Source organism: Salvia miltiorrhiza, chromosome 6 (assembly GCF_028751815.1).
Source record: "Salvia miltiorrhiza cultivar Shanhuang (shh) chromosome 6, IMPLAD_Smil_shh, whole genome shotgun sequence".
In the NCBI taxonomy this organism is placed as follows: Eukaryota; Viridiplantae; Streptophyta; class Magnoliopsida; order Lamiales; family Lamiaceae; genus Salvia; species Salvia miltiorrhiza.
Window position 1 is genome coordinate 38,783,524 of NC_080392.1, and position 144,179 is coordinate 38,927,702.

A 144,179-nucleotide genomic window follows, 5' to 3' on the forward strand; every position below is an offset into this window, starting at 1 on the left:
AGAGCGGCTCCGATTAAGACTTCCAAGCGGAGGGGCGCAGGGATGAACCGGAACACACCCGAACGAGAGGGATTCCGAGAATATGCAGGTATGGGACTGCATATTCGAGGAGAGCTTAAATGATTTGATAGGTGCTACTCATATCAACAAGATGCATCTTCTTTTCCGGTGTCCACGTGGAAGAAACTCCAAGGTTAAGCGTGTTTGGCTTGGAGCAATTTCAGGATGGGTGACCCCCTGGAAGTTTCTCAGGGAGCGTGCGAGTGAGGACAAAACACGCTAGAAAAGACTCGTGTTGGTCTGTGGGGACAACCGTCAACTCTGGAGCCAGGCTGTTACAGGTGGTATCAGAGCCGAACCTCTCCCAGTACGGTGTGGTTCGGGGACGAACCAAGCGGAAGCTGGTGGGCCTGTGACGTCCGGGGACGAAGTACGGAGTGATCGCTGGTGCGAAGAGGCACGGACAAGGAGCGGCTCTGATTAAGACTTCCAAGCGGAGGGGCGCAGGGATGAACCGAAACACACCCGAACGAGAGGGATTCCGAGAATATGCAGGTATGGGACTGCATATTTGAGGAGAGCTTAAATGATTTGATAGGTGCTACTCATATCAACAAGATGCATCTTCTTTTCTGGTGCCCACGTGGAAGAAACTCCAAGGTTAAGCGTGCTTGGCTTGGAGCAATTTCAGGATGGGTGACCCCCTGGGAAGTTTCTCAGGGAGCGTGCGAGTGAGGATAAAACACGCTAGAAAAGACTCGTGTTGGTCTGTGGGGACAGCCGTCAACTCTGGAGCCGGGCTGTCACAGGTGGTATCAAAGCCGAACCTCTCCCAGTACGGTGTAGTTCGGGGACGAACCAAGCGGAAGTTGGTGGGCCTGTGACGCCCGGGGACGAAGTACGGAGTGATCGCTGGTGCAAAGAGGCACGGACAAGGAGCGACTCCGATTAAGACTTCCAAGCGGAGGGGCGCAGGGATGAACCGAAACACACCCGAACGAGAGGGATTCCGAGAATATGCAGGTATGGGACTGCGTATTCGAGGAGAGCTTAAATGATCTGATAGGTGCTACTCATATCAACAAAATGCATCTTCTTTTCTGGTGCCCACGTGGAAGAAACTCCAAGGTTAAGCGTGCTTGGCTTGGAGCAATTTCATGATGGGTGATCCCCTGGGAAGTTTCTCAGGGAGCGTGCGAGTGAGGACAAAACACGCTAGAAATGACTCGTGTTGGTCTGTGGGGACAACCGTCAACTTTGGAGCCGGGCTGTTACAAGTGATTATACGACGCCACGTAGGATAGAGCTTATTTTGCTTTAATATATATATAGATTTAGAAGAAATTTTAAGATAAAATATTATGTTGCAATTGATATCCAACATAGTTTATGTGGGAGATTTATCTCACTATAATAATACATAAAAAATAAATAAACATAAAAATAAACAATTGGATAAAAATTGTCTTATATCTCTAACATATTTTGAATCTTCAAAATACATAACTGCTAATCAAAGTTATAATACAGAAATGCACATTAACGAACATTGCAAACTGTTCAAATCTTGGACACCATCCATTAGAGCATCTCCAACGCAAGTGTCTTAGAGGGGTATCTTAGAAGTGGTCCCCACCTAAGACACACCCCTCTCCAATGCATTGTGTCTGAGGTGGGTGCTTAGATCCCTATTTCCATAAAATTCACATTTCTACACTTTTATTTTTAAAATTCATATTTTATTAAAATTAAAATTCTACATTACAATAATTTAAAGACATAATTTAAATACAATAAAAAAAATAAAAATTACAATAATTTTCTAGGGCTCAATCGGACCAAAACGAGACCAAATGTGCTCATTCAAGTCCAAAGTGAGGCGAGCATGCATCTCCGCGTCTCGCATGGATGCTTGTCGTGCAACAAATGCACGAAAATCCGGCGGAGCACCGGCATGAGGTTGAGATGCGTCGCTACTTGAAGCTTCGTCGGCGTCTTCTTCCCACTGTGTTGCGTGCTCGCCTTCATCTTCGATGATCATGTTGTGCAAAATGATGCACGTGAACATGATGTCGCTCATCGTCTCCTTGCTCCAAAGACGCGATGGGCCTTTGACGATTGCCCAACGAGCTTGAAGGACGCCGAAGGCTCGTTCAATATCCTTGCGAGCCACTTCCTGCATCACTTTGAACCTCTTCCCCTTCGGATCCGTCGGATGTGTAGGACTCTTCACGAATACAGGCCAATTGGGATAGATGCCGTCAGTCAAGTAGTACCCACTTGTGTAGTAGGCGTTGTTGACTTGATATGTGACCGGCACCCCCATTCCTTGCAGCCGATCGCTGAACAACGTCGAGTTGTTGAGCACGTTGATGTCGTTGTTCGAACTAGGAGTCCCAAAAAAAGCATGCCAGATCCATAGATCTTGCGATGCAACGGCTTCGAGGATGATGGTCGGTTCCCCCTGATCGCCGCGAGTGTATGCGCCTTGTCATGCCGTTGGACAATTCTTCCACGGCCAATGCTTGCAATCAAGGCTCCCTAGCATTTCCAGGAAGCCGTGCTTCGCTTCGTGCATTGCTAGAAGCCGTTGGCAGTCAGCGGAAGTCGGCCTCCTCAAATATTCCGCGCCGAAGAGTTGAATAATGGCTCGAGAGAATCTGCGCAAGCAATCCAACGAGGTGGACTCTGCAATCCGGAGATACTTGTCGTATTGGTTCGCTGCCCCACCGTTAGCTAGCATACGAACAACAACAGTGCATTTTTGCAATGGCGTGAAGCCGGGTCTCCCAAGTGCATCCGTGCGTTGTTGGAAGTATGGATCGGATGCGAAGGCATTAACGATACGCAAAAACAACGCACGACGCATCCGAAATCGGCGGCGGAAGATGTTGTCGGGGTACACCGGATTTTCATCAAAGTAATCCGCGTGTAAACGTAGAGCGCTGGCTTCACGGTCCCGACGAATGTAGGCCTTCTTTTCCACGCTTCGTCGCCGACGACGAGGTTGCTCATCTGGATCACCAATATCTTGAACAATTTGGTTAAATTCTTGCACAAGATTGGAAAATTCTTCAACATGTCGCTCGTCCTCGTGGCTTGATGAGGAGGAAGACATTTTTTGTAGAGAATTTTTTGATGTGGAGATGATTTTTAGATAATGAAATGAATGGAATTAAGTTGTGATATAGATAAAGGGGAAAAAAAATCGGTGAAGATGACTGTTGGCCCCAACGGTAAATTTAAATATATATATATATATAGGGAAGGGATCAAAAAAGAAAGCTAAATGCAGGAAGAATAAAGAATTAATCCTATTCATTGATTTAGCTCAATCACACGGATGAGATTTGCCAGATTATATTACCATTTTAATTTCGAAAAGGTTAGATTAGTCATTATGAATACAATTAGTAACCGAAAATATCAATGAAAAGTATGGTAAGATTTGGTGTATCCCATAGTTTGTGCTTAATCTTTCTATTCTCTGCATATTTTATTTTCTCTCATGTCTTCTTATTTTTTATTTTCGCACGCCATTGACGTCTTCACAAAGAACCATTTTTTAATGAGAATCTGGAGTTGCGGTGGTTGAACGACAGGAGTAGGAGCGACGGAGGCGGCGAGCTTCAGAGGGATGCATTCAGTGCGTGAGCTCGGGGAGGGGGAAATGGAGCTCGGTGGAAGGGAAGACGGATGATGAAGCAGCGGTGTAGTGGCTGTTTCTGCGCTGCTGCCGTGCTAGTGGTGTGCTTCTGCCGCTGCTGTCCGGAGGTGGCGATGGCATGAGGCGGTGGCGGCAGTCCGTGCGAGACGGGGAGAGAGGCTCGAAGGCAGTGGTGAGCAGCGATTGCTGCTGTTGCACGAGTATTGATGTTGTCGTCCTCAGACGGTGCTCGGCGGCGGCGTGGCTGGTGGATGATGGAGATGGCGGCTGAAGGTTCAGAGGGAGTTCGATTGAGAGAGAGAGAGAGAGAGAGAGATCTGTTGTTAACCGAGTTTTTCTGCTGAATCTTAATATATTTATTCAATAAATTATAGAAATTATTCATACATATTCAATATATTCTAAGAGTTATTTAGTAATAACCTCAGAACATCACAATATTTATTCAATATAATATTTGAGTTATTCAATATATTATATGCGTTATTCAACATATAATAGTTGAGTTATTCAATATATTATATGCGTTATTCAACATATTATGTGAGTTATTATCCACAATTGGTATATCGTTCAGTGATAAGTTTGTTGTTTTAGAAGTTCTGTTAAATTTTTTTATGGATGACATTTCATTATTTTTTGTTCTTTTTTAGATTAAATAATGTGCAATTACGACATTATAATAAAAACAAACAATTAGATATGTATTGAATTTTTGTATTTATTCATTATATTTGTATTATTTATTCACTAAAGAATTGAATTTATTCATTATATTTTTATTTATTTATTCAATTAAAAACTAGGTTAAACAATTTCGATTTCAAGCATGAACAAGTTCTGAATAACATGAATAAGTTCTGAATAATCTAGTGTATATTTCGAATAACTACTTTTCAGTTATGAATAAGTTCTGAATAATCTAGTGTACCTTTCGAATAACTATCAATTATGAATAAGTTATGAATAACATTAATATGTTCTGAATAAATATTATTCAGTAATGAATATCACTCAATAAGTTCTGAACAATAAGTTAAATTAAATTAATACATTACAGATTTTTATGAATGAACATATTATAAATAAGTGAACAATAAGTTTATGAATAGTTGTTCAATTCATTCTGAAGCCACAAATTCTGTTTGCATATCCCTTTCTCGGATGAGCACCCATCCCACCTCGATAACTTTCACTAAACCAATCATCTTGTCTTGCTCATGGAATCAAACTCTTCCCTACAAAAACATAAATCATCTGAATAATGTTGACATCCATGTGAATACATACGATATAACATCTGAATATTATCATATTACTACGCAGCCACAGCTGAGCAAGGCCGCCAGAGTTGGAAATTACCAAGGCAGCCAGAGCTGACCAAGAACGTGTAATTGAAGCTTTACGACTTGTGCATGGCGGCAGCGGCAACCCGTCTTCTGCCGTTTTCTGATCAGAATTCCAGAAATAAATGCCAGAAAAAATGTAAGATAGAAAACCACATATACATAGAGAGAAGCAGTCAATCTATTATCAAATTCCAGAAAACAAAATTTAATTTGTAAATTGCAAATGCAAATAATAAAATTTGTATCCAAATAAGAATTAAATTTTTTCGAATAAGAAAAATTGTATGATGAATAACATATCTTCTACTAATAAATTGTGATTAAGGAAGATGATTACCTTCGACTTCGCCAGTCCCCCAACTATCATCATCTTGCCCTGCTTCTGCACCCTCGTCGCTTGCCTCACATTCAATAGCTCGACCAATAAAAAAACAACACAAACAAACATCAAAAAGACTGCATAAAAGAAATGAAACTCCAAAAACACACAACAAATCACACAAAACCCCTCACTCTTTCCACAACTTTTTCAAGATCATCCCCCAAATCTTCCTTCAACAGCTCATCAATCCCTAAGATCTTCAGTTCTAAATTTTATAGTGGGTATTTTTAGATTTTTTAATTTTGTAGAAGTTTCGAATATACCTCTTCAGACGTCGTCTTCAATTCTTCGATTCGCCGGTTCCTCTTCTCGAAATTTCAGAGATTCTCGAATTGTCGTCTTCAAATCTTCCGAATGTGCAGCAAAGATGGAAGATGGAAGATGGAAGAGTGAAAGTTGAAAACCCTATTCGAAAATAGTGGAATAGTCGAGAATGTGGAGTAAATTTAGGAATGACAGTTCACCAAATAGAGAAATTGACTACTCTACCCCTACACGATTTTTTTAATGCTTTTTCGGTTATTCAGAAGAAAAAAAAAGGGAGATTAATAATTAATTACCTTCAATCTTGACCATTAATCTGTTCAGATTTAATGATTAAGATTAATTCCTTAATCTCTATACTAAGGGAATTCCTTGTGGATCCCTACCACACACACACACATATATATATATATATATATATATATATAGGAGTGGGCTACCGTGAGAGCACATCTTACAATAAGAAATAAGAGCAATTTTCAATGTATGAATTTTATGTAGAACACGTATGAATTCGCTGTATAAAGGTATGAATCGTGAAAAATAAATTTTTGCTACCTTTGGGATTCGAACTCAGGACCATAAATCCATCCAACAGGATTACGAATCAACCGTAGATCTTGATGATCTAAGGGCTGAAAATGATTCTTATTTTATATCTTAAGAAGTGCACTTATTTTAGCCCACCCCTATATATATATATATATATATATATATATATTTGAAACGATCATTTAAAAAAAAAAGCGAATTTCAAATTATTTTATTTTTTTTAATTGGGCGCGTCCTCTGAATGTGCTATATATAATCGCCGTTCGCCCCGTTGCTTAGCTAAGACACGGCCTCGCATCCCGCCTCGTCTCCAGTGCGGCGGCCAAGTCTTCGACCCGGATCGAGGCTGCCTTCGATCCGTGCGCTGCGGATGCTCTTAGAATTTTGAACCTTTTCTATACAAGAATGAATCCCAATAAACAATTCATGAATTTTGTACCTCAAAACAAAAATACTTTATACATATTGGTATTATATATCCTGTTGTATTGTAGTTATTTAAGAACCCGATTTATATTTAAAATGCTTTACTAATACTCCCTCCGTCCCACCCAAGATGCAACATTTTCCTTTTTGGGCCGTCCCAACCAAGATGCTACATTCTTTATTTGGCAAAAACTAACACTAATTAAATATTTTTTTATTACATTCTTTCTCCTACTTTATCACTTTTTTATTTTCTCTTTCTTACTTTATCACTAATTAAATATTTTTTTATTACATTCTCTCTCCTACTTTATCACTTTATTACTTCTTCTCTCCTACTTTATCACACCTTAATATATAACTCCTTAAATCTTGTGTCCAAAAGCAATGTTGCGTCTTAAGTGGGACGGAGGAAGTAGTATGTTTTTTTCAGTATAAATCAAAATTTGCAACTTGACCATTTGCGGTTGCCAGTCTGCTACGTCCACGTGTCCTAGTGTCCAGTATGTCGATTAATTTAGATCGCCTCGTAAATGTTAAATTACATGCGACTCAAAAGAAATTAAGATTATACTCCCTCCGTCCCATTAAAGTTGGCAACATTTCTATTTTGGGTGTCCCACTAAAGTTGACCACTTTCTAAAAATGGCAAAAGTTTACTTTAATTAAGTCAACAATTACTCACTAATTTGGTCAACAATTGTAGGCCACTTTCTAAAAATACCAAAATTACTTTAATTAAGTCAACAATTACTCACTAATTTGGTCAACAATTGTAGGCCACACTCTATTAAAACATATAACACTCAATTTCTTAATCTCCGTGCCGAAACGAATGTTGCCAACTTTAGCGGGACGGAGGGAGTAATAATTTATCGATTTATATAACTTTATTATGGTTATAAAAATTCGGCAATCAATTACCATAAAATTCTTACGCACCTAACTTATATAAAAATATTGAGAAATGCTAAAAAACGGATCGTTGACTCTAAATAAGAATCTATAGTAGAAGATAACATTTCCGATTATTTTCAAACATATTACATTAGAAGATAAACCTAAACAAACAATCCTACATGATGATTAATTGATTACCATGACATACACAATAGTTTTAAAAAGGTTTCAATGAGGAAAAAAGAATGATGTTAATTTTGTAGAAAAATAAATGATGACGACAATATTTTGATTATCCCAACTCTTCCTTTTTGGTAATTACATTTTTTTTTACACATTAATAATGCCAAACATGCCATCACATACGAATTCTTCTTCTTCTTTTTTTCTCAAAAAGGATTAATAATGGTTCTCTATTTTCTCCGTTGGTGACTCAAACCCCCTGATTAAAATATCTTCACAGAAAATTCAATGTGAAAAACACTGTAGAAGAAAAAAAAATGTTCATCTATTACAACAAAGATGACAGAAACAACAACTAAAAACAAGAAGAGAAAGCCAGGAGGGAACCAGAAGCAAAGCGCGAAACCACATTAACGAAACTCGCAATATTCCAAGATCCAGACCTCAGCTCAACGAGAGTTTGAGTAAAAACCTTGAAACCCATCCCAACTCAATCACCCAAATTATCAAAAGCCTTAGAATATGTACCTTGGCATGTTTAATAGAGAACAAAGTATACTACATAAGTGATCTACGAACAATATGTTTAAATGGTAACACCTTATTTTAACCAAAAACATATGGTAGTAGGAAATAATTATAACAATTAATAAAAATATAGAAATAGTAGTAATTTTTTATTTTACTCCCTCCGTCCACCAATTAAAGGCCTAGGGGAAAAAACACGGGTTTTAAGAAAAAGTGTATTTTTATTAGTTGAGTGGAGAAAGGGTCCCACTTTTTAAGAAAAAAATGTATTTTTATTAGTTGAGTGGAGAAAGGGTCCCATTTTTTTGTAAAGAATCTTTGACTTTTTTGATTAAATAATGAATAAAAACTTACTAAAAATAGGTAGGCCTTGTTTTTGTGGACGTCCCAAAAAGACAAGTAGGCCTTGAATTGGTGGACGGATGGAGTAATATTTTTATACAAAAAATTCCGTATAAGTTTTAACTACACGAAAAATTCGTGTAAGCTTGTACGTTTATCATAATTAAAAATAAGTATTACTTTGATATTTTTATTTATTAAAATAGAATTTAACTTTTCTATATATAAAAAGATAGAATTGAATATTTTTTCAATTTTTAACCGTATATTATTATTATTTGTATTTTCTGGGTGCTTCAATTTTAGAAAATGGTTGACTAATTGCAGAGTGGCTAGCGTTAGTTGTGTGGACTTCACCGCACCCGACAACTCCCCGACCGCGGAGAATGGCGACTATTTATATCCCATATTCTACAGTTCCCCGCAACCGCCCAACCCAGATCCAATCAGCGCACCCCCGGCGCAAGTTAGGCACGCCCTATCAAAAATATCCATTTAAAATCGGACTAATCACTCCCCGCCACCAAGCTCATATTCCAAAGTCCACTTGGGCAAAACCGTCTTTTCACATTGAACGCACCACTATAAAAACGCGCGGTCCCTCTTCAATCAACTTTAGCTGCAAAAACCATTTTACGAAAGCGGCAACTGAAAACACCTTAAAATTACCAGAAAGCTCTCCTTCGCCGCCGCCCCCCAATTCCGTCGCCGGAGGTTTGAACAAAACCTCCTAGAATCAGTTCCTTCGTAGCCTGGAACTGGTTTTTCCGGCGGAAAAATCATCGTTTCGTTGCCGGAAAGTTAATCACCCGGAGCTGGGAAAAGTTGTGCGGCGCATGATGGGATTTTGCATCTGTCCGTTGGAAACTCCGGCGAGGCTGCTGTGGTGCTCGAGCTTCTTCCGCCACAAGCTAATGCTGTTCTAATAAACTCTAGTGTTTTTTTAAGAGAAGAAATCATCCGCCGTTAGCATTGTACTGTTAGAGGTGTTTAAAATATCTAGTGTGTTTTTTTTCTGAGACAATTATACATACACGTTGCGTGCGTGTTTGATATTGGATCTGCAAATCAAATCTGCGGAAGGAAATGGAATCCGGACGTATTTTCTTCGAGCCGTCTTGCCAGAACAATATGCTGTTCCTCGGTAACGCCGATTCCGGATTTCGAGGTATTCAATCATCATCCTACACTTTTTTTATAAAAAAAATCTGGTGAATCACAGAACTAGACGCTGTAATTAACCTAATAATTATTCAGTTTGACTGCAATTTTTCTTTTGAATCGATTTTAGAGATTCTTATTGTATGAATCTGGAATGTAGTCGGAGGAAGAACGGTGATAAACATGGAGGAATCGTCGAAGAGGCGGCCGTTTTTCAGCTCGGCGGAGGAGCTGTACGACGAGGACTATTTCGACGAGCAGTTGCCGGAAAAGAAACGCCGTCTCACTCCGGAGCAGGTATACAATACATTTTGTATACCTTACGCTTCCAAAATAATAGGAATCACGATGCTTTCCTCTAAAAAAAGTTCCATTAAGATAGAAACTTGACTAAACAGCATATTCTATTCATCTTAAAGCAGAATCAAATTCCTTCATTTTCTCACCACAAATTTATCGCCTAGCTAGTCCGATCCGTGAAGCATATGTGTGTCTAGTTTGATTCGATCGGAGCGTGATTTGGTTTTCCGAGGGAAAAATCATGTGACCTAAAATTTTTATTTAGATGTTTGATTAGTTGTGATGATGGAGTATATATATACATATAGGTGCACATGCTGGAGAAGAGCTTTGAGGCGGAGAACAAGCTGGAGCCGGAGCGCAAGACGCAGCTGGCTAAGAAGCTGAACCTGCAGCCGCGGCAGGTGGCGGTGTGGTTTCAGAACCGCCGCGCACGGTGGAAGACCAAGCAGCTTGAGAGGGATTATGATCAGCTCAAATCCTCATACGACTCCCTCCTCTGCAACTATGACTCCATCCTCAAGGAGAATGACAAGCTCAAATCTGAGGTATAATTAAACATGATTTTTATTTTTATTTTTTTCGGATTTAATTTTCTTCTAATCTTCTGAGCTTAGGATAAGTTCTTGTTACCATTAATTAAATATTATGGCGTGCACTAGTGATAGTGAAACATTTTAAAAGAAGCCTTAAAAATGAAGTGTGATGTCTTTCATGCATAGTTATCATTCACATGCAAATAAGGTTTATATATTCACAATTAATTATGTGAATATTTTAAAGCAAATATTAGTAATTAAAGGCTAGATCCCACGTCCTTATTGTTCGTGATTAATCTAGAGCGACTTAAGTCGGCCATAGTATTTAATTTTTAAAGCTAATTAATACTATTGTACATTTATTATCAAGAGGCTTAGATCGTAGCGATTTTGTTTTCTTCGTTAGTTGGTGTAAGGATTTGTAATAAAATTCATTGAAAAATGCATTTGCTTCAATAAAATTCCAAAGAAAGTTGGATTGGATGCGACTTCATCAGAAGATGATAGGGACATGAGGGGCCAATTCATATGCACAAGATTCCTTCTTAGCTACTAAAATATATAATGTGTAAGATAAGCAAATTATTTTTCTTTTAATTTTTATTCTTGCATAAGTCATAAGTGAAATAGAATCTTGAATTCCGAAAATATTTTAAGGACGTTTACTTTAAATGATATGGGATAAATAATATAAGATGATTAAATAAATTCAATATTAATCTATTCATAAAAGTAAGTGGTAGATTAATTTAAATTATTTTTATCAATTAATTCTATCACTCAAAAGTAAACGACGCATCTATCAATACAGCTTCTCTCCTTGACTGAGAAGTTGCAACCGGAGGAAACCGCAGGAGAGCTGAGTCAGAAGCCGGACCCGGTTGCGGCGGCGGATGCAGTCCAGCCGTGCCTTGAGCTCACGGTGAAGGTGGAGGACCGCCTCAGCACCGGCAGCGACGGCAGCGCGGTGGTGGACGACGACGGCCGTCAGCTTCTCGACAGTGGCGATTCATACTTCCCCGACAATGACTACCCCGACTGCATGGCGGCTGTTGACGGTATCAACTCCGAGGAGGACGACGGCAGTGACGACGGCCGGAGCTACTTCACCGATGTGTTCGCGGTGGCGGAGCAGCAGGAGCCGATAGGATGGTGTATCTGGTCTTAAATATAGACCTGTTTATTATCTAATTGTGTTATTTAAGTTCCTAGCTTGTTCTAAAAATAATTTGTAATTTGAGTGTTGCTGTATTTTCTTTGTAATATTGGGAGTTATTATATATATATATATATATATAATGTAAGTATGAAACGTGCCTACTTTAATCTAATGTGTTGAATACTTGTAAGTTTTCGGAGTCGCGAAGAGTTAAGTGAAGAAAATATGAAAGTATAATATATTAAAGGGATTATAGCCAAAAAATACACGAACTTTGATAAAAGTTGCAATTTTTCACCTGAACTTTCAAATTAGCCAAAATATACCTGAACTTATATTTTTTGTTGTAAATTTCACCTGAACTTGCAATGATTGAACTCCGTCGAGGTGAAATTTACAACAAAAAATATAAGTTCAAGTATATTTTGACCAATTTGAAAGTTCAGGTGAAAATTGCAACTTTTGTCAAAGTTCGTGTATTTTTTGGCTATAACCCCTATATTAAAATACCCACTTCCATAATATGTCTATGAAAAATACCCACCCCTAGTAAGGGGGTGGGAATCTAACGACTGAAATTTGTCGATTGCAACGGAAAACAGTTTCTTTTTTTTTCCTGTCGTTTCTTCAACTTTCAGATTTAGGATAATATCGATTCTTTTAGCATTCATTAACTCATATCTCATTTGACAAATCTACTCAATTTTAATCATAACTTGTATGTTGCAGTATGTTTAAATGATACTACAAAAAAACGTGAAATTAGCGGCGCAAATTACCGGCGGCGATTTTGCCGTCAATAATTACCGGCGGCACGGCGGCGGCATTTCTGGCGACCCGCAAATTCGAAATCACCGTCCAATTACCGACGACAAAATCGCCGCCGGTAATTTATTAATTTGCATTAAATATTTTTTTTACACAATTACCGACGGCGATAATGCCGCCGCTAATTAGCGGCGGCAATTGCCGGCGGTAATTGTTAAAATATAGGTCAGCGTATTCCTTTCTTTTTTCAGTTTTGCGCCGCACGAACAGAACCCCCCCTTCCCCTGCTGCTGCTGCTGCTTCCGGTCCGACCGCCGCCGCCGCCGCCCAGGTAACTCTCTCTCTCTCTCTCTAGATCTATATATATATATCTCATTAATTTTAATTATATATATATAATTATTTAATTTTCACTTATATTCTTTATTGTAGTTCGACGACCTCGTTTCACCGCCTTCTTCACGACACCTGTCGGAAACCACCACCGTACGCTTCTCTTATTTATTTATTTAATTATTTAATTATGAATTTATTTATGTATTTAATTATATATTAATTAAATAGATTTATTTGTTATATATAGTTAATTAATTTATAATTGACTTTGTTTATAACTAAATTATATGAAGCATGATTAATTTTAAATTATATTAATCAATTAATATATGTTGTTAGTTTAATTTTAAATTATGAAGCATGATTAATTTTAAATTATATTAATTTTAATCAATTAGTTTAAGTTGTTTGTTAGAATAATTTATATATGTTGGATAATTTTGTTAAATTAAATGTTATGTGCTATGTGTTTATGAAATGTTATGTTATTATATATATTGTGGGATAGATTTAATCAATTTCTTAAGGATCTTCTCCCTTTGGGATAGAAATTGATTATTTCTTAAGGATCTTCTCCCAACAAATGATTGTTTTTAATTTAATTACCCTGATTTTTATTGCTTTTATTTGTATTGTATTATTGCTTCGACATTGGGGGGCCGGGTAGACCTAGTATAGGCTTAGTAAATTAGGACCACTATGGTCACTATAGTTGCTGGTAGAGTCGAGCACTTGGTAGTTAGGATAGTGGGGTTATGCTGTCGAAATTTTGTTATATTTCAAGTAATTTATTATATTTTCTTTGTTTTTTTCAATTAGAATTTGCAAGAATGAGTGATAATCGTATGTGGATGTACGCGAGATACAATGATCGTACTACATTTGAAACGGGGCTTGAGTTTTTTCTTGAGTGGGCGAGAAATCAAACGGCGTACACAGATGGACAAGGTAACATTAGGTGCCCGTGTAAGAAGTGCAAGAATCAAGCGTATTTAGATGTACCTACGGTCAGAAAACATGTTAGTAGGTGTGGATTTGTCTTGAATTACAAAGTTTGGGTTTCTCACGGGGAAGCACCGCTGTATATGCCGAGAGAACATGATATAATGAATGAGGATGATGGATTATACAATAACTACGAAAGGATGGTGCATGACCATGCTGGACCTAGTAATTATCTAGATCCTCCAAATCTGGAGCAGCCGCCCAATAATGACGCTCAACAGATTTATAACTTGTTGGATGCAGCGGATACTCCATTGTACGCAGGATGTGACACGTACACACAATTAAGCTGGATGACTCAATTCATGAGCATAAAGACTGAAAGCCACATGTCAGAGAGGACTTACAATCAGATGTCTTCGATGATGAAAGCTGCTTTACCAGAGGGTAACAACTGTCCAGAAGACTTCTATAGTACGAAAAGAAATCTACGTGGTTTGGGTTTGCCAGTAGAGAAGATCGATTGCTGTGTTAATAACTGCATGTTGTATTGGGGGAAAACTAGTGAGCTACATAGTTGTATGTTCTGTGACCAATCACGATATAAGGACAGCTTGCGTGCATCTGGGAGTCGCCGAAAGAAACAAGTGCCCGCCAAACAGATGCACTATTTTCCCTTGACGCCCCGATTGCAGAGATTGTTTGCATCTCCTGCAACTGCTGAACATATGCGGTGGCATGCGACCTCCACAGACGATGGGATAATGCGCCACCCGGCCGACTCTCCGGCATGGAAACATTTGAATTCAGTCTTTCCTGGATTCGCCGAGGAGATCAGAAATGTGAGATTGGGCCTCTCTACAGATGGTTTTGCCCCATTTGCACAATCAGGACGTCAATATTCTTCTTGGCCAGTTATTGTCACGCCGTATAACTTGCCTCCGTGGTTGTGCATGAAAGAACAATTCATGTTCCTCACAGTCCTCGTGCCTGGCCCATCAAACCCAAAGATAAAGTTGGACGTTTTCTTACAGCCACTAATACAAGAGTTAAAATCTCTGTGGGAGGTTGGTGTGAACACTTACGACATATCGTTGAAGCAAAATTTCCAGATGCAAGCAGCTCTGATATGGACTATCAGTGATTTTCCAGCGTACGCTATGTTGTCTAGGTGGGGTACAGCTGGGAAATTGGCATGTCCACATTGCATGGAGAATACAGAAGCATTCACTTTGCCGATGAGTGGAAAACAATCGTGGTTTGATAATCATCGGAAGTTCTTACCTCCTAACCATGTGTTTAGGAGAAACAAAACTTCATTCTTGAGGAATGAGACATGCAATGTTGGTCCACCAGAACAAAGATCAGAAATACAAATCTTGAATCAAATCGAGGGGTTAGGCTTCGTGAAGGTTACCGAAGACTTCGATGGCAGGAACGCTCAACTCGCCAAATATCAACATGTAGGGTGGAAAAAGGAAAGCATATTTTGGGATCTACCCTATTGGAGACATCTTTTGATTCGACATAATCTGGATGTCATGCACATTGAGAAAAATGTGTTTGATAACGTGTTTAATACTGTCCTGAATGTGAAGGGGAAGACAAAAGATACAGAAAAATCCAGAGAAGAATTGAACACCTTCTGCAAGCGGAAAGAGTTGAAGAAAGTGGATGGAACCCGACAGTATCCGAAAGCATGTTATACGCTTGACAGGGAAGAGAAGAAGATCTTACTTCAATGGATCAAAAGTCTTAAGTTTCCCGATGGGTACGTGTCAAATATTAGTAGATGCGTTGACATGAACGCCCTGAAGATGCACAACATGAAAAGTCACGACTGTCACGTGTTCATGCAAATCCTTCTGCCTGTTGCCTTTAAAGAACTTCTTCCTAAGAATGTTTGGGAGGCAATTACAGAGTTAAGTTTCTTCTTTAGAGAATTAACATCCCGCAACGTGGCCATCTATGACATGAGAATACTTAGTGAGAAGATAGTTGTTACTCTTTGCAAACTTGAGCGTATCTTCCCTCCTAGTTTATTTGATTCAATGGAGCACCTACCAGTTCATTTGGCAGATGAGGCACGATTGGCTGGTCCAGTGCAATATCGGTGGATGTATCCTTTTGAACGATATTGAGGACATTAAAAAATCATATAAAAAATAAAGTCAAGGTTGAGGGGTCCATCGCCAATGCATACTTACTTGCAGAAATGTCAACCTTCTCTTCGTTTTACTTTGAAGATCAAATATCTACAAAGCGGACAACTTTGCCTCGCAATATTGAGATGCCCGTTGCTGAAAATGATGATCCTCTTTGTCTCGCCATATTCAAACCTATTGGGCGTTCACTTGGCCGAGGGACGAAGAGATACATGGATGAGCGCGAATGCATTGCTGCACACATGTATATTTTGAGCAATTATGCAGAGGTTGCAGAGACATATAGCAAGTGAGTATTCTCATTCAATTTATGTATAAGAAGTATTCATCATATATAGGTGTTAACATATAACTTTTTCTTTGTATCCAAGGATCTTCGAGGAGGAAAAACGATATGTAAATCCTTACATGACTGATGCAGAGTTTGAGGTCGCGTTTCACAACGAGTTTATTGTGTGGTTTAGCCATTACATAAGAGATGATAAATTTATGTTAAATATACATTTACTTACTCTAAAATTAGCTTGCAAACTTAAATGATATTTGTGTGAAACAGGTTTGTCGTCCTTGTAACGACGAGTTGAACCCTTATATTAGGTCGCTTGCAGCTGGACCATTAAGGGAGATTGAAACATACTCCGGCTATTTCGTGAATGGCTATAAATTTCACACAACTGATCATGATAGAGAGAGTGCGACTGTGAACAGTGGCATTTGCATAAAAGGCTCGGTCTATGGTAGTGATAGAGATGTGCTAGACTTTTATGAGCGTCTGCAAGAGGTTTGCGTGTTGGAGTATCCGGGGTATCCAATTAAGCAGACAGTCTTGTTCAAATGTGAATGGTTTGACTTGTCGGCTCAGGGAACTTTTATTGATACAGACTTCAAGTTAGTTTCAGTGAACCACACAAGAAGATATAAGAAGTATTATCCCTTTATTTTGGTGAGTCAGGTAGTTCAAGTGTTTTACTGTCCCTATCCCAGTAAGAACCAATCAAAGAAAAATTGGTGGTCAGCATGCAAAGTCAATGCAAGATCAAAGGTTGAAGTGTCTACTGCAGCATCTACATCAACATTAGATCAACCATTTCAAGAAGAAGTGGTTACTATTATGTCTACTCACACAAGTGTAGGCATTGAACAACCACTTCTTCTTCATCCCCTCGGTGGAGTCGTTGAGATTGAAGATGACGATGAATCAGAAGACGAGGATCCCCCGTTGACATCTAACGATAGTGATGATGATAGTAGTGATGATTATGAATAAATGTAAATGCACATTTTGGTTGAATTTGAGAATAAATTTGTTATGTTTGTTAGTTACTGTTAATGTTATGTTTGGCTATAAATTTGTTAATGTAATTGTATGCAACATGTATCATGTCTACCCAAAGAGGTTTCTTGGGATTTGGGAGGCGATCTGGCCGTAATGCGCCAGAAGCAACTGCAGATACATCTGATGGGTCCGGGACGCATATTTCTGGAACTCCCGAGACTCCCTAGGCCTCTGCTAGTAGTTCACGGGCTAGAAGGCCTAGGGGCCCTACAGCTGCCGATATCAGAGAGAGAGCGGCTAAGGAGAGTACTGGGAGGATTAAATTTCAGAGGCATCCTACGACTGAGTAAGTATTTTAGTTTAAATTACTGTTTCTCGTACACCATGATTAAGTGATAAAATTACTTGTACACAGTGTGTTGGAGGAGCCCCTCGGCCTGTCCAAAGCTTGCACGCGCACATTAAAGATATTTGATAACCCAGGCGGGTACACATGGAAGTTGACGCCCGGGGCGATGAAGGATACATTTTTTGGTGAATTACAGGTACAATTAAATTTATAGTACATATAAATATATCATATTAAATTATTAAAATGTTTGATATTAAATTAATTCTATTTCTTTCAACAGAAAGAGTTTAGTTGGCAGCCCGGGGATGAGCATGACGTGAGGAAAATGTGGGAGAAAAACGCCCACAAAAGGTACTCCGACATGATGAGCGACTATAAGAAAGAGCTCAAGGAGTGTACCCGCCAAGGGAGAGAGATGTCTAGACCCGTCTGGATGACTCCTGATTTTTGGACTGGACTCTAGGAATACTGGCAGCGTCCCGAGGTTGAGGCTGTTTCTACACGAGCACGTGCCAACCGGATGTCCGAGCCCGATGGGGAGGGTACATGGATCAGTAGACACGTGGGCTGGTCTCAGTCGACTCGTATCCTGCAGCAGTATATGGTTAGTAATTAACAAATAATTAAGTTCATAAGTATATATATATATATATATAAATGTATATAAATTATTTATTTTATATAATTAGGTTCATAAGTATATATATAAATATATACATATATTTATATATATATATATATATATATAATATCTTGACTAATATAACTTATTTATCTTATATAAATGCATCTACAGAGCTTGGAGCCTGATTTTCCCCAGGATGCACCGAACTATGCCACCTTCCTCCGCCTCCACATGTACGCCGACGGAAGTTATACGTCGGAGAGAGATGCAAGAATTGACGTAAGTGTTTAAGTTTATTGAAATATTTAGTGAATGTATTTATTTTCTAACAATTATGCATTGTTATGTATGAATTAGGCCGAGGTTCATCGACTGGCCGTTGCCACCAGGGGCGGATCCAGGATTCAATGTTAGGGGGGGCTGAATCTATTGGACTACGGTGCTTGAAAATATTTACACGGGGGTTCCCGAAGCAAATTTTTTTGAGCATTCCGTACACTTCATTTCATACATTTTTTCAACAATCACTTAATATAATAAGATAATTGTTCGCAATTCAATTAATTCAACATCAAGTAGATTGAAAGCATATAAAAACATACTTTTATTCATTTTTCTTTTAAAAAAATTGTTTCATCTTCTAAACAAATAAACTAATTTTCATTGTTAGTAATTAGTAATTTTACTTTTACCTTTAGAATTGACTCAAATTTAACATTAAAAATTAACTAAGAAAGAAAAAATGATAAAAATAATACTATAAATGTAACAACTCAATGTGTTGAGCAATTAATATGGATAGTTGGATACTATAAATAATGTATTACTATATTTTTTCTTGTACTTTTTTATTTATATACACATATATATATAGATATAAAACAAAATAATAAATATATATATCAATAATTTTTTTAAAAAAAAAAAAACTCAAAAATTGGGAGGGGGCTGAAGCCCCCCTGGATCCGCCACTGGTTGCCACAAGACGAGAGTCACGGCTAGATGAGGTGTATTTGGAGGTGGTACATCCGGATAGGTCACGGATCTACGGCGTCGGGAGTGCCGGGCAGAGTCAAGCTAGTAGGGGGTCTATCCGCAGCACGAGCACTTCTGCGGTGTCTCAGCAGCTTTATGAGACACGGATCTCCACGCTGGAGGAGCGATTGGCAGCAGAGCAAGCAGCACGCCAAGAGATGCAGGACCGCATGGCTCAATTGGAGGCGTTTATGAGGATGTATAATGCTCAGCCACCTCCACCCCCTGATGCCGATGATGATGATGATGATGATGATGATGCTTAGGACTTTCCGTCTTTTATTACCATGCTAGACTTATATTTATGTTTTCAAACAAAATTACATTTGCACTTTCTTTTCAAATTTATGTTTTATTGAACTATATATTTCAAGTGCTTTAATTATTAAAACTATATATGTTTTATATATTTATGACAATGATGATGATGATTGCATTTAACATAAACAAATAAATTCAAATCACATTATAATAACCAAATTAAAACACTTTTGGTGTATTAATGTTAAAAAAATATATATATATTTAATTAATAATTAAATATTAATTAAATATTTTACCGACGATAAAAATAAGGACGGAAACGAACTCGATCACTAATTAACAACATATTTCAGGTATTATCTCCACATATTCAAAGATTATAAATATATGAGTGAGTATATAGCATTTAAATGAATTAATAGATGTAGATGTATCAATAATACGAGTGTTCTGTACTGGTGACCACTCGAAAAGAATTTCAAAGTTAAGCGTGCTTGACATAGAGCACAAGCAAGATGGGTGACCCACTGGGAAGTCGGGTCACCGACTGGGAAGTTCGTCTAAAGTATGCAATACCGTATAAATACGGAAATAAATTGTGGATATACAATAAAATATATAAATAAATAAATAAATAAAATTAAATAAAAAAAATAAAATTAAATAAATTACCGAGGGCAAAACGTCGTCGGTAATTACCGACGGCGTTTTGCCCTCGGTAAAAACCCAGCACCCTCCGGCGAAGCGCCACCAGACGGCGGTGGCTTATTACCGACGGCGTTGTGCCGCCGCTAATTAGCGGCGGTAAACGCCGTCTCTAATTTTCCGGCTTGGCTCCGCTGAACTCCGGTGGAATTACCGACGGCATTAATGCCCTCGGTAATTAGCGGCGGTGGTTGCCGCCGCTAATTCTTCGGCATTGCTCCGTCGTTTAACGGCGGAAATTCCGGCGGCAAAGCCGCCGTTAATTAGCGGCGGCCGGTCGCCGCCGGTATTGTCGTTACCGACGAGTCGATTAGCGGCGGCAGCTTGCCGCCGGCATCGCCGCCGGTAACACTATTTATCGGCGGCCATCTTTTGTTACCGACGACATTTAATTACCGATTTTTTTGTAGTCATTCGAGATCATAAATGTTTGAACGAGAAATTTTATTTAAAATGAGAATAAAAAACTATTTTAGTTATTCGATCGTGAAAATTTACGATGGATGTATTATAGAATGAAAAACTATTCTCAACCCTTTCATCATGAAATTTACGATAAATACATTATCTTGATAAATGAATGCAGGACCTAAATTCGAATAAATAAAAACTAAGAAGTTCGAATAAATTTATGCCACAATAACCCCACTTCCATGTGGCATCTCCTATTTCATTTTCCGGTGTCTTACTCACATCTCATTGTTAATTTTTGAATTTATTTGATTTGTTTCTTCAATTCAACCCCTAGTCGTGGTTTATTTTAATTTTAATAATTATTAATTAGAATTTATTTACATTCTGGATTTATAATAAATGTTTAAATTTTATTTATATATATAGCTTAATAATTGATTATTAAGGTGTATTCTTATTACTAATTAGGATATATAAACTTAACTAGAATATATAGCCCTCGTGCGATGAACAATATATATATATATAAGTAAATAAAAAAATCAAAAAAATAAATATGTCAATGTTCTATTAATAGAAATACATAATTTTAAAAATTGAAATATTAAAATAAGATTTATAGTTTCAAGAAAAATATTACTATTACTTAAAAATATAAATTATTTAATATATTAAAACGTTAAATTATTACTATAACTTGTCCATTCTAAATATATTTTTCACATACCATATATCAAATTAAAGTCTCTTTTATGATCTTTCATTCAAGACGTATATTATATATTTTTTTTCAAAACATAATCAAATGAAAATGAAAAAAATGTGCTCTATCTAAAAATAAGAAAAATTAAATGATTTTTAAAAAAAATTAATGATTAATGTCAGTTAATTGAGGGACTAATGGACAATTAATTTGATTTTGATGTATTGATTTAAATTTTACATAGATTATTACATTGTTTTTTCCTTACAAAATTGGCATTGAAATCGATTTCAAATCAAGGACATTCCCTTTTTTATACCGTATAAATAAGTTTCAATTTTTGGTAATTAAGGTTCATTATATAAAAATAAATATTTTTTTAAAATATGTTTATGATTTTATATCAGTAAAGGAAGGATAAAGCCCCCCAAATGAAAATAAAATACTCTACCTAGAACCCCACTGCTACTGCAGTTTCAATGTATCTAGAATTTTTAAAAGCAAATAATAGTCAGAGTTGTGTATAATAATAATCATGCTCATACATAATTCAAACCCTTCTTTTTCATTCAAAGTTTTATTCAACAGTATAATGATATGATGTGCCACATGTCCATTATGTAGTTAATTAAGTACATAAACATATACATACATGCAAACATCAACATCAATGATCTATCAGCATCCACCACCCATAGTAAAAATATTGAAAAAATAAAAATAAAAATGATCACTTTGATTTGATGCATTTTATTTGCATCCACTGCTTTGCAGTATTTATCTATCTTTGTGAGTTGAGTTGGCAAACTTTCAGCATCACAACAAAAGCTATATATATATCACAAGAAACCCTTTTCATAGTCAGTGGAATTGAAAGAGAAGTGTGTGGGGATTTGAATCTCATTCCCAAAATGCCACTTTACAAGAAGATTACCAACTATAATCCTTTGACCCTTTGTTATTTATCCTTCTTTTTTTTTTCTTTGTAAAATCTTATGATGTAGTATCATGAAGTCTCAAATGATCATGCAATATGTATGGGTGTAGATTATTGAAATTGATCAATGGGTTTAATTTATCACCATTATTTATGTTTTAAGAGAATTTATTAATACTCTTGTCATCCCCTATTGTCCCTTTAAGAATTACACGAATTTTAATAAAATAATTGAGTGTGTTATAAATAGAACAAAAGTCTATGAGAGTGTTAAAGTGATTAAAGTAGAATAAGAGTCTCACCCTTTATATTGCATAACTGTATATTGCATAAGAAATACATAAAATTGCTCAAGAAATGCCCAATCACAATTCGCAAGAATAGTTAGCAGTGGGTGAAGGAAGGAGATTTGAACTCCAGGTTTTACCATAGGGTTATTGTGGGTAGGAGGAAGAAGAATGAGGTTTCTGGATTGATGTTCAACAACCAATGGATTGAAGAGCCAATTACTATCAAGAGTGCCAGTTCAGGAAGAGTAAGATTGAGTGCCAGTTTAGGAAGAGTGAGAGAGATTTACCGACACTACCCTCTGATTTTGTTGCTCGAAGACTCTCGACTGAAGATAGAGAGCGACTGATCAGGCCTTTTTCGGTCGAAGAAATTAAGGAGGCCATTTGGAATTGCAAATTAAGGGAATAAAAGTCCTGGGCCAGATGGCTTTAACCTCCACTTCTAGAAAGCATCTTGGGAGGTGATCAAGGATGACATGTTACAGGTTATGAAGGATTTCCATTCGAATGGTAAAATTCCCCGAGGCTGAAATACCTCGCTCATCGTGCTTGTACCAAAGAAAGAGGAGGCCTGCTCACTTGAAGAATTCCGACCTATCTCTCTCATTAGTAGTCTCTATAAGGTTATAGCGAAGATCTTGACGGGAAGGATGAAAACGGTGATGAGCTCTATTATCTCATAAAACCAGAGCGGGTTCATTACTGGAAGGTTCATCTTGGATGGGGTTGTGATTCTCAATGAGGCTATCACTGAAGCAAAAAAACAGGGGACCGGAAGGCTGATTTTTAAAATTGACTTCGCCAAAGCCTATGACTCAGTTGAATGGGACTTCATCGACGCAATGCTCGAGCAATTCAACTTCGACCCTACTTGGAGAAAATGGATTTATGGATGCCTATCGTCGGCCTCTGCAAACGTGTTGATTAATGGATCTCCTTCCGGGGAATTCAGATTAGAAAGAGGCCTTCGACAAGGGATCCAATGTCACCTTTTTTGTTCCTTATTGTGGCTGAAGGATTACACTCCTTGATTGAAAGAGCAACGACAAAGCAGCTGATGACACCGGCAGTTATTGGCAAGGAGAAAATCATGCTTTCACACCTCCAGTACGCGGACGACACGATTTTTATCTTGGAGAATGATGACAGGAATATCACAGCAGTTAGGAATATCCTCACTTTGTTCCAGTTCTTATCCGGCCTTGCAGTTAATTACAATAAAAGCAGCCTTATGGGAATAGGGGTTGATAACACCACTTTGGAGGACTTGGCAAGAGAGCTACATTGTACAGTGGGGAGCTTTCCGTTCAAGTATTTGGACATCAAGGTTGGAGGCAGATTCAAAAGTGTGGTGGATTGGAATTATCTCGTTGATAAAGTGAAGAAGAAGATTGACGGGTGGAAGAACCGAAAACTTTCGCTGGCAGGGCGTATTACCTTGGTTAAAGCAGTTTTACAAGCTATTCCAATTTACCAGCTTTCATTTTCCTTCATTCCAAAAATCACTGTGAGATCTCTTAACTCTCTTCTTGGGAATTTTCTTTGGGGTGGGCAGGGGAGCTCGGGGGCAATTTCCTGGGTGAAATGGAGCGAATTATGTCTTGACAAAAGTGAGGGGAGGGGGGCTGGGTTTTAGAAATATTGAGTGGTTTAATCATGCTTTGGTGTTGAAGTGGATTTGGCGCTACTTAAACGGGAGAGATTTGCTTTGGGTTAAAGTCGTGAGATCTATTTATGGGGAGTTGGAGTGGGGAGAAGGGGGGTTGAGCTGGGCGGGACAAAATAAGTTAGCAAACGGGTGGTGGGCGTTAGTGTTGGCTAAAGGGGGGTGCTCAAAAGAGAGGTGGTTCTTCGATAACATCAAATGCAAATTAGGGGAGGGAAAAGAAACTAAATTCTGGCTCCACCCATGGGCAGGGACGACACCCCTTAGATTTATCTTCCCTAGGTTGTTCGTTCTGTGTGAAAATAGGAAGGCTCTTGTGAGTGACTTGGGCAGGTGGGAAAATGGTAGGTGGATATGGGAGCCGAAATGGAGAAGAGAGCTCTTCGATAGAGAACGGGGGGCGACTAACTCTCTGCTTTCTTTTATTTCTGATTTTTTTCCAAGCACAGGAGCCGATGATGAATGGACTTGGTGTGGAGCTAAAGATGGCAGATTTTCTATAAAAACTGCCTTCTTGGCAATCAAGGCCTCAAGGAACGCAAACGAGCCGGCAGTCATCAATGAGACCTAGTGGAGGATGCTGAAAAATAGAATCCCAACATGCGACAATCTGGGGAAAAGAAATGTGTCGCTGACAACGGAGGAGATGATGTGCAACGCTTGTTTTCATTCACCCGAATCGGCTGAGCACGTGTTCCTGTTTTGCCCGAAATCCGAAAGGGTGTGGGATGGAGTGCAAAGGTGGATGGGGATCATCTCAGCGAGACCTAGGAATATCGTCTCTCACTTCGCTTGGTTCATTCACATGGGAAGGGAGAAAAAGATTGAGAACCTGCCCAAGGCGATTTGGATGTGCACCAACTGGGTGTTGTGGGAACGGAGGAATGAAAGTCGCTTCGAGTGTAGATTGTGGACAATCAATAGTGTGATCTTGGAAATTAAAGCTAGGATTTGGAGTTGGAATAACGAGTTTGGTATTGTGGAAAAAGGTTTGAGTTTCTCTTCTTGGAGCTCAAATGACCTTCTTACCAAATTGTTGTAACCACTTTTGGGCACCCCTGGTACCATACTTTTATCCAATTTCTTTTTCTTGATAAAAAAAAAAAGTTAGCGGATATGAGATAATATTTATATTGCATAAGCGTATAATGGTGTCATCTACTAATTTAATTTTATTTTATTTTTAAAAAGTGTAACTCAACAAATTTAATAACTTTACATCCCTTATTTTGATAGGACATTTTTTTAGAATAATTTTTTTTTAGAATTATAAGAGGTATCTAATATATAATTAAATAAGTAACTTGTATGCAGGCGAAATTGAACCCAAAACCTCTTGCAAATGAGAGTTTTTGAATGTCTCGATTTTGCCACTTGAGCTAGGCCTGGACTTTTTTAGGACAAATTTTGATAGGGCATTTTAGGAGTAAAGAAATGAATGTTGTGTCAATATGGAAAGACCTAAGTGGAGAGTACAAATGTCAAATAAATGTGGACATTTTCATGTGATGGGTATCAAACCTATAATGTCACATACCACAATCCACATTACCAATCAATATTAGAATATTTCACCCCACTTTCATATTTGCCACCATCGTAGCTAACATCTACCCCACCCACAACCCACAATTTCAAAAGTGAATATTAAAAATAGAACATCATACATTGACACCCTATTACCCATTAAATTTTCAATTGAATTAGTAATGATCCTATGCATGTTTTTAATTCCAAAATTGTGGATTAATGTTAGCCACTAGGGGAGTTCATGAATCGTTTGGAAATTTCTAATAGTTTAATTTCGACGACATTTCCTATTTAGGATTGTTTAAGATAGACAAGAATATTGCATCTAAAAGAAAAAGACAGACAAAAATATTAAAGTTAATATATAAATTATTTATTAAAATAGATTAGAAATTTTGAAATATCTTAAAATTCTTTATTATTTTTACAATTTATATAAGATAACTTATTTGATTTATACCTGATTAAAAGAGTAGGGAGCTTAGGATTTGAAAATCCTGAGTAATAATGAAGATAAATAAAGTCATGTATTTTGCCAATTCTGAATAGTAATGCAAAAGTAGTAGCCATTTATTTTTGCATCTCCCAATATTATAGTCTAACTTAATAATCTCAAATTTTAACATTATTCAACTTTAAATTCATGAGAAAAAGGGAAGGAACTATTATTATTAGGGATGATTGTCGGATTTTAATTTTCTCTCATAATCATTAAATTTATCCTGAAATGAAAAATTATTCGGAATTTTTCGATGGCGACGTTCTCCAATTAAAATATAAGTGACATAAGATCCTATGCGTAATTTTTTTTCGACGTGTGACTACGTGTAGATAATCCCGCATCACTTATATTTTAAACGTAGGATCCCGCATCACTTATATTTTGATCAAAGAACGTCGCCGTGAGAAAATCCCAAATAATTTTTCAATTCATAGATTTTCAAGCCAAATTCATAGGTCATGAAAAAAAATCAAAATCTATGAAAGTGTATAGATTTTACGACAATTAACCCTTATTATTATTACAAAACGTAGGCAGGATTGAACACGTACTTTTTTACAATACTCACATAGTATTTATTTACATAAGGTTTTCGATTTTATGAATAATGTGTTGTAAATATTTTTTTTTTTTTGTAAATCTATTTGAATTTTGTGGATTGTCAATTTATCACAACTGAGACTACGCACCATTGGTCTAGCACAAATATGATCCAACAAGTTGGCAGTTAGTCTGTTTGGATCCTTACTGCATAGGCCCAATATTTTACGAATCCATATTTTAAAAGTAGCAATTATGGGATGGGTAATTTTATATATAGCCCCCAAATTTCTCATTGTAGCCATTTATTAAAAACATTAATTAAAATATTAATTAATATACATTTTTACCCTTATCATTTCACTACTTCCACAATTAATATATAGCCTCTTTTAGCAAAATGATAAGTCATTCGGTAAACCGTAAGTTTCTCCAACTCCCATGAAATATATAGCCCCTTTTTGCAAATTAAAACACCGTTATTTCTCTCTAGCATTGGTTGTTGAAAAAGAAAAGTAATTTTATAAATCAAACTAAGCTGCCAAAATGTCCAAGACAAATTAAACTTGAGTTGAGTGTTTTCTGGAAATTCAAACAAATCATCGCCCATTTCTTCAAAATTGGGAAAATTCAAAAATCAGATTAGAAGATTGAACAATAAATTTAAACGAGAGATTTATATTTAAATTTTCACCTTTCGAATCTTCAAATAGTAAAATTCGAAAGAATGATCAGAGGATGAAGCTTGCCGAAATTCCACGGCCTCCTCGTCTTCTAATTCTATGAGCCACGAATGAAAACATTTTCGCCGATAATAAAATAGAACTGAAAGTTGCAATAACCCATTATGACATTGGAGTAGACGCTGCTATCCTCCTTCTCTTTGCTGGTGGCGCCGCCTGCACCACTGTAGCTATGGCTGCCGCGTTCTAAATCTAGTTGAAATAGCTATTTTTGCTGCTCAGAGAAGCCATTTTCGTTTGTTCTTTTGTCCCAGCTTTCAAGTTTGGGGGCTATACATTTTTTCAGGGAAATAGGGCAACACGTTAGTGGAATTTGCACGAGGGTAAAAATGTACTCCCTCCGTCCCACCGTTTGAGTCCCCTTTCAATTTTCACACATATTAAGAAAACACATTTAATTTTATTTAGATATATTAATTTATGTGTTTTTTGTCTATTATACCCTTATTAGTGGTCAAAACTTTATCTTGTAATTTATTTCGTAGTTTTTATTTTATCCTCAACTTTTGTGCATTTGACTACTTAAGATTCATGAATTTCCTTTCATCTTTCCCCTCTTTCAACTTTTTGACGCACTACAGTTTCAAAGCAAAATTTTGCTGCTAAATTAACCTACTAAAATGAAAACTTTTTGATAGGCAAAAGGCGCCAACTTTTTCCTGCTAAAATGAAAACTTTGGCTCCAAATTAACCTATAATATGATTTGAATTCTAGGCAAGGATTTATAAATAACTACAGATGTGATTAAACAAAGAAAGTTAAGAAAAATGAGCTCTTCAGAAAATATTTCCATTGATCTTAATATTTTGCCAGAAAATCTCGACCCATGTTCAGAACAAGATACTCAAAATATTGAGAGCATTAGCAACTCTACGTCAATGTTAGAGTGTAGTGACAATAGACGTAAAAGGAATTTTCTGTCAAACCAAACAAAGAGAAGTATTTACCAAATGTTGCTTGAAGAAAGTAGAGATGGGAAGATTAAGAGAGGTGTATTTTCAAAAGTTGCAGAAACATTTTCAGTGTGCAGGAAAACTGTATCTCGAATATGGTATGCAGGAAACGATGTTCGTAGTCGAAGTGGTGTTGCTCCCGATTTTTCATGCAAGTTGCCGAGAAGTAATGGGCGCAAAAGAGTTGAATTGAGTTTAGAACAAATCAAAGCCATTCCGCTCCGACGTCGAACAAATATAAGATCGTTGTCAAAGGCCTTGGGAATGTCAAAATCAACTATCCATAGAAGAATTCAAGAAGGATATCTCCGACCACATTCAAATGCTGTGAAACCAAAATTGACAGAGGAGAACAAGAGGTCCAGGTTAGAGTTTTGTTTGTCTATGATTAATAGAGATGTGGCTTTATCTTCCCTTATGTTCAATAACATGCATGACGTTATTCATGTCGACGAAAAATGGTTTTACATATCCAATACAACACAAAAATATTATCTCCACCAAGATGAGAGTGAGCCATATCGAGCATGCAAAAGTAAAAGATTTATCTTCAAAGTGATGTTCATGGCTGCTGTTGCCCGGCCACGTTTCGATAATGCGTCGAATAGTTTCTTTGATGGGAAACTCGGAATATGGCCCTTTGTTTACAAAGAACCAGCAAAGCGAAACAGTAAGAATCGTGCTTCAGGTACATTGGAGACGAAACCAGTTGTATCGGTTACTAAACAAGTGATTCGAGCAGGGTTTCTTGAGAAACTTTTGCCAGCAATAAGGGAGAAATGGCCGTCTCTAAATGGTAGAAGAATCTATATCCAACAAGATAATGCGAAACCTCATTTGCATGTTAATGATCCTGAGTTTGTGGAGGCTGCAAGACAAGATGGGTTCGACATTCATTTGTGTTGTCAGCCAGCAAATAGTCCCGATTTAAATGTATTAGATCTAGGATTCTTTCGTGCTATTGATTCACTTCAACATCAAGAGGCTCCATCTACAATTGATGAGTTGGTTTTAGCAGTTCAGAAGGCCTATGATATATTTCCGGTGGAAGAGCTCAACAACGTCTTCTTGACGTTACAATCTTGCATGGTCGAAGTGATGCGAACTTTAGGTGGAAACGACTACAAAATTCCTCATATGAATAAGAAAAAAATGAGTCGAGCAGGACAATTACCAGAGACATTGGAGTGTGACCGTAAGATTTTTGATGATGCAAAACTCTTTTTGGAAAATAGAGTTGGTGATCAGTGAGCCGACAAATCTTAATTTTGTATTGACTTCAAAATTTAGAGTATCAGTTTTATTTTATGCTTCTTGATTATGAATTGATGAGTTGTCATATTTCATGCCCTGTACAATAGATGTTCTGCAAATAACTATTCATTCAAAGTAAGGGATTTCATAACATTAATTAAATGAAATGAACAATGGAGGAATAATAGTAGCAATAGCAGTAAAACAACGTCCACATAAAATTTCAAAAGCAAGAGAAGCAAATAACCAAATTAGAAAAATTTGGGGAAGTATATCTTCAACATTTTTTGAATAGTACGTTCTCGTTCTTGAGCTAGTGAAATGTAACCCTCTTCTTGTGGTTCGGCATTGAGATCAAGTAATGGCCTCATGCTTGTTTTGATAGCATCATTTGTTGTTGGAGCTTTCGCACCACTCTTGTTGGTAGTTGCAACCTGATTTAAATCTTCTTTCAATATGGGATCTGCCATTGCATTTGTCTAACAAATCTTGTTAGAGTATTTATAAAATAGAGTGTTTATGGGTAGAGAGATGAAACATCAATTTTCGATTCTTTTCTTATTCCCTTTAATCTATTTAATGTAGATAACATTAAGGAAGATGCATGTATTTAATCATCTCACTTAATCCTATGTTTGACTACATTAAGTGAAATATTGAATAAGGTTAGTTTAGTAAAATAATATTTTAATTTAATTTAAATTTAAGAAGTGGACTATCATTTTGGGACATCCCAAAATAGAATAAGGGACTCAAACGGTGGGACGGAGGGAGTATATACATTAACAATTTAATTACTCCCTCCGTCCCACCGTTTGAGTCCCTTATTCTATTTTGGGATGTCCCAAAATGATAGTCCACTTCTTAAATTTAAATTAAATTAAAATATTATTTTACTAAACTAACCTTATTCAATATTTCACTTAATGTAGTCAAACATAGGATTAAGTGAGATGATTAAATACATGCATCTTCCTTAATGTTATCTACATTAAATAGATTAAAGGGAATAAGAAAAGAATCGAAAATTGATGTTTCATCTCTCTACCCATAAACACTCTATTTTATAAATACTCTAACAAGATTTGTTAGACAAATGCAATGGCAGATCCCATATTGAAAGAAGATTTAAATCAGGTTGCAACTACCAACAAGAGTGGTGCGAAAGCTCCAACAACAAATGATGCTATCAAAACAAGCATGAGGCCATTACTTGATCTCAATGCCGAACCACAAGAAGAGGGTTACATTTCACTAGCTCAAGAACGAGAACGTACTATTCAAAAAATGTTGAAGATATACTTCCCCAAATTTTTCTAATTTGGTTATTTGCTTCTCTTGCTTTTGAAATTTTATGTGGACGTTGTTTTACTGCTATTGCTACTATTATTCCTCCATTGTTCATTTCATTTAATTAATGTTATGAAATCCCTTACTTTGAATGAATAGTTATTTGCAGAACATCTATTGTACAGGGCATGAAATATGACAACTCATCAATTCATAATCAAGAAGCATAAAATAAAACTGATACTCTAAATTTTGAAGTCAATACAAAATTAAGATTTGTCGGCTCACTGATCACCAACTCTATTTTCCAAAAAGAGTTTTGCATCATCAAAAATCTTACGGTCACACTCCAATGTCTCTGGTAATTGTCCTGCTCGACTCATTTTTTTCTTGTTCATATGAGGAATTTTGTAGTCGTTTCCACCTAAAGTTCGCATCACTTCGACCATGCAAGATTGTAACGTCAAGAAGACGTTGTTGAGCTCTTCCACCGGAAATATATCATAGGCCTTCTGAACTGCTAAAACCAACTCATCAATTGTAGATGGAGCCTCTTGATGTTGAAGTGAATCAATAGCACGAAAGAATCCTAGATCTAATACATTTAAATCGGGACTATTTGCTGGCTGACAACACAAATGAATGTCGAACCCATCTTGTCTTGCAGCCTCCACAAACTCAGGATCATTAACATGCAAATGAGGTTTCGCATTATCTTGTTGGATATAGATTCTTCTACCATTTAGAGACGGCCATTTCTCCCTTATTGCTGGCAAAAGTTTCTCAAGAAACCCTGCTCGAATCACTTGTTTAGTAACCGATACAACTGGTTTCGTCTCCAATGTACCCGAAGCACGATTCTTACTGTTTCGCTTTGCTGGTTCTTTGTAAACAAAGGGCCATATTCCGAGTTTCCCATCAAAGAAACTATTCGACGCATTATCGAAACGTGGCCGGGCAACAGCAGCCATGAACATCACTTTGAAGATAAATCTTTTACTTTTGCATGCTCGATATGGCTCACTCTCATCTTGGTGGAGATAATATTTTTGTGTTGTATTGGATATGTAAAACCATTTTTCGTCGACATGAATAACGTCATGCATGTTATTGAACATAAGGGAAGATAAAGCCACATCTCTATTAATCATAGACAAACAAAACTCTAACCTGGACCTCTTGTTCTCCTCTGTCAATTTTGGTTTCACAGCATTTGAATGTGGTCGGAGATATCCTTCTTGAATTCTTCTATGGATAGTTGATTTTGACATTCCCAAGGCCTTTGACAACGATCTTATATTTGTTCGACGTCGGAGCGGAATGGCTTTGATTTGTTCTAAACTCAATTCAACTCTTTTGCGTCCATTACTTCTCGGCAACTTGCATGAAAAATCGGGAGCAACACCACTTCGACTACGAACATCGTTTCCTGCATACCATATTCGAGATACAGTTTTCCTGCACACTGAAAATGTTTCTGCAACTTTTGAAAATACACCTCTCTTAATCTTCCCATCTCTACTTTCTTCAAGCAACATTTGGTAAATACTTCTCTTTGTTTGGTTTGACAGAAAATTCCTTTTACGTCTATTGTCACTACACTCTAACATTGACGTAGAGTTGCTAATGCTCTCAATATTTTGAGTATCTTGTTCTGAACATGGGTCGAGATTTTCTGGCAAAATATTAAGATCAATGGAAATATTTTCTGAAGAGCTCATTTTTCTTAACTTTCTTTGTTTAATCACATCTGTAGTTATTTATAAATCCTTGCCTAGAATTCAAATCATATTATAGGTTAATTTGGAGCCAAAGTTTTCATTTTAGCAGGAAAAAGTTGGCGCCTTTTGCCTATCAAAAAGTTTTCATTTTAGCAGGTTAATTTAGCAGCAAAATTTTGCTTTGAAACTGTAGTGCGTCAAAAAGTTGAAAGAGGGGAAAGATGAAAGGAAATTCATGAATCTTAAGTAGTCAAATGCACAAAAGTTGAGGATAAAATAAAAACTACGAAATAAATTACAAGATAAAGTTTTGACCACTAATAAGTGTATAATAGACAAAAAACACATAAATTAATATATCTACATAAAATTAAATGTGTTTTCTTAATATGTGTGAAAATTGAAAGGGGACTCAAACGGTGGGACGGAGGGAGTATATTTTTTGTTAAAAGGCTATAATGAGATATTTGGAGGCTATGAATAAAATCACCCTTATGGGATATACCAGTTAATCTTAAATATGAATAATATTTGACCAATACTTATATTAAATAGTTAATAGTGGGCCGTTAAATTGTCTTGGCCCATTATAGGCAAATTTATTTGGATCCTGCAATTGGGCTTTGATTGTAAGGCTGCGAATATGGTAACCCAAAATTATATGATAGAAAAGTTTCTCTGCTCATGATGAAATATTTTATCGGGTAACTCATTTTCACTCATTTTTTTCTCAAATATTGAATAATATTATCTTTGAGTAGTGGTGTGAAAATACTTTTCAATATTTTCTCATATTTCATCTCTAATAAACATATGATAATATATATATATATATATATATATATATATATATATATATATATAGAGAGAGAGAGAGAGAGAGAGAGAAGGGTTCAACAGAGAAGCTAAATATTGTAGAGAATAGAGAATTCGCAAAATAAAAATGAACAGATTTATAATTTTAATGAACAGATCAATGTACCGCATGAACAACAATTTGCCCCGGGTTCGAATCCTGATGGTGGCGAGTTTTTCTATATTTTTACTAAATACGTATGCTCATTAGTTATGTTGATCTGTTCGTAAACTATATAGATTTGTTCATGATGAATAAAAAGATAATTCTCTATTGAACTCAACCCTATATATATATATATATATGGATGAAACTTGTCCATTAGATCTTGATTGATCTAATGGCTTGAAATTAGCTTAATAATTTATTAAATAAAATAAGAAAATGATGTAGAGGACAAGCTAGTAATTTTCTTCCTATTTATTTTCGTCAAATCTTCTTGTTTTAGTGACCAAATCTTTTTTTTTTTTTCATTTATTCATTAATCATTAAACACGTTACCCCACCTATTAAACACATCTAACCTAGAATTAAATTTTTTCCTATTAAACACATCTAACCTAGAATTAAATTTTTTCTTGTATCATCAAAAAAATTCGTAATCCAAAAATTGACATTCACAAAACTATGCATCATCATGTGATTCGTAATGCATACTAAAATATTCGTAAGATTAGAACAAAACTAATTCAGATTCATATAACAAATTAATTCCTAGCACCATGAATCAGATTCGTAATCACAAACTTAAAAATCCGTAATATTATAAACGAAAATTATTTCAGATTTATAATTTCATATTTATATAACAAATTAATTCCATTCACCATGAATCAATTTTTTAATACAAACTTAAAAATTCGTAAGATTAGAACAAAACTAATTCACATTCATATAACAAATTAATTCCTAACACCATGTATCAGATTCGTAATCACAAACTTAAAAATTCATAATATCAAAGAAATATACTTTACAATTCGGAATTCACAAGAGTAAATCCCATAATTAAATTTAATAGAATATCAATGTGGGAAAGATAGATGAGCTAATGTATCCATGGAGATAGGGCCTTTTATTTAGGTTATGAATTGATGAAATTTGGTATAAATTCAACGTGAGATAGATCAAAACAAATGAAAAATGTCATATAGTGTAGAATTGAGACTTGAGAGTGAAGCATATAAGCATATACCGAATTGTGAGAGTGTCATATAGGATAGAGAATAGCGGAGAACTCTCTAATATGTATGTTGATCGTCGTCTACCACCAAATAATTCCTGTAATCTTACCAAAAATTAAATGAGTATAGCAATAAGCAGGGGCGAACCATAAAGAACGGGTAAATGCTAATGATAAATGCACTTAATTTCCTAAAAATCAAATTTGGTGTAGCCACCACGCCTTAGATTTGAGAGATTGATAATTAACTAAGAAAATAATGAAGTAAATAGAAAATAAGAGATACATCAAGAATAAAACGAACTCGTTTCGAATAAATCCACACTAGTCACTATCCCGATCATAGACGCAAAGATAAATTAACTCTCATGGACCAACCAGTTATAGGATACCGTGAATACAGCGGATGTACCCCAATTCTCACTTACTTTATCGATAATTAGCTGTGGACGTCAGACCTAACTATTTCCCTTATTAAAACACAAGCAAGCTATAGACGCTAGACCTAGATTTAATATTCAATAGCATTAAGATGAAGAAACCCAATTTAGACAAATTATCCAAGAAACGCAAGTAATAATTTATCTGTCAATGACACTAATCTGAATTAATCTAAGATGATCAGACTAAAAAAACCAAATTAAAGAACTCTCAGGAAATAAATCATAATCCAATTGAATCAATTAACAAACAATTAAGTCATACAGATTTTGGACTAATGTTTCATTATTCTCACCGAATCAAGAAAATTAGCTATTCATACTATTGAAATAAAACATAATTAAATCAAAGAAAGAAAAAATAATATAAAATCTAAAGAAATAAATTAAATAAAATTTGTCACCGAAATCTCCAAATTAAAACAAAAATACGAACTAAATGAATAAAATAAAGTCCAAACGTGTTATGAAGATCTAATCCAAGTCCTAATACGTCTGTAGCTTCCTCTATTGCTAAAGAAAAGTCAACCTAATAAACCAAAGATCCCATCTCATGTCATCGGCCACATTTTTTAGTGGGCTCAAAGTTAAGCTAAAGCCCATTTACTCAAGTTATAACCCTGACTACGGATGTCAATCGGACCAGTTCATCGGGTTTCGGGCCAGCTCTATCGGATTTCAGGCTAATCGAGTGCGGATTAATCGGATTGAGAATTTTTTCGAGTTATAAAGTTTCAACCATAACCTTAAATGTTCGGATTTCGGGTTAGCCCATTGGGCTAATCGAGTTAAAGGCGTAAAAATAAAATAATCATTTTTATTTTGTTATTTTTAATGATCTAATGTATAATGTATAAAATATACATAGAAATCAAAAATATAATGTAAACATATAAGATATTGAAGAAAAAATCAAGATTACATAACATATAAAATAAGTTGGTAATAATAAAATGTTCAACTTTGTTAAAGAAAAAATAATAAAATGTCCAATAATAGTTTGAACTTATAGAATCAGAGCATCTCAAAAATACAGAAAAATGTAATGATGAGACTTTATTATATTTTGTCATTTTTTAATTTTTATATCTAAATATTTTATGTTATGTATTCGGATTTTGGGCTAGCCCATCGGGTTAGTCGGGCTGAACCTATCAGGTGTCGGGCTATTCGGTTACGGGCTAGTTGGGTGTAATTTTTATCGGGTTGAAAATTTTCAATCCTAACCCTCTCGGATTGACGGGTTAATCGGGTTAGCCCACGGGTTTCGGACTGGATTGGCATCCCTAACCGTGACATAGTAAATTATACTCCAATTTCTTATACTACTTTTTTTGTTGTTGAGAAATTATACTTTTTTGAATTCTTCTTAAATTTGCATTATAATCCCTTCTTTTTCGTCCTTCTTTCACTTGATCCCGATGACTTCAAAACTCTTCAATTCCTGCATCAAAAATCACCTATTTGTATATATTAAATTTCATTAAAACACAAATAGTCAAAGAATATGAACAACTAGAATACACACATCAATATAGTTCTTTATATAATAGATAAATTTAGATATATCATTATGAGATTAATGAGGGAATGAAGATTTATTTCAAATTATTTTACATGACCAAATTAATTTGAAGAATTTATTTATTTTACATATATCTTTGTATCATTTTCTTTATTTTATATGACCAAATTCAATTGAATAACTTATTTATTTAAAATAGGGTTATTGGCTCCTAAATACACCAACTTTGGGGGTAGTTTGGTTTTACACATGAACTTTGAAAAGTGTAAAAAATACATAAACTTTAATATTATAGTAATTTTATCACAAATTCATATATTAGATATTCGAACTCTATAAAAATCTTATGATTCACAGGTTTAGAGATGTCTTATACGAAATCTTTTAGAGATGCCCTATACAATGTCATTTTTCAAAACGTCCGATAAATACACGTCGATATTTCAACTTGCCACGTTAGCTTTAATTTGAGCAAAAATTGAATTTGTGGCAAAATTGCTACAACATTAAAGTTCATGTATTTTTTTACATCTTTTAAAGTTCATGTGTAAAACCAAACTACCCCCAAAGATGGTGTATTTAAGGGCTAATAACCCTTTAAAATAAATTGAAGTATTATTTTATTTATTTTATACAACCAAATTCAATTGAAGAACCTATTTTTTTCAAAAATGTCTATACTTTTATTTAGGTTTGCAAATATTGAAATCTAATTACAACTTTCATAAGCTTCGAATTATGAAGTTTAATATAAATTTGATGTGAAAAACTATTGCAATTACAAAAATAATGTGGAAAACTATCTATTTGAAATAGATATTATAAGTATTTCTTTATCTAGATTATTCCATGATTAAATTTAACAGAATATCAATGTGGGAAAGATAGATGAACTAATTTATTCATGGAGATTGAGCCTTTATTTAGATTGTGAATTGATGAAGTTTAGTATAAATTCAATGTGGGATAGATCAAAATAAATGTAAAAATGTCATATAGTGTAGAAATTTAGAATTGAGAGTGAATTAAATACTAATTGTGAGAGTGTCATATAGGATAGAGAATAGTGGAGAGTTCTCCAATATGTAGCTCTTTATATAATAGATATACTCCATCCGTCCCACTTATCTTGGCACACTTTCCTTTTTAGTTTGTCCCAATTATAATTACACTTTCCAAAAACAGTATGTGGTTCCTACCTTCTCTACACATATTAAACAAGTGATCTTCACCCACTTTACACTCTTAACTCTTTATTTTTTATTTTGATGCTCAAAATAAAAGTGCCAAGATAAGTGGGACGGATGGAGTACTATATCTTTATCTTAGAAGTATTAAAAATCTACGTACATTAACTAATATGAACTATATTACATTTGAATCTTCAAACTCAGTATTGCTGCCAAAACATTGTGATGTAACTCCAAGAAAATTGAGAAATAAAGGCAGCAATATTAATATAAACGCTGCCAAAACATTGTGATGTAACTCCAAGAAAATTGAGAAATAAAGGCAGCAATATTAATATAAACGAAAACAAACAGGCAAAAGAGTTCCAAAATCTTATGTGCATTTCTCCACCCACTCCACAAAGCACACCACATGTTTGAATAATTCTCAGACTTAACTCAACACCACTGTCCTTATTAGTTTAGCTCCTTCTATTTGATCACATTCTACACTTCAATATAAGTCCAATTCCATTTTAATTTCAATTACAAAAACTATATATTTCCTCTATTCCAGCTAAATTGATCAACTTCTTTTCAGGTCGAGATTTAAGAAATTAAAATTTTAAGTATGTTTAGCTCCTTATATTTATTTCATATAAGGAAATTAATCAATTTAATTAGAACGACTCAAAAAAAAAAAATACTCTTGATCAAATTAATTGGGGTGGAGAGAGTATATTGCTACTATCTCATGTTACCTTCGTCATAATATATATATATATATATATATATATATATATATATATATATATATATATATATATATAGGAAGAGGTTCTAATAAAAACCTCTGTTAAAATGAGAACTAGGAACCTAATCTTGACCTTTTAAATATTAGATCTAATGGTTAGGATTTATTCAACAAAAGAAACTGTGCATCTATTATATTTTAATGTGCACTTAAAAAATATGCAATTTATGCAATTGAAACCAACAATGCAAAATACTCAAGCAAATCGAAATTGTGCATCTATGCAATTGAAACTGTGCATCTATGCAATCGAAATTGTGCATCTATAGTTTAATCTCAGCCCTATATTTTATTTAAATCAATGGCTTTAAATTGGTTCCTAGTTTTCATCTTAAGAGTGGTTTTTATATTAACCCTACCCTCTCTCTCTCTCCCTCTATATATATATATATATATATATATATATATATATATATGTGTGTGTGTGTGTGTGTGTGTGTGTGTGTGGTGTGTGTCATAAGTATTTTCATGATTACATCCAATATACGATAAATAATCATATACTATATAAATACGAGGATGATTGATGATCAAATAAAAATCATTTTTCGACGTAAAAGTTATGAAATACTTACACTTAGGGTGTGTTTAATATTTTTTACACTTTTAAATAGTGAGATAATATAATGAGGTATAAATTTATCACTTGAGTAGAAATCACATTTTTTTTTTTAATTTCCTTTTCATTTTGAATGATAATATATCCCACACTTTATAAGGTGATAGAAAATTATAATACTCTCATTTAGTTATAAAACTATATATATCTTGCCCAAGGAAAAGAGTGTTTCTCGACATTTTATACGGCGTGCTCAAAATTTCAATTAGGTTAAGGCAAATTAACGAGGTATAAGGTATAAGGTGATACATGAAGTATTAAAGCAAACACATCCTTAACCTATAAAGTAACTTACTTAACTCAAAATGTAACTACAGTCTTATAATTTTGGGGCTTGAATAATATAGAGGAGGCACAATGAAAGGACAATTACAAAACTACGAAAGTGGAGTTACTTGTGTGAAGTGCAGGATCTATAAGTTAAAACAAAGTTCATAATTTTTTATGAAAAATCAGAGTAAAACCATAACCAATAAAGTAACTTAACTTATAAAGTAAGCATTTAATTTTTATAATTTTAGATTCGAATTATATAGAGGAGGCACAATTGCACAATTACAGGATAATTACAAAAGTAACAAGACTATGAAAGTGGAGTTACTTTACATGTGAAGTGCATTTACTCTATAAATTAAGTATAAAGCTTATTAATTTTTATGAAAAATCAGAGTTTTTACTGTTACCCAATCTTCGTAGACACGTCAATCAAAATAGAGTAGTATTATTTGGACAAAAATTGTTCGAACAAAAAAGATATTAAATACTTTAAAAATCTTTAAAAAAATTTGTTGCAATTTAATTTAGTTAATTTTATTGATTTCTCTACATAATAGATTTTTCTGTAACTTTTTTAATAATTATTTTAATTTATTACTACTATTTTTTTGTACTTAAAAATAATATTCCCTATGACCATCAAGAGTGTAACATTTTTGATGGACACGAATTTTAAGAAAATAGTTGGTAGATGTGTATTAAGTAGAGACGAGTGGTTGTGATTGAATTGTGTGTGAGGCCATAAATAAATGAGTGGTTGTAGTTAAAATAAGAAATTTGGGTCATGTTCCAAAAAGTAAAGTGGTATACTCTTTGTGGATGCCAATTGGTAATTGTGTTACACTCTTAGGGCCTGTTTGATATTGGGTTATACCCTGTATAAGTTAATTTATTCTTGATTTATACTGTGTTTGGTATTCTGTTAGAGTTATGCGGCTGGCCCAGGTTTAAACAAGGGCCCGGTCTTAATTTGTGAGATTAACCCCGTCTAATAATACCTCCTTCAACATCCGATAACTTTTACCCTGTGGATCTGGATTAACATTTTCATACCCTTGTCACGATTTTCGATAATTTTTGTTGCCCTACCTTCTCCCCGCCTCCATCTTTTCCCTACATTTGTGTCTGAAGTTTTGGGGGCGAAAATTCAAAACGCAATTGACGGATACCCATTGGAAATCTGGACGCAGCGGCTGTAACAGCGACGTCGGAGAACCAGCGTCGTCTCCCGATCAGGTCAGTGTGAGAGAATATCTCTCCTTCCCTTTTGACATATATTGTTCTCTGAAATTCCATCAATTATCGAATAAAAACCTTTCGCCCAAATTCTCCACTGATTAAATTAAACAATCTGACAACCCCCAAAGTTAGCTCCTTTTTTTTTTATCTATTCTCGATCAGTTATTAAATTTTGTCACCTCAGAAAGTGATGGAAGAGAAGAAACCAAACTTTTCGGTCGAGATCGAATTTCGAAGCTGTTCATTGACGAAAAGCTCGATTTGTTGATCTGTGCTCCGATTAGAATCTCCATTTCTTGATAGAGAGGACGGCGGTCGTGAAATTAAATTCAATTTTTAATTTCTCTGCCATGGCCGACGGCTCCGTGAGTCTCGAGAAATGGTGGGATTATTTCCGGAGCGCGAGCTCCGACATTTTCATCATAATCGAGCATGCGATACTGGTTGCTGCATCCGATTGCCCCTACGACTTCAGATTGAAAAATATCCTGCACTAGGGTTCAGAAAATTAGCTTCACCCAATTCTCGAATTTGTGTATTTTTAAGATCACAACTCATCTATTGTAGTGAAAAAACTCAGCTTCGAAGATTATATTTATGAAAACACCTTGCATGCTTGTTTTCGTAAGTCAAGCTGTGTGATTTGGTTTATTCAGAAGCACCAATTTTACAATTCTTTGCATTAATTCAGATTTCGTATATTTTTTACCACAAAATGTAGGGAAACATAAAGAGGAAAGTCTTCACAAACCTGATATCCCAGAGGTGAGTTCCGTTTGCCAAATTTTATACGATGTATTTTATTCGAGGATCTGCTGATTATGGGCCAAATTTCATTCAATTTAATTTATTTCTTGCTATCATTTTATGATTGAGGTGTGATCATATTATCTTAAGCTTCTTCGCAATTTGTGATATTTTGTTTTATTTTTTGGTGTTTATACCCTGTTTTGGTGGTCGAAAATTGGTAATGAGGGGTTTGAATTTTGTTATTACCTCTTTCATGCTATGTTTCGTTGATTATATGGTATCTTGTGCATCGTTGATGAAGGGTATGTTAGTGTTGGCGAATCATGTGAAAATCAATATACGTCCTAGGCTTTGATAAGGAGTTTTTGAGGCATCTTTTTGATTTTTCATTGGCTGGCTTGGCTGTGTTTGTAAATATCTGTTATGATTTATGACTTATGATTTATAAGGGGTGGTCTGCGCTTACGATTTATAGGGGCTGGTATGATTAATGATTTGTGCTTGACTGTCTTGGCTGGCTGCCTTGGTATGATGATTGTTTATTCTGTTGAAATTTGATTTTTTTCTTATGTGATACTATATTTATTACTTCAATTATATGAGCTTAATAATGGCCAACTATTTCTTTGCTACTAGGCTCTTTAGAAACCTGCTACTTCTGCGTGTGAATCCGCAAAATGCCTGGAAAGGAAGACATTCGTATGCGTGATATGCAATTTGTTTTGTTGCAAGAAATACTGCGAGTTCATGTGATACAAGTGGCATTATTATTTGTCTATTATCATAAGACTAGGCTAGGCAAAAGAAGGCGTGATTTTGGAGCCATAAAATACGAGATAATCCATAAATTGCCTGACCAAGAAAAACATTTAAGCCGTTTATTTGGTGTTAGTGATGTTTACTGCATATCCAACCTTCGAATGGATCGTAGTACTTTTGCTAGGCTTTGTGTTATTTTGCGAGAACGGGGGGGTTTGGTTAATGGGCGATTCGTTACTGTTGAGGAACAAGTAGTAATGTTTCTTTCAGTTTTAGCCCATCATAAAAAAAAATAGAGTAGTTCGGTTCGATTTTTGGAGATCCGGTCAAACAATATCACACTATGTACACGCCGTTTTGGCCGCTATTATACGGCTACATGATTTGTTCTTAGCTAAGCCAGAGGCTGTTCCCGCGGATAGCAATGATCCACGTTGGCGGTGGTTCAAGGTATTAATAACATGAATCAATATTATTTTTAGTAAACCAATATTTTGTGTTCTTGGTGTTGTATACTGATTTGATGTGTGACTTGTTAATAGGGCTGTTTAGGGGCATTAGACGGCACGTACGTGAGTGTCATGGTCGGCCAACCCCACCCCACCTATCACCCCACACTCTCATTGATGCTATGTTAAAGCTAAACTCTCAATTAAGTGCGGACGTCTCGTTGAATGAGGTGGAGGGGCGGGTTGCCTTTCTACACGATCGCTATGTATGCTTCAAATGGTTGTGTAACGTCAAGGAGACGCAATATGATCAAGCTAACAATTTCGTTCACGCTGTGGAAGAAGTGTGGCAACGCTTGTTTAAGGTATATTTGTTGTATATTATGCCGGACTTAAATAAATGACATGTTTCTTATAGTTCTTTTATTTGATGGATATTATTTGTAAGGAAAATCCCTTGGCGCGAGCTTATTACTATGTTGGTGAGCCGGAGTTCTTTCTTTTGTGCAATTTGTTTGGGATTAATGACGTGAAGAATGAGCTTTCCCATACACTCATCGTCATCGACGACTCGACAACCGTCAACAACCAAGCTCACACAAGCGACGACGAGGTCACTTCACCAATACCCAAACCAGTCGCTAGAAAGCTATTCGTGGATGATGCATGTTCAAGTGTTACGCCGGCCGCTCCAAATCCATTTAAAAGCAAAGTGGTTCATCCATGGAAGGCACTTAAAAATAAATTTAAACGGCCAAGCAATCCTCCCGCAAAAAGGAACGACGGTGGAAGTTCTAGCGCCTCCTCTTCTCCATTCAAGTAGCTCATGCTCGCGCAATTACATTTCACATTTGCAGCTTATTAATTGGTTGTTAGTCCTCGTATTGCAAGTTTCAATTGCCTTGTTTTAATTTCTTTGTTTAGTGGCTATGGTTGTTTTCTTCTACCCATTACCAATTACCTTCAACAGTTATGTTCGTGCTTTTATGCCATTTATGCCATTTTATAGTTCTTTTTTGCTTTGTTAGTTCTTGGTACTAAATTCTACGTTGTTTCATTTAATTTTTTTTGGGTTTAGTTCGAACTTTTTGTGCCATTTATTTATCGTTCTTTGTTGCTTTGTTAGTTTTTAGTACTAATTAATATAAGATTTTTTATAGCTATTAAACCTAAACTGATTTTTTTATTACTATTCCTTAGATTTTCGAATAATTGATAAGTTTGACACATGAAATGATAGCAGAATACCTTCATTCTCCATTCAAGTTGATTATTATTCGTTTTTTTTTTAAAACTTTAATTCGAAGACCTTCATTCTCCATTCATGAAAGTTGCATTCATCGTAGAAAAATGAATTATATAATGGTGCTCTCCATAACAGGAGGCTTTGGAAGCTACATTTTTGGTATGAGCGAAGTCATCGCCAAACAAACTAATCCGCAGAATGTTAAGAATCCTCAACTATCATTGATTTCAAACTTACTTATCCAAGTGGTACTGCAACTGCTCATCTCATCAATAGTTTTCAAAAATAACACATAGCACGAGCATTCAAAAACCAAAAAGAACTTAAAACAATGTCAACCATATTCGACTAAAAACGATGGAAAGTTTGAAACAATGTCAAGCATTCAAAACCCAAAAAGAGCTTAAAACAATGTCAACGGCTGTGGTTCGACTAAAAACGATGGAAAGCAAGAAACAATGTCAAGCATTCAATACTCAAAAGATGGCCAAGAAGGAACAACACATAGTCTCGACTCTACCGCATTTGAATCACTTATGCTTCGAACCAAGAAGGAACAACACATAGTCTTCCTTCGCATCTTTGGGGAGACTTGAAAAGACGTCGAGGAGCTCCACTTTCTTAGCAAGCATGTTGCATATCTCGAACTTCTCGGCTTGTGATAGCCCGGGTATACCACTCAACTTGGCAAACACTTCTTTGCGCGCCTTTGATACATCAAAATCATACCCCATTCGACTTGATATAGTCTCGAGTCTCGATTCCGTGCCCCGGCCAACCTCATGTAATGCCTCGAAGAACTTGTCATCGAAACCCATACTACGGCGACGTTTCTTGCTTGATGTTGGAGCTTCCTTTTCAACGGGTAAGCTCTCTTCCCGATTGCGGGTTTGGCTTACATTGTCACATGAAATGTCGTTCTCAAATACGTCCTCGAGCGAGACGTGGTAGTCGCCACCATCATTAAGTTGGCTGAGGTCTATCTTCCGGTACATATGATGTGCTGCCTCCATTAGGTCCTCCGCCTCATCGCCGGTTGCCCTATCTTTGCCGAAGATAATCTTCCAATCCTCGAGGTAAGACCAACTTTTGTAACGGAAATTAGTCACGTTCTTATCGGCCTGGAAAACAATGGAGAAGCAGTCACAAGACAAGCACGCGCGAAGCAAACAATCGAGATAAATGTAGTGGGATTAACCGTACTTACAGCCACAAAGTTTTGCCACTGCTCGTCGTCACAGTCTATCATATGCTTCCCGTTAACATTGAAGCCAACTCCACTCACTTTGAGAATGTTCCAAAGTGAATAGTACGTCTTCTTCCACGTTGTAACTTTGGAGTTGATATGTGGCATTCCTCGTAAGTCAGTGGTCGGGAACACCTTCCTCATAGACTCTTCTAGCTTATTGAGATAGCCGCCGCGAAATCCGTTGTCGGATTTCCAGCCTTGTGCAACGAGCTCCTTCAACGATGCAATCAAAACCTGTTCTTCATCAGTGGACCAAGAACGGCGTTTTTGATCTGTTTTGTTACTCTTCCCAGAACGTGTAGCGCCGTCGGTGGCTACAACACCAAAAAAAATATTAGTTTTCTCGAAGTATTGAGCAGTAGCAGTTGGGATATTTGAACTTCATTATGAACTGCATTTCATCAGATAATACTAACGAAAGTATTTGAACTTCATCAAACAACACCAAAAAAAACATTAGTTTTCTCGAAGTATTGAGCAGTAGCAGTTGAGATATTTGAACTTCATTATGAACTTCATTATGAACTGCATTTCATTATGAACTTCATTATGAACTGCATTTCATCAGTTGGGATTATGAACTGCATTTCATCAGATAATATGAAATGTACGTAGCTTCACTAATTTAGTAGATGTTCATTGAAAACGCATAGAACAGATCTGAACATTTTTGTGTCTTTAAAACCAATGGCCACGTCTAAATGAATGCAGAAACTTAGTTTATCTCATCCCCGATCCAACGGAAATGTCAAGATTTTTCGAAGCCATTATTGTATCTGAACAAAGAAATGAAGCGTGGGGTAAGATGGAGACTTACATATTGCTTGACTCATTTTTCGCAATAGAAGATAACCTTCAAACGGCTTCAATGGCGGCTGTCCCTGCTCGCTTGTTCTCGGCTGCAACTGTTGCGACTTTTCCTATTCTAGGTTGGGTGGTGGAAGGGCCGAAAATGAAGCATTTGGCTTGATAATGGGCGGTTGGGCTATTGTGTGGAAGGATACGCATGAGATTTTCAAAAATAGATGAGGACATTTTTGGTATATTATTTGTTTATCCAACCTATTCTAATGGATACCAAACACATTTCAGGATTAATTAGATATGATATCAAACACCCATTCAATATTAGTAATCCATCATTATCCACACTAATTATCCTGAATAATTTTTATCCTGAATAACCCTAAACCCAATATCAAACGAGCCCTTAGTGAACAGAGAGAGAACAATAAAACTTTTAAAATATTACAAAAAAAACTATAATATGAAGAGAACAATAAAATAATTAAATTCTCTTTTATTTTAAATCAATTTTTTAAAAAAAAATAAATACATATTTTTGAAGTATTTAACCATTTTTTGTGGGGGCATATTTTATTCAATAACTTTATTGATCAAAATAAGCACAAAAAAGTTCTTCCTATGCCACCAAATTCATTCATCTTATTACAACCAATCATCATCGTCTCTCTCTCTTGGAGATGCAGCATGATTAATGTTTGAGATGGAAAAGCACAGCGTGGGTTTAGCAACACAGATATTGGTGATGGCGATAGTGATTTCAGTGATGTTGCTGTTTCTGGGCATGGGCGTTCTAGTCCTCATCCACGTCTGGATAGTGGGGCGGACGCTGCGCAACGGCGCTGCTACTGAGAGAAGCACCAACGCGGTGGAGAGAGAGAGCCTGGGGAGCACCAGCATGTCCCAAGACGACATCGAGAAGCTTCCGTGTTTCGACTTCGCCGCCAAGGCCAGCAGCCCCGCCGCGGACTGCGCCGTCTGCCTCGAGAGCTTCAGAGCCGGCGAGAGATGCCGCCTGCTGCCGTCGTGCAACCACAGTTTTCACGCCGAGTGTGTGGATCTCTGGCTTCTCAGGGCTCCCGTTTGCCCCATTTGCAGAGCCGCCGCCGCTGATGATCTTGTAAGTATTCTTCCACCGGTTTATGGAGGAGGTGGTGATGATCATGAGAGATCTGGACAGAGTTTTCAGGTTGTTGGGATTCTCGATAATGATAATAATTCTACACACACACAAACAACTATGGATATTGATCATGTTTAATTAGGTCATTAGATCCATTGAGTTTCTGCTTTGCAAGTGAATATTACTCTCTCCTTACGTACTGCCTCACTTGTCCTAGTTTTTTTTGTTACAATTATTTGCAATGCTATTCCCTTCTCTCGGAGTCTCAACATGCTCCCCACACCTAGTGAGGGCCTTTGCAGTTGGAAACATTTCCACAAGAACATCTAAACCTTAGTTTAATCGAACATGCCAATGCATAGCCAGAAAGGCCGATCAGGGAAGGACGTATCAGCCACCATTTGAGTCAAAAATTTCCCCCTGAGACAACCAAATCCATATTCCACTCCCCAGACTCTATTCCATTTTTAATGTCTCACTTCTGCTCCACTTTGAATTCACTAAACTTTTAAATTATTTTTTAATTTCTTTAATTTAAATTTACTATTTTTTTAGTATAATCTATATAATATATAAAAATGAAGTTTTTTCCCTTCATTTTTTTTTCTCTCTCTCTTTTTCTCTTTCTTCTCTTTTTATTTTATTTTGATTTTTTAAATTTGATTCATGAAAAAATATCTAATACGCATCTTAAATGTAAGCTCGTGACAAGATCTTTAATATGGTATAAACATCATGAAAAATCTCAAAAAAAAGAAAAAGAAAAAAACAAGTTATGAAAAAAATAAAATTTAAAATTTAAAATATTTTATTTTCTCTTTCTTCATTAAAGTTTTACAATTTTTTTTATTTAAGTATTTATATGAAAATATTTTTTTATTATGCGTGCATAACTCTACAGTAATAATTTGTTATTATCAAATAATTTAAATTTATTAAATAACTATAATTATCATTGCACTTTATATAAATTTGAAAAATTAATGACGTGGACTATTTTATTTTATTTTAAAAATATATTTTACATTTGTTTATATTGCAATTCTATTTTAATATCTGTATTTATTTGTTTAAATATGTCATTTAATTTCGATATATGTTTGTTGTGCATTGCACGGATGGGTGTGTACTAGTTTTAAGCTAATTAACTAGAGTTCACTCATCCAATTATTATTTATAATTATTTATTTATTTATTTGAATTAATATTTGATTGTTATTGTTAATTATTTTACAATAGGGTACATAATTTTTTAAAATTTTAATTTTTAGAGATAAATATTCATTAGAGTTTACTAATTATATACAATATTTTTTTAATTCTTGTATTAATCAATTATAAAATAACAAAATTAAGTGTGAAACACAATAGCACACGAGAATGAGATTCAGTGTACCAAACTTTATGTCCCACTTTCAATTTTGTTTAATTTCTTATGTATATTTTCTTCAATTTCAACTTTATATGCTTTAGTTTAATTTTGTGATTATTAACTAGGGTTTATTCCATCAATTTAGGTATATAATTATTTTTATCATTTAATTTCATTTTTATTAGCTATTAATAGGTTGCTAAATTCAAAGTCATGGTATATACCTTTTAAAAAAATTAATTTTTTGATATAAAACTTTAATATAATTCATACTATTATAATAAATTTTATTTTTATAAAAAATATTTTTAAAATAATAGATATAAGCATGGGACACATTGGCACACATAAGATTGTGGGACACTGGATCTCATCTCACAAGACCAGATGAGATCCTCTGTCCCACAATATTGTGTGTACCACGTGTATCACTCTTCATTTCTTTATTTTATAAATTGTTTTTTATAAAAATAAAAATTATTATTATATTATAAACTCTAATTAGTATTTGTCATGGAAAAAATAAAATTTTAAAAATTATATACCCTAACTTTGAATTAATGAATCCAAATAATCTATTATTAATTCAAATAAATATAAAAAAATAATTATAAACCCTAAATGGATGAGTGAACCCACCCTTGTTAATTATCTTTATAATAAATTAAAATTGAATAAAAAATAATTTAAAAATATAAAAAAATAAAGAGTGGTACACGTAGTACGCATTATATTTTGGGACAGAGGATCCCATTTGTCATAGGACACGGAGCATCGTCTTTGAAACTTTTGTAGAAATTTTCAATCTTTCTTTTTAAGATATATTCGAATTTTTAATGGGAAATTGGAGTTGGGAAAGACTTTAGTATGAGGTTGAAATTCAAAAATTGATACAAAAAAAGGAACTTTTTAAGCTCATTGTTTCTATCAATTTTTTTCATGAACCGATGTCCAAAATTGTATGGCCCCTAAACCTTAATTAACTTTTTTTTTTTTTGATCGGGCAAAGTCATGTTAGATGTTAGTAGTTAGTTCTCTAAACTTTAATTAGCTTTTTTTTTTTTGATCGGGCAAAGTCATGTTAGATGTTAGTAGTTAGTTCCCTAAACCTTAATTAACTTTTTTTTTTTTTTGATCGGGCAAAGTCATGTTAGATGTTAGTAGTTAGTTCTCTAAACTTTAATTAGCTTTTTTTTTTTTTTTTTATCGGGCAAAGTCATGTTAGATGTTAGTAGTTAGTTCCCCATCCATTCCAAGAACCACCTTATCTCTCCATTCACCAAATCCACATTATATCTCCAACGCTCCCAAGAGGGATCGAACCCGGGTCACTTCACTTAAGTGAGGACCTGGTGGCCAGTGGGCTAAGCCCCCTGGTTCCTAAACCTTAATTAACTATTTAACTATGTCATGTTGACTTCCGATCATAATCCAACAATAAATTGATACCGAACTCAATTTTCAATCTCAACGCACAATTAATTAACAATAAAATTGATACCGAACTCAATTTTCAATTATAACGCACAATTAATTTGAATACATCATTATACAGACAATTTAACAAACACAGTTACATACATGATTATTTAATTGAGAAACAAGCAATTATTTATTTCAAGTTGTGTGACCAAACTCGCTCAAAAGCTTCTTCAAGCTCAACCAAGAGGAGCCGCCTTCCTCCACCGCTCTCATTGCAGCGCCGCCGAGCTCCGCCGCGTTCCTCCTCACCTCATCCCCCAGCTCCCCTTCCATCAACTCCTTGGCCGCCGCCGCCAAACTCTCCCACTTAACAAACCCATTAGAAGCCTTCACCCTGAGCCCCACCCTCAGCTCCTCCGCCACCAACACCGCGTTGAGCGGCTGCTCCCACATCCCCGGCATCGCCAGAATCGGAACCTTCGCACACACACTCTCCATCACCGACGTCCACCCGCACTGGCTCAAGAACCCCGCAACGCTGCCGTGCCCCAATATCTCCCTCTGATTAACCCACTCTCTCACTACAATCCCTCTCCCCCTCACCCTCTCCTCAAACCCGTCCATCAACTGTGCCTCATTTTTCCTCACCACCAGCAAAAAGTTGACACCGGATTCCTCCAACCCCTTCTTGATCTCCTCGAATTGCTCCGGCGAGATCTCTACCTGAGTAGGGACGTAAACGAATCGAATCAAAGCGAATATCATCAGATTAATTCTCGGTTCATATTGTAAAAGTAATTTAAATCAGTATTCGAATATACTCCCTCCGTCCCATGAAGCGTGACCCATTTCTTTTCGGCACGAGAATTAAGAAATTGGTATTTTGTGTGTTAAGTGTGGTAGGTGAAAAAGTGAAAAGGTGAATAAAGGGTAAATTTTTTACCATTTTTAGAAATAGGTCAAGCTTCGTGGGACAACCCAAAAAGGAAAGTGGGTCACGCTTCGCGGGACGGAGGGAGTATTTTGAATCTTATTTGCTATTTATATTTGATTCGTACACTGATTCGCGAATATTCGAATCGAATTAAATATTTATTTCAATTTTTACAAGTATATTCTAAACAATTCAAATCAAGTATTCAAATCGAGTTCTTACTATTTAATTCGAATCGAATATATTCAATTCATAATATATTTACCTACAAAACTCAATAATATATGCTAAAAAATAATACTCTGCTATTCCAAATTTCAACTCTCAAATCATAATATAAGCAGGGATGGAGCCAGGAATTAAGTTCAGGGGGGGGAGGGGGGGCTGAAATTGTACGGACCGCCCCCGAGAAATTTTTTTTGGGCATTCTGTATATTTAAGGTATTTTTTTTATTAAAATACTAGCATAATACTAATAATAACGAACAATATTTTCATAGATTATATAGTTTCAATATATCACAAAATTTTTTTTGGACATTCCGTATATTTAAGACATTTTTTATTAAAAGGCAAGCATAATAATAATAATAACAAACAACATGTTCATAGATTATATATTTTCTATATATTACAAATTAGTTTCAATACATTATAATTTTTTTTAGCATTTCATACATATTAGACATTTTTTTATTAAAAGACAAGTATAATAGTAATAATAACAAACAATATTTCATAGATTATATAGTTTTAAATAACAGAATTATCCTTAAATTAAGTATATATGAGAGAATATAATAACCAAATAATCTTTTATAAAACAAAATTATTTTATAATAGGTATAAATATATATCTATATATACAAAAAAAAAACCTCAAAATTTGGGAGGGGGCTCTAGCCCCCCGGCTCCGTCCCTGAATACAAGCCTAATATATATAAAAATAATATAATCATATTTGATAACTAATAAAAAAAAAGTATTTGCATCTGTATTCGAATCATTAAATTTTGTGTTCGAATATCAAAAATCTGAATCGAATACTGAATGAAACTAAAATTATGTGCTTCATATTGGATATCCTTGACATCATCTAATGATACGCAGCGGAATATACATTCAAGGATTAGATCTAGATTTACAATTGATTCATGTGTAGAGATTACAAACGTACACAACAATAAAATTAACTTACTTGTTGTGTAGTAAACGTGCGTCTCGATCCTTGCCGTGAATCCACTACTAAGGTATCCACGTGCATGTCGATCAGATGCAGGAACAATTCCCAGTGCATGTTTCAATCTTCGACAGCTAGGAAATCTCCGATTGAAACCATAGTACTCTCTAGGTGTTTTCTCTTCTAATGTTTTCGTATATTTTCATATTAGATTCGTAAGACCAAGCTCCCTTATTTATAAGCGAAGAAGACAATTCTAAATTGTCTTGTCTTCCTTAGTCAACAATTACGACTAAGGAATTCACACTTGAGTCAACAATTACGACTAAGGAATTCACACTTGAACTGTCTTACTTAGTATTAGAATATATCAAATATATCCTAATCTAGTCCATAATATCTTTCAATCTCCCACTTGGACTAGCATTAGATTAAACACCAAGCACTAACTTTGCACTCTTAAGCGAATCAACAATACACATAAAGTGTGACCCAATAGGCCTCCATTATCGTCGATAATCAAATTAAAGTCTACACAAAACTCGTAGACTGCGTTGTGTAGCGAACTCGATATATGAAGAACGTTTACGTGGATTCTGTAAACAAAACCTTTATGCGAAGATATAGTAACATCCTTTCATTCACGAACCACTCGATAGGGCCTAGAATTTGCCATTGTGTCTTTCTAATAGCTCTATCAATTTATCTCATCTTTATTAAATGACCTCCATCGATCATGTTCAACTTTTAAAGTTCGAACATATCAATTGCACTGGCCAGTGACTTAACGGTCAAGTAATATAGAGAAACTGAGTGTTCTTCTCGAAATGTAAATCGAGGAATGAATCCTATCTTGGCACAACTACCACCTTCCCTTATATCCCGATATACCCAACACAAGCCGTATCTACCCCTTTGGTTGGAGTGCAAGCATTGTACTTGGTCAAAGTATACCATTCAATAAGTAAGATAAGTATTGCCCTCAAGTCAAAGGACTGTCACAAACTCCACACACCAATAATCATAGACACCAAAACAAATGATATATTGGTTGGGTATGCCAATACTCTCTAAAGTATCCATGCATCTATCACGAGTATCTAATATCTCATAGTCGTGGGAACAACTATATTCTCTAAGAATGTGATACAGATCGCATGCCAACTTATAACATATCATCAATATCCCAATCTTGATGATCCTCAGTTGGGGCTCTTTAAGAGTTATACTCTATTGCTAATCTCCCACTAAATTAGCAACAGTATTAACTCATGGGAACATTTAATTGAATGAAAACAAATAATCAAAGTAATCAATCAAATAAATGCATAATGCCATTAGTGACATCAAATGTCATAAATGTGATCAAGTAATAAGTCTCAACACAGATTATTTCTAGACATATTACTTTTACTCCCACTGACTAAAGCCAGTCTCGAAGATATCCAATTCCCAAACACTCAAAGTGTTTGTTATGATTCACAATGCATAACAATTGGTCAAAATGATTAGCAATGTCCTCTTATGTGGGAACTTGATCTAACATAATCTTTTGTTTCTAATATCTCTTAAAATCTGTCAACGATGTTAAGCACACAGACTACACCTTGTGTAGTGAAAATCATGACATTCATGACCATCCTATTGCCCTAGCGTTAGGATCATTCTTTGTGCATTAAATCTCATTGTCATTAGAATGACAATCCTTCCTTGACAAAAAGATGCCATATTCCATTGGTAGATGTCATTTCGGACTTCTTCATGGAATATCGCCTTAACATCTTGTCTATGTAAGTGGATTTTGATAGCCTAACAATCTATTAGCTCAAACTCAATAGATCTTGATCCCAAGGATATAATAGGCTTTACTCAAATCCTTCACCATGAAGGAAATTTACAACTAGTCTTTCATGGATTGCATCATGAGTACAATAATTTTCATTTTCAATATGTCATACATAAATGATGATGAAAATTGTGTTCTCATTCTTGTGTTTCCTATAAACACAATACTTTATTTGCTTTTGATCAAAATCAAACGATTTGATTTCTTTGTCAAAACATTTGTTCCATATTCTAGAAGCTTGTTTTAGTTCATAACAACAAGCAAAATCTCAATGGACTTGACTTTAGCAATTAGTGAAAAGATTTCATCATAATCAATGCTCTCACAGTGATTATATAACCTTTTGCCACTAACCTCGCCTTGCAGGTTTGCACATTGTCATTAGCATCAAATGGATATTATCCCAGATGATGACTCAGTTAAGGTCTAACCAATCCATTTTAGATTTTATGGCTTTTGCCACTTCTAAGAATATATGACCATCATGGAACCTATGACTATCATAGTTTCGCATATGTTCTAAGTTCATCACCAATTCCAAATTCTTTATCATCTTGATCCTAGATCAATAGATACATTCTTTAGTTGGTTTACGTTCTTTAGAACTTATACGACGTTGCATTTGTGCAGGCTCTTCGTTATTCTGAACTTGAAGAACTTGAGGAAGTTGATCCGCTATATCATGATGAAGGATCTTCGACATCCAATGTCATATCTCCCCCCGTATTGAAGAATATTGCATTTCTGCAAAAATCTTCAATACTGCTCTTATTGGATGTGTTTGACGCTCTTAGTAGTGCATCAATACCAATGAGATCATGAACAACTCCCACTAAATCCTTGTTTAGACCATCTAACAAGTTTTCTTCCTCCATGTTGACTTTGTGGCTCTCAAATCTTGTCAAGATCTAAGTCATAACGATCTTGTTCTCTATAGACCAAGTCTTTTCAAGAAACATCGCAATCCTAAAACCGTGAACTTATATTTTCCAAGAAAATAGTAGTATTCTCGTGTTTTCTTCGGATATCCCACAAAGTAACACTTCTCACTTTTGATTCCAACTAATCAGCGAGCATTTTCTCTACATATGTAGTGTAACCCAAGGTTCACACATGTGTAAACTATGCTTCTTTCAATACCACAATCATATGATATTTACTCAACTAATTCAAGTGGAACTTGGTTCAGAATATAAGCAATAATAAACAAGGCATAGTCCCAAAGATACACCAGAAGTTTTGAAAAGCTCATTATGGATCGAATCATATCTAATGATGTTCGATTTCTCCTTTCGGATACCCAACTCAGATAAGGTATCCCTAGAGGAGTCCATTGTGGATGGATTCCATATGACTTCAAGCAATCGACAAACACATGGCTTAAGTATTTCTTTCTCGATCTAATCTTAGAGATTAAATACTTCTCCAAGTTATTTCTCGACTCCTAACTTAAACTCCATAAATTTCTCAAAGTTTCTGATTTGTGTTTCATAAGATACACATTTCCATACCTTAAGAAATCGTCTGTGAAAGTTGTGAAGTACGAAAATCCACTTTGTGCTTAAGTTTGGAAACAGTCCACATATCACTATGTGAATCAACTCAAGTACTTTAGCTTGTATTCTTTTCCTAGAAAGTGGCTCGTTGGTCATTTTAACCTTGAGATGTGATTTCACAAGCACTTTAAGACTTTACGTCAAAAAGTGTGAGATAGTCTAACTTTCTCGATCTTGTTAATCATTTCATTAAGTGACCAAGCCTACATGCCAAAGTTAAGTCGGACTATTCGCATTACTTGTGATTGTTTATTTTACACACTGAGGATATTTTGTTCGTATTGAGCAAATATAAAGCATTCTCAAGTGAAATATTTTCATCTCCATTAAGCAAAGTAGAATAAATTCTATTCGCAAAATGGAATGAAAAACTTCAATGTCTAACACGAGAATGGAAATTATATTTCTCATAATTCCAAGAACAAAATAACAATCTAACATGTCCACAAACCCAAAGATAGATCAAATCCATAAGACCTTATGCATTTAGCAACAACTATTGCTCAAAACAAATGCGTAAGTCAAATTTCCTTGGTCCCACTCTCCTGTTTTAGTTAGACAACACACATTTTAAAATTTGTGAACTATAACTCGTATCTAATACCCAGGAGTATGAGTTGTTACATGTTCACCTCAATGAAAAATATACCAAATTCTGCTATCAAAACATCCAATGTTTTGAACATCAAGCAGTATCCCTTCCAGTGTCATTTTCTTGACAAAAAGTATTTTATCTTTGGGTAACTTCTGCTTCTTTTGGTTTCCACCTTAGGATGCAAAATTTAGTTCTTTGATCCTTCTTTTACCTTTTCTTTCCTTTTGGGTTAGAATTGGCAGAAGCATTAATCATAAGAACTTATTTGTCCTTAGTGGAAGACGATTCAAAATCGTTCTTAACATGTCATGAAACTCATGGCAGTGTCACTGTCCTATTGTTCATTTTGAATTCACTATGAAGTTCACAAATGAGACAGATCATTACTGCAAGATTAAGTTGATTGAGACAAATATCGAATAGTCTCGTTCCAATCGTGGCCATCCTCTCAATTAACTCAATCTTTTTCAAGACATTCATAGAGACCTTGTCTACTCCATGTAGATTAATCCTGAAGAGATCCATGAGTATCTCATACTTTATGGTCTTAGCTTCTAAAGCATCAACACTCTTCAGGTGTATCAACATCTCAATCGAAAACATATGATCACGTTGTTTATGCAGTTCCAAACTCATAGACACAATCATGACATATTTAGCAGAAGTTACATCATCCATATGTTTCTTATAACTTTCAATGTCAAACATTTTGAAAGTTTCTAAAGTCACATTCAAGATGATGTGGATTGATTTCTCTAAGACATAATCAATCCTATCTAGCCTTAGCACCAAACGCAACTTGCGCGGTCAATCCAGAAAGTTTGACCTAGTCAATTTACCGTATCCAACAAACATAACAAAACAGTTGCAGATAAAACATAGATAAAAGAAAGCGATAAAAAGAATCAAATCAAATAAGATCACATTTATTTTACTAATCAAACAAGGCATTTTGTCTTGATTAGCTCCCACTAATTTTAACATATCTTATGCCCCCAACATAAAATACGGATTTATAATCAATATAAATCTTAGTGGTCCAAGATCCAAGTCAATATTATGCAGCCTCTGCTTTGCTGATGACTACAATAATATCACTTAGTAGGCCTCTAAGCCAATTGCAACAACAATTTTGCAATTCTTGGTTGATTAATCCAATTAATCTGCGTCCTTAAATTATTCTTGGTCGCTTTGCGTTCCAAAATGATTTAAGTAAGTCAACCCCATCACACGGTGCCAACCTATGAATGAGCCTTGGCCTTGTAGATTAGAGCATACAATTTTATGTAAATACTCTTGATCGAAAAGGATGGGTTGCTCAGACAATTATGATGGACGACGCGTTTTGTGCTTTCACAAAGACTTATATTTAATGGGGATTTAGCATGTGATACTAATTGCTTATATTTAATATCCAATATTAAATAGCAAAACAATTACTGGGTGCCGCCTACCCAGGCATACGAAATGCGGACCACACGTATTGGGTGCCGCCTACCCATACATAGTAACGCGGACTACATATACAGGGCGCCGCCTACCCAAGCATAAAAGCGGTCTCTAACTACTATAGTTAAATAATAAGCATAAAATCAAATAACATGCTTATCACAAAACAACATAAAATCTCTACGAATAAAATTCCTTAATCCAATTAAAATTTTATTCTCCAATTAAAATATGGGCTAATCAGTTTGTATGAATCCAAATCAATACAACATTATTATTTCAAAAATAATAATTTGATATATTAATTCAAAATTAATATAGAAACTCATCAAATATTATTATTTCAAAAATAACAATAATTAATGATTTGCAAATCAAATTAATGAATTAGTCAATTTATATTAATTCCAAATCAATATAAATTTGCATTCAATATTATTCTTTCAAAATAATAATACTAAATAAAATTCATTAATCTAATTAGTTTATATTAATTCCAAATTAATATAAACACACTGATTATTATTATTTCTAAAATGATAATAAACAAGATTTATTAATCTAATTAATAAATTCAATTCTGAAATTGGGATTAATATTATTAATTCTAAATTAATAACATTTTTTTTTTTTTTATAAAACAGTTTCAGCCCAAAAGGGCCATTTATATTTTAAAATTTCGCAGGCCCAGCCTCTTAAGAAGAGAAACAGAAGCCCAGCAGCCCTAGGCCCAGACCAGGCCCAGACCGAGGCCCAAATCAACTTTCAGCAATAAGGGTTTGAGAAAAGGGGTTTGCAGCAGCAGCCGCTGCCCCTTTCTCCTTCCCGTCGCCTCGCCCGGAGCCCCGCTGCCGCCTCTTCGCCCGTCAGACGTCGCGCGTCCACGCCGGAGGTCTCCACGCCGGTCGCAGCTCGAAGCCGCATCGGAGGGGACGCGTTTTCAGCGGAGGAAGAAACGGCGCTCTAGCTGGACGGATCCCAGCCGGTCGCGGCTCGAAGGCGCGTCGGAGGTAAGCGGCGACGTCTCCAGACGCCTGCCCGCGTCCTCACCGTTCCTCAGCCATTCCGGCCGATAGGTTCGAATGCCCAGCAATTTTCGATAGCAGCCAAACGTTGGCGTCGTTGCCATGGCTCCAGCCCGGCTGCGCTTTCGATGGTCGAGAGCCGCCTCTGTGGCGGTGTCGACGGTGATGAGCTGTCGAGCGCAGCACAAAGACAAGCCCCAACAGCGCCACCCCACGACATATATCACAGTAGCGGCTGTCGCCGTCCGACAGCTTGAACGAATGCCGGTCATGATGCAGCATCGCCGCCCAACGGCAATTTATACAACACCATGTACGTTTGTTTTCTTTTGAAACAAAATCCAATTTCATTTTGCAAAATCCAATTTCAAAATTTCTTTCAGCGTTCTACGTTGTCCAGCAACATAAGAAAAACAATCCCAATTCAATGAATTATTCGATTCTAAATTCATACTTCAAAATCAGATTTCTAAAATCTAATTTCATTAACCCATAATCAATTAGAACACAATAGCAATTGTAAATCGAGCCCCGGGCTCTGATACCACTGTTGGTTTTCCTTGACATCATCTAATGATTCGCAGCGGAATATAACAGTCAAGGATTAGATCTAGATTTACAATTGATTCATGTGTAGAGATTACAAACGTACACAACAATAAAATTAACTTACTCGTTGTGTAGTAAACGTGCATCTCGATTCCTGCGAATTGAATCCACCACTAGAGGTATCCACGTGCATGTCGATCCGATGCAGGAACAATTCCCAGTGCATGTTTCAATCTTCGACAGCTAGGAAATCTCCGATTGAAACCATAGTACTCTCTAGGTGTTTTCTCTTCTAATGTTTTCGTATATTTTCATATTAGATTCGTAAGACCAAGCTCCCTTATTTATAAGCGAAGAAGACAATTCTAAATTGTCTTGTCTTCCTTAGTCAACAATTACGACTAAGGAATTCACACTTGAGTCAACAATTACGACTAAGGAATTCACACTTGAACTGTCTTACTTAGTATTAGAATATATCAAATATATCCTAATCTAGTCCATAATATCTTTCACTTCATCTATACCTGAGTCCCAAACGCCGCGTACATCACTCTTTCTCCTCTCCCCAGCTTTTCATCCAGCCATTTCATGCTCGCCGGCCTCATATCATTTTCCGGCGGCTCCACCGCCGTGGAAAACGGGCCGAGACACCACATTTTTGGGTATGCGTTTACGTAGGCGGATTCGAGCTCGAAGAATGTGTTGATCACGATGCCATGGCTTCTCGAGGAAGACTCGATATTCTCGTATGCGAAATTGTGAATATCTGTGCCGACGAATTCCGGGTCGATGAAGAGAGGGTCGATGTCTTCTCTCCTGATCTTGATCCACGGGAAATCAGTAGGGTTGAGCGTATCGCCGCTGCTCTCTTCGACGAAGCGGCGGCGGGCGACGGCGAGGATTAGAGAGAGAGAGAATGCTCCCATGGCGTAGAAGACGAATCGTGGGACGCCGTGTCTGGTGGCGGAATCGAGGGTCCAGGGAAAGAAGTCGTCGGAGATAACGAGGGAGACGGCGGGGAGGAGGGATTTGAGGAGCTGGTCGAAGTGGGGCTGCATGAGCTTGGCGGCGGCGGCGAGGGGGACCCACAGAGAGATGTTGGGGAGTTTGTCGGTGCTCTCGACGCCGGGAGGGATGCCAGGGATGTTCTGAGGGAAGGGGATGTCGACGACGGAGATGGCGGAGGGGAGGGAGCTGCGGATGAAGGAGCGGTTCGCGGGGGTGGTGACGAGGGTCACGGCAGCGCCGTGGTGGAGGAGGAGGCGGGCGAGGTGGAGGAGGGGTATGGCGTGGCCTTTGGCTAGGAATGGGAAGAGAAGTATGTGAGGTGAACCCATTTTTTCTTCTCTATTTTTTTTTGGGGGGATTGAGATTGATCACAGTTCAAATTTTGACGATTATATTTTGAAGAGTTAATCTATGAAAACATTAATTTTTATTAAGATAAAAGTTATTTATAAAACTTACCAATTCTAATCTTGATCGTGAACATGTGATGTACTGACTTACTTAGTGACGTTTCTAATATTTTACTTCAAACGCAATTAATGCTGAAATGTGGAAAAGGAATCATTTTATTTAGTCAATATATAAATAGTAGATGAAGTTTAAATATATATAATTTTTAGTTAATTTTTTTGTGTAAATAGACTGTTTTACTCTTTATAATAAAATTGTAAAATCAAAGGTTAACGTAATAACGTGAATTGAACAATGATGCGTGATAGTATAAATTAATGTAAAATTCAATGTTTCACATGAAATTAAGGATTTCGCATTCCATGCAAAAATTAAAAGTTGATGCGATTACGTGAATTGAATGATTTCGCGTGAACTTGGAATTTGCAAGTTACCTTTCAATTTCTATTTCAATAAAACCCTCCACATTATAGAGTAGTCATTGATAAGAAATAATAGTATAATAACAATATGTTCGCCCTTGAGTAAAATCCTAGCTCAGTCCATAACAATCTTTATATCAGCATGACGTTTTGAATCTAATATATAAATTGTATTTCGTCTTTATATCAGTAATAGTATGACGTTCTGAATCTAATATATAATTAAATTGTATTTCGTCTAGTTTCGACAAAGAATCATTTTACATTATAATTTACATTGAAACTTAATAATTAACTTAATCCAGAGTAATTGTCTAAAGTCAACTGCTCTTAATTACTTATTGGCTGCGACAAATTAAGCACATTAATGAATTTAGAATTCATACACTCAAAATTGTTGACCGTGTGAGAGCACACGAGGATGAACCGAAATGATCATCCATGCATCAATTGAGATTTTCATATATTTGTAAAATTGAGATTAGATCTCATTCACGTAAATTCCTTAATCTGACGATCTATAATTAATCCTCTTTTTACGGAATTTTATCTATAATCACGCTTATAAAATCTGCGTATTTATTTTATGAACATATCATGTTATTATCATGAACACAAGTTCAAAATTCTCATGAACATATTTAATTATCTTGCACGACAAATTGTAACGCGAACAAGTAGGAAGTTTTAGTTATGAATTTTAAGATTTATTTTATGAACGTAACATGTTATTACCATGAACGAAAATCCATTTCAATTGGAAGGGAGTAATTACCGGGATTTTCATTTGGTTCTGAACCATTAGATAATATTGGAAGGATGATATTAAATCTTAAATCTATCTTTAAGGGGAAATCTCAATGGGTGTGAACCCTATACAATTATGTAGATCCACTCCCTTATACTGGTATATAGTATATAGCGGCTTGTCATACAATGGGGCCATGTGGTGCGCTAGGAGCGCGCCACATGGCAATAGCCTTCCAAACCCTTTCAAGGAAAAAAACACGGAGGGGTGAAATATATATATATTTACCGAATATTCATTTTTTCTTCTGAGGCCGTCGTCAAAATTATGTATATAATTGAGCATTAATGTGCATAAAGGTAAACACAAATATATATGACACTAGATAGAAATATGCATGTGACCCATCAAGTAACCAGCGACGAGAGCTACCTGACGGTGTCGCATAGTACTATGCATATAGTTCGAGTTCAAAATTTTTGTAGGCCACTAACTTAGGGGCTTTGCAAAATTAGGCCACATTTTTTCGGGCTGGCAAATTTGGGCAATTTATTATTAATTTCGGCGTAAATGAGCCCACATTTAGGGTCCGATCGAGCTATTTTGCACGTGAGACGTGCGTGACTTCACAGTTGGAGCCCGAACGCTGATGTGAAATTTTATTTCATTATTTTATTTGGTATATTTATACACATGTAAAAATAAATCATAAAATAATCCTAATTAAAAAAACACAAATAAAAAAAATAAATTAAAAAACATTTTAAAAATACATTAAAATATACAAATAATTGCCTTTGCTCGATGACACATCGGAGAGTCGAAATTAAATTTTAGGAATATATATATTCCTCAAGATATCCTAATGCACCGTGTAAAAAAATATATATGTTCCTCAAGATAAATCTCACTATTTGAATTTTTCTCAAATCTCTTTTATTTACACTTATTCTCATTATATACATTCTCAAATGTGTTAATGGTGCGAAATATGCGAAATGGATAGTGAAAATCAAATGTTAGCCACCAATTTTATTGAGTTCAAATTTTTTTGCAGGCCACTAAGTTAGGGCACTTTGCAAAATTGTGCCACATTTTTTCGGGCTTTTAAATTTGGGCCGTTTATTATTAATTTCGGCGTAAGTGAACCACATTATAGCCCGACAGGGTCCAAATGTAGCTCATTTACGCTGAAATTAATAATAAATGACCCAAATTTCCAATTCAAAAAAATGTGGCCTAATTTTGCAAAGCACCCTAAGTTAGTGGCCTACAAAATTTTTGCACTCCATATAGTTCAATACGAATATGCATAAAGAAAAATAGAAATATGCATAACGTTACACACAAATATGCATAGTATTATTCGACAGCGAAAGACACTAGAGGGTTTGCACACTGATACTTTCCCGTGCATATTTCTATCCAATGTCATGCATATTTAGGTTTATGTTTATGCATATTGGTGTACCGGGGCTGTAAATAAACCAAGCCGCTCGCAAACTATTCGGAGCTCGACTCGAAAAAAGTTCGTTCAAGTTCGTTTAGAGAAGTTCGATAAATAAACAAACCAAACTTGAGCTTGATAGTATTTGTCTCGTTAGCTCGTGAACACGTTCGTTAAGTTATTCTGCTTAAAAATAATAAATTATTAGTATGTACAACTTATATTTATCTACTAAAAATAATAATAATTGTATTAAATCTTCAATAAACTCTATTTGTTATAAGAAAATAATTAATATATTTATTATTTTGAATGAAATAATCTATTTTCAAAATAATTAATTAAATTAGGATTTTATTAAAAGAGGAAGAAAAAGAAAACAGAACAAAACCCTTGAGAGCACAAGAGAGCAAACTAAGGGCCGAGCCTCATTAAAACCTCAACAAGAGGAAAAAGAGTACTCGTAAAGAAAATGTGTTTAGTGAGCTGAGTTAGGAAAATTTTAGAAGCTCCGGCCGGACCATCGCCCCTAAATAATCCCGGCTCCCAAAAAACATAAAAACATCAACAAAAATAACAAAAACAGCAAAGAAAAGGAAAAAAGCCAGCACTGCCGAAGTCCAAAGAAAACAACTCCAGCGCTGCCAAGCACCAGCGCTGCCGAGGTACCAATCCAGAGCAGAAAACCTCCAGAGCTAATCCAGAGTGAAGGTTGACCAGCAGGGCCAGAGCTGACCCGAGTGTCCAGAGCTGCAGACATCAGCGTTGCCGAACTCCACAGCAGCCGAACTCCAGAAATGCCGAGAACCAGCGCTGCCGAAGACAGACTAGAACTGAAAAACACCAGAGCTGGTCAAGAACCAGAACAGACCAGCAGATCTAGAGTTGACAAGAAGAGCCAGAGCTGTCGAACCCAGCTCTGCCGAAGTCCAGAGCTGCCGGACTCCAGCACTGCCGAACCCAGAGTTGCCAAAACTCCGAGCCAGAGCAGAAGACATCCAGAGCAGAACCAGAGCTGACCAACTAAGTCAGGGCTGACCCGCAGAGCCAGAGCTCACTAGCCGAGCCCGAGCTGACCAGCAGCCAGAGCAGAGCAAAGGATCCGGCAAAGCAAAACCAAAAACTTCACCCCCATCTACAGCAGTCGGACCACAACACGACCGACAAGAAAACCAAAGAAGAACCGCATCAACCAGATACGCAAGACTGCAACCCATCACCTCCTCCGGATGTGGCTATGAGTAGCCATATCAAGACTGACAGCGCAATCTTAATTTCCTCAATGGAATGGGGCCACCACCCTTCCTCTCTCATATAGTTCGCCATAATATCAGCGGGTTTATTGCCCTATCTATAAATATGAGAGACTTGAAGATAAAAATCAGGAAGAATGCTAAGAACTTTGTTCCATGAGGCCACAAAGCGCCAAGGAACAGCAGTTGAACGCTCAGAAAACAAATGAACTATATACATAGAATCTGACTCAACCCATAAATGATTCCAGCCCCGATCATGAGCAATCAAGATAGCTTTAATGACCATAAATATAAATTTAGAAAGTTCGTGTAGGCTCGATTAAGTTCGTCAACCTCAAAGTATTCGACAAACAAAGTTCGGAATTCGATTTGATACTAAACAAATCAAACTTGAACACACCACTATTCGGTTCGGCTCGATTCGATTACACCCCTAGGTGTACAATCATATGCATAATTTTGACGATGGCCGCGGAAAAAAGATGAATTTTTGGTAAAAAATAAAAAATAAAAAAAATTAAAGATCACCCTCTATAATATATAAATCATGTTCCCACACTTTAAATGAATCAAAGACATATTCGAAACTGGTTTATATCTTATACAACTTATTTGTAGTCTGGAAATAGTTTTAGAGGGTGTTTGGCTAAACTTATTTTAAAGAGCTTATAAAATATAGTTTCTTAAGATCTTATAAGTTGTCAAAGTGTTTGGATAATTGAGCTTATAAGTTAGAAAGAGAATTTTAGTTAGAGAGAGAGAAAATTTGTTAAAGAGAGAAAATCGAAAATAAATGAAATTAGAATGATATATAATGAAAATAAGAAATCATAGTTGAGTTATTTTTGTAAAATGAGGAGTCAAGGGATTTTTTAGGACAGTAACTTAGATTGATTTGGAAATTAGGACAATAACTTTCGGACTTGTAAAAATAGGACACTAATTATTTTTTAGAGTAAAATAGGACACTAATTAATAAGCGTCGTAAAAATAGGACATTTTTTCAGTCGATAATTGGCTAAAAAATGTCCTGCGGATGCAACACTTATTAATTAGTGTCCTATTTTACTCTAAAAAATAATTAGTGTCCTATTTTTACAAGTCCGAAAGTTATTGTCCTAATTTCCAAATCAATCTAAGTTACTGTCCTAAAAAACCCTCGAACTCTAAAATGAGTGTTGCTTATGAGAAAATGAGAAAATAAGTTAGGGTAGAGAAACTTATTTTTTGGGGAGCTTATAAACTCTTAGGGTGTGTTTGCTTTTTATCCCTCTAAATGAATGGATAATATAATGAGGTATAAACTTATCACTTAAAGTGGGGGCCACATTTATACCATCCTCTCTTAGGTATAAAATTATCCCTTTCCCAAGAGATAAGGGGCTGCCCGAAAAATTATACAACCTGCCCGAATTGTTTTATACATCAAAGCAAACGAAGTATAAGGTGGTAAAAGTAACTTATTCCTCCCTTATATCTCAAAGCAAGCACACCCTTATAGTTTAATTTTACAGCTTATAAGCTCTTTAATTAATTAAGAGCTTATTTTGCTAAACACTTTTATACATACTAGTTCTATATATATAGGAAACTTGTCCAATAAATCACCATTTTTGTCACATCAATAAGACCATTCGAGCTTCAGTGTACCATATTTGGTGTCCCATTTTATACGTCACTTTCAATTTTTTTTTTCTTGCATAATTTTTCCTCCAATTTCAATTTTGTATGCTTCTCTAGTTATTTTTTTATCATTTACTTTCATTAGTTAATAGATTGACAAATTCAAAGTTAGGGTATTATAATTTTTAGAACATTTATTGTTGAGACAAAAAAATAGTATAATTCATAATATTATAATAAATTTTATTTTTATAAAAAATATTAATAAATAATACTACATACCTCCCTTCGTCCTATAAGAGAGTATTACTTGGGATGACACGGGGTTTAAGAAAAAAGTTGATAGATAATGTATTGAGTGGAAATGAGTGGTGTGTAGAATTATGTAAAAATGAGTGGTTATGGTTAAAAAGAGAAAGTGAGGTCATGTCAGTTGTATTTTCTTATGGACGAATAAAAATGGAAAATATGAGGGAACATGCACTCATCAATGAAAATGTGATTTTAACTTAACGATGATATAATGTTTGAGATATAGGAAAATTTGATACTAAGATTGCGTTTATTTTGATAGATAAATTTATCCATGGAAAAAGATGGATAAAAAAACTTTATGTCTTTAAATGTCTCCTTTCATTTTCCACAATTTACACAAGAGAGAAGTTCACTATTTTTACTTCCTTAATTATTTACACTTCAAGGAAATGGAGGGATAATATTATCCATCATTCAAGTAAAAATAAGGAAGGAAAAATGTTTTTGTGTCAAATGTTGGAAAAGAAATGAGATATTTAAAGACATAAATTTTTATATTCCATCATTTTCGATTAATAAATTTATTCATAAAAGTAAATGCAGCCTAAGTAACTCTACTGGAAAATGAATGCGCGACCTAGCTAGAGAGCAAAAATTACAATCATCAGTATTTAGGATGTCTTCCAGTAGAGTTCTTCTCAATCTTCTTCATCTCCAATGGCATTGAGAGTGCTGAACTTGAATGACATCTTGAAGTTGAAACTTACTCCCCAGTCCCTAGTGAAAAGGAAGGTCTCCACATTCAGCACTCTGCATTCGACTCATCTCATGAAAGACGAAGATATGGACAATCATTCAGATGATTGCCTTCGAAGCCAGTAAAGCAAGGAAGATGATGCCATATACCTCATCTGATCATACATACAAGCTTAACATTTATCAGTCAAGCACAATTCGATTATAATTAAGATAGGTGTGTGAGGTTGGCCCATTTCTCATTCTTTCCTCCCCTTCTTTTTTATCTTGTCTGGGCCAACTTCAAGGCCCAGAACCGAGCCCACCTACTTATCCCAAACCCTAGCCCACTTCCCTTTCGGATATACCCCGCCCCTCTCTCTCCCTATCTTCACTCAGCGCCGCTCCACCAACCCTAAATCCTCTTCTCTCTCTCTCTGACTCTTCGTTCTCTCCACTTTCCCACCGCCCTCCTGCCTTGGTTTTTCCACCGCCTTCAATGGCACTCCTCTCTACCGTTGCTGCTGCCTTCCTTTATATCTCTGATGCTCTCTCAAACAGGGTAACCGTAGTATCAAAGTGTGTGAGGCTCTGCTATTCCTCCCAGTTTTGTGATTACTTCTTTGATAATACGGGATTCCCTGTTTGGGTGGTGGTATCACCGGGTCTTTCTGTTCACCGGAGCCCTGTTTGGTGGTTACCTGGATAGATCTGAGCCGCCGGAGTTCTGTACTTGGCTCCTGCTGTTGGTGGCTCTGCTGAGATCTGAGAAGCTGCTCCTTGTCCATTCTGTGGTCTTGATCATTCAGCTGCCGGAAGGGTTGCTGAGTACAAGGGGAAAATCTGAGCCCCACCGTGTCCCGAGGACACCTTTTCCCCTCCTCTGAACCCTAACTTTCTTTATTTCTTTCTTTTCTTTCCTTGTATCTCTTTTACTCCTTTCTTTCTTCATCTGTGCAGATTTGAAGGAGGAGCTGAAGCAACTGTGAAGAAGAAGGAAGATAGAAGAAGAAGAAGTGCCTGAGTACGAAGTGGGAGGACAGGAGGTTCGGGAATCAAGCGGTGTAACCCTGGCTAGGCGAAGATACCCAACAAGATGGAGTCAAAATTGTAAGCGAGAAAATAAGCTTACCATTTTTGAGGAAAGTTAATTAACTCTTGCTCTTGCAAATCTACAACATAAATTAAATCCCTTTATCACCAATTGAAATACATCATTGACTATCATATTCCACTGAATTTACTTGTCATGGCACTAACCAAATTCAAACAACTGCAATTTTACTCCAAACATAATTGAATTAATATGCATAAATGAAATAAGTCCATCTCTTCTGAAGACACCTAGCAAAGGAGTAATAAATTGGAATCATTGAGCGAGAAATTTATAAGTATGAGAATCGACATAACGAGGATGGAGAAGTTGCACATTTCATGTTGTCGCAAAAGAAGAAGTGAGAAGCGGATGCGTTATGTCAATCGAGAAAGAGAGAGCAGTTACGTAAGAATTATTGAGGAATAGGTTTATTGAAATCCACTAATTGCAGCAACATTGACAACGGTTTTATTCACAAGTTGACTAAAACAAACCAGGGGGCTTAGCCCACTGGCCACCGGGTCCTCACTTAAGTGAAGTGACCCGGGTTCGATCCCTCTTGGGAACGAATTGGTGATTGGAGATATAAGGTGGAGTTTGGTGAATGGAGAGATAAGGTGGTTCTTGGAGTGGATGGGGAACTAACTACTAACATCTAACATGACTTTGCCCGATCAAAAAAAAAAAAAAAAAAAAAAACAAGTTGACTAAAACACCCTTCATCAATATAAGAATTATCAAAATTGCAACCCAAATCAATTTGAAATTGGGAGTTGTTTTAATATAGTATAGATTATAAAAAATTAAACAACATTAGCAATCAGAAATTACTAGCTAGTATCTTTTATTTCTATCCAAAAAAATTTAAAATTTCTAAGATCTGTCATTGCACATGGTGTGATGTGAAATGAATAAATAGAATGAGAAGTATATTTATAGGGCCGAAAAAGCCCAGTAAATTTAAATTAATCAAAAAGTATATTAGGGTGATTCTATTCATAGCCCCCATTTTATTCTTATTTAAAGTAATAATTAAAAATAATTAAAAATTTTCTATTTTATCCTATATTTCATAGCCCCAAATTAAATTAAATTTGTAATAAATTAATAGTTTCATTAAGTAAATTTGAAAGAATAAACACGTAACACTCAATCTTAATCTGAAAAAATATTTATAACCCACTATAAACCCTAATCTTTATCTGAAAAAATATTTATAGCCCCACAAAAAACTGTATAGCTCCTAGCTCAAAATTCTACTAGATGAAGGATCTGCTACTTGTCTTGTACTACTTCGTCGCCATCAACTTATCTCTGTCGACTGCGATTTCATTGCGATATATATTTATGTAAGTGGTGTGAGAGGAGTTTTGTTTTGGGAGAAGGCTTTCCCTAGATTTTCTATCTCTAATGCATTTTCCCACAAATTGGAGGTCTCTGCAAATACGGAACTTTTTCCGGCGTCGTGTGAGAGGCCGGCCCGTTGAGAAATTCATTTTTGTATCAATATTTGTTATTGTGCTTAGTAAGACAATCACCTATTTTGTGATCGACATAATGCAATGGAAATATGATAACATTAATCAAGAAATTATGCTTCATTCCACTATGCAGTTAATTCTTAGTCAGTTCAATAATTGCGCATGCTCATGTGGGTCACTTTGCTAGAATTCTTGTTGAGATGGATATCACTGCTGAGATTCCTGAGCCTCTTTAAAAGCGGCCCTAATAGTCAGTTGGGATGAAACAATCTCTTTCAGATTCAGATCCAGTGGATGAATCGATTTTTGAATAAGCACTCGCCATGTCAAGTCAACCAGCCATTCAACTAATCTCGTCCGCTTCAAAGTCAGAAGCCGATGCCGATTCATGAAGATCAAATAAAGGCAATGAAATTGTTTTTCTACGAGGAGCGGCAGAATCAAAAAGGATGGCCATCCTTTTTGATTCTGATTGTGGGGCTGCCACTTGATGTAGACCAGAATGAAGAGGCTTTCCCGCGGGCTGGGAAAGTAGTCGCCATTCTACTAAAGACTACAGAAGTGACAATGAGATACTGACATTGGGGCTGAGCTCCTTGAGGCCCCTAAAGCCGACAACAACTTTATCGGAGTCAAGAGGAGCAAGCAGGCTGCCCGTCGGCCAAGGGCTAATTGGCTTCGAGTTGCTCCCAAGCCAAAGCCGCGTGCCGCCCCTCCCTCTCACACGGCGGCCACGTATTTTCCTAACGAGGCTGATTGGGATGCAACCGCCCATCTTCAGCTCCTCACGCTAATGCCAACACTTTTGCCATTTTGGATTGTGGTTTATTGCAGGATGGGCAGGAGCATGTTCTTGAAGACCATGATATGGAATCTGAATCGGTCCCATCCCTAAAGTTCCGTGTCTCTGAATGTCATGAACAAAGCAACGAGATGCATGATCTAGCAAGAGACAATAGAGCTAAGGCTCCGGTCCAACCTGTTGCGCTGAGGAAGGATTCCAGGGTGGAGGTCCCGAAAGCACCGGTGGACCCGAGAACACAGGTGGATGGTTCACAACGTTGTGAAGGAGTCCCATCAGCCCTGGACTCCTTAGAAAATCATGTGTCATCGTTTGATTATGAGATAGGTTTTGGGGCTGGAGAGCATATGGTGCAGGAAACTTCCCAATCATCTAAGGGGAACCTTGCTTCTGATGGCTCTGCTTTGTCCTCTGGCAAGGCCGTCGCTGGAGGCGGTACTCCGGAAGACTCGATAGCGGGGGACACTGGAATTGCTTCTAGTGACCGTAACTCGCGGCTTTGGGCGTCCGAAGGGTGCTAAATCCATGAAGGGGAGTGTTTCTGACTCATCGATAAAGCATCGACTCCGGTATGTGATCAAGAATGGTATGTCTTCGGATATTTCTGCTTTTCAAAAAGCAACATGACGTGCTGCTGGGGTTCAGGGCGCAGTTCCTTTGCCGATGGAGTATTTCAATAAAGTGCAATAGGCTCAGGCCGGAGGTGCGATTCTGCAAAATTTCGTAATTCATTCCTCTTCCGACGCAGCTCGATCTATGTCGGTGGTGGCTTCTAAAAAATGTGGGGGGATATGGTGGACGACAAAGATTCTTGGACCGAGGACGACTCTTTAGATATTCCCTCATATTTTTCATTTTGATTGTTTTTTTCGGTTACCTATGATCCTTTGCGGGGATTTGTAGGCTGATTTTGTTTTGCCTTTTGATGGATCCTTTGTGACCCGACCCTTCGTTTGCGTCTATGCTCTCATGGGTTGCTTTTTTTTTCCTTTAATAAAATTTCTATTTCAGCAGCAGCTTAGTCAATTCAATAACTTTTTTTTTCTCCTACTAAAAACTGAAAGAAAAAATCCCAAAATTGTTCCCCTAAAAAACAATTAGACGAAGTCTGATTGCCGAATCCCAAGAAAACTCTGGCCGCACTCTGCTATTGAGTGTTATACATGTTTATTCTTTTAAATTTATTTTAATGAAATTGTTAATTTATTATAAATTTAATTTAATCTGGAGGTTATGAAATATAGGATAAAATAGTAAATTCTTAATTATTTTTAATTTTGTTTTAAATTGAAGACTATGAATAGAATCACCTAATATATATATAATAGTGAGTTGCAAACAGAATTCCTCAATTTATAATGATGGGCCGAACGACAAGGATTCATCCAATCATTTAACCTTTTTAGTTAAACCGATTGCATAGAAGATTTGAAATGTCCTTTTTTCACTGAGAAAATGGAGGAAAAACAAAACGTAGAGAAGAAAAAATGGCTTCACCTCACAGTCTGATACACTTGACTATGTTTATCAATAACCTATATCAATTTAATTAAAAAAAAAATCATTTCTCTCTCTTTCATATACACAACCTATAATTTAACTCAGTACCATAATCTTTATGTTTTATCAAATGATTCGCTTCAACTTAAAATATATTTTCTTATACCATAATTTATTGCTATATACTTTTCATATTTGATTTTTATTAGGGTAAATATCATCAAAACCTCTGAACTACATATCCGTTTTATCAAAAATATCCTGAAAGTTTCGAAATGTTCCTTTAAACATTCAACCTATTAGGTTTTTATCAAATATATCCCGTATCAATTTTTCGGTCACCATAAACGCGATGTGGCTCGCCGGATGACACAGTCTAATTTATATTCTAAGGTTAATTACTCCTAAATACACAAACTTTCACTGAATTTTGGAATTACACATCATCTTTAAAATCTGCTGTATAATAGTACATCACCTTTCACTTTTTTCTGATTTTTCCCACGACCAAAAAATACTCAATCGGAAAAATGACTTGACAGTCGGAAAATGACACGTAATCACGTCAGAACACCTGGAAAATGACTTGTCGACTAACTTAAAAAAACTACGTCGTTTCTAACTCATTCCACAAGTGAATTGCAAATTGAAATAATTGAGCCCTAATTTCCAGAGGTTGTGCTCCCTTCCATTCTTCTTCTTCGCAAGAACACAGCAGCCCTTCGAAGCAACAACAGTCATCTTCTTCCATTCTTCTTCTTTGCAAGGGCTGTTGTTGCGAAGAAGAAGAAGAATGGAAAAAGAAGCGGCGACATTCAACTCCAGCGGTGGCGGCGACCTTCCTCTCCAGCGCAGCGGCGGCAGCGACCTCCCTCTCCAGTGGCAGCGGCGACCTTTCCCTCTGCGGCGCGGAGCACTCCATCCGGCGGCGCGATCCTTCCTTAGCGGCGAACGCTGAATCTGGTTGTGTCTAGGAAAGTCTCTCGTCCGCTGCCGCAATGGATTCCGGAGAGCCACTAATCGGGCGAGCGCCAATTTCTTCCTATTAATTATCCCATCTCTTTCCTCTAATAATTATCCACTGCCACTATTTTTCTTCCTCTTTTTGCTTTTACTTCTTTATTTTTTTCTTCTTCTCTTCCCTTTTTTAAATAGTTTTCTTCTCTCCATTTACTGTTGCTTTGATTTGGGAGTTTTCTAATCCTCGTTCTTTGTTCAATCATGCACTAATTGTTGTAGCTTTAATATTTTTCGGTGCATATCAGCATATACAAGTTTGTGTAATTCTTAACAAATATATTATAAGTGATGACAGAAGATGAAATGTTGTTGAGAAGAAGAAGAATGGAAGAAGATGATTGTTGTTGCTTCGAAGGGCTGGTGTGTTCTTGCAAAGAAGAAGAATGGAAGGGAGCACAACCTCTAGAAATTAGGGCTCGATTATTTCAATTTGCAATTCACTTGTGGAATGAGTTAGAAACGGCGTAGTTTTTTTAAGATTGGCGACACATCATTTTTCAGGTGTTCGATGTGATTACGTGTAATTTTTTGATTGTAAAGTCATTTTTTCGATTGAGTATTTTTTGGTCATGGGAAAAATCAGAAAAAAGTGAAAGGTGATGTATTATACATAATTCAGTGAAAGTTTGTGTATTTAGGGCAATTAACCCTATATTCTATTTTTTAAAATGACATGACAAAAATGACGTCGTTTCGTACCATATTATTTTAAAAAGGGTTAAGTATCAAATAAGCCCTTAACGTGGAAACCCTTATTACATTGCCGACCCTATGGCAAATGGGGTATCAAATAAACCCCTATCGTAATTAATTTTGAACAATTAAGCCCCCGACTTAACGGAGAGTTAACACCGTTAACTTTCTTTATTTTTTTTATTTTTTTAACGAGTAAATCATCGAACATCTGGTAGGCGCGGCTGGACGGCTGGTGCACCGACATCACCACCGTCTTTCCCCTCGCCGCGAGGCCCCCCAGCGCCGCCATGAGGCGGTAGGCCGCCGTGGCGTCGAGCCCCAACGTCGGCTCGTAGAGGACCAGTAGGCTGAGAGAGAGAGAGAGAGAGAGTCTGGAAGAGAGAGGGAGAGCGGCGACGACTTTTGCTCTTGTTGCCGAAGGTCAAAACTGGAGGCGAAGGGGAGGCCCAGCCACGTGATTTCCGGCGAGGTTACCAGCTATTTTCGGCCTTGATCCCCTGTTTCGATCTGTTAGGAGAGGTGAGAGAGAAAGTCGAGAAGAGAGAGGGAGAGCGTCGACGACTTTTGCTCTTGTTGCCGGAGGTCAAAACTGGAGGCGAAGGGGAGGCGACGATCGCTGAGTTGGGGCTGGGGCGGTGCGCGGACACAATCATTGGGAACAGCTTCGTGCGCGGTGTCTCTGGTAGGGAGCGGAAGCAGGTGAGCATCGCGCACTAGATGCTGGTGGACCCCAGCCTGCGGGTAAGCAAAAGTCGTCGCCACTCTCCCTCTCTCTTCCCGACTCTCTCTCTCTCTCAGCCTGTTGGTCCTCGACGAGCCGACGTCGGGGCTCGATGGCACGGTGGCCTACCGCCTCATGGCAGCGCTGGGGAGCCTCGCGGCGAGGGGGAAGACGGTGGTGATGTCGGTGCACCAGCCGTCCAGCCGCGCCTACTAGATGTTCGACGATTTGCTCGTTAAAAAAAATAAATAAATAAAAGAAAGTTAACGGTGTTAACTCTCCGTTAAGTCAGGGGGCTTAATTGTTCAAAATTAATTACGATAGGGGTTTATTTGATACCCCATTTTGTTCGCTATTATTTTCACCACGCCGCAAGTATACGGGTAGTTGTAATATATGGAAGCAAGGTCGTATCCCACAAGGATTAGTAGTTCAATCTAGTGATTATCCTAATTCATTATGCTAGAGCTATTTAGACTAAACAAGGAGGTGAGTGGTTTGATTAACTAACAAATTCAAAGACAAAATAAGAACAATCAAACAAAGTGGATTAATTAAGTGATGAAGGTGGTTTAGGGATTAGGCATCGATGGATTAGCAATGGACTTCAAATTAGCTCAATATTAGTCTTGAAATTCCTATTTATCTAGAGTGATCTCCCCACTAGTTCTAGCCCCCTCCCGGACGACTAAAACGGTAGATTACGGGTCATAGTTGCCGTCCCCGGTCAACTTCTAACCTATAACTCCCAAAAGCACAAAGGATCGGTAAACTCTCACCCAACTCTCAACCTCCCGGTTTATTGAGTCAATATGTTTCAAGCTCCTAATTTATTATGATTATCCTCTCCCGATTCAAATCACAAATTAGAAATGCATAGAAAGTGGCCAACAATCCATACAAGAATTAAAGCTAGGGCTTGAAAAGATAATAACAAGGAAAAAATCAATACATATATTAAGCATAATAATCAATCCATCACATCATCCATGAGCCTAATCCCCAAACCAATGGGGGATTTTATCCAAACATGTTCACAAACAACAAACCTAAATCAAAGAAATACATAAATGAAAGAGAGAGTAAGAAGTGACAAATCCTATTAATGAGCTTTCTCCAATCTTCTCTCCTCTTCAATGCATTCAATCTTGGTAAAAAGATGTGGTAATGGAGGCTAGGGTTTGGTGTGGAGGAATTGGGGAAAATGGAAAATGGGTGTGTTGAATGTTGGGGATGATGAATAATGTGAGGAAAAGGGGGAGAAAGGGGTTTAAGGGCTGAAAAACGCGACTCCGCTCTTTTCCCGCGGTCATGGCCCGCGCCCGTGGTGCTCAAACGTGGGCAAAACTCAGGGAACCCGCGGTCCCGCCCCGCGGCCGCGGGTGGTGACCGCGGTACACCCCTGGAATTGGGAACAGCTGACCCGCGGTCCCACCCCGCGGCCGCGGGTGGTGACCGCGGGGTACTGGGCGTTTTGCACAGTCCGCTCGTTTTGCTCCGTTCTCCCTCGTCCGGACTCGGATTTGGTCGCCGTTTGCGCTCACGGATTCCTCTCGAGACGTACTTCAATCTCATATCTTCAAAATGCTCCAATTAATCCTTTATGTTTCCTGAAATTACTCCAAAACTACACCAAGATATCAAATCTTCATAAAACTAAATATTCGGGCACAAACAAGCATTCACAAGCAAAACATGAAGGGAAATGACAACAAAACATGTGGAATTGAGGTATGAAAACCATGTTTGTCAACCCCCCAAACTTAAAGTGTTGTTTGTCCCCAAACGACGAAGAGAAGAGAAATAAAAGTAAACAAACATGTGAGCATGAATTGGTGTCATTTCAAGGGCTTCAAATTTTACAAAAAATCTTTCAAAAGTGCATCACAAGTAGAAATGCATTCCAAGAAGTCACAAGTGATAATGAGTTCAATATTATAACCTCCAAGCTTGAATCCTAACAAAGTGGATGTTTCAATGACGCACTCAACTCTCAAGTGTTTAGAATGGACGTGTTTGCACTCAAATTGAAACAAGTATGCAATCTACCATAAGCTTGCCATTTATCCTAACTCTCTATACTTCAATGTGTTACAAATAAAGATCAAAAAGGGCTTCTATTTAGATTGCAATGAGAGCTCTTTGGTGAGGTGAGGTGTTTATAGGCAAAGTGACTCATATCCCATACAATTCCCAAATTGAATATGTCATATTCACCATTGTTCTTTTCTAATCAATCAACCAATATCCCCACTTTTCTTCCTTTTCACCCTATGAATACTTATCAAGACCATGATTCAAAAGGCAAATCACTCCCCTTTGTACTATTTTATTCACATGTCTCTTCATTTTTCTTTCTTTTTCTTTTTGAGCTTATAGGAGACTAGTGATTTTCACTCAATCGAAGTTTGACAAGCAATTTCAATCATTTTCCAACCATTTTCATCAAAGCAACCACTAACACTCTAAGTTCTACCCCTTTATCATTGGTTCATTAAAAGAAAGGCTACAAGGCACGAAAGGGGTAAACTAGGATCAAATGAGAATTTGGACACAATTTGAGTTAAGTGGCTAACAAAGATGGCCTTAAATCACTTCAATATTAACAACACATCTACTTTTATTTTCAAGAAAGGACTCATGGCAAGATCTAGAGATCAACACACATGCTCAAATGATTTACACTCAAGAACAAAATGAGATTGTAAATGTATGACAATCAAAGGCTCAATTCTTACAAGCTCATTTTCAAGTTCTTGGAGGCAAAACATTTAACTCACTTGTCACAAGTTCAAACTTTTCATGCATAATCCACAAGTGATACACACAATTTTTCCAAGAAACGATTCATATCATAAGCCCAATGACATTCAATCAACATCACAAAGTTTGATACAATTATCCCAAGCAAAACAAAAACAAAAATATCAACCCAACTAACTCTCAAGCTTTCATTTATTCAACAATAACAAAAACAAGACAACAATACTAAAACAAACAAAAACAAGTAAAGCTTAAGATAGATGAGACAACTAATCCATCTCTCCCCTCCCCCCAAACTTATTTCACACAAAGTGAAAATGAGTTTGGAAGAAAAGAGAAGGAGAAGTTGTCTCGGACTCACAAAAAAAACTAACATATAAAAAATAAAAATAAAAATAAAATAAACCATACAAAAATTAAAGGGTACCTTGTTGGGGTGCCTCCCAACTAGCGCTTAGTTTAACGTCATGAGCTAGACGTCTCCATGATGGTGTTATGGCTCGGGGGTGGTTCCAACGAACACTTCAACTTTTGGTTTCAAAGGCAAAAATGCCTTGATTCTTTCCTTCTCAACCACAAAGGTTCTTTCATCCTTCTTTCTCAATTCAATTGCTCCATTGTTGAAAACCTTGTTGATTTTGAAAGGACCCGTCCATTTTGATCTTGGCTTTTCTGGAGGTAGTGATTGACGAAAGATGAGGAGAAGGACTTCATCATCGGGTGCAAACTCCCGTTTTTGCATCATCTCGTCATTAGCACTTGTTATCCTCTCCTTGTAGAGGCTTGACTTCTCAAATGCGTGATACTCATCTAACTCTTTGAGTTGGAGTACACGGTCTTGCCCCATTGGATGTATCTCATTCTCACCAAAGAATGCATACTTCAAGTGTGTGGGGAGAAGCTTCAACTCCAAGCCTTGGGCTTCCTCCTCTTTCCTTTCTCCCTTCAATTTTTCTTTCATGTTGATGCAAGGTTCAATCACTTGCATCAATTTGCATTCCTCCACTCTCATTCTTTCTTCCCCATCTTTGTGCTTGGGAGCTTTGTGGATTGAGAAGGTAACACTCTCATCATTCACTCTCAATGTGAGCTTGCCCTTTGCAACATCAATTAGGGCCCTCCCCGTCGCCAAGAATGGACGTCCAAGGATCAAAGGTACATCCTTGTCCTCAACCATATCCAACACCACAAAATCCACCGGAAAAATGAATTTGTCAACCTTCACCAAGACATCCTCCACTATCCCTTTTGGATATGAAACGGAACGGTCCGCCATTTGCAAAGCAATCGTGGTTGGCTTAATGGTTCCTATTTCAAGCTTGTTGAAGATGGAGAGAGGCATCAAATTTATGCTTGCTCCCAAATCACACAAGGCCTTTCCAAAACGACCATTTCCAACATCACATGGGATAGTAAAGCTCCCGGGATCCTTGATCTTGATGGGTAGCTTCTTTTGAAGAATGGCACAACATTCTTCGGTGAGGTTGACCGTCTCAAATTCTTCTAATTTCTTCTTCTTGGATAGAACTTCCTTGAGAAATTTTGCATACTTGGGCATTTGTTGCAAAGCTTCAACAAGGGGGATGTTGATGTGTACCTTCCGAAAGATCTCAAGGAATTTAGAGAACTCACTCTCCACATTTTTCTTTTGAAGTCTTTGAGGGAATGGAATTGGTGGGCAATAAGGTGGTGGTGCCTTGTACACATCTTTCTCCTTCTCCTTATCGCCTTGCATTTTTGAGGAAATGTTCTCATCATTGTTCTTGACTTCCGGAGGTATCTTGGACTCTTCAAGTATCTTCCCACTTCTTATAGTGATAGCCTTGCAATGTTCTTTTGGATTCACAACGGTGTTACTCGGAAATTGCCCCTTTTGATGTTGGTTGCTTAAGGATTCAGCAATTTGTCCCACTTTCATCTCAAGCATTTTCAATTGGGTTGCTTGAGCCTCTAACCTTTCGTCGGTTCTTGTCATGTGGGCTTGAGTGGCCGTCATGAATTTCATTAAGATCTCTTCAAGGTTGAGCTTCTTCTCTTCCTTGATCATGCCATCACTCACCGCAAATCCGGGCGGTGGTTGCAAGAAGTTATTGGGATTACCATAGGCAAGATTTGGGTGGCGATTTGTTTGAAATCCTTGATTGTATTGCCCTTGCCCTTGGCCTTGATAACCACCTTGATGTGAAGGCCGGAAATTCCCTTGGCCTCGGTTGTTGTTGTTGTTGATGTAGTTCACATCCTCGAAGCTAGTTTGTTCTTCAACCACGGGCTCTACCCTTGATATTGACATAGCATCAATCTTGTTATTCATGGCGGTCAATTGAGCTGTCAAAAGAGCTATCGGATCCGAGCCTGTTGTAGCCGCCACCTTCTTCAAAATAGTCCTCTCCCCCGGAAATTGGTAGCTATTGGCGGCCAAGTTCTCTATGATGTGGGTGGCCTCCTCGTGGCTCTTCTCCAACAATGCTCCATTGGCCGATGCATTCATGTCTCTTTGCATCTCACCACTACACCCGGTATAGAATGAGCAAATAATGGTGTTTTGATCCAAACCATGGTTGGGACACTTCCTTATCATCTCTTTGAATCTCTCCCAAGCTTCATAGAAGGTCTCTCCATCGAATTGATGAAATTGGACAATGTCCTTCTTCATCTTCATTGTCTTACTTGGAGGGAAGAACTTGATAAGGAACCTTTGAGCCATTTTCTCCCATGTAGTGATGGAACCAATCTCTAAAGATTGATACCATGTCTTGGCCATGCCCCTTAGTGAGAAGGGAAAGAGTCGGAGTCGAATGGCATCCTCCGGAACTCCATTTATCTTGATAGTATCGCATATCTCCAAGAAATTGCCGAGATGTCCATTCGGGTCATCTTGAGAAAGACCGGCGAATTGATTTTGTTGCACCATGTTGATGAGGGCCGGCTTGAGCTCAAAATTATTGGCATTGATTCTCGTGGCATGCACTCCCACTTGTTGGACCACGGGTTGGAACATATTGCTAATAGGTGGTGGTGGTGGTGCATTCCTTTGAGCCTCTTGCTCATTGATTTGCCCTTGCATGTCCTCCAATTGCCTTTGGAGTTGACGGATTAAATCGAAATTTTCCGCCATAGCTTCCTCCAACTCTCTATCTCTTCTTGTTCTTGCTTTGTTGTGTCGGCAAAAAGCTTCAACATCAAGGTCTATAGGTATAAGAGGTGCACCTTTAGACCTTATATTCATACACTACCTATCAACCAACAAGAACAAAGAGTCAAATCACAATCTTAAAATAGAAAACAAAAATTAAAGCAAGTAAAATGTCTAAAGTAGTTAAGCACAATGAAGCAAAATATCACAAGCAAAGAAACTAAACTAATCCCCGGCAACGGCGCCAAAAACTTGTTCGCTATTATTTTCACCACGCCGCAAGTATACGGGTAGTTGTAATATATGGAAGCAAGGTCGTATCCCACAAGGATTAGTAGTTCAATCTAGTGATTATCCTAATTCATTATGCTAGAGCTATTTAGACTAAACAAGGAGGTGAGTGGTTTGATTAACTAACAAATTCAAAGACAAAATAAGAACAATCAAACAAAGTGGATTAATTAAGTGATGAAGGTGGTTTAGGGATTAGGCATCGATGGATTAGCAATGGACTTCAAATTAGCTCAATATTAGTCTTGAAATTCCTATTTATCTAGAGTGATCTCCCCACTAGTTCTAGCCCCCTCCCGGACGACTAAAACGGTAGATTACGGGTCATAGTTGCCGTCCCCGGTCAACTTCTAACCTATAACTCCCAAAAGCACAAAGGTGTCACGACCGCACTTGCTAAGGATAGCAAATTCGGGGAAACCGCGACTAAGGGAGGGAATTTAGGAGCGGGATTTAGAAAGGGGTATATTCGGTCTCTTAATGACTCGACTTGTATAAGGAAATCAATCGAAATATCTAGATATCAAGAAGGCCACAAGGGGACCGTACATAATAATATTCAGAAATGGGTGTTCGATGAGTTTGAGTACATTATTAAATAATACATATTGTTTGACAAACGACATAATATCATAACGAAATCAGTGTTCGCAGCGGAATAACAGTTTGAGTATATGTATGAAGACATATACTCTACTCTGAGGTACTCATCCTAGATCGACAAAAGCTCCGCTTGCACACTACATCCTCGATCACAGCTCAACCTGCACATTTATAAATACATACAGGGCTAAGTACGAAAGTACTTAGTGGACACTTGCCGAAATTTACATACATGCATAATATTTTATTGTCAAGCCTTTCAACAGTAGTAAGATACGAGGGTTTTCCTTTAAAGACTCGTATTTACCAAACATAATATCATTTATTTCATCCATAACCCACGCAGGCATTTTAATATCATTAATCACCATATCAGTAACTCGTGCCGAGAGGGAGGCCTCCCTCTACGGACACTATGATCGGCCAACCCGCTAGATGACTCACGATCACAAGGTGTACACTAATTCCGAAGGGATTTGCGGTCCATCCAGAATCCGAATTCGATTAACATCAGATAGGCAATTAATAACAAAACATAAAGCATTTAGGCATTGACAATATCATTCAAAATTCATAAGCATAAAGTCTTAACAATTCTACTATATGGTTTTAGTTTATACGTAAGAAAGCCCACCTGAATAGCAGACTCACGGTTTAGCTCTAACTCTGGTGCTTGACCTTTAATCCGAGAAAATAAAATAAGATTCTAATTCTCGAAAAATCTCAATAAATGAGGATGCGTGAAATGATTATGCGTGACTCATATTCCTTTAATAATATTATGAGATGCTAATCCTATTTAAGGAAATAAAGCTCGTCTTATGAGGTCGGATTATTAATATTTAATAATCTACTCATCTAAAAAAAATAATCTATTTCACTTACTAATTAATAATTAGTAAGTCTTAAAATTAATCACTAATTAAATATAATTAGGATTAATAATGAGGCCTAAAATAATAATTCTTATTGGGCCTAAATAAATAAATAAATAATAGGTGCCCAATTATATGGATTTGAAGCCCATAAGAAAATTAATAGAAGCCCATGGGAAGCCCAAAATGAATTAATCTCTGGCCCAACAAATAAAATGAACTAGGCCCAATAAGAGGGCCCAAAAATTCGCCCAAACCCGGCCCAAACCGGCCCAAACCCGGTCCAAAACCCTCTCCTTTTTTTTCCAAATTTACGCCTCTTTCACTCTCTCTACCGACATCTCTTTCTCTCTTTTATCAAAACACACTCACACACACTTTTTAATCTCTCTCTCTCTTCTAACCACAAAACACACGCACACACACTTTTTATCAAAACACATGCACACACACTTTTTCATCTCTCTCTCTCTTTTCACAACAAACACATGCACACACATATATCAAAAGACACGCACACACACATTTAATATATATCTCTATCTATATCTTTATTAAAGGCAAAACATTCCACCTCCCCCTTTTTTTTTATAATCAAACCGCACTCTCTCTCAAATCAAGAAAAAGTTGCAGCAACATCTCTCTCTTCTCACAACAGCGTTCGGCTCTCTCTCTCCCAATCAAGAAAGAAACGCTGCCATCTCTCTTCCTCCACATGAAGCACGCCGTCGAAGACGTCTCTGTGCCAGCGGAGAACATGTCGTAGACAACTGCTCGCGGGTTCCTCATCAGCTCCGCCATCGCCCAGTCCATCGCCGTCGACTGCTGCTGTTCTGGAGTTGGCCGCCGACTGCTGCTGTTCGTCGAGGAGTCCGATGACTGCTGCTGTTCGTCGAGGAGTCCGCTGACTGCTGCTGTTCGTCGAGGAGTCGCGGCTGTTGCTGTTCGTCGAGGAGTCCGCTGACTGCTGCTGTTCGTTGAGGAGTCCGCCGGCTGCTGTTGCAGAGTTCCGACAGCCACCACCGTCGTCGGCTGCCGCTGCCTCGCCCAAGGCCGACTTCTGCTGCCAAACTTCGAACGCTGCTGCTGTAGGGAGGCCGGCGAACAGCCGGGTGTTCGCCGTTTCCAGTTCTTCTCCGAGTTCCGAAGCCGGTGAGAGCTCCATCATCGCGTCGTCTCGTTCGTCTCTCGGCCCAACTGAACAGGTCGTGGAGCAACAAGGCGAGCTTCTCGCCTGAACCCACCGCCGAGCACCGAGTCGCTGCTGCTTGTCGTCTCTTGATCAGCCTGAACAGGCCGCGTCCCTTCTTCCTAAAGCTAAGTTATATCCTTGACTCGTCTTCTTCCTACCATGTCTGAGTATCGATAAGCTTAAGCTTCTATGAGTAAGAAAGAATCAGGGTTTAACACTCTGTCAGTGAGCATGCTATCGCTATCCTTGTTCGTTCATTCATGTGCTATGTGTGAGGTCCTCATGGTTTGTGTTCTAGAGCGCAGTGGCAGTATACACATAAGTCTTTCTATTGCTATACATAACATGGACTGTTTGATGTAGTGGTAAAACATGATTATGCTCGTTGGTATGAATGCGAACTCGATTGGATAACTGCGGTAGTATAAATACCTTGAATGATGCTTGCTTTGGTGTTTGTTGGCTGTTGTGGTTGGATTAAATGAAGCAGCAGATCGAACTGAAATAATAAAGTTGTTCTTGCATTAATGCAGGTGGAATAAGGGAAGAAGGTGGAGCATTGAAGACAAGCTTACCTTGAGAATACTTGGTAGGATGAATTAAAGGCTCACTTCTCCTTGTGCAGTCCTCAAATGAAGAATGAAGAGAATGCAACAATGTTGGCTGTTTTGAATGACGAGGTGGTTTGGCTGGGAGCTTGTATACATGGGAGGAGGTACATTCTAGGGTGGCTGATTGACATATTTAGGTGTACTTGGGCATGGCAGCCTGCTGCATAGGCGTGGGAAAAGAAAAGGTGCAGCAAGCTCAAGAGGGGATAGGGGAGTGTGCAGCACATGTCTCCATACCTTATTGTTATTCACATTTTCTTGAACTTAGGGGGGGGGGTGGCAGGTGGTGGAGTAGGAAAGTGGTAGAGTGTAAACCGTAGGGAGTGCAGATGGTAGATAAGCATAGGTGTGTATGGTTGTAAAGTATGATGTGATCTAAATATAATCCTTCAGTGTTGTTGCTCTGTATTTGAAATATTGGTTTCGTGTCTTGCTAAAAATCGATAATCCGTAGTCGAAAATTGGCTGCTCTAAAAATCTAATTTGTATTATTATCGAGATTGCTAAATTAAATCCATAGATTTAATTCGTTCGTCATTCTAATACCTAAATTAAATCCGTAGATTTAATTGGCTTCAAAGTCTGAAATAATTCACGACTTAAGTAACAATATGAAATAAACTCCATCTTGATTAATAAATAACACAACTTTGCTAAGTTGGTTATAACTTTGAATAATAATTATTCATTGATTCAAAGATTAACGTCGCGATTTTAAACACGCGAAGATAAATAAATGCATACTGCTAGTGTAGCGAATCTGTTTCCAAATTACGTAATTCAGAATCATAGTTGGAATTCATAAAGCGTTTCATTTACTAAAACAAATAGATTAATAAACACGCAATATTGGACTAAAATAAATATAAAAGAGCGGGTTGTTACAAAAGGATCGGTAAACTCTCACCCAACTCTCAACCTCCCGGTTTATTGAGTCAATATGTTTCAAGCTCCTAATTTATTATGATTATCCTCTCCCGATTCAAATCACAAATTAGAAATGCATAGAAAGTGGCCAACAATCCATACAAGAATTAAAGCTAGGGCTTGAAAAGATAATAACAAGGAAAAAATCAATACATATATTAAGCATAATAATCAATCCATCACATCATCCATGAGCCTAATCCCCAAACCAATGGGGGATTTTATCCAAACATGTTCACAAACAACAAACCTAAATCAAAGAAATACATAAATGAAAGAGAGAGTAAGAAGTGACAAATCCTATTAATGAGCTTTCTCCAATCTTCTCTCCTCTTCAATGCATTCAATCTTGGTAAAAAGATGTGGTAATGGAGGCTAGGATTTGGTGTGGAGGAATTGGGGAAAATGGAAAATGGGTGTGTTGAATGTTGGGGATGATGAATAATGTGAGGAAAAGGGGGAGAAAGGGGTTTAAGGGCTGAAAAACGCGACTCCGCTCTTTTCCCGCGGTCATGGCCCGCGCCCGTGGTGCTCAAACGTGGGCAAAACTCAGGGAACCCGCGGTCCCGCCCCGCGGCCGCGGGTGGTGACCGCGGTACACCCCTGGAATTGGGAACAGCTGACCCGCGGTCCCACCCCGCGGCCGCGGGTGGTGACCGCGGGGTACTGGGCGTTTTGCACAGTCCGCTCGTTTTGCTCCGTTCTCCCTCGTCCGGACTCGGATTTGGTCGCCGTTTGCGCTCACGGATTCCTCTCGAGACGTACTTCAATCTCATATCTTCAAAATGCTCCAATTAATCCTTTATTTTTCCTGAAATTACTCCAAAACTACACCAAGATATCAAATCTTCATAAAACTAAATATTCGGGCACAAACAAGCATTCACAAGCAAAACATGAAGGGAAATGACAACAAAACATGTGGAATTGAGGTATGAAAACCATGTTTGTCACATTTGCCATAGGGTCGGCAATGTAATAAGGGTTTTCACGTTAAGGGCTTATTTGATACTTAACCCTTTAAAAAAATTAATCTACCCTGAATTTTAAAATTCACGTTGACAAGTATTTTTTTCTTGTAGAGAAATTGCTTTTAATTAATTTAGAAGCCCTAATTCAAATTAGTTGGTAGACGGGAGAATAATTAACTCTCATTCCATTCCTTCACGCTTCAGTCCAGATTTTTTCAAATTCTTCATCATCCTAATTCGGCGAAAATTCGTTCAGACTCAGGGGACCAGCAAATTCATCGACAATCGCCTCTGCAAAATCTGATTTTTTCGGGTAATACTTTCTTCTTGGCTATGTAATATTTTCTTCACAGTATTATCAGAACCGTTGTCTCTCTGCTTGTCCTCCCCCTGTCGGGGCTTTTAGGGTGGATTTATTTTTTAAATGATATGATACGAAGCGACGTCGTTTTTGCCAAGTCATTTAAAGGAAATAGAATATAAATTACACTGTGGCATCCTGCGAGCCACATCACGTTTTTTGTGACCGGAAATAGATGCGGGATATATTTAATAAAAATCTAATAGTTTCAGGGTTTGAAGAACCTTTCGAAACTTTCAGGGTATTTTTGATAATGCAGGTATCGTTCAGGGGTTTTGATGATATTTACCCTTTTTATTATATTTAAATAATGCAAGAAATATATAAAAAATATTTATATTCGTAATTAGTAATTAAAAACTTCCTAGACACCAAAATGAAGCTACAAACTCAATAACAAAATAAAACTTACAAGAATTGGAATTAAAAATTGAAAAAAATAAAAGGGCAAAGGTGCAGATTGGTCCCTGAACTCGACCCCCCTAGAGCGTTGAGCCCTCCATACTCGGTCAAGGCGCGTTGACCTCCCTAAACTCCCGAGAAAAAGATGCAACTAAACCCACGAGTTTAACACCGGTTTAACGCCGTTAAACGTTTTTTTTTGTCATCTTCTCCGGCTGGATTCCTTCAATTTTCCGGCGACATTCATCTGTCGAAAAGGGAAATCTTGCCGGCGCCACTTCTTCTCCGACGAGCGCCCCACCCCAACCAAATGCGAGGCGTAACAGGAGTAGATCTGCAGCGGCAGCACCTCCTCGGTCGTCCGCTGCCGGAAATGCGAGAGAGGGATGAGGGGAAGGCGAACGACGGCGGCGGCGCTCCATCCTTGGTCGTTCACTGTTGGAGATGCGAGAGAGAAAGAGAGAACAAATCTGTTTCCAAAAACACGAGAGAGGGATGAGGGGGAGGCAAGCGGCGGCGGCGCTCCATCCTTGGCGGTCTGGCGCTGTCGGAGATGCGAGAGAGAAAGGGAGGACAGATCCGTTGCCGGAAACGCGAGAAAGGGATAATGGGGAGGCGAGCAGCCGCGACGGCGCTCCATCCTTGGTCGTCCGCTGTCAGAGATGCGAGAGAGAGAGAGGGAAGAAAGATCCGTTGCCGGAAACGCGAGAGAGGGATGAGGGGAAGGCGAGTGGCGGTGGCGATACTCCATCCTTGGCCATCCAAGCCGGTGGTTCTCGCCGAAAAATTGAAGGAATCCAATCGGAGAAGATGACCAGAAAACTTAAAAAAAACTTTTAACGGCGTTAAACCGCCGTTAAACTCATGGATTTAGTTGCACCTTTTTTTCGGGAGTTCGGGGAGGTCAACGCGCCTTGACCGAGTATGGGGGGCTCAACGCTCTAGGGGGGTCGAGTTCAGGGACCAATCTGCACCTTTGCCCAAAATAAAAATAAATCAAATTATAAATAGATGCGTGAAATACTAAATTGTAAATACGAAAGATACATAGTAAATATTTAATTAACATTTATTCAATTTGACCTCTTGTTTTTATTTTTAATTTTTGCGAATATTTAGTTACAAAATTATATGTATAAAATTGGTGAAAATTTAATTTAAGAATCCACTATATGATGACACGTGTCAAAAGTATAAGTAAAAGGGAAAATGTGCAGATTGGCCCCCGAAGTAGTAGCCCTTATAGCGTATAACCCCTCTTACTCACTGTGTGTGCAACTAAACCCCTAAAGTTCAAAAAATCGCACAATTTTGCCCCTCTGACCAAACACCGTTTACGGCCGTTAGTCAACTTTTTTTATTATTATTATTTAATTTAAAAGTGGGACCCACCATTAGTATTTACACGGGTTTGGCACCGAACAAGTATTCCAAGAGTTGCCTACCCAAACCTTCGCCATTCTTCCACAAACCATCAAAGAAGAAGCCCGGACAAATCTTCGACGACGACGAACAAGAACAATCTGTGCAACCACAAAGACGACGAACAAGAAGAAATTGGAAGTGCAACCACAAAAATGTTAGTATTCATCATATTTTAAGTTTCAATAATGGTTATTACAAAATATGCAAATCCCCTTCGATGTCAGTTTTTTTTAACTTTTCGAATGATCCTGAACAACATTTTGATAAAAAAAAATTGTTTCCTCTGTTTTTGTGTCCAGCATGCCGTCTGTTGTTAAATTTGTTTTCAACTTTTGGGGTATTTGGAAGAAAGATGATGAGACCGGTGAATTGTGTTATGATGGATTTAATGCTGAGGAAATTGAAGAAACCGTAGATAATATGACCTATGATAGAGTTCTTGTTGAATTCCAGAAATGCTACTCTTTTTCATGTTGGGAACCTTGTGGAATATCCTAATCCTTATTTTGATGATACCAAAATCCATAGGTCTTAATTGTAATAGACTAGAACTATTTGAACTCAAGTGTTAGAGTTCATTTTTAGTTTAGCTTGCGGTTCTGAAGACTGAAAACTGAAGGACGAATGACTGAATACTGAAGATACCAACTGAAGTATCAGTTGAAGAATCAGTTCGGAACTGATTACTTAATGCGTGCCACGTGGACTCAGCGGACTGATATTAAAGTCAAGTATCAGTTAAACATTCTTCCTCGGACTGAACTTCCAACGTTCATAGGAAGCCATGTACTCACAAAAGTACAGCCGCATTAAATGCAGAGATCTCAGGATCATCTCTCTCTGCAAAGGTCATTCCTATTTGGTGGCTACTTTATCAGAGACGTCACATCTCCTGCTCTTCAACATAGCCGTTCCCACCAAACAAGGAACCTCGAAGATTGAAGCCTCAGCCCAAATTCGAAACGCCACTACTAGAAAAAAGCTCATAGATAACGGATTTTTTCCGTTATCTATGAGCAAAAAAACCGTTGTGTATAGTGGTGTTATCTATTATAGGTATCATACACAACGGTTTAAAAACCGTTATCTATGAAGGGAAAAGATAACAGTATAACCACACATACATAACGGTTTTATAACCGTTATCTATATTGATTATACATAACGGTTTTTGACTGTTATGTATTATAATTTATCCGTTATCTATTCCATAATATATATTTTTTCATATTATAGTTAACAGTTTTTTATACTTTTTATAACGGTTTAAACCGTTATCTTTGTGAGCAAAAGATAACGGTTTTCGACTGTTATGTATGAGAATTAATCCGTTATGTATTATATGATATTTCTTTTTTCTAATAACATAGTTAACAGTTTTTTATACTTTTTATAACGGTTTAAACCGTTATCTTTGTAAGGAATAGATAACGGTTTTATATTGTGATACATAACACTTACATCCGTTATCTATGACTTGCATACATAACGTTTTTTACCGTTATGAAAGACATGGAAAACCGTTATGATTTTGCATTTTAATTGTTATATATAACGTTTTATTGCAATTTACATAACGTTTCTTGTTTGTTATCCTTGTGATACATAACACTTACATCCGTTATCTATGACTTTCATACATAACGGTTTGTCTCCAAATACATAACGGATTATTTTCGTTATTGTTATCTTACATAACGGTTACTAACCGTTATGTATGACTTTAATTTTTGTTGTCTATTTTATTATAGATAACAGTTTTGCATGTAATAGATGACAGTTTTCCGCATATTTTTTATATATTCTCAATTTTGCCTTTTATTTATATCTAAAACTCAAAAGAAAAAAAATTCAAATAATAAAATAACATTGAGAACATAATATTAACATTCAGAAGTTGCAAAAACAATCATCAAAGATTCAAAAGTAAGATCTGTTAATCTACAGGGCAAAATGCAGTCCAATACATGAGTAATTTAAAGCAACGAGGCCAGACAAAATGCAGTTCAAGACGACAAGGTCAGCATTCTCCGAGTTCGAGTAGAAGAAACTAATATTTTCAGTTCATAAAGCACATATACCACAAGTCAAGAGATCTATACGGTTATCCATCCATGTTGTAGTCTTCTTGTTGTAAATAAGGATTGTAGTTCCCGGGAACTTCTATCTTTCCTATCATCTGCTCCATTCCTGCATAATACCAACTTCATGCAGTCAAAGTGTGAAATTTTTATGCAAATAAAACATTAAGTTAAAGGATTTCATGAATGTAAATGCAACAGCTTTCAATTATCCATAGCTTGCACCTAAGAAAATTTACATTAACATATCGCTATCATACCTAAAGTTCAAGCAAACACATGCTTTATCACAAAAGTTGCCCATTCCTCACGAATATCATCGATTTCAGCTTCGGTGTATGTCTTAACATTCTTAAACTGTAAAAAGAAATACGTACATAAATATATTTTACGAATAATTACAAAAGTTCTATTAGAAAAGTAAAATGATGAAGAGTATAATATATATAGTTACCATCGATGATAGAGACGTGTAGGCATTAAGTTCATAGCGTGCTATGATCTCTTTCATGAACTTCATGACATAAAATCCACATTGAGATGCATCAGGCTGGATAGGACCCTATCAAGATTCAAGAATCCGAAAAAGAGCAGTCAATATAAGTGGCAGTTTACCCCTTGATATGCATGATTTTCAGCCAACAAGAGCAGCCAATAAGTGGCAGTTTACAGTTCACATATTAGCTAGGGAACTTGGCAATAACAAACATAATTAAGTCGTAATAGCCATAAATAGAAAATTATACCTACCTTAACCACTTCCCAACTTGCTGTTTTCTTGAATTTTTTTCCCTTGCGTGCATTCACAATATTCATCGCACTTGAAATCAAAGGCAACCAGAAATTTCATATTAGCTATAAAAATCAATAACATAAATGATTAGTTAAAGTGTAAGACTTACGTGTCAACGACGAGTTTCCATGGGGTATCTTTATTCCGATGAGAAATTGGATCCATCAAAGAGACACGATCTTTCTCAAGATCAATGATTGTCAGAATCCAATGCCCACTATTTTATAAAAAAAATTGGATTAGTAGGCGAAAACATATACCACACTAACTACTAACTTAACATTTTCACTTACCCCACGTTGCAAGGAACGAGTACCAGCTGATTTGATAAAGCCTGAAGTAACCTGTCTGCTAGTTTGCGGGCTCTTGTCTCGGTTGAGTCTTGTCGATTTTGAGATACGGTAAATGGATTCACAAACATAAACCTCCCAAGAGTTCCCTCTGTCTTCATCTTTCCATAAGAATGGCTGTCAACAAATCATTTCAGACTTAGATAAGACATCCCGATTATAAATGATAGTAGCTTAATAAGATATTTACCAAATGTATGCGATAATGCTGTTCCCTGTAATCGGTTCCAGATTACAAAAGGGAATCACATCATCCTTCAAGAGAATCCAAATTTTTAGATCTTGCCCAAACATTTCAAAGTCTATTGGAAGATGTATTCCTTCACCCGCGAATGACTTCTCCATCATACAGTATAGTGCTACTAATGATGAAGGCAATGATGACAAATTCTTCACCGCGGACTCTTTCAAAATCTTTTTTCCACGTGTCTTCTTATCAGGTTTCTAAATACACAACACATTATATGTTAGGTATTAATTAATACTAAAAGGCTGCTAGAAAGAATTAAAATTACCTCAATTGATTTCTCCACCACCAAATGAGTAGGCCATGCTACATGGGTTCCTAATGCATCTCCCACTGTAATCATCTCATCTAAAATAGGAAAGGGTAATCTTGCATTATCATTGAAAACCTCATCAATCGCCACACGTAAGCAATCTTTAGGAAAGGGAGATCCGTGAAGGACATCTCCAGCAACCATGACCGTTCCGTAAGCTACAAGTTTTTTGGATCCGTCTTCAAGTAATTTAACCACCTTCCCCTACATCATTAGTATTCAAATAGATGAAAGGAAGAAAAGACCAAAAATATTTTTCAAAAGTATTCACATAATACCTCCAACCCAACTGATTTTTCAACCACCTCAATGTCTTCAGCGTTTTCAACCACCTTCATGTCTTCATCGTTTTCAATCTTTTTTCCACGTGTCTTCTTATCAGGTCTCTAAATACACAACACAATATATGTTAGAAGTATTAATTAATATTAATAGGCTGCTAGAAAGAATTAAAAATTACCCAACTGATTTTTCAACCACCTTGATGTCTTCATCATTTTCAACCACCTTCATGTCTTCATCGTTTTCAATCTTTTTTCCACAACACATTTTATCAGGTTTCTAAATACACAACACATGATTTGTTAGAGGTATTAATTAATATTAAAAGGCTGCTAGAAAGAATTAAAATTACCCAACTGATTTTTCAACCACCTTGATGTCTTCAGCGTTTTCAATCTGCATCTTTTGAGGCTTTATCACAGAACGGCTGCCTAATCCTTCAGACTTATCGTCCTTATCACCCACCTTCGATTCCAGTTTTCCAATTCTGCTTACTAACTCGTAGATCACTTTATCTAGAACAAGTATGCGTCCATCTTGTTCTTTTATTTGCTTCTTTGCTTCTTCCAGCTCAGTTTGTGCTTTCTCATCAATTTCTTGTTTCTTAACTCTAGGTGTTTCAAAGAATGGTTTGGGTTTCACCCCTGCCCCTAAACCTCGCACACGGCCACCATGTTCAGGTTTCTCCAGAGCACGTGATAGCAAATCGCTTGAACAAGATGAAGAATCAACTCGGCCTTCCTCCTTTTCCCTTATGCAGTCATCCTGTTATTTTTAAGCAATTAAATGGTTAAAACATTTGTCCAATTTAATGAATAATTTAAATTAAAATAACATAATGCAATTTCATACTATTTTCTGGAAAGCATTCTTCAAGTTATCATTCTGAACTTCTCCGTCCTTGGTCAGTCTTGCTTTCTTCCACATCACAGCTCTGTCTATATCTTCATCACCGTGTAAATCAGACGTCTACAAAACAAATAATATGAATTTAGAGAGTATAGTTACTGCAAAATGTTCATTAAATAGCAAACATTCTTTAATCTTTCATAAACACCTGCAGGAAAGCTCAAGTTCTGTTACATTAGCCCAATTGGCTCAAATCACAGCAGGGAATAAGTAATTCGAGAATCAATCCTACTAACAGCAGGGAATAAGTAATCAGGTTATATTCAAGACTGTCAGTTCACTATTCGATGCATTCCCAGCAGCTACAGAGTGTATGCAAGCATTCCCATTTCCCTTTCTCAACTGTTATACACATCCTACTAACACAACATCACCTGCTCATGCAGGGTTCTTAAAGAGTCCGCATACTATGTTTCGACTATTCAATAAACTCTTAGCAAAAAAGGAATTTACAACCTTCAACTCTTCGGCAAGTTTAGCATATCCTTTGCGGGAAAGTCGATGGGGGTATATGTTCTTACTCCGTCTCTCCTTTTGTTGCGCACTGAAATTCTGCAATATTAAAGTAGTGATGTAAGAGACAGAGCTTCAAGCAATTAAAAAATCTTTAAAAATCAAACACCTTAAATTCAGACGACAGTCGAGTGACTACAAACTGATTCCATTCTAATGGCAGAATGCCACTTCCCGGTGGTGGTTCTTGCAACTTCGAGGCGTCATCTTGACATGGTACAATGAATTCATTGTACATTCTACATTTCCAGCTTCGCCACTTGTTGTTTGCAGATTCCATACATCCAGCCTTCCACTGCTCGGGAACATCGTAGGAAGACTACAAGAGCATGAAATCAATAAAATTATACAAACATATGAAATTAAAAACACAAAAATAACATATTTTCTGGAGATTTTACTTTAACCGTGTCCCATATCAGGTCTTTAACATCTTGCGGGACAGCTTTCCACTTCTTAATGTTTATCTTCACGTGATCACGTGTAAGGAGGCCAATGTAACTTTGCATTTCAGCTGCTGCCTCACCCACTGGCTGTCCACGTTCGTTGAAATCAACATGTTGGATGACCTCTTTTGCCCTCCGCCGAGCAACTTTCGTCAGACATACTTTCCCCCTTTTGGCTCTACTTGTTGAAGTTGTATTTGTAGAAGGTGCCGGGGCACAAGGATCATCATCCATTGAAATCCTAGTCCTGTTCTACAGTTTGGAGCTTCTCCAAGAGTCTAGCAGCTAGATCTCAACTTTCCTTCTCGATCAAATCCCTATAAAAAAAGAACCATTGTATCGATTAAAACCACTAAGTATAGATTCACTAGAAACTATAACATAAGACAACTGTTGTGATAAATAAGCAAATGAGTGTAATTGTAATATTAGCACCTAATGTCAATCAGTTTATAACAGCAAAGAAAATCAATCAGTTTACCAAACACACAGATCCACTATAAGTCTAGATTCCCAGCCATAAATAATGGAACTCCAGAAATATAGTGATAACAGACAGATATTAGTTTTATTATAGTTATAGATATCAAAATGATATTTTAGAATCGACAATTGTGCTTCCTAAATGAGCACTCCCTGGACAAGGTCAGGATGCAGCTATATCATTAGCAACAACAATTATTTTAACAAACATGTAAAAATAACTATATAATCATTAGGTGCTAAAAAATAAATAAATATTGCAAAACTCATACCAAACTACATATTAGCATTGTCTAACATCACAGTCTTCACGCACACATGGTGGTTCATTTTCATCTGACGCATTGTTTGAATCAACTACAGGCACTGTTCTTGAAAAACCTTGGAGTTGGACAGAAATGTCTCCCATATTATCACGATTGACTTCTTCAGTGTATCGTTTGTTGGGACTAGCAAGAACTACAGACCATGCTTCATCCTCAGGATCTTGAATGTAGAACACTTGTTTAGCTTGATTACCCAATATAAATGAATCTGTCTTGTACCCTAATTTATTCAAATTCACTAAGGTAAAGCCAGAATCATCCACTCTTACACCACTTTTGTTGTCTACCCAACTACACTTAAATACTACAACACGGAATGCTGTGTAATCAAGCTCCCATATTTCCTCAATTCTTCCATAAAATAACATGTCACAAACAATTGGATTCTTATCTTTCGAACTAGCAACTTGCATAACACTTGCATGTATGCTAACTCCAGAATTTTGAGCCACTCTAAAATCATCACGGTTTTTTGTATTAAAAACAAAACCATCAATAGTGTAACTAGCATATTGTGTTACACGTTTGCTAGGCCCAAAAGAAAGAAATCTCAATCTAGAGTCGATAGCTGTATTTGCAACCTACAAACAAGTTAAAGAATAATATAAGTTAATTTTTTATAACATAAATAGTAATAATTTTCAATAGAGTACTTACTTGCTCACGCATCCAAGTAATAAAAAGCCTATTGTGTTCCTCTTGAAGCCATTTCTTTATCTTAGCTTTCTTAGGAAACATTGTTGTCAAATGTGCCATGTGAGCCCTATAGAAGTTATTGGATTTAGAGTGATCTGACCTTTGTTCACTAAGTTGAAAAATGAAATTAATAGTTCAAGCTTACTCAATATAGGGATCAATATCGGCATCGTTTGTTAGCACATAACGATGAGCTTGCTTCCATTCTTCATCACTGATTACTTTTACTGTAGCTCTTGATGAAGACTCTGTCAGGTTGTCCTTAAGATTAGAAGATGGGATCCCTATAGTGTATGTATTGGCTAAGTATTCCGAGCAATATTCAACAGCCTCTTCTACAATATATGACTCGGCAATACACCCTTCTGGTCGATGACGATTGCGTACATACCCCTTCAAAATTTTCATGTATCTCTCAAAAGGATACATCCATCTATACCACACCGGACCACACAATTTAACTTCACGCACAAGATGTACAGTTAAATGTACCATGATGTCAAAAAATGAAGGTGTGAAGTATTTCTCAAGCAGGCACAAAGTTGTCACTATGTCTTTTTGAATTACTTCCAACCTAGGCACATCTATCTCTTTATTGCATATATCATTGAAAAAGTGACACAACCTAGTAATGGCAATCCTCACATGCTTAGGCAAAACACCACGAATAGCTATTGGAAGCAATTGCTGCATCAATACATGGCAATCATGTGATTTTAATCCACTAAGTTTCAGATCCTTCATGGATACGAGCTTACTAATGTTTGAAGAATATCCATCGGGAAACTTCATTCCAAGAAATGAAGTACAGACTTTGCGCTTCTCCTCTTTAGTAAGTGTATAACATGCGCAAACATGTCTTCTTCCCAACCACAGTTGGTGCTAACTCATTTCTCACACCCATGTGTACCAAATCCATTCTCGCAGCAACTCCATCCTTCGTTTTCCCAGGAATATCTAGCAATGTACCGATTAGACTTTCTAGAACATTTTTTTCAATGTGCATCACATCGAGTATGTGACGAACATGTAAATATTGCCAATACTCTAACTCATAGAAAATTGACTTTTTCTTGAAACATGAGTTGCCTACGGAAGGCACATCTGACTCTTTTGTCTCATTTTGCTCTTTTTTATCCTTTTTCTTTCTCTTCTTAGAATTCACTTCATCTGATATTTTTCTGCCCTTTGTTTTTCCCCACACACAATTGCATGCTTGCATTCTTTCAAAAACTTCTGTGCCACTTAGAGGTTTTGGGGCAGCCCGCAACTCTTGTACGCCGTCAAACGCTTTCTTCTGCCTTCGGTATGGATGGTATTCAGGTAAAAACTGTCGGTGTCCTGTATAAGATACTTTTCTACTGTACGGTAGCCATTTAGAATGAGTTTGATCTGCACAAATCGGGCATGCTTTATACCCTTTAACAGAACACCCGGACAAGTTTCCATAGGCAGGAAAATCATTGATTGTCCATAATAGAACAGATCTAAGTGTGAAGCTTTGAGAACGATATGCGTCATATGCTTGGATGCCTATCTCCCATAACTCTTTCAAGTCATCAATTAGGGGTGCCAAGTATACATCAATATCATTCCCGGGTTGCTTGGGACCAGAAATCAATAGAGTTAGCATCATAAATCTTCTCTTCATGCATAACCACGGAGGAAGGTTGTACGTGACAAGTACAACAGGCCAACAACTATAGTTAGAATTCATCATATTGTGTGGATTCATACCATCTGTTGCTAAAGCTAATCTAAGATTTCTGGGTTCGTTGCCGAAATCGGGCCATTTGTGGTCTACTAATCTCCAAGCCGGTGCATCAGCTGGATGACGCAACTTACCGTCACGCTTTCTTTCATCTGCATGCCAAACTAGCTCTTTCGCAATTTCCCGAGTACGAAACATTCTTCGGAATCTTGGTATTGGAGGAAAATACCACAGAACTTTTGACGGCACTCCAGGCATAGCCTTACCTTTCTTATTCACCTTCCATCTTGACATCCCACATGTAGGGCAATCACTTGAATCTAAATACTCCTTTCGATATAAAATACAATCGTTGGGGCAGGCATGAATCTTATCATAATCTAACCCTAGGGTGCTTAAGGTTTTCTTTGCATCGTACAAAGAAAAAGGCATGGAATTGCTTTCAGGGAGCATTTCTTTTACCAATTTCAATAGATCATTGAAACTACTATCACTCCAACCATGTTTCGCCTTCAAATTGTACAATTTAATAGTGGCAGATAGCTTGGTAAATTGACTACAACCAGGATATAGAGGTTTTTCAGTGTCTTCAAGCAACGTCTGAAAATAGGTTGGGTTATTTTCATAGACATCATACGCATCGTGAATCATATCTATTGGTTCCTCAACACTACATCCCGTATCCCCTTATCCAACCCGATTAGTATCATGTGTTGATAGAGATGATGTCTGCCCTTCACCATGCCATACCCACTTTTTATATGTCATGTCCATACCATTCATTATTATATGACCCTTTACGACAATACGTTTATACTTCCTAGTGTTAGCACACCTTGCACAAGGACAAGAGATTAAGTTAGCATCACAACCACTTTGGACTGCAAAATTCAAAAAAGCTTCAACTCCGTCCTCATACTCTTGTGATAATCTATTCTTTGACATCCATAATTTATTCATTTTTATCAATTCCGTAAGTAACCACGCAATGTACCTAAATCGTTAAATGAATATCAAATAATTAATTAGTAACCACATAACAAACCTATACAGTAGTGTATGTAATAATTAGTAACTGTTAAATTATTTTATTTAAGATTCTCCAGTTGTACTTCAAATATCATATTTAGTTAATTGGATTTATATTTTATTAGTATTAGATAGTGTAATATTTATGTCTGCGCTATTTCAGCATAAAAAATAGTTTTAAATATTAATAAGATATATAAATTAGATTCCTATGAGATCTTATTGTTCTTACCCGAACCTAGAAGTTACCCAAAAAATAGGTTCTGGTGAACAAGGAACCTAGAATACATTGTGATTATATCCTTAGGGAATACACTAAAGAATGAGCATATTAGAAAGTACAATACCAAGCTGTAATATTAGGTAATAATATGTTTCCTTATTAGAGTTGGCTGGAAAGTAATTTGGTGAATTAACAGATCACACTTAATTGCACTCCCACCAACAAAAGAAAAAGAATAAGCAAAAATAGAATTAATTGTTTGGATGATGGGGATCATAGTAATTACAATGAGAAGTGAGGCAATTTAATTACTGCTCATTTTCTTATCTAATGCTAATATGATTTAATTGGCCATCTTAGGGGTAATTGGCCATCTTAGGGGTACTTTTATCCACTTAGGGGTAATTGGCCATCAGTCAACTGATTTAATTGGTATCTAATGCTAATATGATTTTAAGTCTTAACAGAAAAATAATACTCCTATCAACAGGAAAGTTACTATTTCTAACTTTCTAGTATTGTGACTCAGATTTGTGATGGAAGTGTAATTAGTCCAGTGATAAATATTGCACAGATATTTGTTGTGCAGTACAAAACTGGTAGTTGAGAGATACTATTAAGTACTAAGATTTGATTTGGTTCTGTTAATAATCACAATCTATGTGTTTCCTCTCTCGTTTCAAAGTATATATTTTGCTATTTTTCTCCTTATATCTGCTAGCCCACAACACCATATTTTACAATCTATAGCATGTTCATGATAAATGTTCAAACTAAACTAAAGTGTAAGCATCAAAACACACAGTACAAACACACATAGCACATATAATCGGCTCCAAGCCATCACCACAGCAACAAATGGAATGGAACGAGCCATTCCCCAACCTACTCTCCATATCGACTACCTAGATACATGCTAGTCTATGATATTCATGCATAACCATGGCTGCCAGTTGAGCCATGGTGCAAAACTAAGAGCACCTAGATTCCTTCTAAAATCTATATAGGGAATTTACATAACCATGGCTGCCAGTTGAGCCATGGTATAAAACTAAAAGCAAGAGGATATAAAACTCACCTTGAAGCTTATCTCTTTGTCAATCTCTCTATCACCGTGTACTTTCAAACCTAAAACAACATAAATGTAAATGATAAACTTATCACTCTATAAGATCAAAAGGAAAGTGGTTCAAATTTTATTTCTAAACTCAAACAAGATGGCTACAATTAGCAATCAAACTAATGGCTCTGCACTCTTCAAATCAGTGCATGAGTTCAGCTATGTCTTGGATTTAAAAAAAACAACAAACATTGAGTAAAAGCGTGGATAAGGAAAATAGATTTTAACATGATCTCAGAAGTCAGAACCACAGTTACTGATATCTCCACAAAAATGGCATCCCTTGTTACAGAAAATAGATTTAACATCATGTGATTTTGCTTTTATGAGCCAAAGATGGCTGCTATTGGAATGTAAGAAAGCAAAATGACATGGTGTTAATTAGAGAAAAAATAAATAATGAAATGAATCTTAAATTTATGCAAGTTAGGATACTTGGAAAATGGAAATGCTCAATTTACATAATTATGTCCTTTTGTAATGTTCTTCAACAGCTAAAAGTAGAACTCAAGTACATTCAAAACGGATTTAGGATATGCTTACGAAGTACTCATCTTACAGTTGGCTTCCAGTTACAGCCTTATCGAAATACTGTGTTTAAAAGATTATGTGGAGCTAGAATTACAACTAACTAACCCATCAAACCAATCGTAAAGGTAGTTTCTTGCTTTTCAACAGCAAAAGATAGACCACTGCTCCAATCTCTAAGAATCTACTGAACAAGCATGCAAAGTAATACCTTGCTTAAATTGGTAGATAACACAGCACGAACATGAGGGAGAAAGAAAAAAAGTTCAATCACTTTATTCTTATCAGTTCTATTTGATGCTATCAATTAATAGTTACTAGTTAACAAACACCGTTCGAAACATTGTTTGTTAACCAAAATCTGTCAATAAAAAGGGCAAAGACAGAAGAGAGGAAGTCAAATTAGAGAGAGAAACAACAGATGCAGAAGACATTATAGGAAGAGATGGGGAGGGCTCCTTGCTGCGATAAGGCAAATGTGAAGATTAGGGCACTTAAGCTCCAGAAATTTCCTAAACCAAACAAAATTAACATAAACTTTACTGGAAAAATCGCCTAAACAAACAATCTAAAGCCTAAAGTAAATCTGAAAATCTGAAGGCATTTTGCTAAGGGGGTCCGAATGAATTATATTCACATCTTAATAATAAATACTGAATCACATTTTAGGTGTCAGATTGGATTGGCGAACATCAAATTCTTCAAAATTATGCCTCAGTAAAAAAACCAAATTAATGATTTTAGCAACCACAAACCAAAGCCTTGGGTTCATGTTCATACTTACACGTTGAGGCAGTTCGGTGTGGATAGCAAAGTGGCGGAGCAGGACTTCGGCAACCGGAGGAGGTACACTCGCTAGCGACAGGTGGAGGCGAAAGGGCGAGAGGGCGGCAGATAAAGCCCTAGGCGATTGGCAGAGGAAGGGCGAACGGCCGTCCTCCTTTTACAGACGTAAAAGGGCGGTGACCTCGGTGAGAAGGGCTGCAGGGGTGGCGGCGCCTCGGTGAGCAGGGCTGCAGGGGTGATGGCGCAACAGGCAGATAAACGGCGAGCAGAGGCGAATCTATTTCCTTCTTCCTTGTTGATTTTGGATTCAGCGCGGGATTGGAGATTTGGAGGTGTTAGCGCGAAAATTTTAGGTGAAATAAGGAAGGCAAATTCTATTCTTTTTTCTTTTTTTTATATTTTTAATATTCAATTTTTGGCATTTAGATTTTTAATTTAGATTTTATATAAGTGATAATAAAATAAAAAAATGTTATGATTTTTTATTTTTCAAAGTCTATAACTAGAAATAAATTCAGATTTTAGGATAAACAAATTATTTGTTATTTTTTAATATAATATAATATAATATAATATAATATTATTTAAAAAAAATTAAAAAAATTATACATAACAGTTTTTAGAGACGCTCATACATAACGGTTCAAAAACCGTTGTAAATGACTCTTATACATAACGGTTCTTTAGCGTTATAAATAAACCGTTATAAAAGATGGTCATAGATAACGGTGGCGTAACGGTTTTGTAAAACCGTTATGTATGCAACTAATAGATAACGCAAAAGCATAACGCATTTGTTCAAACCGTTATCTATGCATATAGACAACACTACATAGATAACGGATTTTTCGAAAACCGTTATCTATTCCTAAAAGTGCGCTCATACATAACGGTTTTTGAAAAAAACCGTTATCTATGTACTGTTATCTATGTAAACTTTTGTAGTAGTGTGCTCTCCAACGGAAGAAATCTTGAAGACGGTCTCCGCCAACGGATCTATTCAAGACCTCTCCTATAAATAGCGTTTGAGGATCACTTCAATCTTCACCGATTCAACGACATAAGCTGAAACTCTGCCAAAATAGTTTCTCAGCCAAAAGCTTAACCTCCCCAAAGCTTGAATCGAAGAAGAGAATTCCAAAGCCTAAAATCAGTCACTGCTGATTACACACATTCTCTTAGACCTTAGGCAAACCTCTGTTTACCCAGAAGCCTAGGTCAAACTTGCTCCAAAGAACTTGTTCTTTGAAGTATAGTTGGCAAGTTTTCAAACCTCCTTTCGAGAGATAGAATCGAGTGTTTGAGTGTTTCGGAGTTCAGAAAGGTACTCTGACTCTGAAAGATCTTAGCACGGGTTGTGCTAGGAGTGAGAAATCCGACACGAGTGAAGTGTGGGTACTGAAGAGTGGAATCTTCAGTGGTACGATTGTGTGCACCCGGAAAGCACACGGTTCGGTTTGCAGTGCACCAGTTAAGCACTTGCGGAGTGGATTGTTGGTCTGATCAACCGACCGTGGATGTAGGAAGTGTTTTCCGAACCACGTAAAAATCTCTGTGTTATTTACAGCTTTCAGTTTTACATTCTTACTTGTGTTGTTTCATTTGATTAACCGAATACTGAATAACTGCAAAGAGAAACATAAGACTAACAACGTGCTCAACCGAGGTTATTACGAAATAAAGTTATTTCCGCTACGTATGATATCAGTCTGACTGATCTATCCTCTGATAGTCAGGAAGAGTGTTATCATCTATGTTTTAGCAAACTCGATCGAAGCCCTTACGTGCATAGTTAAGTTCCAGTAACTTAACTGATAACTCCTTACTGAAGAGTTTTCAGTATCAGTCGTCAACCCTGATTGGTCAAAACTCTTTTCAGTTAGCAGGTGTCACAGTTTGCTTGTAAAGTTTCATTTTGATCTCTATCTTGAGATCCCTCTGTTGTAGAGGAGAAAAATAGCCCATAGGTGTATTCCCCCCCCCATACACCTATTCGAGACCCTCCGGACCTAACAATTGGTATCAGAGCAGGTTGTTCGCATGAACACTCTGTTTCTGATTAGGTTCTAATTGAACTAGATCCTTTCTACCTATGTTTAGTATTGAAAAATACGACATATGAAAGTTTCGGCTTGAAAGCTTCCTCACCGACCAACATTGCCGAATGTGGGAAGTCATCACCAACGGACCAATCACCATCACTGAAACCGTCAAAAGGGTTCCCGTTGATCCAGCTCGGGATCCATACGATGAGGTCCAGATCAAGCAATAGGCAGACTTCACCACAGAGGAAAGGAAGCAAGATAAGCTAGACAACCTCGCCAAAAGCATCATCTCCAGCACCGTTCCAGACAAGCACGTCACCAAGATCATCAAGTGCGGAACTACAAAGGAGATGTGGGACATTCTTGAAAGAATGTGCGTAGGTTCCGAGGAAATCAAGGAGAATAAGCTACCATAGCTTGCCAGAAGTTCGACTCCTTCCTCATGCTCAAGAATGAATTTGTCGAAGAGATGGAACTCAAATTCAATCAAATCCTGAATGAAGTTCAATCCATCTCGAAGGACAAGTACACTCAACAAGAAATCAACTTGAAGATTCTTTGAGTACTGCCACGAGGAGAATGGCAGATCTACTCAGTCGCTCATCAGAATAAGCCTGGATTCAGTCAGCTCCCGACAAACAAGCTTTTCTCTGATCTCTTGGCAAATGAGTTCAACATCCAGATAAATCTTGGAATCAAGAAGGCTGGAGGATCAGATGAAGATGGTCTATCAACCTCAAGAGGAGCAGCACTGAAAGCTTCAGCGAGAGAAAGCAAGAAGCAAACGAATGAACCAGCGGAACTCAAGCCCGATGACTTCTTCAGTCAATATACTTTGTTGACTAAAAGATTCAACAAGATGGAGTCCAAGTTCCGCAAGTACAGAAGGTTCCACAAACAGCACTACAAAGGAAAGGAAAGAGAAAGCAACTCCAGACATTCCACTGATCGAAGCGGAGAAAGAAAGTCAGCCGCTTACGACATCAAAGACATGGAATGCTTTGGATGCAGAAAGAAAGGGCACTTTCGAAATGAATGCCCTGAACTGACTCAATCTGAGCGCAAAGAGCTGAAAGCCAAGAAGGATCGCAGCTTTACGAAGAAGAAAGCGATGGTTGCTGACGATGCTGAATCTTTCGAAGACACATCAGAATCATCCGACTTCAACTCTACCAGCTCAGATGATGAGAGTCAAGCCCTGATGGCCAATGAAACTGAAAACGTGGCCGACAACAGCTACGACAATGGAATCATGAATGGCTCAGAGGTAATCTCTCATTCAAAGACTCCTTATACTGATAACTTCCTGATGTTTTCAGGAGACCACTCAGAATCTGGAGAAAGCTCGGTCAATGAAACTGACGAGTTCGATCAGCTCATGACTGATCACTGTCAGTTGAGGAAAATGTTCGAAGATCTCCTCAAGCAGAATCAGAAAATGGAAAATGAGATCAATGATGAACGAGCTAAGAATAAGACAATCATCTACTTTCCGGATGAAACTTGTCTTGATCAGCTAATCATGGAAAACAGTCGACTCGAAAAAAACCTCAGAATCTCCAACTCAGAATGTGATAGAACATCTCATGAAATCAAGAGGCTCAATCACAAACTGGAAGAAACAGTCAAGGACTGCATGATGAAGTCTCCCATGATGAGCAACTTTCCATCAAAAGACCTTGTTGAAAGCATTGGAGGAAAAGTTGCAGCTGATAAAGGAAAGAATGTCATGATCAATGCAAAGGACGATACTTCTTATAACACCACATCATAAGAATCAAGAGATCATGATATGGATGAAGTTCGCAAACGCAAACTGATGGCAAGAACAAATGTTCCACCTCCACGAAGCTACAGACGAGCAAAGGAGGCCCCCAACCAGATCATCCTACTGAGAAGACTGGAAAGTAGATTTCAGTCAAAGATCGGGGAAGGAACATCTGGAATCAAGAAGAATCTTCCTCACCAGTCCAGGGGGAAGAACAACCACATCAGTCAGAAACTGAAATCAATTCAGTTTCAGAAAGAACAACATCCATGGAGACAAAACAATGATGAGTCCAGACGAGCCAAGCGACATCCACGACGACAAGCGACTAGACATCATATGACTCATGTCCCACGACATCAGTCAAGTCTCCATCAGTCTGGAATGACTCGAGTATCTCAAGGAAGATACTTCGTCGAGCAAAGAAGACCTCAACAAATCATCAGACAAGACTCCTACAAGAGTGAGGTCTTCAAAAAGAAAGCTCGACAGAAGAATGCTCATGTGCCAACTGAAGCGCCAACTACTTCAGTCAGACAATCAGCAAAGCGCAAGAGATCAGCCAGACCAATTCTGAAGCAGAAATGGGTTCCAAAGGGAACTCGAGCTAACATTGAAGGACTCAAATCTTGATTGGGTACCTAAATTAACTCTTCCTTGCAGGTCAAAATCAGGAAACATAAAAAGAAAGAAGAAGTTAAAGCTTCAATCAGGACATGGTATCTGGATAGCGGCTGCTCGAAGCACATGACGAGCTACAAAGAATATCTATTTGAGTATGTTGAGAAAGCTGGATCCAAAGTTGCATTCGGAGATAACTCAATCGGATAAACGAAAGGCTATGGTGTGCTCGACATGGGTAACGCCAGTATCAGTAATGTTAGCTTTGTTTCTGGTCTTAAACATAATCTGTTGTCTGTGAGTCACTTTTGTGACAGCGGTTTCACAGTGAAAATCAAAAATGATGAATTCACTGTTAGAAACAATCAAAGAAAGGTGGTTCTGAAAGGATTCAGACAAGGAAGTCTCTACGTCGTCTCATGGGAAGACAACCCTCCAGAAATGTGTCTCATCAACAAAAGCAGCTCGGAGCTCAACTGGCTGTGGCATAGGAGACTCAACCACCTCAATTTCAAGATGATCAACAAGCTTGCTAAACATCAACTGGTAGAAGGTCTGCCTTCTATTGTGTTTCAGAAGAAGCAAGAATATGAAGCATGTCAAAGAGGAAAGCAGACAAGGACGTCATTCAAGTCAAAGCCAGGACACTCCTCTGAAAGAATTCTTCAACTACTTCACATGGATCTGTTTGGCCCAATCTCTCCAAGAAGCTACAACGGTAGGAAGTACACCTTAGTTGTTGTGGATGATTTTTCACGATATACTTGGGTTATCTTTCTCTACACCAAGAGAGAGACACTGGTGGAATTGCCAAAGCTGCTGAGAAGACTGAGCATCGAAAAGGAAGTCAACATCATCAGCATCAGATCAGATCGTCGGACTGAGTTCCTCAATACTGTCATTCGTGAGTATTGTGAGGAACAAGGAATCAGTCATCAAACTTCTGCAGTAAGAACTCCTCAACAGAACGGAGTTGCAGAAAGAAGAAACAGGTCTTTGAAGGAAGCAGCAAGGACGATGCTAGCCGAATGAAAACTCCCCTTGAAGTTTTGGGCTGAAGCAGTCAACAACGCATGCTACACGCAGAATCGTTCATTCCTCACTCAAAGACATGGAAAAACTCCATACGAGCTATGGAAGAACAGGAAGCCTTCGATTGCATATTTTCATGCTTTCGGTTCTAGGTGTTTCATCCACAATAATGATAAGAAGAGGTTAAACACGTTTGATAGCAAGGCTGATCCAGGAATCTTTCTTGGATACTCTGGAACAGAACGATCCAGCAAAGCCTATCGAGTGTTTAATTCTCAAACTCTTTGTGTTGAAGAAACACCACATGTTGTCTTTGATGAGTCTACAGATGATTTCAGAGAACAGGAAACTGAAAGATGTGTTGAGAACACTGAAGTTTCCAAGGCTGAAATCGACAATACCGAGCCTTCTACTGTCTTGGTGTGGAGACCAGGAAAAGATGAAGATACTGAGAAGCTTCAGTATCAGAAGATCAGCCAAAGGTCTGAAGCTCAGACTGGAGCCAATGCAGATGGCATCAGTCAAGGGGGAACTCCAGTTGCTGAAGAACGAGTTGAACATGCCGAAGCAGCTCCAGCTCAACTCTCTCCTACTCCAGAAGGTGCTCAACACTTCAGAACCATTCTAACTGAAGAAGCCCCACCCTCACCAGAAGAGATCAAGAAGTATCGAAGATGGTTTGAACTCCATTCAAAGGAGAACATCATTGGAGAACTATCAGACGGTGTCAAGACTCGAAGATCAATGTGCAACCTCGTCTTTGATATCAATCAGAACTGCATCAACGAAGATAAGAATTTCAGCTGTTTCTTATCATCTACAGAGCCTAAGGATGTTGAAGAAGCTCTGAAGTCCACTCAATGGGTCATCGCAATGCAAGAATAACTCAATGAATTCAATCGAAATTCAGTTTAGGAGCTTGTGGATCGACCAGACGATGCAAAGGTGATTGGTTTGAAATGGATTTTCAAAAACAAGAAAGACGAAGAAGGAAATATTGTGAGAAACAAAGCAAGGCTTGTAGCAAAAGGTTACAGTCAAGAAGAAGGTATCGACTACGATGAGTCGTTTGCCCCAGTTGCCAGATTGGAAGCAATCAGACTCTTCTTAGCCTTCGCAGCTTAGAAAGGTTTCAAGGTACACCAAATGGATGTGAAGTGTGCATTTCTCAATGGAGTGCTCACTGATGAAGTCTACGTGGAACAACCTCCAGGCTTTGAGGTTGCAGGACCAGAAAAGGTGTACAAACTGAAGAAAGCGCTCTATGGCTTGAAGCAAGCTCCAAGAGCATGGTATGATACTCTCTCTGAGTATCTTGTTGAACAAGGTTTCAAGAAAGGATCTGTGGATAGAACGTTGTTCACTCTCAAAGAAGGAAAAGATCTCTTGCGATTTATGTCGATGACATAATTTTCGGATCCAAATCCGAACGCATTTGTTGAATGCGTCGAAAAGAAGAATATCTCCGTTGAATGGATTCCAATTGCTGTTCAGAGAGCGGACTTGCTGACCAAGGCTCTTCCAGAAGAAAGGTTCAACGATCTGTATGGAAGGATCGGCCTCATCAACCCAGAAGAGTGATGCTGTGTTTGAAGATTTTCTCAAACAGTCATGCTGACTGGTGGTCAACCAACTGCTGGTCTACGTACGCTGACGTGGAAAGCAATGAAGACAAGCGCTCATCTGAAGAGAAGTCATCCTGATAAATCAAACCAGGATCAAGTGGTATCGACTGACTACGATGATCAGTCGATCAATAAGTATTTTTAAGCTTACTATTTAAAATCAGTTATTTCAGTTAAGAGCTTTGTGTTTTAAGTTCAAAATTCTTTCTCTAACTGATCAGTTTCTTTCAAAATCTTTAACTGATTGTTGGAAAATGGAATATCCGAGAAGGACAAGTATTTTTAAAGGGAAAATTCGTATTTGATTGAACATGTCCTGATCTTTTCTAAAAATCTTTCCAACCTTTTGCCTCTGTGATCAAATTTCTTGAGAACCTCATTGACATGACATAATGCAATGATATCTCTCACCTTTTGAAGCTTCCGTCCCCTGCAGTGACGGCGGGCGTGAAATTTTACTTCAAAAATATTTTTGGCACAGTTTTCAAAAAACTTTTTATCTTCTTACTCGGTAAAATTTGTCTATTCATACCATGATGTCTTCACATATTTTCTGCATCAACTAACAACTCTCCACAGCCTTCACTGTGAGAAAAAATTTCCATCTTTCCAAAGTTTGCAGAGAAAATTTGTTCCGACAAACGGAGAAATCAATGACTGCAAAGTCATGGAGTGGGAGAATGACGCTCACATACTTGGTCTTCACCGGACCCTTCCACTGGATCTCAACGTCTCTCCGACGTCAAAGTTTGCTCTACCCTCACTTGTATCCAGCGAAGCGAGTGTCTTCCATCCTCATGCCCGGACCATACGGTTTGAAGTACCTGTCTCAAGAAGACGGACTTCACCTATTTCTCAGGCGAGCTTCTCACCTTTTTGTGAAGCTTCCGTGTGGTGCAACAACAATGAGCAGGAGCTCGTTGTCAACCGGCGCAACATCGACAGTGTCTATCCTCACGGTAGCCACTGACTCGATTCTCCTTACCCACACACCTCCCCTCTTATGCTTCTTTCTCTTCACCCTCTCCTCAACCTCCTTTGGTTTGCATGTTCACTGCTCTCTTCTTCCCAGTCTCGAGAGCCATGCAAATCAACCCCTGCCCCTTTCTTCGTCTCCTCTCATCTTTCACTTTTTTCTTTTTCTAAACTTCCACATTCTCCATCTACCTCTTACCCTCAGCATCTTTCTCTGGACCATTCTGCGGTTCTGTTTCCTCGCAATGGTCTTAGCTTCATCCTTCAGTCAATTCTACCTTTTTGATGTTTCCAAAAAGGGGGAAAGTTCTTAGAGACTTATTCTCAAAAGACTGAAGACGATCAAGCAAAATGATAATCACAATGATCATGAGGAAGATTAGCCAAAGGATAAGACCTCAAATCAACGGAAAACAAGTGAGAGTGGAACAAGCTTAGGAACACGAAGACAGAAGATGAAGATCAAGAAGTTCAAGGCGCAGCAATGCAGACTGCTGGAGTCCATGGGTTTCCCATGATGTTTTTTTTTTTTACTCCAATGTAAGTCTTGCTCTGTACCTCGACTGATGGCTTATCAGTCTTACTTTTAATGAAAAGAACTTCTTTTTTATCTCAACCTGAAGACAATGACTCTTTGTCCAGGCTCTGATTAATGTTTTACTGTCTTCTCCTTGTTCTGTTTTAGAACTGTTGCGTTCTTGACTCTAAGTACAAGTTTATAGGTTCTATTGTTAAGGGGGAATTGTATTCACCCAGTTTTAGAACTTGTGCTCTGAGTTCAGTCTTTTTGTTTGTCTAGAACTGCTGTATGGTTTTGGCATCATCAAAAAGGGGAAAATTGTTGGGAACCTTGTGGAATATCCTAATCCTTGTTTTGATGATACCAAAATCCATAGGTCTTAATTGTAATAGACTAGAACTGTTTAAACTCAAGTGTTAGAGTTCGTTTCTAGTTTAGCTTGAGGTTCTGAAGATTGAAGACTGAAGGACGAAGGACTGAAGACTGAAGATACCAACTGAAGTATCAGTTGAAGAATCAGTTCGAAACTGATTACTTAATGCGTGCCGAGTGGACTCAGCGGACTGATACTAAAGTCAAGTATCAGTTAAACATTCTTCCTCGAACTGAACTTCCAACGTTCAAAGGAAGCCATGTACTCACAAAAGTACAGCCACATTAAATGCAGAGATCTCAGGATCATCCCTCCCTACAGAGGTCATTCTTATTTGGTGGCTACTTTATCAGAGACGTCACATCTCCTGCTCTTCAACATAGCCGTTCCCACCAAACAAGGAACCTCGAAGATTGAAGCCTCAGCCCAAATTCGAAATGCTCTCCAACAGAAGAAATCTTGAAGACGGTCTCCGCCAACGGATCTATTCAAGACCTCTCCTATAAATAGCGTTTGAGAATCACTTCAATCTTCACCGATTCAACGACATAAGCTGAAACTCTGCCAAAATAGTTTCTCAGCCAAAAGCTTAACCTCCCCAAAGCTTGAATCGAAGAAGAGAATTCCAAAGCCTAAAATCAGTCACTGCTGATTACACACATTCTCTTAGACCTTAGGCAAACCTCTGTTTACCCAGAAGCCTAGGTCAAACTTGCTCCAAAGAACTTGTTCTTTGAAGTATAGTTGGCAAGTTTTCAAACCTCCTTTCGAGAGATAGAATTGAGTGTTTGAGTGTTTCGGAGTTCAGGAAGGTACTCTGACTCTGAGAGATCTTAGCACGGGTTGTGCTAGGAGTGAGAAATCCGACACGAGTGAAGTGTGGGTACTGAAGAGTGGAATCTTCAGTGGTACGGTTGTGTGCATCCGACAAGCACACGGTTCGGTTTGCAGTGCACCAGTTAAGCACTTGCGAAGTGGATTATTGGTCTGATCAACCAACCGTAGATGTAGGAAGTGTTTTCCGAACCACATAAAAATCTCTGTGTTATTTACAGCTTTCAGTTTTACATTCTTGCTTGTGTTGTTTCATTTGATTAACTAAATACTGAATAACTGCAAAGAGAAACATAACACTAACAACGTGCTCAACCGAGGCTATTACGAAACAAAGTTATTTCCGCTGCGTATGATATCAATCTGACTGATCTATCCTCTGATAGTCAGGAAGAGTGTTATCATATCTGTTTTAGCAAACTCGACTGAAGCCCTTACGTGCATCAGTTAAGTTCCAGTAACTTAACTGATAACTCCTTACTGAAGAGTTTTCAGTATCAGTCGTCAACCCTGTTTGGTCAAAACTCTTTTCAGTTAACAGGTGTCACAGTTTGCTTGTAAAGTTTCGTTTTGATCTCTATCTTGAGATCCCTCTGTTGTAAAGGAGAAAAATAGCCCATAGGTGTATCCCCCCCCCCATACACCTATTCGAGACCCTCCGGACCTAACACTCCACCTAGTAGAGTATTTGCCCTAGATGAGGACCGTAAATTAGATGATGGTCTAGTTCTCCTTAGGGATGCTAAACATTTTCACCAAGTTTTTGATTATTTTGAACTAGTTGGCCAACAGGAAATTGAATTGTTTGCTGACCACGATAGGGATCCTATGCCTTCTATCACACTGCTATTATTGTTTCCAGATGAGAGTATTGGCGAGGATCTAGAGACTGACCATGGTGTACAAATTAGTAATGAGAATGAGGGTGAGAGGGCTCGAGAAATGGTAGATATTACTGAGGGTAAGAGGGCTGGAGAAAGGGTAGAGAAAAAGGGTAGAGGTCACTGAAACCGTTGAAAGTGTTGGGGAAGGTTTAGAGGGTATAAATGAATTAGATGATGTTTATGTTGCAAAATCTGATAGTGAAGAGGGGCATGTGGATGAGAGAGTTGTTGAAGGAGAGGCAGAGATGGTGAGTGATTCTAGTGTATACAGTCAAGAGTTTTCAAATAGTGAAGAAAATGGTAGGGGGTAGAGCAAGTTATGGGGTCTGTACAGGATGGTGAAGAGGGTGGCTTTGCTTTGGGTATGACATTTACAGATGTCAAGGACTGTAGGGATGCCATTAATGCATATGGGGTAAAATTTGGGTATAAGTTATAAAAAATGAACCAAAAAGAATTAGAGTAGTATGCAAGAATGAGGCTAGTTGTCCATTTTTGTTATTTGTTTCAAAATATAGGGATGTCCGGGGATTAGTTGTCAAGGCCCTAGTGGCAGAGCATACCTGCTATAAACAAAGAGAAGTACCCAGTGCAAGTCAAAGTTACTTAGCTAAATACTTTAAGGTTGTTGTGTATAAGAATCCTAAGATCACTTCAAAAGATATGCAGGGGCATGTTAAAGATCAGTTGAAACTCCATGTGAGTTTGCACAAGTGTAAGAGGGCAAAGAGAGATATAATAACTAAGCTAGAGGGCAGTTACAAGGATGAGTTCAATAGATTATGTGCATATGTAGAGAAGGTGAAAGAAGTGATGCCTGAATCAAAAATGGAAGTGCAATTGTCCAGTGACCAATTACAGAATAAGAAAAGGGTATTCAAGAGGATGTTTGTACTGCTAGAGTCATTAAAGCTCAATTGGATGGGGGGCTGTAGGAAGCTGATATGTTTAGATGGCTGCCACCTAAAGGGTGTTACATTTGGTTGTCTACTAACTGCAGTAGGTCCAGATGGCAATGATGGGGTACTAATTCCTATTGCCTGGGTAGTAGTTAATAAAGAGAATATGAACAATTGAACATGGTTCATGAGGTGGTTGAAGCAAGAGCCACAACTGGAAGAATGAGAGGAGCTTACTATATTGTCTGACGTGCAAAAGGTATTGGATTGATGTGTTCTAAAATAATCCCAACAGTAAAAGATAAGCAGAAATGTAAAAAACACAAGATATACGTGGTTCGATCTTTAAAGATCTACATCCACGACAGTCACCCGAGTAATTCCATTATTTTTGGAGAGTTACAAGTACAAGTTGAGTAGTAAGAATGAATCCCCTTTTTCATGTACAAGAGCCCTATTTATAGATGACTAATTGGGCCTAGCCCTAAAGCCCACGAAACAGAGAAAAAAAGCCCAAGTCGGTGGCCAGGCTGGAAGTCAAAGCTGGTGCTGGCAAAGCTGGCTCTGGAAGCGCTGGAATCTGGCAAGACTAGAATCCGGCAAAGCTGAAATCAAGGCTAGAATCCGGCAAAGCTGAAATCTGGCAAGGCTGGAATCTGGCAAGGCTAGAATCTGGCAAGGCTAGAATCCGGCAAAGCTGAAATCTTAATGCCCACGCTAAGGCAGCTCTGGGAGCTCGCACTTAGGCGACTTCTAAATCCTAAGTGCTCGTGCTACTACCAGCATTGGGATCCGGTGTAGGCAGCTGCCCGCGCTAAGCTAGCTCTGGGAGCTCGAACTTAGGCAGCATCTAAAACATTTTAACCCTCCTAATGCCCGCGCTAAGGCAGCTCAGGGAGCTCGCGCTTAGGCGACTTTTAGGTCCTAAGTGCTCGCGCCACTACCAGCATTGGTAGGGGTGTCTAAACGGGATGCGGGTATCGGGTATAACCGTCCCGACCCCGATACCCGACCGGGTACCGGGTACCCGATACCCGCAATTCACGGGAACCGGGTCGGGATCGGGATTCATGCTTTGAAATTCCGCGGGTATCGGGTATACCCGTCGGGTACCGGGTATACCCGGATACCCGCTAATATTATTAATTTAATATAAATTTTATATTTTTATTAATTTTTAATAATAGTAAAACTAAAAATTAAATCCCTACCTTAAATAACTACTGTAACTACTGTACAGTGGCGTGAAATTGAAACTCCTTCCCACCCGCAGATAAATTGAATGAAATTCAATCTATATATATATATATATAAAAGTAAAATAAGCTCTATCCTACCTGGCGTAATATAATCACTCTATTCTAATTTTCCTTAATTCTCATTCATTCATATTTTTTCTAAATTTTTAATCAACAAATTTCTATATATCTAATTTCGAACCTATAATTTCTTATGCATTAATTATATTCCAATCATAAAGTCAAATTATACATATTATAAATATAGAATCTATTAATTCAGTTAGTAATACCAATTAAACATACGTTTAGAATCTTTTAATTTTTAATTTATTTATTGTTATATTTTTTTTTCTTCCAGTTCCTTATAGTTATATATTTTTAAATTTTATTTATTATTATAATTTCATTAAAGGTAAAATATTATATTCAAACAAAAAATAATTACTTATTTTTGCAGCTAACATCAATCTTTTGTTAGACAAAATGGTTATTTACATGTATTAATACTTATTTTTAAGTATATATAAATATTTTTTCCTCATCATTTTTTTTTTGCAAAATCAATGAATGTGTCGTAAAAGTTATCTCCAAAGATTTAATTATCTTTTTGAAAATTCAATAAATATGTTTGTCTAACAATCTATGGAATTGTTATACAGCCAAGGGAGATCGAAGGATTTCGATGATTCCATTGTCAATGACCTAAAACAAATGATTGACAATAACAGTCCTTATGCAAAGGTTTATCGAATGGTTGCTGATCAAATCTCACGTGATAGCTCCATCGATGTAAAGCTTCGGCTAATAGGAAATAGATCGAAGGATGGAAGGGAATACAATATGTCAACAGCATCAGAAGTTGCTGCTCTTATTGTCGGAGATTTTGAATCGATGCCCGATAAGAGAGACATAACTGGTGAACTTATACGCTTGAATGAGTTTAGTCCTTTCTACCTTCTGATGCATTATCCGTTAATATTCATTTATGGAGAGGATGGATTCTATCTAGATATCCCGCATGATGCATCTCGCATGGCCAAAAGAAATAAATTGACACTGAGAGAGTTCTTGCCATTTAGGATACAAGACAGAAAAGATGAAGGATAACAATTACTTCTTGCTAGACGGTTGCTTCAACAATTTATGGTGGGTGGATATACCATGATGGAAACACAAAGGCTACAATGGATCCGTTACAACCAGCCAACCCTTAGATCAGAAATATACGTGAATCTAAATTATTTGAAAAGCAAGAGAAATACTGACACGACATATATTGGCAAACCATGCATATTGCCATCAACATTCACTGGAGGGAGGCGATACATGATTCAAAATTATCAGGATGCCATGGCAATTTGCAGGTGGACAGGATATCCGTCGTTGTTCATAACATTCACATGCAATCCAAAATGGCCAGAGATCACGAGGTTCATTGACAAGAAAAACGTAAGACCAGAAGATAGACAAGATATATTGGTTCGAATATTCAAAATGAAGCTTGAAGAACTTATTCATGATCTTAAGCAAGGAAAATTATTTGGCGAACACAATGCACGTAAGTTATTATTCTTATACTTTTAGGTATAATTTATTTATTTATTTATTTAGATCACTTATATAATTTTTTAACTTATAGATATAATAAATATTTATTAACTTACTAAATTTATGATATTATATTTGATTTACACAGTAGTTGCAACTATTGAATTTCAAAAGCGAGGACTCCCTCATGCGCACATCGTTCTATTTATAAAACGTGAAGCTCAGCATCACCTTATAGAGAACATTGATGATTTTATATGTGCTGAACTTCCAAATAAGGAAGTCAATCCTGAGCTATACCAGGCCATAGCATAATGTATGATCCATGGTCCTTGCGGACCAGAAAGAATGAACTCACCTTGTATGGTGAATTCAAAGTGCTCAAAAAAATTCTCAAAGGATTATGTTGATCGTACAAAACTTGATGATAATGCATTTCCAGTGTATAGAAGGAGAGATACAGGTGTCACCGTGGAAAAAAATGAAGTTCTTCTTGATAACAGATATGTAGTTCCATACAATCTGTTTCTAATTATGAAGTATCGTGCCCACATAAATGTTGAGTTTTGAAATCAAGGGCAATCTATCAAGTATCTCTTCAAATACATCAATAAAGCCAGTGATAGGATGGGTGCAAGAATAACTACAACAGCTAATGATGAAATCACCGAGTACATCGATTGTAGATATATTTTTGCATGTGAGGCTATGTGGAGGATTTTTGAGTTCTCAATTCATTATCGGACTCCCCACGTAGAACGTTTATCTTTTCATTTGGAAAGAGAGTATGCATGTGTGTTCAAAGAAGGAGATTACATTGATAATGTGTTAGTCAAGTGTACGCTTAAAGAATCCCAATTCCTACAATGTATGGCTATAAATAAGGAAAACGTTGAAGCTCGAAAATGGTTGTATACTGAGTTTCCACAATACTACGTTTGGAATAAAAAAGATAAGATATGGACAAAGTGGGACAAAGGTTTTGGCATAGGACGCATCTTTCATGTTCCTCCCTCAAATAGGAAAATGTATCATCTTAGGATACTATTGAATCATGTCAGAGGTGCAACGTGTTACAATGATTTTAAAATGGTGAATGGCGACATGAAAGACAGTTACAAGGAAGCATGCTACGCAATGGGATTGCTAGACGATGACAAAGAGTATATTGAAGGAATTATTGAAACCAGTTCTTGGGGAACAGGGCGCAATATCTAAGACGTCACTTCACGACATTACTAATTTCGAATAGTATGTCAAGGCCTGAAGAAGTCTGGAATCAAACTTGGCAAAACCTATCAGATAACATCTTGCACACAAAGCGGAAGACTCTTCAAAAGCCAGCTATTTTAAATTATAAAATATATGAATAATATTATGCATTAATTTCAAAGAAAATTAATCAATTATACTAATGAAAAAGTTTAATACACAAGTACGCAATATATATATATATATATATATATATATATATATATATTTCATAAAATATTTATTTTAGGCCTATTTCAAATAAATATTACATCCTTTTACTTTAACACAATTTTATTAGATGCTCTCTTTAGTTAAAAGAAATTTATGAAATAAAAAATAAATTGAATAATCACAAAAAATTATTTTTTAATAGAGAAAAATATTAATATTTCACAGTAAACATAATATGATCTTATTAATATTTGGTTGTCTATCATTAAATACTAATTATTGGACCCATATATTTACTTGACATGAAAGTGGCGCCAATGTATCTATGATCTATGGTTTATAGTTTTGATTTATATATTATATTGTTCTAATGACTTTTATTGAATAGATTTGCAGTTGACAGATGACCAATTAAAAAATCTAGCATTCGTTGCTTATTGCTAATTCCACCACTTTAGTCAATTTTCCTGGCATGCCGTTACCAAACGAAGCTGTCATATCTAATTCAGAAAATCTACTGATATTGGAAAAGATGTCTTACAACATAGACGAAATGAAAGAAGACCACGCTAAGCTATATCCCTCTTTGACAGATGAGCAAAGAATGGTTTATGAAACAATAATGACGGCGGTTGATAAAGGCGAGGGAGGATTTTTCTTTCTATATGGATATAGTGGTACAGGAAAGACATATATTTAGAACACCGTATGTTCGGCCATACGTGGGAGGGGCGATATAATACTTCCAGTAGCTTCGAGTGCTATAGCATCGTTAATGTTGCCTAGGGGCAGGACTGCACACTCTAGATTCGGTATACCATTGGACTGCCACGAAAACTCCACATGCAACAAGATAAACCCAGATAACGATTTAACTGGACTACTTGAAAAAAAAAGCTTATTATTTGGGATGAGGCACCAATGATGCATAGATACTGTTTTGAAGCGCTTGATAGAAGCCTAAGGGATATTATGAGATCATTATAAATGTATACTTTGTAATGTCCAAAAACAGACATACTGATTATAAGCTTTTTTTGAGTTAGATAAATCAATAACTATAATAAGGAGTATTGTTTAATTGGATATTTTATAAAATTTAAATATGTTCGGATAATTAACGGATATTATTATATATGTTTGGAAAGAGAATTACTCTCTTTCGTATGTTTCTCAGCTTCGACGAGCGAATAATTAATATTACTTTTAAATCAGGTTTGGCACGAGTAAAAATGTGTAAGTTTTAAACGAGTGCATAAATTATATAGTTTTTATTATTCATATTATTTATTGTTAATACACACATATAGATGTTCAGGAATCCACATCTTTTTTTTTATGGAAGACTTTCACTAATTGTGAAATCTAAATAAAAGATTATCTGCTTACGTGAAATTTTCTATATTTATTAATCTTTTATTATTTACTATTATTTATTGTTAATATTTATTTTGAAATGTTATGAGTTTTTATTGAGATAGATAACTAATTATCGTAACAACTTATATTTGATTATTTAGATATTTAATAAATTTAAGCATATTACGATAATTTGCGGATATTACTATAATGAATTTAGAATGAGAATGAGTAATAAAATTATTTTTAATTAAGTTTAAAATGAATACGAGTATATAAACGAAGTTCATAATCAGTAGATTGTATAATTATGTTTAATGTTGTGTATGATGAAATTTTCGATAGATTATGAGGTAATTGCAAATTTAATATTTTATTCAAACTTTAAAAGTTTTAAGTCATTAACGATATTATTTAAAATATTTTTTTTCTTATATTTTGCTAGGTTGATTTGATATGTGTGTGCTGCTTGTGCTTGGAGGGAAGAAAGATGCAATAAATCCCATCATATTTTTTCATGTTAATAGGTAAAATATGTTATACTCCCTCCGTCCACCAATCAACTACCCATTTGATGGTCGGCACGGAAACTAAGAAAGCTGAAAAAAGTGGTGTAAAAGTGGTGTAAATGACTAAAAGGGTAGTGTTAATATATTTTGATTACTTTTACTAATCTTTCATTAGAACATTATTTTAATGCCTTGACTTATTAAAGTGTTCCTTTTTTTTAATAAACTATTTCTTTCTTTCTTTTTTTACTCTTTAATTAAATAAACTAAAAACTCAGAAAATAAATAAACTGGAAATAAATAAATAAATAAACTGAAAATTCGAAAATAAATAAATAAATAAACTGAAAATTCAGAAAATAAATAAACTGGAATTAAATAAATAAATAAACTGAAAATTTGAAAATAAATAAATAAATTAAAATCTGAAAAATTATTTTTTAGAAAATAAATAAACTGGAATTAAATAAATAATTACACTGAAAATTCGAAAATAAATAAATAAATAAATTAAAATCTGAAAAATTATTTTTTTTAGAAAATAAATAAGCTTAAAGTTCGAAAATAAATAAATAAACTGAAAAATCGAACATAAATAAATAAATTAAAATCTGAAAAATTATTATTTTTAGAAAATAAATAAACTTAAAGTTCAAAAATAGATAAATAAACTGAAAATTCTGAAAATAAATAAACCGGAAATTAATAAATAAACTGAAAATTCGAAAATAAATAAATAAATAAACTGAAAATTCAGAAAATAAATAAAATGGATTTAAATAAATAAATAAACTGAAAATTTGAAAATAAATAAATAAACTGAAAATTCAGAAAATAAATAAATAAACTTAAAATTCGAAAATAAATAACTTGGAAATAAATAAATAAACTGAAATTTTGAAAATAAATAAAAAAAAAAATAAATAAACTAAAAATTCGAAAATAAATAAATTAATTAATTAAAATCTGAAAAATTATTTTTTTTAGAAAATAAATAAACTTAAAGTTCGAAAATAAATAAATAAACTGAAAATTCAGAAAATAAATAAATTGGAAATAAATAAATAAACTGAAAATTCAGAAAATAAATAAAACGGAATTAAATAAATAAATAAACTAAAAATTTGAAAATAAAAAGACTGGAAATAAATAAATAAATAAACTGAAAATTTGAAAATAAATAAAAAATAAATAAATTGGAAATAAATAAAAGAATAAATAAACTGGAATTAAATTTTTTAGAAGATAAATAAATAAATGAATAAATAAACTGAAAACTGAAAAATAAATAAATAAACTGAAAGTTCAGAAAATAAATAAACTGGAAATAAATAAATGAATAAATAAACTGGAATTAAAATTTTCAGAAAATAAATAAATAAATAAAGTGAAAACTGAAAAATAAATAAACTGAAAATTCGAAAATAAATAAACTGAAAATTTAGAAAATAAATAAACTGGAAATAAATAAACGAATAAATAAACTGAAAATTGAAAAATAAATAAACTGGAATTAAAATTTTCAGAAAATAAATAAATAAATCAACTGAAAACTGGAAAATAAATTTTTTAGAAAATAAATAAACTGAAAATTCGAAAATAAATAAATAAATATACTGAACAATACGAAAATAAATAAATTGGAAATAAAATTTTCAGGACATAAATAAATTGGAAATTTAAAATATCCTACTTCATTTAATTAACATCAAAATTGGATTAAGTAGACAAGTAATGGTAGAGTGTGGTGGGTCCAATTGGTAAAGTGTAGTAATTTAAAAAGTAAGGAAGGGTATATAAGTCCAAAAAGCAGAGTAGGTAGTTAATTGGTGGACAAAATTTTAGAGGCAAATGGGTAGTTGATTGGTGGACGGAGGGAGTATAAGGATGGTTGAGCCAGGTCGGTTTGGGACGATGGTTAGGCCGGAGTTCTTGAAACTGACCTTCCCGCTCCTCTTTCCTTTTCTTTTTGTTTTCGTTTTAGACGAGTACTCTTTTTTCCTTCTACGGTTTTTCCTATCGGGTTTTTCGTAAAAGGGTTTTAATGAGGCTCGACTCTTAGTCTGCTTCTTTTGTGCTTTCAAGGGTTTCTTAGGTTTTTCTTTTCTTTTATATATAATCGCATTACAATAAGGTGTTATATGAGGATGAATATATTTCATCTTTTACAATATCATGTTTAGGCTTGGAACTTCGGAATTTGCTTTTTTTTTTTGGGGGGGGGGGGTGGAGAGAGAGAGAGAGAGAGACAGAAGTTGACTTTTAAGCATCGGAAATTTCTAAAATCAGCATAATCAGATTGGATTGGTGGAAGTGTCTAAAATTAGTTTCTTACCATTAGCTTCTGAGTTGAGAGAATTGTTTGACTAACTATTAGTAAAAATATATTTAGTTAACATCTTTTACTTTAAAACAAATTTATTTAATGCTTTATTTTAGTGAAAAAAAATCATCAAATAAAAAATGTATTGAATAATTACAAATATTTATATGTTTTCATTTATTCCCGTCGATTTTCGACGGGTTACCAACTAGTTCCATTTTATTTGATTTTCTGTAAATAATGACGGTTAAAGCAAGGATTTGGTTTACAATTCTACAAACTTTAATTCCATTTTATTTGTAAGAACTAAGAAGCATTAATGTAATATATCTTAGTGCACATGACTAGTAAATAGTAATCTTCCAAAGAGCTAGCAAGTCCTATTCTATTTGATTTACGGTATTATAATAATCTTCCAATTACAAGTGCAATTCTTGTTATTTGATTTTTTCCAGTTTTCTTGTTATTCCCCAAATATACGAACTAATAACTGCTAAAGAGTGAATTAAAAGCTACATATAATTAATCGAAAAATAAAGGGAAAAAAAAATCGAAGAACATGCGGGTATGCGGGTACCCGCGTCGGGTATTAGGGTACCCGACTGTAATTGCGGGACGGGTATCGGGTGGGAGTTTTACTCAAAAGTCGGGGTCGGGTACCCGCAAATTTCGGGAAGTGTACCCGACCCGCCCCGTTTAGACACCCCTAAGCATTGGGATCCAGTGTAGGCAGCTGCTCGCGCTAAGCCAGCTCTGGGAACTCGAACTTAGGCAGCATCTAAAAAATTTAACCCTCCTGATGTCTGCGCTAAGGCAGCTCTAGGAGCTCGTGCTTAGGCGACTTCTAGGTACTAGGTCCTAAGTGCTCGTGCTTAGACATGTTGTTCAATAGGTAAGCATGTTTAAAAAAAATAAGTTATTGGTAATACTGTACTGAAACTTATCAGTTTTAATATTCTGATTATTTTGGTATATTGTGAAAGTGTGGTATACTAAAATATGATATAGTATCGACGGTATACTGTACGGTAAGGTATATTGAAACAAAGGTACGGTAAATGTATGAGATTTTTTCATACTGTACTTTAAGGTATACCGGAGGTAAATGTAAGGTAAAGGTATGCGATTTCTCCATACCGGAGGTTATAAAAGTAATGTATAAGGTATGGAGAATTTAGTAAGGTATATCGTACCGCCCATACCCCTAAATCCGCCTATGTGCTGGTAGCTTATTTGATTGTGTAGCATTAGATAATTCTTGTAATTAAAAAAAATCTAATATTTTCTTTATTTGCACGCATATTATACTCCCTCCGTCCCCAAAATAAGTTTCTCTTTGGGGACGGCACGAGTTTTAAGGAAAAATAGTAAAGTGTATTGATAGTGGAGAAAAATATGTTATAATTAGTATTGAGAGTGGTGAAAAGGTGAAAAAATGTTATAATTAGTATTGAGAGTAGTGAAAAAGTGAAAAGTAAGAATAAATATAGTATCATTAGTGGTGGGGTAGTTGTCCAAAAATGGAAAGAAAAAAAGAGGAATTTATTTGGAAAACGTCCCAAAAAGGAAAAAGATGAACTTATTCCAGGGACTGAGTGAGCATAATTTTTGCAGATTAAGCAATTAAAATTGTGGCTGAAGCAAAAAAGGTTGCTAAAAACAACAACATCAGGCAAAATTCGTTTACGAGATCTGCGAAAGGGGAGAGGCACTGAAACCCTAATTAGTTCAATTTGGGAGTTTGGGGGAGGAGAAGCGAAAATCAAATTGAAGAGTAAAGATCCAAAAAGAAAATTAAGAAATAGTCGTGAATTTGTGCCCAATCGAGGTCCTTTAATTTGTTTTTCTCTCTCTTGCTTTGGTATCACTATTGCCTTCGAGAAATAGCTAATTGTAATATTTTCGGATTTGTTGTCTCGGTTTTGTGGCTTTCCTGAATTTTGAAGTTTCGTTTCCTAACTCTGTGATTTTTTGCAAGATGCTAACCTTTTGATTTGAGAAACATGAATTTGCATAACAACAATAATCGCATACGCTTTTTTGTCATTAATCTGATTCCACCAAAACAATAGTGGTGTAATCAAAATAGCTTCTTCCTTTTTTTTTCCCATTAAGGCCATCTCCAATGGTACACCAAAACCCATTTTGGTGTACCAAATCCTCTCCAATGCTACACCAAACCCAAGTTATAAGTCCGGTAGTTTGGCTGAGTCCTCAAAACAGCTTATAAGTTGTTTAGGAGCTTATAAGCTTCTTCAAAGTGTTTGGCAATTAAAATACGCTTCTAAACACCTTATAAGCTCCAAAAATAAGCTCCCCAAAAAATAAGTTCCTCTACCCCAACTTATTTTTTTATAATCTCATATTCAACAATCATTTTACAAAAATTTTCAACTATAATTTATTGTTTTCATCATATATCATTCAAGTTCATTTTTCTTCGATTTTCTCTCTCTAAAAAAATATTTTATCTTTCTAGCAAAAAATTCTCTCTTTAGCTTATAAGCTCAATTTTCCAAACACTTTGACAACTTATAAGCTCTTAAAAATTACATCTTATAAGCTCCAAGCGCTTATAAGCTCTTTAAAATAAGTTTAGCCAAACACCCTCTAACTCTAGCTATTGATGAAAGACCAACATATCATTCTTTAGTTTTTAATGTGATATTGTTATTTAGCTCATTTATTTGTGTCCAAGGTAACGTGGGGCAAGAACTCATAAATATTGTCTTGAAGAGTACTGAAATTGTTGAAGATGACATAAATTGTTGAAAAGGCTAATTTTTTAGGTAGTTGGTTGTTTCTAGTGATTGCTGGAATTGTTTGGTAACTCATTTATTTTGGTAAAGCTATTTAATACACATGGTTATTTGGGGATGGTATTTTGAATAGAGGATCTCTCTTGGTAGTGGCCGATTGTTTGGTAAAAAGTGGTAGTATATTTTATGTTTAATCTTTCAAAAAAGGGTATATCCCATTTTCACCCTAAAAAATAACATTGCTCGAAAACGCCGCGTTTAATGAGAACCATAGTTAGATCGTTTTGGGGAGGATTGAGGAGAAGCGAAATATAAACAATCGAAGATCCGAAGTAATGATCGTGAGTTTCGAGGTTTCAAGCTCAATTGAGGTCATTTGCCATAACAGATGAATTGTGAATTCGTTAATTTGGTTATCTACTTCTATAATTTTATGCAGGTAACCCTATTTTTATTTTCCTTTAATTAGTACTAGTTTTTATGTTAGCATTACTGCGTAATTCATTTTGTATTGCCTTTTTCTGCTCATATATTTGCCTAACTGAAGGCATCACATGCATTTTTTTCTTTCAATAGTCTTTTCTGTGTTGTCAAGATGGGTGAAAGATCGAAATATCATTATATTTGAAGTGAAATTGTCAGATTCTTCTATCACAAAGTGTGTTCCATGTCCTACTTCAATATTTCCGATATGTAACATTACATAATTTTTTATACTGAGGGTCTGGTGCGCTTTAAAGAAATTGTTGAAAGGCTCAATTAGGAAGTCTCTTTAAAGAATATAGAAATTATTGGTAAAAGGTCTTTCTACATGGTAACTAGTTTGCTATTATGTCTACTGAAATTGTTGGATAGCTGATTGATTTGGTTGAAGACAGAAATATGTTTGTGGAAATGATAAAAGACAAGATAAAGAGACTAAGAAATACTCTGTTTTAATCTTCAAAGTGTCATACTTGAGGATTGTGTGTGTGTACTACTTTCTAATTCTGATTATAATGCTTATTTGGTGCAGATATCAACGGTGGTGAGCTTGGAGCTGTTGATTTCCTTCTCCCTCTGTATCTCATTGATGAGGTTGCTTAACGCATTCCATGAAGAGCCACCTTCGCTCGTAGCTTCTATGGCGGCTTTAGCAATCTCCTTCACCTTCTCCCTTAACTGTTTTCCCTCTCCACTGCCCATTAGCTCTCTCACTGCGCTCTTCAAGTTGTTTGCAGTGACGAATCCTTTTGATCTTCCATCGACTGTACCAACCCTTAAACCAACTTTTATCTCTTCGACTACCAGCTTTGCGTTGAGACCTTGCTCGGCCATCATCGGCCATGCCAGAATGGGAACTCCTGCACATATTCCGTCCAAGACCGAGTTCCAGCCACAGTGACTCAAGAAGCCCTGTACAATTGGATGCTCAAGAATCTCTTCTTGATCAACCCAATCTGTTACTATGATACCTCTTTCACTTACTGTAGATTGAAAGTCTTCGCTTAGTAGTTCCACGTCGCTCTTCTTTACCACCCATAAGAAGCTCACCTCTGCCCCTTCCAAGCCAAGAGCTATCTCTTGCAGCTGTGTTGGTGAGATGCTCGCTTGAGTCCCGAATGCGACGTAGAGTACTGGGCGTTCTTGGGCCAACTTTTGGTCGAGCCAATGCATCCATCCGGGCTTCTCAGACTGTAAGATTTTGTTTTTCTGCAGTTTTGCCAAGCAGAGGGGCCCAATGCTCCATGTTCTCAGGTGGCAGTCGTGGTTGCAGTAGTCAGCAAATTGTTGCTCGAGATCGTAGAAGGTGTTGACCAGCAAGCCATAGCTATTTGCAGTTGCTGTGACTGCCTGATTGATGAAATCTAAATGAGGACCGCTCGGATCCCGCCTATTAAACGGCTCATCAAAATCATTCCTTGTTATCTGAATCCAAGGAAAGCTTTTGACCGTGAAGGGCTCATCATCTGTTTCAGGTGAAGACATGAGACCGCTGAAGGCTGCATCGCGGCTCACTGCCATGGAATAGTAGCTCATGCCGTAGTAAGAAAGACGCGGTATGCCAAGCCTCGATGCTGATTCGAGGGTCCATGGGAGGAAGCCATCTGATATGATGCAGGTGACTTGTGAATGGATCTTCTCTAGCTCTTGCTCGAATGCAGGCTGCATGAGCTCCAGGCCTCGAACGAATGGTATAAAGAGAGCCATGGATGGGAGCTTGTCTGTGCTCTCGACTCCCGGTGGGACACCTTGGATGTTGCGAGGGAATGGCAGGTCGACAATGGAAACATGAGCTCCGGCGAGAGATTGAGATATGAATGGATGGTTTGCAGGGGTGGTGAAGATGGTTACGGTGGCAAGGCCGCGGTCGAGGAGGAGCTGTGCTAGGTGGAGGAGAGGAATGGTGTGGCCCTTTGACATAAAAGGAAACACAACTATGTTAGGTTTAGAGCTGGAAGAAGAAGAAATATGAGCCATATTTCTGTTTTCCATATCTAAAATCAGCGTTTGATGAAGTAATATAAAGACTTCCAAGTTTGGCGTGGTAATTGACCGAATAGTTCATTATTGAAATATTAATTTAATCTGAATTCGTTAATTATTCTGATCAAACTTACTTTTGACATGGTTAGTAAAAAAAATTGACATCGTTTCATAAGATATGACGTCGCTTCATCGATTATCATGCAAGAACGATTGTGCCAAGTTAATTATTCTGCTAGTCATGTCAGCGTTAAATTTTAGATAAAATTTTGATTGGTTTAAAAAGTAAATTGAGTTAATTGCATATGAATTACTGAACTTTCAATAAATTTTTATTCTAAATATAAATTTCAAAATATTTATTATAAATAATGAACTATTATTTTTTTCTCATTCTGCATATTTGTCCATTTTTCAGTCAAACTTTGGGCTGAAACATCATCGTTGTCATCCAAATATACAATACAATGTTGGTTCTATTTTTTCACACGATTATATCTATGTCACATGGCCATATAATTTATGCCAAACGAGTATATTTATGCCAAGCCACCACGATGAAAAATAAGGGAGTATGCAAAATAAGAAGAAAAAAATGATTGGGTAATGTTAATAAAGATTTTAAAACTCGTGTGCAAAATAAGAATTTAATAAAAATACAGTAATTTATATGCAATAAACCCTTATTAGTAATAGTTCATTAATAATTATGTCTAATATTAAAGTTTGTATGTAAAATTAGGCTAAATTTTTTATCGTTTGTAAAATCAAATTAAATTAATAATTAAAAATTTATTATGTCAAATATTAAAGTTTATATGTAAAAATATAATTTGGTAAAATATCAGTAATTTCTAGACAATTAAATATTTTGACTACAAAAAGAAAATTGTTTTTCCCTATTAACACTTTTCTTTTTTATTAATTTTATATAGAGCGTGGTGTTTGGCATGTGTTGCGATGCACGATGCACGATGCATCACATGATGCACGATGCACATCTTAAAAAGGGTTGACTCATGAGCTTCATCATTTCCAAATGAGATTCATTACTCTACACTATAAGGAAAACAATAAATTTATACGGTTTCCACAAATTAATTTAATAGGAAAATTTTTAATTTATTTTTTAAAATAAAAATAGAATTTACTTATTTTATTGTATTCTCTACATTGTATTTATTTTTTAATTTTTTTGTCATTTTTTATTTTTATTTTATTATTAATAAAAATAAAAAAGTTACAAAAATATTATAAAAAATAACAATAATGTAGAAAATACAATAAAATAACTAAATCTTATTTTTATTTTAAAAAATAAGTTAAATAATTAAACTTTGAGTGGATTTGTAAAATGTCCACTTTCATATTGTGATGAGAATAAGGCTTGTATTAAAGGAAAAGAAAAAGAGTACAAAACATCCAAGAAAGCGCAAAAGAGAGCAAACAAAAAACCGAGCCTCATTAAAACCTTCTAAGAAGAAGAGACCTTAGAAGGAAAAAGAGTACTCGTTAAAGACTCACATCCGGTTCAGGAGCGGGAAGAGACAACTTCAGGAGTTTCGGCCTAACCATCACCCCTAAGAAGCTCGGCTCAAGAAAACCGGTAGAAGAAGAACCAAGAAAGAAAACAGGAGACCAACAACAAAAGAAAACAACCCAACCAAAGCCCAAGGGAACCAACGAACCTGCTTATATAACCATACGGATATGACTATGCGTCGACATATCCCTTGCAACCGCAATCCGAATCTCCTCAATCGCAAAAGGCCACCAGCCTTCCTGCCGATCATCATTGGCCATAATATCTGCCGGTTGATTACCCTCACGGTAAATATGCGAGACCATCAAAGAAAAATCCCGAAGCAGGCGAAGAGTATGCTGCCAAAACGCCCTAAATCTCCAAGGAACATCACTCGAGCGAGAGTACAAAAGGTGAACCACATACATAGAGTCAGCCTCAACCCACAAATGCCGCCAGCCTCGGGTATGAGCAATGTGAATAGCATAGATCACAGCCAACAATTCCGCCTCGAAAGCAAAGCCGTTGCCGCCTTTAAAATGAAAACAACCTCGAACATGAGACCACTTGTCTCGAAAAACCCCACCCGCAGCAATAACACCAGGAGCTCCCGCCGCCGAGCCATCTGTATTAACTTTAATCCATTGACCAACGGGAGGCCACCAGTGAACCTCCACCATACAGGGGGGAGGAGCAGCACGGCTCCTCACCCCAATCGCACGAGTGATCGAATAGTCAGCCCAAGAATTAGAAATATTACCCAACTTCCGGAAAACCCCATCAATCTCCATAAAGTAAGCCTTGACAAAGGCCAAAACCGCACGTCTATCAAAGCACAAATCCTCAAAAATAAGCGCATTGCGTCCCGACCAGATACGCCACATCAGAGTGATAATTCCCGCCTTCCAAAAAGAACCAATTTGGGAACTCCAAGAGAGATTCCAAGCCAGAACTAAGAAGGAATGAATATCCATGCACCCCAAGAGATTCTCTTTACCAAACCAACCTAAAAAATCAGTCCAAAGAGGGCGAACACACGAGCACTCCCAAAGCACATGCGAAATCGTCTCACTATCTCGGAGACACAAAGAACAAGCATTGGGCGCAATTAAACCTTGCCGGATCAGAACATCAATAGTAGGCAAGCGCCCATGGAGGACACGCCAACAGAGAATAGATCTCCTCATCGGAATAAAGTCCTCCCAGATCCATTTGCCCCAGCTAACAGCAGGAAAACGATGGCAAATATTAGAAAAAGCCAAAGAGGCCGAAACCTCACCCTTAACCGACTGTTTCCAATATCTCGTATCCCTCTGGCCGCCCATCGGAATACGCAGAATATCATCCACAATATCAGGATAACGAGAAACAAAGGATGTCGTGAAATGCCAAACACCATCATAAAAATAATCACTAACCGAGAAGCTCAGAAAATCATGCATATATATCGGAATTTTAAGTTTATCCACAAGCTTGTACCCAAGCCAATCATCCCTCCAAAAGTAAGTATGCTCACCACGGTCAATACAAACATAAGAATCATCCACCAACTGATTGACTTCTTCTTTCATCCCAATCCAAACAGAAGAGTTCGACACCGAATCCTTTGCAACCCCAAAATTGTTTAGATATCTCGATCTCAGAATGGAATGCGCCCAAACAGTTCCCTGAATTAACTTCCAAGCCAGCTTCATCAAATAAGATTTGTTCATTAACGTAAAAGATCTAATGCCGAGGCCGCCTTCTTTCAAGGGGGAGCAGACTCTACCCCAACTAACAGCACAGCTGGGCCGTTTATCAATATTTCCCGACCAAACGAAATTACGACATTTCCTGTCAAGGGAGTGCAGTAACGATTTTGGCCATTTGTAAACCATCATGGAGTGAACAATCGAACTCTGAATAACCGACTTGACTAAACAAAGCCTCCCAGCCATAGAAAGATGACGACCTTTCCATCGAGCAAACTTCTGGACAATCCTATCGTGAATTGCCTGAAAAAAAGAAGCTCTCGGACGCCCAACGAAAATTGGAACTCCCAAGTAATTGAAAGGAAGGTTCCCGGTAGTGAAACTGAGCTCACGATGAATAGCACTTTTCCTGTCATTGAGAACTCCCGAACCAAAGTAAATGCAAGACTTCTCCAGACTACACTGCTGACCCGATATAGAGTCATAGTAAGAAAAGATCTGATGAATTTTTCTAGCATTCCGAACCGTAGCTTTACAAAAGATCATAACGTCATCCGCATAGAACAAGTGAGTAGGGAACTGAAAAGTTCGACTATAGCGCATAGGTTCAAGATGCCCAGAATCAACGCAGCTGCTAAAAAGCCGACTCAAGATATCCTCCGCAATTCCAAAGAGAATCGGAGAAAGGGGATCTCCCTGACGCACTCCGCGAGAACAAGCAAAATATCCCCGCAGCTGACCATTATAGAGAATAGAAAGCCTCGCCGAGCTGAAAATAATAGAAATCCAGTAAATGAATTTCTCATGATAGTGATTAGCTCGCAAAACTTGCAAGATAAAATCCCATCGAATAGTATCAAAGGCTTTTCGGATGTCCACTTTACAAGCCATATTACGTCCCCTGTCCGTGCGTTTCATACAGTTGAAACCTTCCGAGCTGAGCATGATGCAATCATGTATATTACGCCCGCTAATAAAGCCGAATTGATTGTCAGAAACATGAGACGCAGCCACCACGCCAAGACGAGAGGCAAGAATCTTCGAGATAATCTTGAATAAGAAATTCGAAAGGACAATCGGGCGAAGATCAGCAACAGTGTCGACAGAATCCTTCTTGGGAATCAAAATCATCGTACTGGAATTACACCCAGAAGGTAAATAAGAATGGCGAAAGAAATTCTGAACAGCCGCAATGACATCCGCTTTAATCACATCCCAGCAACTTTGAAAGAAGTTACCAGAGAAACCATCAGGGCCAGGAGCACTTGAAGCATCCATATTAAAAACCGCCGCCGCAATTTCACTCTCATCGGGTATACTTACCAACCGCGCATTCTGATCATCAGACACCCCCGACTCAAAAAGCGCATCAATCTCTAACTGATCTCCAGAAGGTCGACCATCATCAGCGAAAAGAGACGTAAAGTGGTCAATAATATGATTCTCAATAATAGTGGCATCATAAGTCTCTCTACCATCAATCTTGAGGCGAGTGAAAGGAGCATTCCGTTTCTTGAACTTGGTCAAACGGTGAAAAAACTCAGTATTCCTGTCTCCATCCCGAAGCCAGTTCGCACGGCTTTTTTGCTGAAGCAAACAGTTCTTATGTGTCAAAGATACATTTAGCTTTGCCTGAAAACTAACCTCCTCATCAAAGAGATCGTTCGTGTATCCAGAAGTAGAAATCTTCCCCTGAGTAGTCTCAAGCTGTTTCATGAGAGAAGAAATGGAGGAATCCACATTGCCAAAAACCTCTTTATTCCAAACCCCAATCTCCTTACGAAGCCTTTTCAATTTCAACATAACACATAAAATAGGGCAGCGTGTGCTGACAGTCTCCCTCCAAGATGTCGCCACCATCTCCTGAAAGGTCGGATGCAAGGTCCACATATTAAGAAAACGGAAAGGCCTACGACCAGTAGGGTTTGTCAATTTGCATTGCAACACCAACGGAGAGTGATCCGAAGTGAGGCGAGGCAGGACAGCAGTAACCAATGACGACCAGAGATCAGCAAAACCCTGCGAAAACAAAGCACGATCTAAAACAGATTCCACATGGTGTGGTAAAAATCTACGTCCCGACCAAGTGAAACGAAGCCCCTCCGTAGGGGATTCAATAAAGCCAGAGTCATCAATAAAATCACAAAACTCCTCACAAGAACCTCTATGTGGCGAAGCTAAACTCAGACGCTCATGAGCACCTTTCACCGCATTAAAATCGCCCATGAAAACTATTTTTCCAGAGACGAAACGAAGAAGATCATGCCAGAGATCACGGCGGTCATTTTGGTCATTCGAACCATGAACAAAAGCAATACGAAAATCATAACTATGCCACAGGCAGTCCACCACAACCACCTGATCAGAAGAGAACAAAACATTAGTAACAACAGAAGAGTGAACAAAAACCCAAATATTCGAACAGCGAGGAGACCGGCAGTTTTGATGCACCGGGACAAGATTCAACGAATGCCAGTAACTCTGTCTAACTTTCCGAAACGCCCGTTTCGGTTCAAGAATGCCCAACACCACCGGGCTAAAAGAATTACAATGCTCCTTCAGCAGACGTTTGGATTCATCCGTCAAACCACGGACATTCCATGCAATAATATTCATCAGAATTGATTTATGTTAGCGGAGGCAGCTCCGCTTCTTTCAACCTCTTCCGCCCAGCTCTCTTTGGCGACGCTCTCCATGGCTAGAGCGCTGTCTCTATTACTTTTATCAATCACAAAAGTACGCGACGTATCACCCGTGTTACGAAGTCTACTTTTAATGCTTGTGTCCGCTGGCCTGTTGGCTGTGTTCTCCGCTGCCCTAGCAGCTTGCTCCTGTTTGGATGGTCTTCCTCGTCGCTTAGCAGGAGCAACTGTTTCTGGCATGGGCGCTTTAGCTATCGCCAAAATCTGCTCAAGTCTTTGAGCTTTCAAGGCATTATTAACAGCAATATCATCCGTTGTGGTAACGTACTTCCCACTGCTGTCAAAGTTCACTTCTTCATCCTCATCCGAAACCTCCTTCGAGATATGGCCATCATGGATCGCAGAAATGTTGACTGGCTGATCAAACACCGAGTTTTTACAAGGTTTTAGACACTCGGCCAACCTATCAGGGCCGTAGTGTTCAGCAGAATTGGAATCATCCAAAGATTTACCCCTAGAAAGACGTACCCGCCGCTGCTGCTCCGGTTCTTCAAGCAATTCAGTGCCTTCGTTATCCAACAGGGCAAAACTGTTGTTCGACGCCGAAACCGGCAAGCCTAACTGTTTCTGGTGATCATTTTTCTGAAGTGAGTAACATCCCGGGTCCAAACGGGCTGGGGAAACCTGTACGCCTTCGCGTCTCGAACCCACCTCAACCGGCCTATCTCCCTTTGCTGTCTCCTGCTCATGTTCTCTCTCGTCTCTTGCATCACCAGAGATAGGTTGCCACTGTTTCCCATTTTTAACCAAAGGCTGTTGACTTCTAACTTGAACATCCTCTTCCACAACCTTCTTAACCGAAATTTTCCGACACTTTTCGTTGGGATGTCCTGTAAGTTTACATTTTGAGCAATAGAAAGGTAAATTCTCATACGTGAATTCAACATAGAACGAAAAAGTATCGTTATCAATTAAGAGGGTAGTAGGAAAGGATTTGGACATATCTAACTCAATAAGAAGGCGCGCGAACTGCCCAAAATCACGACGAGCCGAGGCTCCATCAATTTTAATAGGATGACCAATGTACCGCCCAATCCCGGCTAGAATCTCAGGATGCCAATACTCAATTGGCAAATAATGTATCCTCACCCATATATTCGCCATGGAAGAATGCTCTTTAAATGGATCAAAGTGTTTGGACCATTCTCGAAGACGTACATGACCACAAGATAATTCCCAGACCGGCTTGGCTTTAGCACGAGTTTTGTCTTCAGGAGTCCGGAAAGCCAGCGTATAATACCCTTTCCAAGAGGAATAAGTTGCCACTCAGATTCTAATTTCCAAATTTTGTGAAGTTCTGCCTTGAGAAGCAATGCAGGTTGAGGTTTGTCTCCTTTACAAAGGAGAAGACGACCAATAATAGCATGAGAGAATTCCTTACTGACTTCTTGCGCATATAGGTGCTGTGGAACTTTTAAGGAAAACTGCTCTCCCTCTTTGGTGGGACGTAATGAGTGAAACCGATGAGCAGCTAGGTCGGGACGTCTCGGTGGCCTGTTCATCGTGATATCAGCATACGATTTGGAGTTGGGCATTTTTTCAGCCCCCACATCCGAATCATTAGGGTTTGAGATAGCTGTGGCGTTGGGTATAGCAACTTCTCGTTCCTCCACAAAAGCAGAATCTGCTCCGTTACCGCCAGCCGAGCCCGCACCAGTCTTTGTGTAGTCATTCATCGGGGAATTATTGCAGGCAAAATTGTTCGAAACTATTGGGAGATTCAGACCTCCCGGAGAAGTCATGTGGAACCAAAAAACTCCTGCAGCAGGAGCCGGAAAAAGCAAACAGACAGCAGCTAAACAAGGGAGAGCCAAAATCGGTCTTTGGTGCTTTTTGTCAAACAGCTGGTGTGCTGTTTTTGGGATCTGGTTTGTGGAGGTTGGAGACGCCACGGAGATAGCAGCCACCAGATCGGTCCACCAGAAACGCTGTCGGATCCGGCCACCAGAATTTGGCCACCAGAAACGCAGCTACCGCCTGTGGGTTGACTGCTTCAGAGGACGCCGGTCGCCGGGCTTGTGGTGACAGAGCGGCGCCGCGCAGACACAGAGGGTGAACTGCAGATGACTACGGTCGCCGGGACGGTGGGGAGAGGTTGCGCCGCGCAGACGCAGAGCACCTGCGACTCTCTCTCTCTCAAGCTCTATCTCTCTCTAAAGTCAACGATCTGTCATCCTCGCCACAATAAAAAATGTCCACTAAAATAAAAAACATAAAAAATGTCCACTGTTACCAAAATGCCCCCAACTTTAAAAATTTAAAAAATGTCCACTTCATTTTACCCTTTAAACATCATCCCTTTAAAAAATTCCGTAATTCACAACCAGTGTGAATTCACAACCAAAATTTTTTGGTTGTGAATTCACACTGGTTGTGAATTCATAATTCACACCCAGTCGAATTCACAATCAAAAGTTTTTTGTTTGTGAATTCACAATCAGTCGAATTCACAGTCAAAATTTAATTCACAACCATAATTGTTTGGTTGTGAATTCACAACCAGTCGAATTCACAACCAAAATTTAATTCACAATCAGAATTTTTTAGTTGCGAATTCACAACCAGTCGAATTCACAACCAGAATTTAATTCACAAACAGAATTTATTTTAATTGTGAATTCAAGTAGTTGTGAATTTGAGTTTTTAAAGTTTGAATTCACAACTAAAATTAGAATTTATTTTGGTTGTGAATTCGAGTTTTAGTTGTGAATTCATAGATATGATCGTGAATTCAAGAACATTAAGTTATGAATTTATAGATCTGATTATAAATTTAAGAACATCAAGTTGTGAATTCAAAAACATTAAGATGTGAATTCATACATTTAGTCGTGAATTCAAGAAATTGCCAATAAATCGAAGTTATACAGAAAACCAACACATTAACATCAGCATATCAATGTAAATATACTTCATTCACAGTATGAAAAAATCATTTAAAAAATAAACAAATTAACTAAACAATTTCACTTATAGTTCAGCTTCAAACAATTCGCCCAATTCAGCTTCTCACTAAGAGAATCCATCAAATCAACAAAACTCCTCACTAAAATCACCAATTCACCCAATTCGCCCAAATCTCAGTAGATCAATTTCTATTTCGCCCAAATCTCAGTATGTAAGAGAGGATCCATTTTTTTCGGCGAAGAAGTCGGCGTTGAAGCTTGTATCAGAGCTCTGCTCGTGGGGGCGGAACCGGGCGAAGGTAGTGGAGGGCGGCGTGACCCGGTGGCGGACCAGCTCTGTAGCTGCGTGGAGGGGCTACCGGAGCTTAGATCTGAAAGAGAGAGAGAGAGATAGAGCCAGATCTGCGTGGAGGGGCTACCGGAGATCGAGCATGAAAAAGAGAGAGAGCCCGATCAGCGGCGTCTTCTCCTCAGAAATTAGGGTTTCAGGCTGCGGCGATAGGGTTTCAGGCGTCGATCGTCGGCTTCATGTGAACTCATCGACTCCTCCTCAGATCAGAGCTTGTAGAGGCGGAGATCGGTCAATCGACGACGCGGCAGCTACTGATTCCAGCTAGATCTCTCTCGTCTTCTAACAGTCCGGCGATGGTCTCCTCGGTTCCGATATATCAGAGAGGAAGGCAGGGTCCGAGAATTCTCCGGCGATCCCGCGACGCTTCATCTTCTTCAACTCCTTGACTAATAATCACCACCGCCTGACCCTCCCCGAAGCCTCCCCACAACCGCCGCCGCGCCGGATCGTCGCTCGGTTGGCTGGTGAAATTGAGAGTGGAGAGAAAGATGAGAGAGAGAAGAGAATGGGAAAGCGTAGCGAGAGAGAGAGTAGAGAGAGAGAATGAGAGAAAAATGGTTACTTTTTATGTTTTTAATGTTAAGGGTATTTTCGTCTTTTCAATCAAAAAGTGGACAGTTTTTATTATTTTTATTTTAGTGGACAATTTTTATCTTTACAATATGAAAGTGGATAGTTTTATATATTTACTCTTAAACTTTTTTCTATTAAAGTAATTTGTGAATGACCACAGGTAGGGGTGAGCATTCGGATTTCGGATCGGATTTTTGCCTAATCCGATCCGATCCGAAAATCCAAAATTTTCCTAAAATTCAATCCGATCCGAACCGTATTATCCGAAAATCCGAATCCGAAAATCCGAATAATTTCGGATAAAATCCGATCCGAACCGAAAAACCCGAAATGTGAAAAAAAATTCGAAATGTCAAAAAAAAATCCGAAAACCGAAAAAATCCGAAAAATCCGAAATAGATGTCAACCTAACATATTAGATAATTACAATCAAATTAAGGTCATAATTAACAAACCATTAATTATAATCAACCAAAATGGGAGTATAGGGTTAGAATTTAAAAATATTTAACTATTTAAAAACTAATAATTATATATATTTATTTATAATATTATAATATTAATTATATTATAAATATAATTCGGATTTCGGATTTTTTTCGGATTTTTAAGGTGCCAATCCGATCCGATCCGAAAATCCGAAATTTGCTTAAAATTCAATCCGATCCGATCCGAAAATCCGAAAAATTCGAACCAAATTTTAAATTTCGATTTGGTTCAGATCGGATATTCGGATTTCGGATATTTTGCTCACCCCTAACCACAGGTGTTTAGCATCACTATAAGGGAAAGACTAATTTATCACATGTGGAACTTTAACAGAATATCATTAATCACTTTGCATTATAATTTATAAGTAGAGCATGACAATAGAACAAAAAAAATAAGATTAATATAGTTTAGTTATCCACACTAACATAAAATCTACTTATAAAATATTTAAAGAATTCGTGAGTTGATGAAAAAAATCACACCCCAATTTATAATATAAGATCCTCGCATTCAATTTATTTTTCAGTATAGAATGTTATACTCCATTTTTTCTGTAAGTTAAATTAAATTTAAAGGGTGAATGAAAATTGTAAGTTAGCTATATATATATATATGTAGTTTACTCACTGTAGCATTGGTTGTGTCTGGATATGATCTATTTACTCGACAATTCATTTGATATGCCTAATTCTAGATTTTTTTTAAGTTGACACTTTAATTATGTTTTTGAGAAATATAGATCTTTTCATGGGTTTGTGTAATGGAACGAGATTGATTATTACAAAATTATATTGTCATATTTCGAAGGGAAGATTGTTGAGTGGACATAATGTTGTACAAATTATTTTTATACGTCAACTATTATTTACACATTCGAATCCAAAAATTGTTATTTAGGTTTCATCAGCGACAATTTTCATGTATCAATAGAAGTCAATGTGATCTTTCTCTCATGTAGATTTGTACTTAAAAAAAAAAAAACTATTTTTATTCATGATTTTCTTTATGTTGATATATCAAGGGTTACTAATATGCGAAGTTTGAAAATTTTGATTAGTTGTGATGATTATGAGGATTGTATGTCTACTGCGAATGTTGTGTACTAGAAAATGTTCCAAATTTTATTGTATAAGATATTTTGGTATATTGGTATATATATATATATATATATATATATATATATATATATATATAATATTTTATTTTATTTATTAAGATATTTCTCTTTGTATTTATAATTAACTAGATTTTGTATATATATAAATTCTATATATTTTGATACTGTGAATCACACGGGTACATACACTAGTCTATACAATAACACCCGAAACTTAAATCCAACTATCGTTTTTAAATGAATTATACAAATTATATAGTATCATTTTATAGTGAAATTTAATAATAATAAAAATTTGATGTGTATCATTTTATTTAGATTTTCAAGTGACGAAGTCTATTGAAAAATTGATGTAGTTATACAAAATTTAACTTTTTATATATACTAAATTACACCCATTCGTGCGATGCACAACGGACATCGAAATTAAACGATAAATTTAAATAAATAAATATAAATAATAAAAAAAATCAAAATATAAACAAATACTTACAAAATAGTATGTTTTAAAAATAAAATATAATAATTCACATCAATTACTCAATAAAATCTTGAATTTAAAAATATAAATTTTTAATTTATACAAAGTGTAATGATAATTATAGTTATTAAATAAATTTATAAATTATTCGATAATGAAAATTTGCATTATGCATATTATTATCTAGTATTATTCATCATAATAAATATTTTCATACGCAAACATAAATAAAAAGTTGTAAATTTTTAATGATGAGACATAAAATAAAATATTTTAAAATTTTCATAATAACTTATTCATTTTCGATGATTTTTATACTATATTAAATTTAAGATACATATTGATTATTTTTTCATGAAACAAATTTGACGACGTTTAGAAAATAATTAAAATATAAAAAAAAATTGGTGGAAGAAGAGAGAGAAAAATAGAGGGAAAAACTCATCTTTTATATTATAAGTAAATTTGATGTTTTCTTTTTAATCAAAAGAGAGGAAAAGAGATATTATAATAACAATGTGAGGTGAATAAGGAGGGAGAGAAAAAAAAAAAGGAAAGAATATAGAAAAAAGAGAGAGGAGTGAGAAAAATAATCATTTTAAAATTTTAAATTATAATAATTTATTTATGTATTTCAAATTCATATTTAATGATTTTACTTCAAATTAAAGATCTTGTCACGATATTTAATTTAAGATGTATATTATATATTTTCATAAATCAAATTTGAAGATTTTAGAAAGTTATAGAAGTATGAAAAACAGAATAGAAGAGAGAGAAATTTGGAATTGAGAAAGAAAAAAAAAAGGTAAATACCATGAAAATCCCTGAATTATACCCATTTTATCAAAAATACCCTGAAACTTTGGAAATGTTCTCTAAACCCTCAAACTATCAGGTTTTTATCAAATATATCCAGCATCTATTTTTCAGTTACCAGAAACGTGATGTGGCTTGTCGGATGCCACAATGTAATTTATATTCTATTTTTTTAATGACATTGAAAAAACGACTTCATTTCGTACCATATTCTATCGTGTTCATCCATAATTCTAGGTTATTAGCGTGAATTTCAAACACGATAGAAGTGAATTTTAAATTTCTGAGTGGATTTTTTAAAATGATATAGTACGAAACGACGTCGTTTTTATCATTGCATTTTTAAAAAATACAATATAAATTACATTGTGGCATCCGACGAGCCACATTACGTTTTTGGGGGCTGAAAAATAGTTGCGGGATATATTTGATAAAAATCTAATAGTTTGAGGGTTTAAAGAACATTTTTATAGTTTCAGAGTATTTTTGATAAAACGGGTATACTTTAGGGGTTTTCATGATATTTACCCCAAAAAAAACCGTGTGAATGTGTGATAAAATGAGGAGAGAGAAAATGTGAACAAAAATGTAGATATGTCTTCTCTTTCTTATTTATGCTCTCGTTTAACTTCTATCATATTTCTTTTTTTCTCTCTTATATCTCCCCTCTCTCTTTTAATTTTTAAAATATTATCCTTAATTAATGTTATAATTGCGAAAATACCATTAAATTGGCGGGGAAAAACTGATGTTTTATATTATATATAGATTTTGAATTGATGAAGTTTCATAAAAAAATCAATGTGAGATTTAAAATAAAATAGATAGAAGGAAGTTGTGTTTTTCATTCTAAAATAATACAATTCCATAAATCAAATAATAACTTGTATATTTAATATTTTCAAATGCGAAAAACTATATTGTGTAAAATAAGAGAGAGGAGAAAGAAGAATATTTTATTTTTAAACTTTTGACTTGAATAATTTTTTAATTTAAAATCTATTATTTATATATTATTTGCCACGATCTTTAGTTTAATTGATGTGTATATCGAATATTTTATCATTAACGAAAGTACATGTTTTTAAGAAAAAATAAAGGCAAATGAATTACTCTATCATTTATGGAAATTTTCCATTTTAAGAGAGAGAATTATTCTTGAAAATATAGAAATGAAACAATAAATGATTATTAAAGAAAATAAATGTAAATTATATAAAAATAAATTAAAATAAAAATATCTAATTAATCCACGTAGACTACATATGATGGAGAGAGCAGAAATTTTAAATCGTGTTATATAATGACTAAAGTTTAGCATCATTGCTTATTTGTTATTTAACAAAAACTAGAATTTGCCAGTTTGATGAATTGAACTTTGGAAACCTTTTGATTTAACATATAAAAAAAAAAAAGAGTAGTGATAGGAAAATACACAAATCATTAGTCAATTCATGAATTATCAATTATGTATGAACTTTGACCCGTATAAGGAATTTCCTCTATTTGTTAAGTTTGGGTTTGTATTTTTGCCTCTCTTTTGAATATTGGCTACCTGAAGTCTTTGCAGGAATTGGACGTGCTCTACGTACTCCTATCAAGGTCGATAATGCCTCAGCTTGTGGGGATATAGGGAATTACGTTAGGATGTTGGTTGAAATTAAATAGATCTTGCTTGAATCAATCACGGTTGATTGCGATGATAATCTATTATTCCATGTGGAGTTTGGGTAGCAGAGGGAGGCCATAAGCCAGCATGTCGAGGCGGGTGCGACTATTACAAACACTTCGTCCATGGATATGGCAGCTGATTCAGCAACTCGGTTGGGCACTGAGTCCACACAATCTGCTCAGGTGGAGATGGCTATCCGTATTACTAGGTTAGAGGAGCAGGTTAGCCAGAGGATGCAAATTCTCGTTGACAAGGCTTAGCCTAAGCGTGGACCGGATCGACCAAAAAAGGGTATGGAGCGTCCGCGAGTACCACCGAATCCGGTTGACAGCATAAAAGGTCGCCTCAGGAACGCAGAGGAGCTGAGGTATACGCCGAGGGATTTTGTGATTGATCACGACAACAGAAGTGCTAGCATGCGTGTTATGAATAATGTTGTGAATGGACGTTGGTCGGATGAAATGGAGTGGGACGATTATCATTCCAATATGGAGTTTCCTTATTATTAGTTTTTCGGTGACGTGTTGTGGTTCTTTTTGATCTTCTGCACGGTTTGTTTGTTTTTTCGCTTTTATTTAACGAGCTCTTTGCGAGTCTCATGCCTTTAGTCTGCTCTCTTGTGCCTTCAAGGGTAATTTTTCCTTTTTTCTTTTATATAAAACCTTAATTTCATCATCAATATTCTGGCCCTTTTCTATAATTTAAGTTGAAATTGGATCGCTCCATTTATAATCATCGAAATCAAATTGCTCCATAGCTCTGCCGATATCAAAATTTAAATCACCACTAAAGCCAAGTAAAATGAGACGGAAAAAATATATGATATTCTTATTGTGGCAAGAGCAAACTTTTTAGTTGGTGTTTCCATGTGTATAGATCAATTAATAGAGTTATTCGTGCTATTGCACAGTTTGCTACGCAATATTCTACTCCAAGTTTCCAACGTGTTATCGCTGACTTAAAGAAAAATATTTTATACCTCTTTTAATTTATTTTAAAAATATATTATTATCAATGACATTTTCTAAGGTTATACTGGTATCGATTCAATACTTACATAATGCAATTACAAATTATACGCGTGTCTCAACCTAATGATTAAACATTGAGGGATTCTCCTGTACAACCGATTGTATAATACAATCAGGTCACTTAAAACTTATATCCTTATCGATCTGGAGGTCCTGGACTATCCAAATTCAAATACATATAATAAGTGAGTTGGGTCTAGGCAGAATAAGATCTGGTTGTATCATACAATCGATTATACATGAGATTTTGTGTTAAACCTTTTGTCGTTTACATGCAAAAATAAAATAAAAATGAAATAGCATTGCCAAAAACGCCGCGTTTAATGGTGGGTGGGTAAATCTAAATTTGAAAAGGCTTGAGATACGCGATCATTTTGGGGAGGGAGTGAGGAGAAGCGAAAGATGAACAATCGAAGATCCGAAATTAAGTAATGATCCTGAGGTTTGAGGATTCGAGCTCAACTAAGGTCATTTGCTTTATCTCTTTTGTTTAGATATAATTACTGCCTTCGCATAACAGATGAATTGTGAATTCGTTAATTTGGTTATTTCTTCGTCTACTTCTATAATTTTATGCAGATAACCCCTTTTTTTTCCCCCTTTAATTAGTAGTTTTCCTGTTAGAAATACTGCGTAATTCATTTAAATTGCCTTTTTCTGCTCATATATTTGCCTAACTGAAGGAATCACATGCAATTTTTCTTTCAAAAGTCTCTTCTCTGTTGTCAAGATGGTGAAAGATCGAAATATCATTATATTTGAAGTGAAATTGTCAGATTCTTCTATCACAAAGTGTGTTCCATGTCCTACTTGAATATTTCCGATATGTACTTTGATAATATTGTTTAGACTTATCCTGAGAATTGAAGATGTAACATAACATAATTTTGATACTGAGGGTCTGGTAAGCTTTAAAGAAATTGTTGAAAGGCTCAATTAGGATGTCTCTTTAAAGAGTATAGAAATTATTGGTAAAAGCTCTTTCAATATCGTTACTAGTTTGCTATTATGTCTACTGAAATTGTTGGATAGCTGATTGATTTGGTTGTAAATAGTAATATGTTTGTCGAAAAGATAAAAGAAAAGATGATGAGACTAAGAAATACTCTGTTTTAATCTTCAAAGTGTCATACTTGACAATATTGACAATATGTTAGTGTACTACTTTCTAATTCTGAATATAATGCTTATTTCGTGCAGATATCAACTGTGGTGAGCTTGGAGCTGTTGATTTCCTTCTCCCTCTGTATCTCACTGATGAGGTTGCTTAACGCATTCCATGAAGAGCCACCTTCGCTCGTAGCTTTTATGGCGGCTTTAGCAATCTCCTTCACCCTCTCCCTTAACTGTCTTCCCTTTCCACTGTCCATTAGTTCTCTCACTGCGCTCTTCAAGTTGTTTGCAGTGACGAATCCTTTTGATTTTCCGTCGACTGTACCAATCCTTAAACCCACTTTTATCTCTTCGACTACCATCTTTGCGTTCAGACCTTGCTCAGCCATCATTGGCCACGCCAGAATGGGAACTCCTGCACATATTCCGTCCAAGACCGAGTTCCAGCCACAGTGACTCAAGAAGCCCTGTACAATTGGATGCTCAAGAATCTCTTCTTGATCAACCCAATCTGTTACTATGATACCTCTTTCACTTACTGTAGATTGAAAGTCTTTGCTTAGTAGTTCCACGTCGCTCTTCTTTACCACCCATAAGAAGCTCACCTCTGCCCCTTCCAAGCCAAGAGCTATCTCTTGCAGCTGTGTTGGTGAGATGCTTGCTTGAGACCCGAATGCGATGTAGAGTACTGGGCTTTCTTGAGCCAACTTCCGGTCGAGCCAATGCATCCATCTGGGCTTCTCAGACTGTAAAATTTTATTTTTCTGCAGTTTTGCCAAGCAGAGAGGCCCAATGCTCCATGTTCTCAGCCGGCAGTCGTGGTTGCAGTAATCAGCAAATAGTTGCTCGAGATCGTAGAAGGTGTTTACCAGCAAGCCATAGCTATTTGCAGTTGCTGTGACTGTCTGAATGATGAAATCTAAATGAGGACCACTCGGATCCCGCCTATTAAACGGCTCATCAAAGTCATTCCTTGTTAGCTGAATCCAAGGAAAGCTTTTGACCGTGAAGGGATCATCATCTGTTTCAGGTGAAGACATGTGGCCGCTGATGCCTGCGTCGCTGCTCACTGCCATGGAATAGTAGCTCATGCCGTAGTAAGAAAGACGCGGTATGCCAAGCCTCGATGCTGATTCGAGGGTCCAAGGGAGGAAGCCATCTGATATGATGCAGGTGACTTGTGAATGGATATTTTGAAGCTCTTGCTCGAATGCAGGCTGCATGAGCTCCAGGCCTCGAACGAATGGTAGAAAGAGAGCCATGGATGGGAGCTTGTCTGTGCTCTCGGCTCCCGGTGGGACCCCTTGGATGTTGTGAGGGAATGGCAGGTCGACAATGGAAACATCAGCTCCGGCCAGAGATTGAGATATGAATGGATGGTTTGCAAGGGTGGTGAAGATGGTTACGGTGGCAAGGCCGCGGTCGAGGAGGAGCTGTGCTAGGTGAAGGAGAGGAATGGTGTGGCCCTTTGACATAAAAGGAAACACAACTATGTGAGGCTTATAGCTTGAAGAGGAAGAAAGAGGAGCCATTTTGTGTGTGTGTGTGTGTTTTAATCTTGCTTTCTTTGTATTTGGGATCTATTAATATGGAAAAAGATCATCTGCCTGTGCACCAAAACAAGAACAAAAGGAAAAATGAAAAAATCTCAAAAGCTTTTTCTCTTGGAATTTTGGTGCTCATTGTAGTGAT

At 36.9% G+C, this 144,179-nt stretch overlaps 12 protein-coding genes, 2 long non-coding RNA genes and 1 other non-coding gene across 15 annotated transcripts; 5 read left to right on the forward strand and 10 right to left on the reverse strand.

Moving 5' to 3' along the window:
• Positions 1-1,493: 1,493 nt before the first annotated feature.
• Positions 1,494-2,326, reverse strand: LOC130990888 (uncharacterized). Its single transcript, XM_057915115.1, has 2 exons — positions 1,851-2,326; positions 1,494-1,506 (listed from the first exon to the last, which is right to left on the reverse strand). The coding sequence occupies exons 1-2, from the start codon at positions 2,324-2,326 to the stop codon at positions 1,494-1,496; spliced, it is 489 nt and encodes a 162-aa protein (XP_057771098.1).
• A 165-nt stretch (positions 2,327-2,491) lies between these two features.
• Positions 2,492-3,118, reverse strand: LOC130990889 (uncharacterized). The gene has a single exon (XM_057915116.1). It carries the CDS (start codon positions 3,116-3,118, stop codon positions 2,492-2,494), a length of 627 nt encoding a protein of 208 aa, XP_057771099.1.
• A 1,516-nt stretch (positions 3,119-4,634) lies between these two features.
• On the reverse strand, positions 4,635-5,250 carry LOC130989463 (uncharacterized). Its single transcript, XR_009090612.1, has 2 exons — positions 5,030-5,250; positions 4,635-4,905 (listed from the first exon to the last, which is right to left on the reverse strand). It is a non-coding gene; the product is annotated as an uncharacterized LOC130989463 (long non-coding RNA).
• Positions 5,251-9,016: 3,766 nt separating this feature from the next.
• LOC130989429 (homeobox-leucine zipper protein HAT5) lies at positions 9,017-11,872 on the forward strand. Its single transcript, XM_057913433.1, has 4 exons — positions 9,017-9,761; positions 9,915-10,051; positions 10,363-10,602; positions 11,405-11,872. Exons 1-4 carry the CDS (start codon positions 9,680-9,682, stop codon positions 11,759-11,761), a joined length of 816 nt encoding a protein of 271 aa, XP_057769416.1. The 5' UTR covers positions 9,017-9,679; the 3' UTR covers positions 11,762-11,872.
• A 16,444-nt stretch (positions 11,873-28,316) lies between these two features.
• LOC130990890 (uncharacterized) lies at positions 28,317-29,753 on the forward strand. The gene has a single exon (XM_057915118.1). It carries the CDS (start codon positions 28,317-28,319, stop codon positions 29,751-29,753), a length of 1,437 nt encoding a protein of 478 aa, XP_057771101.1.
• Positions 29,754-31,330: 1,577 nt separating this feature from the next.
• LOC130990891 (uncharacterized) lies at positions 31,331-32,767 on the reverse strand. Its single transcript, XM_057915119.1, has one exon. The coding sequence runs from the start codon at positions 32,765-32,767 to the stop codon at positions 31,331-31,333; it is 1,437 nt and encodes a 478-aa protein (XP_057771102.1).
• Positions 32,768-40,501: 7,734 nt separating this feature from the next.
• Positions 40,502-43,839, forward strand: LOC130989464 (uncharacterized). Its single transcript, XR_009090613.1, has 5 exons — positions 40,502-40,885; positions 41,610-41,653; positions 42,275-42,847; positions 42,940-43,211; positions 43,295-43,839. It is a non-coding gene; the product is annotated as an uncharacterized LOC130989464 (long non-coding RNA).
• A 2,746-nt stretch (positions 43,840-46,585) lies between these two features.
• On the forward strand, positions 46,586-47,506 carry LOC130989442 (RING-H2 finger protein ATL39-like). Its single transcript, XM_057913454.1, has one exon. The coding sequence runs from the start codon at positions 46,840-46,842 to the stop codon at positions 47,404-47,406; it is 567 nt and encodes a 188-aa protein (XP_057769437.1). The 5' UTR covers positions 46,586-46,839; the 3' UTR covers positions 47,407-47,506.
• Positions 47,507-50,134: 2,628 nt separating this feature from the next.
• LOC130989404 (UDP-glycosyltransferase 90A1-like) lies at positions 50,135-60,570 on the reverse strand. Its single transcript, XM_057913387.1, has 2 exons — positions 59,724-60,570; positions 50,135-50,785 (listed from the first exon to the last, which is right to left on the reverse strand). The coding sequence occupies exons 1-2, from the start codon at positions 60,534-60,536 to the stop codon at positions 50,258-50,260; spliced, it is 1,341 nt and encodes a 446-aa protein (XP_057769370.1). The 5' UTR covers positions 60,537-60,570; the 3' UTR covers positions 50,135-50,257.
• Positions 60,571-77,554: 16,984 nt separating this feature from the next.
• LOC130989393 (uncharacterized) lies at positions 77,555-79,516 on the reverse strand. Its single transcript, XM_057913372.1, has one exon. The coding sequence runs from the start codon at positions 79,492-79,494 to the stop codon at positions 77,677-77,679; it is 1,818 nt and encodes a 605-aa protein (XP_057769355.1). The 5' UTR covers positions 79,495-79,516; the 3' UTR covers positions 77,555-77,676.
• Positions 79,517-79,732: 216 nt separating this feature from the next.
• Positions 79,733-79,839, forward strand: LOC130991128 (small nucleolar RNA R71). The gene has a single exon (XR_009091090.1). It is a non-coding gene; the product is annotated as a small nucleolar RNA R71 (small nucleolar RNA).
• A 9,994-nt stretch (positions 79,840-89,833) lies between these two features.
• Positions 89,834-91,632, reverse strand: LOC130989433 (uncharacterized). The gene is made up of 7 exons (XM_057913437.1): positions 91,389-91,632; positions 91,142-91,315; positions 90,958-91,065; positions 90,806-90,875; positions 90,510-90,617; positions 90,316-90,412; positions 89,834-90,164 (listed from the first exon to the last, which is right to left on the reverse strand). Exons 1-6 carry the CDS (start codon positions 91,544-91,546, stop codon positions 90,323-90,325), a joined length of 708 nt encoding a protein of 235 aa, XP_057769420.1. The 5' UTR covers positions 91,547-91,632; the 3' UTR covers positions 89,834-90,164; positions 90,316-90,322.
• Positions 91,633-96,242: 4,610 nt separating this feature from the next.
• Positions 96,243-97,775, reverse strand: LOC130990892 (uncharacterized). The gene has a single exon (XM_057915120.1). The coding sequence runs from the start codon at positions 97,773-97,775 to the stop codon at positions 96,243-96,245; it is 1,533 nt and encodes a 510-aa protein (XP_057771103.1).
• Positions 97,776-124,296: 26,521 nt separating this feature from the next.
• Positions 124,297-126,163, reverse strand: LOC130989395 (UDP-glycosyltransferase 90A1-like). The gene has a single exon (XM_057913375.1). It carries the CDS (start codon positions 126,023-126,025, stop codon positions 124,553-124,555), a length of 1,473 nt encoding a protein of 490 aa, XP_057769358.1. The 5' UTR covers positions 126,026-126,163; the 3' UTR covers positions 124,297-124,552.
• Positions 126,164-142,464: 16,301 nt separating this feature from the next.
• LOC130989396 (UDP-glycosyltransferase 90A1-like) lies at positions 142,465-144,019 on the reverse strand. Its single transcript, XM_057913377.1, has one exon. It carries the CDS (start codon positions 144,017-144,019, stop codon positions 142,562-142,564), a length of 1,458 nt encoding a protein of 485 aa, XP_057769360.1. The 3' UTR covers positions 142,465-142,561.
• Positions 144,020-144,179: the final 160 nt, after the last annotated feature.

Bases quoted from the DNA above. Each gene is read 5' to 3' on its own strand.
- LOC130990888 (XM_057915115.1), bottom strand. From the start codon at position 2,326: ATGGGGGTGCCGGTCACATATCAAGTCAACAACGCCTACTACACAAGT.
- LOC130990889 (XM_057915116.1), bottom strand. From the start codon at position 3,118: ATGTCTTCCTCCTCATCAAGCCACGAGGACGAGCGACATGTTGAAGAA.
- LOC130989429 (XM_057913433.1), top strand. From the start codon at position 9,680: ATGGAATCCGGACGTATTTTCTTCGAGCCGTCTTGCCAGAACAATATG. The intron at 9,762-9,914 runs GTATTCAATCAT...TCTGGAATGTAG, and splicing joins CGCCGATTCCGGATTTCGAG to TCGGAGGAAGAACGGTGATA. The intron at 10,603-11,404 runs GTATAATTAAAC...CTATCAATACAG, and splicing joins ATGACAAGCTCAAATCTGAG to CTTCTCTCCTTGACTGAGAA.
- LOC130990890 (XM_057915118.1), top strand. From the start codon at position 28,317: ATGAGCTCTTCAGAAAATATTTCCATTGATCTTAATATTTTGCCAGAA.
- LOC130990891 (XM_057915119.1), bottom strand. From the start codon at position 32,767: ATGAGCTCTTCAGAAAATATTTCCATTGATCTTAATATTTTGCCAGAA.
- LOC130989442 (XM_057913454.1), top strand. From the start codon at position 46,840: ATGTTTGAGATGGAAAAGCACAGCGTGGGTTTAGCAACACAGATATTG.
- LOC130989404 (XM_057913387.1), bottom strand. From the start codon at position 60,536: ATGGGTTCACCTCACATACTTCTCTTCCCATTCCTAGCCAAAGGCCAC. The intron at 50,786-59,723 runs GTATAGATGAAG...GTCCCTACTCAG, and splicing joins ACGCGGCGTTTGGGACTCAG to GTAGAGATCTCGCCGGAGCA.
- LOC130989393 (XM_057913372.1), bottom strand. From the start codon at position 79,494: ATGAATAACAAGATTGATGCTATGTCAATATCAAGGGTAGAGCCCGTG.
- LOC130989433 (XM_057913437.1), bottom strand. From the start codon at position 91,546: ATGATGGAGAAGTCATTCGCGGGTGAAGGAATACATCTTCCAATAGAC. The intron at 91,066-91,141 runs GTAAGTGAAAAT...TTTATAAAATAG, and splicing joins CTCGTTCCTTGCAACGTGGG to TGGGCATTGGATTCTGACAA. The intron at 90,876-90,957 runs GTAAGTCTTACA...TTTGATTTCAAG, and splicing joins TGGAAACTCGTCGTTGACAC to TGCGATGAATATTGTGAATG.
- LOC130990892 (XM_057915120.1), bottom strand. From the start codon at position 97,775: ATGATTCACGATGCGTATGATGTCTATGAAAATAACCCAACCTATTTT.
- LOC130989395 (XM_057913375.1), bottom strand. From the start codon at position 126,025: ATGGAAAACAGAAATATGGCTCATATTTCTTCTTCTTCCAGCTCTAAA.
- LOC130989396 (XM_057913377.1), bottom strand. From the start codon at position 144,019: ATGGCTCCTCTTTCTTCCTCTTCAAGCTATAAGCCTCACATAGTTGTG.